The sequence below is a fragment of the Melospiza melodia genome, chromosome 16 (assembly GCF_035770615.1).
Source record: "Melospiza melodia melodia isolate bMelMel2 chromosome 16, bMelMel2.pri, whole genome shotgun sequence".
In the NCBI taxonomy this organism is placed as follows: Eukaryota; Metazoa; Chordata; class Aves; order Passeriformes; family Passerellidae; genus Melospiza; species Melospiza melodia.
The window spans coordinates 9,631,113-9,775,291 of record NC_086209.1 but is presented as its reverse complement, the minus strand read 5'-3'; the positions used below and the strand labels follow the sequence as shown (position 1 = coordinate 9,775,291).

Below are 144,179 nucleotides of genomic sequence, written 5' to 3'. Positions count from 1 at the left end.
CCAGAACCAACTGGAACATAATCATTCCTGACTATGTTCCTGTTATTATGATCATTCCTGACTCAACTTTGCCAGAACTTCATCCTCAGAAATCCTTCAGCACGTAGACTTCTTACCTAGGTAGCCTGTCCCAAGGATGTGCCAACAACTTCACCCCAGGCTGCCCAGTTCAAACACTTGGAAGTCTTGTGTCAGGCCCTAAGATTGCTTTCCTTGAGTTCTTATCCTTTCCCACTTAGTGTTTGAACCTTCAAAGTTTGTATTACCCAGCCTCTCTGAAATAAGATTTTTTTTTCAGAAATTGATGGCTTTTCATAATCAGTGGAGTCTGGACACTGAAACTTGGGAAGCAAAAATACAGACTTCTTCCCAGTGCGGACAGCATTCGTTTAATTTCTTGCAGCCAGGGTGGAGAGAATGACAGTCCATTGTCCTTTAACCTCCCAGAAATGCTGCCCTGTGCCCAGCACTGCTCTGGGCTCTGCCGCAGGCCAAGGGAAGCTCCCTCAGGGTCCCTGAGCCCCCTCCCCTGGCCCAGCCTTGGTACCCTCATCCCCTGGCTCCAAGGGGAGCAGCTGCTCTGCTCTCCTCCTGCCCTGCCTCCTCCTCTGAGCACACTGACCCAGAGTATTTGTCTGGTCCTGTGCTCCATCTGCTGCTCAAACATTAAATGTGGAAGAAGGCAGAGCCCCCAGACCACAGCAGAAATGCTGTTCAGGGTATGATGCTACTGCAGTTCAGCTGTGTTGTCAATTTGAAATGAAAGATGCTTTGCAGGGGATTGCAGGCACTGGAGATTTAACTTCACTTACATTTGGACAAAAAAAGAGGAAAAAAAAAAAAAAGAAAAAAAATTTAAATTTCCTTTTACCACCTCCCAATTTTCCAGAAATTCTTTAATTCTGTGCTAGACTACATGCCATAGATTTACATTCATGGGGATATTTTTCCTCTAGTTTGGACTTATTTATTTTCTTTGTTGATTCAAGAAATGAAATGGAAGCAAAACAGGACAGAAGAGATTTGCCTTTTCCTTTCCAGAATACAATCACAGCACCCACTGATTATTGGACTTTAGGTTCAAGGTTGCTTGTGTGAGCCAACTCTCTAAATACTCTTAGTGTTTAGAGAAAGAAGGAGCTCTGTGCATTTACCACTTTTTGTTTAATGTGATCCCAGAACGGAACACAGACGAATTTTAGCGCTTTTGGGCACATGAATTTTAGTGGGTTTGGACACATATGCTTCTTCTGCATGAAAGGCAGTAAAAATTCAGTCACAGCCTCATTCATCACTGGCCTGATCCAGCCTACACTGAAATCTGTGGGCACATCTCCACAAAACTGGACCATGCACCAAACAATTCTCCTCTGACCAGGTTAAAAATAACAGAAGTCTTGTATGGAGCTAGATATAAATGGATATCAGAAAATAAATCACTGCAATAAATAATATCAAGAGAAGAAAATGGGGATTCAAGTCAAGCTCTAGATTTATAAACTATAAGGGTAAGAGACCTGGCAGCTGCAAAGAAAGAAATGGGTGTGATTGACTGCTTTGTTCTGTTTGCAGATAAACTTTGCAATTGCAGCTCCAGTTAATAACCATGCAGGAATCCTTAGTTGTGAGCACAAAGAGAACAATTAAACAGCAAAACCCCAAGTTACAATGGAAGATGGAAGTTGATGCAGCAGGGCTTTGTCTTCTTCCTTCCTTTGGCAGTGCTGTCAAAGTGGCATAAAAACTCAGAAAATAAAGAATACATAACTAAAATTATGTCAGAATAAGCAATAAGGGGAAAACTATGGGTTTACCACCAGTCTCTCTCCCTACTAATTGCTGATTTTAATAGCTTTGAGCTCCTTAGCTGGCAACACACAGCAAGGGGAGGGGAGGAAATGTTTTATTCAGTGCTCAGTAAATGTTCTGCAGCTTGGTACTGACATGGCACTCAGGACAAAAGCTCCTCCCTGTGCCATCAGGCAGCTGAACTTCCAGTCCTGCCTTGTCTGAAAAAACAAGCTTGATGCCCCTTCTCCAGTCAAATGACACATGGGTTGCTGTCACTGCTGTCAGGGCTGAGCTACAATGACAGCATCACTGCTGGTACGGCTGCAGGGAAACCAAACAGCACCAGAGAGGGAGGCTGCAGGAAGGGGCAGCCCCCACCTCATCTGCTTGGTGAGAGGAGTCATGTTTTGTGCAGGAAATATTTCCCAAAGAGCAGTGATCCTTGCAAACTGCCCTGAGAATCACCCCTGCCTTTCTGACCAGCCTCCTTTTCATCCCACAGATACAACAAATCAACCTTCACAGCTGATAACAGGGTTTTCCTCATCAGGCTGAGGCTCTTTCTGTCACCCTCAGCCCCAGCAGACCATCCTCTGGTGCTGTGCTTGGACACAGGTTTTGGGTGAGGTTTCTGACTCCCCATGCTCAACCCAGCCCTGATCATGGCTGAAATGTGTGAGAGCTGCAATGTGGAAATCAGCACAGGGCACAGAGCAGAGCTCTTCACCCCAAACAAAGGCAGGGTTGTGTCCAGTAGGATCATTGTGCATCTATGCTGGTGAGCAGGTTCGGCTAAACAGAGACCATTTTACATTTTCACCTCCTTCCCAACACTCAGCATTTCTCCCAGCATTTCCAGTTCTGCCAGGCTGTCTGAGCTCCCTTTAAGGCTTCAATTCCTCTCCCCACTGCCAGGCAATGCACTCCCATTGTTTGTGAGTTCAATCCTCCTACTTTGCAATTTTTTTAGAAGCCAAGACTGGATTACAGTTTATATTTTATTGTTTGTTTGCTGACCAACTGGAACTTGCCCTGTCCAGGCTCTGTGCCCCCACCCAGAGCCCGATGTGGAGCAGGCAGGGACCAGCCTCACATCTCAGCATCTCCCTGAGCTGCTGCTGCAGCAAGAGCTCCCTGTCAGAGCACCTGTCCCACCAAAGCTCATTAGGGGGAAACAAGCAAGGAGTGCTGGGGAAGGATCTTGTCATCATTAATAATGTCAGACCCTTTCCTGCCTTGTCTTTTCATGTTAAAATTTTCAGAAGAACATGGAGGAGCTACACTTGACAGGTCCTAGAGTACCTTTGACACCCTGATCAAACTTGGCACCTACTACTTTGTGTCTGGAGTAAATGATCTTTGGAGCTCATGTACACATCATGTATTAGCATATGTAGCTTTTTTTCTATCTGTTTGATATGTATTATTCTGTTTGGCTGCATATGGATACACAGCTACCTATTCCTTGGCCTATTCTGATATCCAAAGGGATTCTCAGGCAAATTCCCACCAGGCTGGCCTCAAGGATCATATTTTCTGAACTGCACAGGGTCACAGCAGTTACTCTGAGCAGCTCATCAGTCTATCAAAACAATAGGTGACTCCTGCTAGCCAGCCACACAGACCAACTATTTTCTCTTCCCCTTCGGACAGATAAATTATTGAACATATAATATGGAAATTTTCCTTTAAATTCATTAACAGTTCCTCCACACACTACAGAAAGCTGTTATATTTCGATACCTTCCTCTCATAAGCCTCAGACTGACTTCCTCAGTCTTAAAAATGGTTTCCCAGTGGACAGCAACATGGTTATGGTGGTGTAGAATCTCCTCCTAAGCACAGTTCCTCCCTGTGTTTTATCCCCAGGGCAGCATGAGGAGTACCAGGCTCCTGAAGGACCCCAGAAGGTTCCTACCTTTGAGATTTTTACCCTAGACTCCCTGTGAGCCACAAGAACGCCCTTGCAGTTTGAAATTACCCCTGTCTGGCCCCTCAGTCTCACTGAATGCAGCAGGGTGGAGACTGCAGCATGCACTGCCCCAGCTGCAAACATCTGGCTGGGAACCTGCCAGCAGCAGGTTTCTGATGGGGCACAAAGGGAGTTCTTCACCAAAAACACTGACAGCAAACCCTGCCCCACGGCTGTGAGCAATTCCAGGCAGCCCCAGGTATAACAACCTCCCTTCCCTCTCCAGGATGCTGCACTCACCCTGGCAAGCTGCTGTGCATCCCACTAGACACAGACTTTCTATCTGTTGTGCAGAACATAAGAGAGATTTTGTGGGCAATCTATCTTCCATTATTCCTGCTGCAGATGTAAGGAAAGGTGGCCTGGTTCATTCAATGAGCACAGTGTCAAAGGCACCAGCCCTGCAGCAGCCCAGGCAAGGGGGGCACTGGACAAGTTCCTGCTCCCCTGGCACTGGAAGAGCTGTGAGTGCTGATTTCCTGGTGCATTCAGTGACTCACCTGGACAAGGTTTCACTGAGTTCCTCCAGGATCTGCATTTCCTCAGCTTTGTCACTGGAGCCATCAGAACCTGCAGCACAGAGTTTTCCCTGGATGCAATTATTTACCCACAGGGAACTCATCTGAAATTTTCTCCCAGACCCAAACCAGCACCTAGCACAGCAGCTGGATTTAATCCAAAACCCAAGAACTTCCATGGCATCACCTGGGGGCTGGCAGCCCTTGCTGCCTCCCACACCCTCCTCCTCCAGCTGTCTCACCCTTGTTTGCTCTTTTAACTACCAAGAATCCCTAATTCTTGCTGCTAGCTGTCCAAAGTCTCACATGTAGAGGAATCATCTCCCCATCTTGCTTGTATTACAAAACAAATTAGAGATATTGAAGTGAAGTGTGTTAATCCTGTAATTATCATGGTTATAATGAGGCAGTTTAATGATCTTGCTAATTGTCTGTTCAGCAAGACTGGATTGGAAAACATTCCTTACCCCATCCACCCTTTTAATTGTGCTTAGATCAGATGTTTCCTGTAAGTGTAGCTAGTGTGTATCACTACCCCATCACCAAATTAATCTGTAAAACTTGCTGCAGGTCTAACCAAAGGCCAAGTATTACACTGTAAGCAATGTCTATGGGGCCACAGTCAGTAGCTACTCAACTATATATTAATTCAGACAAGATTGCCAGAGGAAGCAAAAAGAGAAATGAAAAAAAAAGTCATCACAGAAAAATCTCTGTGACAACTAAAATTTTGCTTATGGATTGCCTGTTAAAGGTCTTAAAATTATCAGCTGAAATAAGCAGCCTGAAAGTTGTTTCTGCCTAATCAACTGCTTTGCTGTTTATTGTGCTGCAAGAACCCCCCTCAGCCTGTGGCCAAATTCAGGTGCTGTCCCAGAAACCACCTGCAATGCCCCAGAAAACTTCATTCTCCAACTCCTGCACACCTCTGAGCAGCTCAGGACCCCCTGCCTGGGTCGTCAGAGATCATTAAAAATGATCTTTACAAAAGAAAGCAATCAGGAACGGGTACACAATAAATGTTCACTGCTGCAAAAAAAACCACATGCTTCAAGCACATCAGCTTCTCTGCAGGAGTTGTCATGCATATGCTAATCCTGGAGTAAACTGCAAGTAATTCCAAGCAATGAAGCAGTCATTTAGCCCATGTTTACTGTAAGCAGCTGATACAGCCCTGCTTTCCCTGCCATGGCTTGTTCAAAACCCCACATCTCATCCTTCCAGCTCTCAAGGCTGTAAAAAAGGTGAGCTAAGTGTTCCTGCAATAGGCAGAGTTTACCAAGCACCTCAATACAGAATTCCTGAGTTTCCCCAGCAAATGATTGCAGGAGAATTGCAAAAGAATGAAGAGTCTGTACATTTGGCCAAAAACCTCTGAGCTACAGAGGTAACTGCAGAACTCCTCCCAGGTACTAACCATCTCTCTGAGATCCACCCCCTCACCTGCTGCTACAAAACAAAGGTAACTTGTCATCAAGCCTGGTAATAACAGTGCTGTGAGCAGCCACCCCAAACCCAGAGGTCAGATTTAAACTGATATTAAGCCAGCAAAACTCCACCAGTCAGAAAATACAGTGATTTACAAGCAGCTGGGGCCCCGACCTCTGCACCACAGGCACACAGCCCAGCACACACAGGCCAGGCTGCCCAGCCCAGCAGAGAACAGACAGAAATCAGGAGTTATCTCTTACTGCAGCCAGATCTTAATGCTCAGCACCTACCAGATTTTGTTTCTAGTGCATTTGACACGCTAGAGAAATAATGAATAGTGATTTGAATTAATCATTGCAAGTTCCATTGTAATTAACAGCAGTGGTTAGCATGCCATATTTATGAGTACAGAAGTGATGCATGGGATCAGCCCAAAGATTTAACTGAGCCACTGTCCCGTTTCCAGCAGCTGTCAGCAGCAAATGCCTGGAAATACATTTGCAAGGGCAAGGCAGGCATGGAGCAAAGCTTTCCCTGAACATCCTTCCAACCTCCAAGGCTCACAGCTGAGACATTTCCTGAGCCAAAGCCTGCCAGGGCTGTGCATCTGAGCAGCTGGCACCCAGCAGCACCCACCAACTCCTTGTGCTCTGCAGAACGTCTCTGCCTGTGCCCCAAAGGCCAAGCCCCAGAGGATACAGGCAGGTTCTGCATGTAGCACTGTTTCTTTACTTCTTTGAGACACAATTCTCACATCACTGCATGAGCTCAAGCTATCACAGGACTAGAGCACTCCTTTAGCCAAGTGCTGAATGTTACTCTGCTGAGGAAAGGGCTCATAAGTGAGACAACAGCAGGTAATGCATCTACTATAGTCTAATGATTCCCCACAGCTTTAAAATTTACTGTCACTGCAGCATCTGGCCATGACAACCAGAGGGTGCAATCAGGAGAAGGTCTGTAGATAAGCATTAGATTTCATTAAAACCAACCAGCAGAGATTAAAAATGAAGACAAGACAAGCTTATCAAGGCACAAGTCCTCCTCTCAGTCCTACCAGCTCTGCTATTACATGTCTCTCTGTCCCCAGGGATGTGCCCGACCGGGCAGTGCTGGGTGCAGGAGCAGCAGGGAGCAGCCAGCCCAGCGCACTGCCCTGCTCCCACCCTGCAGCACACACACAGGATGGGCCCCACATGCCAAGCAAGACCTGGGAAATAAAGCTCATTTATCAGCAATGGGAAAAATATTCCCTTGGCAGGAGAAGGAGAGGTCAGGTTACAGTGGCATCTATTAAATGAGTTTCTCAGTGCTCTTCAGAAGATAGAGTGGAAACAGCAGAGTGATGACATTGGGTGGAATCACCAGCGAGATGAGAATTGAGCACCAGGGAGACAGGAAAAAACCAAGGGGATATGGCTGAACTCATTTCCCTCAGACCTACACAGACTCTTATCCTGTGCTTCACACTCCTGATGGCACAGCCATCCACAGGGGGTGAACTGCAGGGTGCTCAACTCAAAGAAAAGATATTCAATAACTTCAGACAGGTTTTGGTGTGAGCTCCAAAAGCCCCTCCAACTCAGCTGTGTGCAAGTCAGCTGGTGCACCTGGAGAAGGCAGCCTTGTGAGAAATTCTAAATAAAATACACAATGGTCATCAGACACATGTTACAGCAAGGAAACCACCGGAGATGATGAAGAGTCTTGCTCTTTTTTTGGCTTTTGGTTGTGTTTTGAAACAAGTTTGCAATAACCCCACTTCAAAACAAGCTGCCATATAAGTGGCAGAGTCAATATTACATTTTAAATAAAACACTCATTTCTTTCTCATTGTGCCTTCAAAATCATAAGCTTCTTGATTGCAAACACCTTTCTCAGAAAACCTCAGATTAAGAGGTGTGGTGCTGGCAGCCAGGATTGTTATCAGCTTTGTATGATCCTCAGCAATACAGCCACAATACAAATGAATTTGCATACCAGAGATATTTGGGGCCAAATAAAGCAGAACTGCTCATTATTCCTGAGCTCCAAACCATCCCTCTGTCCATTCACATTCCTCTATTTATTGGTCCATCTCCAATATGAACAACTCGTGAAAAGTTTGGGGTAAAAACTCAGCAAAGGTGAATTTAAGTCAGAACCAATATTTATTCCAATATTCTTCCTCAGTCCATTTCATCTACTCCCCAGCTCTCCACAATAAATCACTTGGGCTCCCCATATACTGCAGCACATCAGATCTCAACAGCATAGATCAGAATACACAGCTGTGTTTATGAGAAAGAGAAACTAATAAATGAAAAATTATGAGTGGAAATTGAATCTGCTAGACAAATGCTCAGCAATAGATTAACATATGCTGCATTTGCAAAAAAAATAATACTGTAACTCCAGCTTATATTAAATATTGAGATCACTGAGTTTTCCTCCATGTTCTGCATGTCTTGATATATTGTAAACAACATATTTGGTTAGTTGCATATATTCATATCTCTCTAATAACTTTCAAACTCCTGGACTCCTGTCATTTGGACTTATATTTGAAGAGACACTTGAGACCTATAAAAGAAGGGGAGAGAACCCAAAACCAATACTAAAAGCAATGTGTTTTCACTGCTTTTGTCAGTGGAAATTTTCTTTTGAGCTGTATAATTGAAAAGCAATGCAGCAGCACAAAATATTACATGAGATGAGGAACATTTCAGTGACAGCCTTGCAGCCCACAAATCAAAACATAATGCATTGTTTATCACAGATAATTTCAGGCTTTCCAACCCATTTTAATCTTTTTGTTAGCTTTTAAACAAACTCTCTGTCCCAATTTTAGAGAGAGGAGTAAGAAAAAACATTTGCATTCTCTTCTGAAGAATATTCATTATTCAGGGTAACAGAGAGAATAAACTGCAGAATATACTACTCTGCTCATGGTAGCTACTCTCTGCATGATAAGATACAAGCCAGTGAACCATCACAACACATTTTCTTTATTTAACTTTTAGGAAGCTGTAAGCTTCTCTGTTTCTATTCCTTGGCTTTGAATTCATTCTCTGCCTTATTTTAATATTTTCTAAATTAAAAAAAAAAGCCTCACCAAAGTCAAACCTTTTTCATGCAGATGACGATGCCAGGAAATAATTCAGTAGCAGATTTATCCCTGAGAACAGAAAGACATTTTAAAAGTCATATCTCCATTTTTAATCATTTTTACTGTCTAAGAGAGAGCATTTTCTAGCGAGGTGTGTTTCCTCCTGCTTGGAGTCACAATCTGTGTAACATCTGAGGTGCTGAAAAATGCATAAGAAGGTCAAAAATGTGATTCTGACACCAGTTTTAATTCAGCCAAAGTCATTCAAGGGAGAAAAAACCAAAACAACTTAGTGGTCTGTAGGTAAAGAGTGATCAAATACTGGAATCATCTACCCAGAGAGGTGGTGGAGTCACCACCCCTCGATGTGTTTAAAAAAAGACTGGATGTGGCACTTGGTGCCACAATCTAGTTGAGGTGTTAGAACATGGGTTGGACTCGATGATCTTAAAGGTCTCTTCCAACCTAGAAATTCTGTGATTCTGATTAGCCCACCCCTGTGTTACCAGGATATCAATGTTGGTGACAATTCTCATTTTCCTTACACATCTATCCATAGCCTAAATATTTGCACATATGAGTGATAGCACTCAGCTCCTGAAGTCAGCAGAACTCCTCATGCTCACCCACTACAGCTGAATTAATCTCACTGCCTACTGATATCTCACTGATATCAGCCTCTCTCCTCAGGTGACCCACTTTGACCTCAATTTCCATGTTTAACAAAATCCCAGCTCCCCTCCAAAGGAACCCCCCTGTGCTGTGTCAGTCACGCCCTGCAAGGACAAGGGCCAACTAACGCAGAAAGGAAAACTCTGCAAAGCCAGCTCGGTTTGCTGACACCACTCAGGTGTTGCTCATTGCAGGCACCTCCTCTAACAAGATTTGCAGTGCATTTTTTACAAGAACATTTGGTTAAATTAGTATCTGCAAACTCCAGTGCCACACATGCATAATGCAGTGTGGCAGCTCTGAAGATTTAGTGAGGCTGCACAGAGAAGCACCCACAGTGATAAATGAAAAATTCAGGTTTTCAAAATACAAACTTTATGTCTCAAGACCCCTGTTACTTGCTCAGAGGATGAATGGAAAACTACCAGAAATCAGCATAGGTGTTCTCATTAGGCTGTTCATCGTTTCTTACTCTATTCTGCACTGTCAGCCAACCAGATCTCCCTGCCTGGGCCAAAACTGTTGCTGTCCCAAATTCAGTCAGTGGGAGAAAGCCAAGCAGACAGCAAAACCTGGAACCAATCTTAACTTGGTCAAGGTGTTTGAAGGACAGCCCAGAAGGTGATAAAGGACATTAAATGTCCCAGTCACTGATGTGACACTAAGGACAGTGCAAGGTCTAAAGGAGTAAATTGCAATCCAGTCTTGGCCTCTAAAAAAATTGCAAAGTAGGGGGATTGGATTCACACCCTTGTGCTTCAAAGGCATGAAACACTGCTGTTGAAATGGAGAAAGGACAGTCCTGCAGCTCTTTGTAATACCTGATGTAGCAAATTTTTCAAGATGACAGAAAAGCAAAGAAAAGAGCAATGCAGGAACACAACAGCGTTTGAAGACACAGATTAACAGATTTCAATATTAATCAAGTTAAGGTAGATGCTGTTATTAGAGACTTGCCTTCAAGTTGCTTCTGTTCATGTATTTAATAATTTAGGTATTATTTTTACACATTTTCTGTACAGGAAAAAACAAAAAAAGATAAATTTATTTTAGATTTCTGAACTCTGCTCTGTCCTACTTCACTATTTCCACAGAGCTCCAGAGTAAAGCTGTCTGATTAAAATGCCAAGCCAGCATTTTGGCAATGAAGAGCAATAGAAATGCACAAGCAGGAATGGTGCCTTGGTAACTCATGGCCATGATGTGATTCTAACTTGGATCCTGCTGCCAGGAGCCCCAGGGACAGCCCTGCCATGGGTGGCGCCACAACACAGGCCCTGTCCGCAGCCCTTTCCCTAAATCTCCCTCTCTGTTCACACAGGTGAACGTTGTTCCCTCCCACCAACTCTCTCATCCAGCTGACAACTCCCAAAAGAGGAGTATTTGAATAATCAACCAGGCATTTGCACAGCTGAAACAGCAATAAGTCAATACCAGGGTCATAAGCAACCATCCAAGTTACTTTTTGTGATAATTTTTGCAAACATTTCTACTGGGTCTAGCAGAATGAGGCTGGGAATCATGAGTGAGCAGAGCAATTCCCACTGCTGTTGGATAAACCCTCCCTTCCCAATCTGTTACAGCTATAACAAGATATACATGGAGAAATAGTGTTGACCAAGGTGGAATAATATTTAGAGCAGAATGTCAGGTTCAGCCACAAATAGATTTGCTTGTGGAAGCAGCTGCTACATCCATTAGAATCTTTTAATAAACTGTTATGAAGATTGACACCTTGGAAGTAATTAAGTATTCAGTATTTTTAGGTAATTACTGCAGCAATAACATCAGACATGCTCATTTTCAGAATGAGGAATTATCTGTAGCTCCCATTGCTGTGCTCCTTTTAATAATCCATAATAGTTTGACACCAATGATTATTACTCCAGGTTTCCAAGTTTCCAAACAAACTAATAGGAGCAAAAGAAACTGTTTACAGTCCAGGGGAATCCCATGAGCTGGTTGGATGGCGTTTCTAGGGGAAAGCACACAGAAGGCATGATGCCAAGGCACTGACAAACAGCAAAAATCCACATTAAAGCTGTTGCCATCTTACTGCAAAAGTTCCATAGTGTTGTTTCCTTATCACAAAAGTTCCATACCTTCTGGGTGTTTCTCATGGGCAGCTCCTCAGAGCACTGACTCTTTCTCCTTCACAAAGCAGCCAAGTGATTCCAGCTCCCTTCTCGCCCAGCCATCCCACTCTTTTATAGCATCTTCTTCTCATTGCTTACACCTGTGGCCTGTTAAAGTCAGGCCTGCTCCTAATCCTTGATAATTGGCCCAGCTGCAACTCCTTAGGGGTGAGATTATTTTCTATACTATTTTTATTTTCTTATATTCTATCCCCCTACATAAAGCAAATACCTCTAAGTCAAGATCCTGTGTAGAAGGACAGAAAAAACAGTACAGCAATGAAAGCAGCCATGAGAAAATGATGTCTCACTAACAGCCATGCTGCAGGTTTGTTAGGACACTCACAGTGACTGATGGGGAAGGGATGTCCTCATACCTCTGACTGAGTCAGAGCTCATGGGCCACCATCCAAAACAAGGTCCCCACCTTCTCTCTTCCACTCAAACCTGACCTCAGACTTGTTCCCCAAGCCCTTTGAAGGGCACAGGCTCATCCTGGATGTCCAATCACTGCATTTGCCAAGTGAGACACCAGGGCCTCTCCTGGATCCACACTCACACAGCACATCCCCACAACTGCACACAGAGTCAGACTCAGGCTCATGCTGCTTCCAGGCACCATTTCACCTGCTAACTGCAAAAATCACAAATCCAAACCTTCCCACAGGCACACTGGTTACTGTTGCTCTGAGCTGCCCAGTTAAACCCCCCAGGTTTCCTGTGAGGGGATATTAACAGGATCTCAAGATGCAGATGGGATTTCTGAGTGCAGCAAAGCTTCACTGTGCTCCCCTGCACAGTGCCTGCCTGAGCTCATTTTAAGAGCAGAGTGCCCAGGCCAGGTTTCAGTGCTGTCCCCCTCCTGCCCAGCGTCACCAGTCCAGAATTCAGCAGTGTCCCTGATCCCCCAGTGCCACTGGGCTGGAACGACATCCCTCAGGCCCTGACAGGTTGAGAGCAGCTGCACTCAATGAAACTGCCCTGCCATCCTAAAAGAAATTTAGATAATCAAAAAATTAAATACACATCAATTAGACAACAAGGCCAAAGTCTAGAAAATGTTACTGAGGTTAAAAAAAAAAAAAAAAAGACTGAAGTAATAAAGGTTAAAACAAAATGGTCTTGTCGATAAAAAAATGCTTCAGTAGCTTTAGAACTACCTAAGAGGGGCTTTGGCCTTATCATTTTCAGTAAATCTGGAGGTTTATTTTGTATTTTAACTTAAATGTCAAGTTATAAATGCACTTTGAACTGAAAATGCATTTTTAAAAAACCTTTTCAAAATGGGATAATCACTACAACTAACCATTTTCCCATCAACAGGCTTGGCTTTGACAGAAAAATGTCAGCATAAAACGTTCCCACAACTCCATTCTGAGCTGTGTGGCCCCTAATGAGAGGGTACTCCTGGTCTGGAGTATCAAAACATCTCTCAGTGCCCCACCATGCCCAGACAGCTTTTCCCACAGCCTAGTCAGAACTGATGCTGCCTCATCAGGATTTTCAGCTGCTGCCTCACTCTGCCCTCCTAGCAGAGATGCTCATCAGGAACCTGAGGGTCCCTCTGTTCAAACACAGGGATATTGTTCTTGGACAGATAAATGCAGTTATTAACCCCCACTTTGTCTTCATTTGCTCCCATCACAGCTAAGACAGAAATACCTGGCCCATGCACAGCCTCTGCCCAACCCCATTAATGTGTGGTTACAAGAGCCGCCAAAGGAGAGATTAACAGCTCCTCATTTATTTTAAAGCATTTCCTGGTTTGTTTTTGAAATGCACCATCTGTGCTTGCACCAGGATGTGCTAATGAAACCTGGCTCTTGGCTCTTTTAGGGCACAAAAGTGATTTTAAGTGCCCCGGTGGGCTGGAGCCTGGACCAGAAGCTGCAGCAGTGACTGTCAGTAGCTGTGGCAATGGCACATCCACCTTTCCACCCGGAAAACTCATCCCAAAGCTGCCAGGAGCTGTCTGAAGGAGGCTGTGAAAAAGGGACCAGCAACATCCAGCCTCCTTCACAACTCAGACAAAATGAGGCCAAGGAGAGTTTAGCAGCCATATATCTCAAGTAATGATGGGATTCAAACAGCTGGAATGGAGGCACTCTCTCACAGATGGTTCTTGCATTTGCTTTTGTTGTGGTTTAGCCAGTAGAATTTGGGATAACTGTGTCTTCAGGATCCCCAGGCTCTAATAAAGTTGCATTGCCATCAGCTCTGTTTTTATTTGCATTGCTACAGGAGGTACCTTGGCATCTGCAAGACAAGACAGGCTCACAAAGTGGATCAAAGTGTGGATTAGGGCACAAGTTGATTCTTTAGATAAACAGACAAAACCTGCGACTAAATTGTGCTTTGAAGAGGAACTTTAAATTTTATTAAATGTGTTTGGTGCTCCCTGACTGTGTACTCAAGACAGACACCCCAGACTTTTATCCTGCTTAAGCAAGCAGTAAAGGTAGTTAAATTCCACAGCAATTTTCTCAGACCAAAGCACATTTCCACAGCAGATAACTCAGATTATGCTAACAAAGCAACGGATTCACTTTCTTCCCTCAGATGGTAATGCTGTTAAAAACACAGAGCCAAGTGACAGCGTCCTGGCTAGAAAAAGCCCATCAGCTTTGTGTTATTAAATAACAATATCTCTGCTCAGGATTTCCATCATCTGGGGAGACAGAGAAGGAAGGAAAGGAGGAGGAAATGAGAGTGGGACAGAGGTGTTAACCCCTGCCTTCAAAGAATTTGTTCCATTTGGTAAAAGTGACCCAGCTCTGTTTCTAGAGATTAAAATCTGAGCCTCATATCTGTCTGCCTTTTCCTGAGGAATAACACAGATTTCAACATCTCCATCTGGTGAAGTGGTACCAGTTATTATGGGAGAAAAATCACAATGTTTCATGTCCAGACCAAAAATTAGGTAAACTCTGGAAAAGCAACAGTAAACTCTGGAGACACAAAGTTTTATTCCACATTAAATATGAAACAAACCTACTAAAAACAGAGAAGTTAAAAAAAGTTTGAATTATGCCTGAAGAGACCTTGGCCATATGTGGTGCCATATTCAGAAATTTCTTTCTAGGCTGCTGTGCCCCTGTTCCATTTGTTAAATTATTTTTATGTTAGTGAGAATGATTAGGTTTCTTGTGCAGTTATTGGGGCCCGAAAGGCACCTTTATTTACCTCATTTATCACATACAGCAGCATTCAGCTGAAGTCTAGAGGTAAACAATCTTAAACAGCAATATTCTTGCTAGAATGCAGTCATCTTGACCACAGGAGCTTTGGAAAAATGCAGATTTAAACTGTTCACATTACTGTTTTATCTGCATTTCAGTCTGAATCACTAACTTATCATCAAGCTCAGCAATAAAGAAACATGGAGAGAAGATATTAAATATTTATGCCTACAGTACCTTACAAGTTTTCATTGAAATATTAATTGTAAAACAAAAGCACAATTGTTCCAGCTACCAGGAGCAGCAAAGGCAATACTTAAAGCCAACTAACAGTGCCATAGACAATTAAGTTTGGTGTGCTGAAAGAATTGTTAGCTCAATTTAAATTTGTCAAGGGAAAAACTTTGAAAATATATATTCAGAATGTTTGTCAGTCACTCTGCAATTGGCACCTGCTAGAACTGTTACAGGATAAACAGAAACTGAGGAAATATTTCCCTGCCCTGGCTCCCCAGGTGATGCAGAGTTTCTGTCACAGGATTCCTGCAGCTTTGCTCACTCACACCAGGACTGACACCCCAGCAGAGCTGCCCTCAATGGTCACAGCAGAGCAGGAGCCACTTCTCACCAGCCCAGGCAGCCTTTTGTCAGGCCATTTTCTTAAAAGCTGGTCTGTTCCATCAGAGAATGTCTTTTACAGACATTCATTTTATTTTTTACAAGAAATAAAAGCTTACTGCAATCTGAGAGAAATAAAATCTGGTCCTTGCTGAAAGAGCTCATAATAAAAGGCAGCCTGTGTGGGTGAGGAGGGGAGAAAGCCAGCTAAAATGGGCTGAAGAGAAAATTCAAAGTCTAGTTGGGATAAATGAAGAGAAGCCTTTCCTTCACAGAGATTAAATTATTAATTATCCTGGAGAAAGGCCAGTGTTTACCTCAAACATGTTCAGTGCCTTGACAAGGGCCACCACCGGTGCTGCCTTAAAGCAGCACAGCACACATGGAGCCGCTCAGCTTATTGCATTACAGAGGATTTTAAACACTGCTGCTCCTCAAAGGCAGCGAGATGGGGTCAAGAACATAATACCCATTGCAGAGAAATCTAATTCCAAAGCTGGGAAAGTCTCTTCCCACCCCAAAATGGCTTTAGGTATTGAAATGAATCCTGTATTACAGCTAAGCTTTGGTCAAAGCAGAAATTCTGACAGATTTATTACTACCTTATCAAGTGACTTCATGGCTTCAAAAAATACATATATTCTTCTAAAATCCATTTATCTAGGCAGAATTTAATAGTTGCAAGAAGTATGCTGGTTTAATTGAAATTTGCTCCTAGCATGTTACTCCAGGGCTCTCTCCATCTGCAGCACCCCACCAAGGCGAGCGTCCTTTTATTCCTGCTGTCTATCTTCCACATTCAGAGCCCACTTAAAATCATGCTAGGGCACTTTCCTTTATGCCTTTGCATTCTCAGAAAATTGCTTTTTAACTTGGGTCAGCTTCAATTTTAACTTTATTTTTTAGGAAATGTTTTTTAATCTGCAGCAGCTCAGCATTTATATACCTCATTTTGCAGCGCTGCTGGGGAAGAAATGAAGGAAGTGGCCGGGGCCTCATCACCCCAAAGCAGTGCACTGTGTTCATCAAACGTGCTGGGAGGCTCTGGGGGAGGCAGCAAAAATGGGCTGCAGTTGTGGCTCAGCCCTCCCTGCCTCCAGCACGAGGTGAAATCCCTGCTGGGTGTGCTGGGTGCCAGGACCTGCTCTGTGCTCGTGGCCCCACTGGACCATCTCAAAGCATTGCACTTCTGCAAATTTGCTGATTAATGAAAAATTTTAAAAGCCCTTCCAAGAGCTAAGGACAGCCCTGGAGAAGGGTAAGCAGAAATTATCACTCAGCTAAAAGCTTTCAGTTGCATTAGCAGACATCTGGGATGAGTTGTTCAATTCAGGGTGCCTAAAAACGAGTTGGCAGGATGAGCCCCAGGTGAGCTGCAGCCCCTGGATCTGCAGGATCCCCCCTCCAGCCACAGGTGAGGTGACACCAGGGCTCTGGGAGCACTCACTGACAGCACAGAGAGAGAGAAACATCTGGCAGAAAGGAAACCAGAGAGAGGATCTAAATTAGAAACTAGGAAGATGTTCTGGACTGTGAGACCAAGGCTGTCCAGAGGAGCTGTGGTCACCCCACCCCTGGAAGTGTCCAAGGCCAGGCTGGATGGAGCTCTGAGCAGCCTGGGATGGTGGAAAGGGTCCCTGCCCATGGAAAGAGGAGGGACTTGGGGATCTTCTATCATTCTGTGACGTTCCATATAATTGAGACCGTAAACATTAAACAAATCTTTGACTAAATGCATATTAGTAAAGAAACTCCTAACCAATTAATGCATGTAGGCTACACACTGAGCTTCTAAAAGTTAATGAAGAAGCATTTCAAATACATATTCTACTGGGTTTAGTTCCCATAATAAATTCTTAGTGTAGAGGGGTTGATGCTTCATATTTCCTTTAGTCCATTTGCAATCACAATGCCAAGTGCACTTATCTGAAGGACATTATTTTAATGAAGTCATTTGTGCCCTTAAAAATTAATATGTCAGAGCAGTTAAAGTCTAGTGACTGTAACCAAACCAAATAACGTATAATAGAGAGATGCAGTGAGAAAAAATACAGCCTCAAATCAAGGTTAAAGTAGTTAACCTTAGGAAAAAGAGGGAAAAGAAAAGCCAACAGCAATTATATGTCCCCTTGACACACCATAAAGAATACCATTACATTGTCATCACCCTACAGCACAGAGCTGTGAATTGAGATTATTAACCATCACTGCACTGTGCACTGAAGGCACCATGAAATTTATCCTCATTCAAGGAGATAAAATAATATTCTTGTGGTCTAGAGACACTTGACTTAAGAGAAGCCCCTTTAGCAGCACAGTGCCAGAGCTTCTCAGACAGAACAGTCCTTTCGGTTGTAAAGAGTTTTGTGCAAGCCAAATACATTACAAAAATATGATGCCACATTCACTTTTTCAGTTCTTTAAGCCAAGTTATACAGAAACTGCTATTCAATTCCATCAGTTCAGGAAAACTCTTCCCTCATTTTTGCATAAAGTCATAACAGACTGTTTTGGCAGCAGACCCTTAAATTAGACCAGCTCCAACTCAGGCCTTCTTGTCTTTAAATAATTCATCTTTTCCCACATTTTGTGAAAGTGAACCATGTATCATCTGAAATGCCAACCATATAAAAGAATACAAAGTGCACTTGTTGATGTGCCACAGCTTCATCACTTTTCCTACTGGGAGATTTTCTCCAGTGAATCTGTGATTCCCATCAGCAGTGACAGAGCTGGTCCCTAAGAAATGACAGCAAATGTTCACAGACAGAACTGAGGCCCCTTCCTTCAGCATTCCAGCAGATTCCCTGCCCTTTGGGTGGTGGAAGGGGATCCCTAGCTAAGCATACAAGAAATTTAAACGCATGAAGAGTTAACCCAAATTTCCTGATACCCAACACCCCCATCTCCCTTTTAGCAAATGGACAAGATGTTTCTCTCCTGCAGAGAAAGACCATGACCACTGAGCACAGCAACCTAACACCACAGCAGCTCACTTAAACTGCTGCTCACACAGGGGCTTCCTTCATTATCAGCTTCAAACATTTCCAGACAAGAAAAGCACAATCACATTTGCAGAACCCATCACAGATATTTATGTGTTCTTCTTCTTGGCCCATGGAATTTACTGGTTTGATAAACTCCCTTCCCTTTTTAACACAACTTAGCAGTCTCCAAGGTGCACCTCCAAACTAGATTAATGTACCTCCAGAACATTCATAAGGTAAAGAAATGTAATTTAATTTGTGATTGCATAAACCAGTCACGGAAGCCTCCCAAGAAGCCTGAGTTTTCATTTCTTTCATAGTAGACATTTAATTATATGATAATTACTTACAGCTTGCAGCTCAGCTTCTACTTTTATGAAATATAAATTGCTCTTCACTCAAAAGTGCAGGATGAGCATTTAAAAGGCTTCATTAAGGAGGTTTTAAGATTTTTTTGACAACTTTCTTTAAGCTGTGGAAGGGAAAGCAGATGTACCTGTAAACTGAAACTTGCTTCACAGAAGAACAAAGTAGAATTGCTAATGTAATACCAGGATGGATGAGCCTTTACAAGAAAAAAATATTAACTTTTAACAAATACATTTTTTTTAAATAACAAACAAAATATTTCTGTCAAGCTGCATGATAAAAGGGACCAGAAGGGAATAAGCAGCATTGCCAGATCTCAGACATGAACAACAAGGCTCTTTATCCTAAATTTCCACAGCTTGGAAACCTGAGTTTGTGTCAGACTCATACCATTATTAAAGCAGCCCAACCAAAAACCCACCAACTCAATTGTGGCTTCCTAAAAGCTGGAAAACAGGAATAATGAAAGGAGAGAGTGGAAGACAAGAAAAATACCTTCACATGAACTTATGTATTGTAATTCTGTGATGGTTTTGACCTTGATTTTACACCATTAGGAGATGGCAGTGCCGGTAATTCTGCCCTCTCGTATCTAAACAGTGCTACAAGATCAGACCTAGGAACAAAGGGATGGGGACACAAAATAACCAAAGGCTGAGGTCCTGGCTGCTGCAAAACGTTGTGCTGGTGTTAGTGCAGCTCCCTGCTGGCCACTCAGACATCCCACAGTGGCAGCAGGAGGATGCTGCTGGCTGCAGACCCTGCAGGAACCGGACCCAGGCAGGCCTTGAGCTCTGCCCCAGGGCTGTGGCTCCATCCAGGCAGGGCAGGTGAGCTCAGAAAGTGCTGAGGTGGGAGCTCCACCTCCCGAGGCTCCTACAGGTGAGTTTTTCTGCTTTCAGATTAGCAGCTGGGCATGCCCATACTATTGATCCTATCTGCATTCATGAAACATGAATATACAAAATGGGACAATGAATCTGGCACACGCAACCTGCCTGTAAATTCTGCTTGGCAGCTTTGTCTGCCGCCCTCCAAGCCAGTACCCCAGAAGGGAAATTCTCTCTGGAGCAGAGGAACACAAAACTTGAGATTTGCCTAGAGCAGTGTACTGCTAAGGAAGCTGAGCAGATCTGAAAAACACAGATTGAAAGGCTCAGTTAAACTGCACTAAGTCTTTGTATGGACACTCTCACTCAGAATTAAAAAGTACCCCTGATTCAAGTGAGGCTTATTAATTCCCAAGAGAAAACAAAGCTTATTATGATTTTTTGTCACTTAAATTCTGAAGTAACAAGCCTACTGAGAATTTGATCATTTGGTTTAAAAAGTACTTTGGAATAATTTTCCTAAGGGCTCCCATCCACAGCAGCATTTGCAGTCTGCAGTGACTTTCCAGACACTGAGCACTCACACCACCCCAGAGCCACCTCTCTGCAGCTCATGAATTCAGGTTATGGTTTTTCCTTCTTCTGGAGATGGCACACCCCAAATGGTCACTCTTAATTGTGGCCATGGGCAAGCAGTGCCCCAGACCCTGTCCTTACACAGAGGCTGTGAACAGTGCCCCTAACCCCAGCTGGCTGGAGTCTGCCATGGTCCAGGGGAAAACAAAGAGCCAACACCCTACAGCAAGCTGTGCCTTGGCTGAAATGAGCAGAAAAGTTCATCTTTATTTTATATAGTTTACAAAAGGGCAGAAAATGCCACGCCATTTCATTCTGAATAGCTTCTTCCATTATCTACTGCAGCACGTAGCACTTAGCAGCTAAATAACAGCAAAGGAAGGAAATTAAGAAGTATAGAGGAGCAAAAGGAGTTGTATTTGCAGCTGAGACATGGGGAGAATTGAGAGAGGGGGAAAGGCTGCTTTGTGTAGGACTGAGCATAACTTCTGTACCCTTACACCAACAGTCTGCTGCGGTCAGGCTCTCAAACACCTTCATATTGATCAGTAATGTCTCAACCTGTAGAAATCAGCTTAATGCTGAAACAAAAGCTACGTGGCAGCACATAAAAAATTTAAAAGCATTTTTTGAGCACAGGTGCTGAAGGAAGGTGTGCCTAGGGGCTGTTCCAAAGGCAAAAGGCCACTTAGAGTTCCTGTGAGACCTTTTGGCCACACACTTTGCCTTGAAAGGGGACAATATTTTTACAGCTGCTTTTCTGAAACTTATCTCATGTCCAGAGAGGGAGAGGAGGGTCAGGAGACAGGGAGACATCACTGCCTTCTCTGCACTACACCTATTTCCACACTACACCAGTAAAATCATTCACTCAAATGGTTTGAAGGCAATGGGGAAGTAAGGAGAACACCTGATTACACAGTCCCATAAAAATAAAAGGTTTCTCTTTAAAGTTCCATTAAATCTGGGTGAAATTTTGCATCTGCAACAACTGCACAATTAAGACTGCAAGAGATAAAGTTATAATTTAAACCTATAATTAAAACAAAACTTTAAAAGAGCAATCTTTTATTCTTTCCAATCTGTTCTTTTAACATTTTATCAGTTTAAGGCACTTTTAAAGCCCACAGCAAGAAATAACACCACACTCTTCCCAGAAAGTGAAGTAGCAGGGCCTCAGAAAACATCTGCATCAGGCAGGTGCACTTTGTGCTCCAGTGAAGAATGCCCCATTTTTCATAGTTGGATACTGCTGGGGAACCTCATTAGAAACCAAATTACTACCTGCATCAGGTTTACACTAATGTATTGACATCTACAGCACTTGTTAAATGAACCGTAAATCCAATACACTAAAGTCATTTTCAACTGAATCAAATCAGGTTTCAGTCACAAGAATTACAATTGTCATATGCTTAAAGCTTGGCACTTTCCTGGTGTCTCCAGCTAGATCATTTCAGACACAGAGAGAAAATTGTGAACCTATGAAAGAGCACAAGCTAAATTGGACTCACTGCAAGCGTACTAAATGCAGGGTGAGGAGTTTGAGGATGATAATTGACTCTAATTGACTGCTTGGTAAAGCCACCCAGGCATCCACAGGCACTCCTCACTAATCTGTTTTCAACAGATGCTATTTTCTTCTCCTTAGTTAATTTATACTTTCTTATTATAAAGCACATTGTTTGCATTTCAGAGAATATTTTCATTTTAGATCTCCACCTCCTGGTACCCCAGTGAAGCAATGGCTTTGTGGGAGTGTGGGTCCTGCTGCAGTACACAGGGACTGTGCATAGCCCTGTCCAAAGTTCTTTCTCTACAGGAAGAAAAATGCCTTTCAGGCCTTGGGAAGCAAATTCACACTCAGGTGTTGCCTCTTCCCTTCACGTCCACCACTGGTCTTCTTTTAATACTGATATAAAAATGCTTGACCCAAATGTGAGTGAGGACAGCATTAACCCCAAATTCCCTTTTCTCCTGGGGTTGATGATTTCTCAGTAAATCCAGGTCTGTCATGCAGTGCCTGACCACATGCACAGTACAAAAGGACAAAACCAGCCAACTCCTGCTCCTTCCCCCTGCTCCTCCAGCCTGCCTTTTCAGCTTGCTTGAACCAAGATATTTGAAAGGCTAATTCAAATTCAGTACAGCTACGAATTTGAACCAGCAGATTTGTCCAGCTTGATTTTCCTCCAGACTCACACAGACACTTTCCCTAAGTGGCCTTAGTTCTGCTTAATTCATTTCCCAGAAACAGAAAACAGCAAAATGCAAATTAAAAAGGAAATATATATGAGCCAGCTCCTCCATCAGCATAAATCGAACCTGGTACCAGCAAATCACTCTGACACTCAGAGTGTGAGGGACCAGCTCCTAATCAAGAGTTTATATAGATTACATTCATTTACTAGGCCAGACTTTAAACAATCTCTTTTGGCCTCTCACTACCTAAATCCCAGGCAGGCTCTCTGTGCAAATCCTCCTCCCTTTCCTGGGAGCAGGGCTTCCTCCATGATCTGCTCCAGCAATAAAGAGATGCCCCTTGGAAGAAGTGGCCACACAACAGAACAAAAAGCCACATTAAATTTATGCAGCCTGGAAGAAATTCTGATCAGTCAGAAATAATTGGTGACCTTCTAATACTTCAGTGGAAGGGGGGGACACCACTTGCTTCCATTCATGCACAGAGCTGGGCCTGTCCAGTTGGATGGGGCTCTCACTCCTTTGGCCACTTTCCATCCCCATTTACCGTTCCCCACAGTGCTTTCAGCCTGTTCCTGGAGGGCTCCAGCAGAAATTCATCCTGCCAGTGCATTCAAGGACACACTTGTGTGGCACACTGTTACTCACCTGATGTATTCGTAGGTTGATAGTGAAAGTGAGGATCACCCACACAGTGCACCTCATTCCCATTTTGTGGCTGAAATGCTGGATCTGCCCCTGGCCCAGGGCTCGTGAGCCTCCCCAAGCTGGCAGGGAGTCAGCCTGGCCCTGCACCCAGCACACAGGCAGGCCTGGACCAGGACAAGCTGGCACAGCTCAGCACAAGGCACTGGGCCGTTTGCTATCAAGTGAAAGGTCAGCAACTCACTGCAGAAAAACAGAGAAAATGCTGGTAAACTGAGGTGAAAACGCAGCCTCAAGCAGAGTGAAGATGGTTAGAGTGAAGATCACACTTACCTTGGAACAGACTTGTTCTCAATTGCTTCTTCCTTCCAATTCTCAATTTCTTTTTTGTCCCACTCATTTTTGCAGTATATTGTTAGTTTCTTACTCCCCTGTGAGCAAGCATCTTGCACACGAGTTTCATACAGGTGCAACTCCTCTCCACTGCTTCCCTGGAGTGCTCAGTGTGGCCATCAGGAGGTGGATGAGGATGCCATGGTGCTGGCATTGATTCACCTCAGCCATTCCTGTAGTGAGCTGGGAAAGCTGCACCCTCCTCACCATCATTGGCAACTCCCCTACACTTTAACCACGGTCATTTTATCCCCCTCCAGCCTGCAAAATAAAAGAGTAGGTGTTAATTTAGCAGCTGTATGGTTGCTTTGCACTGTCCAGAGCCAGCTGCCATGGGAAACCTTCCCAGGATGCTCACCAGACAATAAAAACATTGGTGGGGAAACCAGGGGTAACCTGCACTGGCTGATCCAGGAGCTCTGGAGATCTCCAAAACTAAACATATGAGAAAAAATAAAGTCTGATTTCACTGTAGCTGAGTCTGTAACACACACCCTGTGTGAACCTCATGTTCTTCAGAGGATTAGGGAACCACACAACTGCACTGGGCTTCCCTTTATGGAAGACAGAAAACCTGCAGGGCAAGCAGAGAACAGAGTCAAAGAAAAGCCTGCTCCATTGGGTAAAGGGAAAAGGGGTTCAAAATACTCCCAATGAAAGGGCAACGCCAAGAAATTGAGGTTAGTTCAGAGCCAGTTACAAAAGCTCAGAACAAAGAGTGGCTACATGAGCCTTTAAAAACTAGTAGCAGATACAGAAATAAAAGTCAATCTTAAAATTAGTTGTAAAGGAGATACATGAAATCCCCAACATTGTAACAGGTCAGAAAGGTCCTTTCACTGTAGAGCTCTCAAAATACAACACAACAAACAAGTTTGCTAATGCTGAGAGAGTCAGGATCATTTTCTTGTAGCACAGTCTGTGCCCAATCATAGTGCAAACCAGACAGAGCAAGTGCACCAAGCCACATAATCAGCACAGAAAGATCAAAGCACCTTCCTCAAACATCTTTGATGAAGGCCTCTGACTCTTGAATTACCTCCTATGCTTCAATTTATTATTTTTGATGACAGTATTTTGTTTTCATCCAAACTAATTATGCCCAAATCAATGGTAATGCTAGATTTGGCATCAATTATCCCTGTAGATGCTCTCAACTTAAATCATCCCTTTGCACACAGATGATTCCCTTGGCTACCTCCTGCCAGAGCATCGACACCTGAGTATTTATTTCACTCATTATTTTTATGCCCACGACTGGAATTTGATAGAAGCCACAGGAATATAAACAGCTTCCCCCTCCTGTGCTGTCCAGGCATCAGAATTTGGGCTCCCTCAGCTGAGAGCCACTGTCCAACAGCCTGCTCAGAAACTGCCCTGAAACTGAGCTGTGCTCACAAAATCTCCCTGTCACAGACCCTGCACCAGACAAGGTGTCCCAGCAGGTCACTTGTGGAGCTTTACAAGACCAGCATCTCTTCATTTAAATTACTGGAGAGTCAAGAGTTCAAGAAAGCTGAAAACTGTTGGTTTTTGTTTGGTTTTTTTATGACATAAAGACTTAGACAGTTTTGCAGCTGCCTCTCCAGTCGTCCACTTCTCCAAGTCTTCCCTGGCCTGGAAGGGATTACTCAGTTCTGAAAGAGAAGCAAAGCCCACAGTGATTGGGGTGACAGATGGATCCACCTGCTGGCATAAAATCACATTTTCTGTCTATCCCACTTCCAAATCAGAAAACAAAAGGAAAATTGCCCATTGGAAGCAAAAGGCTTCTACATTATCATCATTATTATTTACCCTTTTTCCTCATATAAAATCACCTAGATAAAAGCAGTCACTTGACTTTCACAGAAAAAAAAACCATAACAAAATAGATGCAAACATTTTTTCTGACATTCTGACTCAGAATATAAAAAGCATCCTAAATAGCCCCTCTACATCTGAAAATTCTGTTTACTCTTGAGACAAGCAGGATTAGTCTCAGTGACAGATTAATTTGCTTTTTTGGTACAGAAAAAGTGCTCTGTGGAGCGAACACAAACACTGCAGGCTCCAGAGGAGTGCAGGAGAGCATTTCACCTCCAGGTCACTGCTCCAGGCTCCATCTGGAGGTGGGGACAGAAGAACTTTTAATGGCTGATGTTCAATGGTCTATGTGAAATGAGTTTTGTTGTTGTGCCTTCAAGCTAACACCACTGACAGTCTCAGTGCTGAGGCAAGAGCAGTGAGCAGCAAACCCTCCTGCACCCTGAGTTTCTGTTTTCATCTTATCACAGGGGTCCCATGCTGTTGTCTCCTATCACAAAAGTTCCATACCTTCTTGGTGTTTCTCATGGACAGTTCCTCAGAGCACTGACTCTTTCTCCTTCACAAAGCACCCAACTGACTGCAGCTCCCTTCTCACCCAGCCACCCCACTCTTTTACAGCATCTTCTTCTCATTGCTTACAGCTCTGGCCTGTTAAAGTCAGGCCTGTTCCTAATCTTTGATAATTGGCCCAGCTGCAACTCCTTAGGGGTGAGATTACTTTCCACACCATCTTTATTTTCTTATATTCTGTCCCCCTACAAGTTTCCTTGCCATGGAGGAAAGTCTGCTCCTGAGCTAGCTGTGATGCAGTTCTTCAGGAACAAAACAAAGGTTTCTTGACATTGAGGCTTATTAACTCATTGCATGTCACCAGAATTAAAATTGTTCCAAGTGAATGCTGAAGGCAGCATTTATAACCCAAAAGACCCAGTTAAAACTCAGATCTGATGCAGAGATGAATAGACTGCTCTCCTCTAGAAGTATCTCTTTTTCTTCCTATTTGCAGACATGTGGCTTTCTCTACAAGTAATGCATACAGTCCCAAAGCCTAGGAGCCTGCAGTTTTGGAGCATTTCCAGAAACACATTGCACCTGGAAAGGTCTGCTGTGGGCAGATGGAAATGAGCAATAAGCCATTTTTCCTTTAGGCAATCCCACAGCACCAATAACACTGCCCAGAGGCCTCATTCCCTGCCTGATCTGCATTTTGAGGTACTTTTTCTCCTGTGACATAACACACTTAATGTCTCTTAAAAGCAAAAGGCTACTTGAGATTTCCCAAGCTGAAACACCATTTTAGAGGCCAGAACTGGAGACATTTGGTTGCAGGGAGAGCACTGCTGCTCTGCAGAGCCCTGCAGCAGTGACAGCACTGCAGGCACTGGGGACAGCTGCTGACAGGGAAGGGGACACAAGGAGAGGGGATCAGGGACCCTGCCAGCCTCAGGGCTCCTAAAACCACATTGCAGACACCCCTGTGATTCTCTGATTCTGTGATCCAAGGCTGTTCTGGTCACCTCTCACAAAGAGCATCCTTCCAGGACAGCTCCAGCCACACCTCTCCCCCAGTCTGTGCATATAAGATAGGAGATGGGAAGGAAAAAAGCAGCCTTGCACTTTTCCTGCAATGAGTAGAGGAAGCAAGAAATCAACTAATGTGTTTTCCAGATCTTGCTGTGATGCTCTCTAAAAGAAAAACAGGTTCTTGCGCCAGCTACCCACCCACAACAATTTATAGCACCTGATTTGGGGGCATTAACCTGTGCACACAAAATGTGTCAGTTCTTATTATTCACTGTAAACATGTCATCAGCATGGAAATATGCTCCACAAGGCTACTGAGGCTGGTCCTGAAATTGTAAACAGCCCATTAAATGGGAGCAGTAAATACTCCAAAGTGCTGTAGATCTTGGTCAGTTAAAAAAAGCACTAGACAGACTTTAAACCACAAAAAAAATCCTTGGCTCCATCTAAATCCCCTTCTTGCAATCCAACCCCACGCTGCCCTGCAGGAAATTGAGGGGAACAAAGCCAGCAGGTAAAACCCACACAAGGACGGGAAATCCAGGAGCACTTTCACAGCTGCTGGCTGCTGGAGCAAACACCAAAGCAATGACAAACTCCTCTGAAGGAGTGCACGGGCAGGGGATGGATGCCTGTGAGCTCACAGCCTTGCTCAGATCAAAGGTTCAGCCAACAGGAGCCAGGACAGCCTGCACTGGTGGTGATGGTGAGTTTGCACACAAACACAGGCTGTGGAGGAGGCAGAAACAAGATGCGCCATCTAGCTGACAGGAATATTTTTGCTAAGACAAAAACATCTGATGGATCTGATCCTGTGTAACCTGGTCCCTAGCATGGGATCTTACCTCCCTGAGTCTTACCACCACAGAGGAAATACCTGAGCTGATTTTTGCAGGGCTGGAACTCAGCTGGTCCTCACAGCAATTTACACTCAAGGATAGAAACCACACTCTTCTTTCTTTACCAAAGACCACAAAACTTCATTTACTCCCCTGATTGTGTTAACCAATATGAAACAAAGTAATTTTTAATAAAGTGTGCCATGGCAGAGAAAAATTGATACAATCACAGAGCTGCTATAATAGGATTTAATTCTGCTTCAGATGTGCTAGTTTTAATAAAAAAGGATTGAGCAAATCTAAAATAAATTACAGTGAAAGGTCAGGCTTATTGCTTGTACAGTTATGTTAACTCTTCCACAGACATTTTTACAGACTGTATTTATGAGACCTTTTGATTTTTAGAAGAGGTATAAAATACGTCTGCAATTTTCTCATTATTTGCAGCAATGTTTCTTCTACAAGTGTCATTTCTTGGTACTTCAATATAGATTTATTTAATGGACATCTATAAAAAATTATGAGTTATTTATCAGGTGGTTTTGTTGAATTAGTGAAACTGTAATTCCCAACAGAAACTTAAAACCCAACTAGAAAAAAATTTGTTAAGGGAATGATGATTTCCATTTGTGTGCCACTGACACTCATGATTTCTTATTCATTAATCATTCCACTAGCATGTCATTTATTCAATAGAGAGCAAATAAATTACTTATTTTTATATATAGCTAAGGCCCTGATGCTGAACTACTCAGTGAACTACTCAGAACAGCCATGAATTGGAAAGAACTGTAGGCACTGAATCTTATTACAAGGCTCTTATTAATATTCCAGCAGCACCTTGAGACCCCAGCCAGCATCACAGCCCACATCCTTTAGTGCTGCATCACCCAGAGATAAATCTCCATCCTACCCCTAAAGGAAATACACATTAACAGACCCTAGCAGAGGAAACAACGGAGTCTGCAGAGAAAGGAGCTTGCTGCAGTCCCAGAGGAGACAGAACAGCATGGCAGTGTCCCAGCCCAGAGCCCAGGCTCGGCTCTCCTGCATGGCCTGACACAAATCCTGCAGCTCAGCCAGGGACCCCAGCCAGCTGCAGGGACACCATTGCATTCTTAGCCAGGTCCATCCTTACAGGAGTCCATCCTGTGTGAGCACTGAGGTTCTCTGCTGCTTCTCAGTGCTTTTACCCAGCTTGGGTGACCATGAGACCTCACACTTGGAAAAAGAACTGTCAGTCCTACATCAATATTGATATAACATCTAGACACCATGTCAATCCTACATCAATGTTGATGTAACATCTAGACACCAACAGCTCAATTCTCTACAGCCACAGCAGAGAGATCCTGCTGAACTGGACCAAAGAAAATATTGGAAAGAACAAGAAATCCAAGCCAGTCTTGGTATCTGTCTGTATGCACAGCTACAGGGAACCTGGGCACCAGCCCACCAGCAGTGAGCACAAAGTGGCCTGGACTGTGTCACCACATTTAAAAGTAAAATCCTGGGTCCACTGTGAAGTTCTGCTCAACACTCACACCAGTCAAGAGTCTCTCCAGCATCAGGAAACTGCACACAACACCTCTGACAGCAGCAGGATAATGAAGACCTGACACAGCAGCCAAGGACTTTCCCAGGGGATCTTGGGTTTTAAGAGTCACTTCGATTCCAAACCACTGATTTTTATGTCATTCTAATGAGATGGATGGCTACTAGGTGACTAGGGAACTGGAAGAGAGTGTTGTCTTCATTTTTCTATTTGGAAAATACAGCAAACCTTAGAGACACCTCCTCAAATCTGCCTCAGCAGCTTGAACATCTACCAAGCTGGAGCTTGGTAGATGTATCAGCTCATACACACTTTTCCTTCTGATTCCACTACTCTGACATGATATCTGTATCTATTTCCCGCTATATAAGCAGATAGGCCCTGCTCCATACAACCTGGAGTTCCTGCTGTTGTGATTGATACAAATCCTCTCATGTCCCACAGGAATGTGGCCTCCTTCTGACAAAACCATCTATTTTGTCTTTTATTTTAATCGGTTTCCTGCCAGCTGGGGTCTGTATCCATCTGATCAAGTGAACTATGTCCTCAATCAACCCTTTTTGATTTTTTCCTCTCTATTTTTAAAAGCAACGGCCCAAGATCATGAAAGCAGTAAAAAATATTGCATTTTCTCAACTTTTAGCTAATTCCTGATGAGAAAAACATTTCTATAGCAACTTTTAGACAAAGCCCTTTAAATTAAAAATAATTTATAAATGCAGAGAAACTGGCAACGCTGCTGATCTCAGGTTGTAGGCACCTTTGTTTAACCAAGGCACCTTTGTTTAAGCAAGAGCAGAAAACTGAGGCGCATAACCCAGGACCAGGGTCTGAGCAAGGCTGTGTTGAGCACACTCATCTGCTGAATTTGACCAATTTCATTCTCATCCTGCTGCATTAATTACTGAGGAGCCCCTCAGCTCTCCTGCACACACAGGCAGGCTGGGAGCCACACACATCACTTCACCTGGCCCACAGCAGAACAGCCAGCTCTGAGCAAGGAATGATAGATACAGCCACCCCAAACTCTGGGAACAAGGCAGGAATGGCACAGCCACTCCAAGCTCTCAGAACAAGTTAGAGGGCAATCAATGGTTTCATTCAGAAGATTGTACTGATTTGTATCAATAGGGTGTTATTAGCTCCATATTATTTTCAGTTCCCTCCACTGAGGAAGATTTTCCTTCTGCCCACCTCGGTTCTACAGTGAACTCTGCAAGGAGCCCTCTGTGCAGAGGCATCCATTCTGCCTGTGTACAACGTTCATGGATGGCACTGGGACCTGGCATCAGACAGCCAAACAATCCCTGCACCCCAGGCTTCTAAACAAACTTTCAAACTAGTGGCTGACAGCCAGCATTTTAAGAAAATCCTGCAGCACCCAAGAAATAAATAGACTTCCATTACTCTTGTACTTCTGATTCTGCCTCAGGTTCACTACAAAGTAACTTGCAGCTCAATAAATTTTGACATGTTTTCGTGTTATAAAAACAAAGACAAAAACTTATTTATTCACTTTTTACCTCATACATCCCAAATCAATAATTGCATCTATTGATCGATGACAAATTCAAAACTTTAATTTACATTGAGCACCATAACCTAATAAGATGGCAACAACTGAATTTGTTGAAATCGATTTTCGTTTCCAACAGAAAATCTTCAGACCCGTAGCATAATAAGATGCAGTACATGGAGCAGTTAATTACCAGTGAGTATCACAAAAAGCTAAAATTAAATTTCTTTTTGAATATTGAAAGAAAATGCTGAGTCTCCAAGGCTGACACTTAAGAAAAAGAAATTTCTTGTACCTCTTCCACATGTTCAGTCACGTAACATTAATCAACCCTTTGTAACATAAATAAGTAAAATTATTTCAGAGATATGTATGTATAGCAGCCATAAATTAATGCTGACACACTTAGGGGGTTTTAGTTTGGTTTTTTTTAATTACAGTGACAGAGTTTTAATAGTAAGTCCCCGAAGAAAAGTCCTGCTTTTTGTGGTGCAGACATGCCTGCCTTCAAGCAGCCATTGAATGGGCTCTAATAAAAAGCCAACACAGACCTTGCAGGCTGGCTCTGAGTGCCACAGTGCCACATTGGCTACAGCTCAGTTTAAACTTTGAGAGAGGCCTTTTAAGTTGAACGTGATGCAACTTCTGGATGGGAAAACCTCCCCAAATCACCTCTTACAGGCAACTAAGCAGCCAGCCAGGCAGTTTGTATGTTTGGAAGGGAATGGCAGCTCTGAGGAGACAGCTGGACTGCAGCCCTGTAACACAGAGAGGAAGGAATTGCACAGAGCCCCTCAGTACTGCCACAGCACAGGTCCTGCTCACAGCACGTGGAGCTTCTCCAGCTCCACACTCCCTCCTTTCAGATCCAACACCACCACCTGGGGTCTGAAGGGGTAACAGCAGGCGAGCAGTGCAGGAGGAAAGGCAGAGAGCAAAGCCAGCAGTGCCCTCCCCAGCTGTGGGGCACAGGGACAGGGGCAGTGCCTCCCGACCTGCACTCACTCAGCAGCAAGTTACGGTGGCTGTACTTTCCATTTACTAGCAATAAAAATAGATAGATTTAGCCATCAATCTCCAGTTAATTACAGATTTTCCCAGCCCAGCTCTTACCCCTGCCCAGCACAGCCAATTTTTCCAGGATTCAGCCTTTTTGCTCCCCATTTCAAATGTTGGATGGGGAACCTGCTGTGAGAGCAGGGCTTGCACAGGGATGGGACACTGTGCCAAGACACCCCATCTGTTAGTCTGGACAGCTTTCTAAGGAGCCATGAAAACATGAAAATACCCATGAGAACTGACCCAGCAGGATTTGAAATAAGCCCTAGAAGCAAAAGCTTAGTCCCAGCTAAGAGCACATCACATACCTGTGCAAATTCCTGCTCCTGACTTCACCCCTCTTCCATTCCAACACCAGTCAGGACTTAAAGCAGGTTATAACAACAACTGGCAACCTCTTGTCTTGCTATCTCCACATAGCAAAGCTATCTGGAAGAACTGTAGCTCTTGGAGTGAATCCAAACATTGTTCAGGCTGCTACTGAGGACCAGGTAAGGTGGAACCTCACATCTTTTCCCAGTTCCTCCATCCTGGTCTAGGTGCCTCACCTGAAAAAGAGTGAGGTCTATCAAAAGTTCACTGTGGAGCAGACAGAACTGCTACCAGCCAAAACCAGAGACACTGTTCCTCCAGTCTGTCCTTTTTTTTTTTAGGTTATCCTGAGGAAAAAGAACTGCGCAGTCATTTAGGGGATGCACCTCCCCAAGCACAGCATCTAGCAAGGCTACTAGTGATCAAGTGCAACAAAATTCATGGCTCCTACCACTGAGTCAGCTGGACTTAAGCTCCAATGCATTTCATTTTAGGAACACCAGAGGGATGAAAGAAAAGGGAAGCAGCAATACACTTTAATATCAAGTATCATACAGGATCAACATACATTGTGTAAAACTGTACTGAGACAACGCAGGCAAGGCTGTCACAAAAACATAGGCACTGCTAGTATAGTTTTAGATTACAAAAAAATATAATTTGAAAGCAGATGTGGAACAGCCACACACCTCCTTACATTCAGCCACCATGGCCTGAAGGGTATGGGAGGCACAAGAGCAACAAAACCAAATCAAACTATCCTGAAAGTATCCAAGTAACAGACCCCTGTGTACCAGAATGACCAGAAGACATCAGGTTCATATTAACTTTTATTTCCATGTATGTACAACTTAAGAAACAAATCCCAGATTGAAAAAGTTCAGAAGTCATCTTGAACAACACAACACTGACATACCTTTGAGGCAGCAAATATTACTCCTATTAAGGCTCTCATGAAAGGATGGATACCATGCAAATGCAATTAAAGAGTACATTACATTTCAAAATATGCAAACTAAGTTCAACTGTAAGTCTTTCAGAAAAAGAACATATCAAACATTAGAACTATGAGCCACAAACATATTTACATACATGCTTGGAGTATGTGTGAACCAGATAAAATAAAGTAAAATATAACAATTGTCAACCTCTCTTTAGTCAGATCAGAACTACAGTTGGTGATCAATCCCTTCCAGCAGCACAAGTGCCAATGTGTGCACCAACCTCAGCATTTTGCACTCACATAAACTGGTTCTGACTGCAAAACTCCACCTTTTTTCAACCTGTGCTTTGGCATTTATTTCTCCTCACTGAAAGTACTTAATCCCCCCACTGAGCAGGAGGCATGTACAGAGTGCCTGTAACACAGCAGCACCTGCAGGCACTGCACAACAAAGTTACTTCCATTGATGCCAAACTAACTTTTGCTTTTATATATCCTTCATATAGCTACAAAGCTACAAATATATATGAAGAATATATAAAAGCAAAAATCAGTTTGGCAACACCATCAGGCACTTAGATTCTGATTCATTTCTGTATACTCCTTGCTCATCATTTCAAAGAGTGATAGCTGCTTTTTTTGTTAACCCTAACCAGCATTAGCACTAAATCAAACAGCAATGCTAATCTACAAGAAAAACATTTCTTACTTAATATTTTAGTATAGTAACACCACTTGTGCAAACCAGCATCTAAAGATGGTCTAATATTACCAGCAAGAAGACAGTTCATTTCTTCTCTGTGCCATTGTAACAAATTGAAATTAAACACAATCAAGGTGGCTAGCAGCATTGGTTTTTTGGTGTCATCACTAACATAAATCAAAAATAAAAGGACTAATAAGTTGGAAGTGATGAATATGTGAAAAGGAAACCACCACAATTGCTGTGACCTCTCCCAGGATGTTATGTGCACTGCTGGGGAGGCAAAGGTGCTAGGTGACTTTCTTCAAGCCTGATGTTTACACAATCAAATTTTATTTGTCCACTGAAAAGGAACTAAATTAGCTTTCAAAATGTTTTATCTCACAGCATTTTTGGCAACTCTAAAATTGCCTAAAGGCTCAAACTTTTCAGAAGTTTTCTGTCACATTACATTCAGCACTTACTAATTTCTTGCAAACACTATTCCTTGCCTAAGAAAATAGCAGTTAGAAGTAGAAAGATTCTTTCATTTCTGTCACCTAATTTTGAGTCACAGCAGCATATAATTTAAGATACTGCTAGGCACACACTGTGTGGGTATTGGCAACTGGAAGAATGAAAAAGGGAAGAGAAAGATCCATTTTCCTTTAATCCCAACCAGCAGCTGTTAGCAATTTTCCTTAGTTATCACTGTAGGACATGATGGATGGGAAGGCTCAATCTGCTAGGAACTGGTGTACAGTGTCCAAATGCTCTCAAGGACTGTTGTTCAACAGCACATTCAGTTTAACTGGGGACTACAGACTGCAAGAGGTAACAGAGAGCTCCTGGGAGAATCTATCATTCTTCAGAGAAGCTGTCTGATCAAGGGGGAACACCTGAAAGAACCATTGCATGATCTTTTGCTATATGGTTTGTGCATCAAGTCATTGAGAAGAAAGAACATTAACTCAAGTGGTAACTCAAACCAAAAAATCTGCATAAAACAACATGTTGAGATATTACCATTTTAAGACTCCATACACTTTGCAACACAGAGAAACTGGATACACAAAAACATGCAAGTCAAACAAAGCTAATCTACAATAAACAAAACCAGAATACACTTATTTCAAGACTTAAAACATTAAAATATTCATCCAATGCTAAATAGGAGCAATAGAATAAGCTCTAGACCTAGCCATGTAATTCCATAAACATTCCAATTGGCTCTTTCAGCCTTTATTCCCCATCTCTTTTAACCTGTTTTTATCATTTCAGGCCAGAAACTTAGTAAATGGCACATGAGCCAAAATTCAGATGCAAATAAGGCATCTTCCTCTCTCTATTAATGGCAATGTCCCAGGATTTGTGGTTATATATGCATATAGCTGCACAGCCTTTTCCATAATTCCATGGGATGTCCTCCTCCCAAGGATAAAGCAGGATGTTAACTGCTCCAATAGCACATTCTGAGGAGGGATGCTTCTTCCTGAGCACACCTATCCCACCTGGGCTGCACACTCATTTAAGAGCATGCTCTGACTCCTGTGACCAATCTCCTGCCAGGAAGTTGTGCCCCATCATTATCAGATGTACCTCTCAACTCATCAGATGAAGTTCAACAGACAAATACCAAGTCTTAAAAATATAAACCCAGTGAAATAAAGAATGTGGTCCCTGGCCAAAAGCTACATTCCAAAATACAGAATCTAATCTTTTGAATTAACTTTTGAAATGCTCAACCAATCATCACAGCCATTTTGCCTCAAACCTTTAACAGACACTACAAAAAAAGCTGAAAAAACCTCATCAAACTTAGAGATACTAATCCCAGAAAACTTCAAAGACATACCAATATATTTTACATGACATAGAAGAATATGGGCAAAGCTCAAGAACTTTATGAAGTCCTATGTTTTACAAACACAGAAGAAGGTAGCCAATGCAAAGCACAAAATACAAAGAGTAAAGAGGTTTCTTTATCTAAAAACACCTCAAACCACTGAAGGAAGCAAACTGCACTAGAAGAAGTTTACAAGTTGTCTTCAAGGGAAGTACCATGTAAAGCACACTGCATTAATCTAGACCTGACATTATGAGGGCATGTCTCACTGTAGCAAGGTCTGTACTAAACACCAGATCAGAGACAGAACATTAAAGTAAAACATAGATGTCACAGCCACTGTTCTACTGATCTGGGAAAGGCAGACTCCAAAGTGAGCAGGAACTGTGAACCTGCTTAATAAAGGCCATTCTTGCAAAGTCAAAAAATCATACATCCAACACTTTCATCCCTTCATTAAAATAGAAATATTAAAAAGGAGCACTCCATAACATATCCCCATTGCTTCTGACTGACATGTTGAATAAAAGGTAAAAGAAGAACTTCAGCAGAGATAATTAGAGCCACGAAGATCTTTCAGCACAGGGCAGCAGAGCTGAGGAGCCTACCAACCAGAGAGTGAACTATTTTGTTTGCTACTTAAACAACCAGAAGATGTGAGCTCACTACTTCCTTTTATGAGGCATAGAAAAGTTTTCATCTAGAGGCCATTGTGAGAAACACCTCACCCTGTGTTTAAGCAAGTAGCCCAGCAGAAATCACTGATAAAGAAAAACAAAAAGTGTGTATTTGCTGGGTTTCCTTCTGAATATTTCAGAGAAAATGTCCTTTTAATGCAGAGAGCAAACAAGGATGTCAGTCTAATTAGATTTTGTTCTGTCATGCTCCTGATCCTGTCTAAGTACTCCTCTGAAAAAAATCTGATTGATGATGAAGGCACAATTATACAAACCTTAACATTCTGTCTAAATGCAGCTATGCAAAAAAGGGAGAGAGGATAGGGAAAACAAAGGTGAAGTATATTTCTCTTCAAATAATTAAGTCAGTTTATTTTCCAACAGCCATATAAATTTAAAATATGAAACAACAATAATACAGCTATAGAATTTAGGTTTTTTTCAAAGCAGCAGCATATAAAACATATAAAAGCTAAAACCTCAGCACAAGCTTCAAAAAACCAAGGACTGAGTGAATTTTGCGAAAGACATGAAACTCACAAAATACAGTACACAAAAATACTGGAATGCATAAGATATAAAGCTACACATTTTAGGTAAAGAAAGGCATTGTAAAGGATACAAAATCTGCAAAATTAAAGCATGGGACTTGGGGAAGAGTACCATGAATACAAAGAAGCTGGCAATTAATACACATAGATGGAGTGAAGAAAGTGGCAGTTTCATATTTAGCATATTCAGTTTTCAGGTTCACGACTTCACTTTCTTAGCATCTTTTTTTCCAGAGTTCTCAGCAGCCAAATCTGCTTTTCTCTTCTGTGACTAAAGAGAAAAAAATAAATACAAATTTTACAAGATAGTGGCATTACAAAAAAAAAACTTAAATACATAACTAATTATTCAGGGGAAAATGTACGACCCCAATGCATTCTAGATTTCAGTTCACTTTTGTAGGATACAATGGAAAGGCAAACATTAATCCCTGACATAGACACTTAATTCTCCTACCCTTTTTATATCCTTAAAATCATTACATGGTCTCAGTGGTGCAGGCACCACACATAGCCTGAATTGGATAAAAAGATCAGGACCGTGTCTCACACACAATTCTGTTCTAACGATGACAATCCTTCAAAATAAAAGAAGCACTTTCATTTCTTCTTCCAGCAACTACTATGTAGGGGAGGGAAAAATCTCAGAGAAGAAATGGAAGCAACATGTGATATACATAAGTAGGCAGAAAGTAGGCAGGGCAGCTTTCTAAAAAAAGTCTTCCTCTGCTGCTTAAACAAAAGACTTCTCAAAAAAAAAAAAAAAAGCCCTCAAATCCTATGCATTGGGAATAACTACCTAAGCAAATCCAGGAGAGATGTGAACAGACAAATATTTCAGTTTAATCTCTCACCTCATGGTTTCTACTAATGCAATCAGTGCCTACATTTATCTTTTACATTTTTTAAAAAAATATATAATTGAATTCTACCCCACTGGAAGTAAAGTAAGTGCTGCTAAACATACTGCTGTAACTTTGGCTCCTCTTTTCTTCTTTTCAGCTCTTTCTTTTTCCTCAATTTCCATATTTTCTTTTTCTATTAATGATATGAGAGTATTGCAGCGTCTCTGAAACTCCTAAGGAAAGAGAACACATCAAATTTTCAAGCAAATTATACAACTTCTCTTGCTTACATAACTATGTTCAAAATCCTTTAACTTCAAAGCACTTACATTTTCCTAAAGTATTCAATAATACTGATCATTAGCTTGGTTACTATTATCTGTCTTTCCCTCAGTGCAACCTTTAGAAACAGAAAAGGATTTACTGTCCTCCTGACAAGGAGTTTTCAGGATTCTGTCTTCCAAACTGACATTCCAAAGACTGATGTGATCTTTCATCTTGGTTAATGAAGCAAATTACAGCCTACCATCACAGTATGCCAGATTTTAGGAAAGAGGTCTTCAAATATATCTTTAAAGCAGAGAAAAAAAGGAAGCAAAGCTATCTTAAGCAACACTTTTCTGTGGCACACAGACTAGGGAGGTTTTTTTTTGTGAAGAGACACAGTAGAGCTGCAAATTGGCCAAAAATCTATTCAGTCTTAAACTGTAAACTCACTGTTGTATTTTTATTCAAACAGGATCCTAAATGCTCTAAATGCTTTTAGCATCAAGACTTGCAAGCCATCAGGACTAAATGCCATCAGCTTGTTTACACGTTAAGAAGTATTTCCAATACAACTCAAAATATCTGCATTGCAGTTACTAACGGCTGGCTAGCTTAATACAACTCACTTGACTTGGACAGTTTCTTGTACCCCATTTAAAAGATCCCTTACAAAACACCTAATAGTGCCTACTTTTATTATAATTATTCAGTATGTTCTATGTATTATTGAGAACATGATTCCATGGGTTTTTCTTTCCAACTCAAAGCAGGAAGCTCTCTTCTGAGGGAAAAAAAAATCCCAAAAAATATGTCTCATCTCTGCCAAACTCAGTGAAGACATTTTGAGAACATAGGCTATCCTAGAATTGACTAGAAGCACATATCTTAACCTACAATGGGTCCATTTGCAATGAAGGGAACAGGTGACCTTTTTGCCCACAAAGTAGTCTCTATTTTCTCAGCATCTGTAAGCTGGATATTGCTTCAGCCATCATAGTCCACCATGGATAAGGCAGCCTTGGTGCTTTCCTGATCTGAACCTTCCCAAACAGGCAGGCATGGGACTCATCTTTGAGACATTCAAACCCTCCAGCTTAACCAGTTTTTAAGTTCTACAGTTTCCACAGATTCCTCTCCAAAGGATGCTCCACCACCTTGGGCAAAAGCCATGCAGTTCAGAATGGACACAAAGAATCCTACCACCACTTGAATTCTTTTTATCAGACACACACACATAAAAATCCTCAGGACATTTTTCTTTACAAGTCCCCTCCAGAAATGTTCCAGTGTCATGCTTGTAGCTTCACCAACAGAGTAGTGGAATAAGTCACTTTTATCACATCCCTGTAGCAATAACCCCACACCCTCAAGTAAAGGTTAAATAATGAATTAGGGCGCCATGCTTGTGCCCTGTTATGTGACAGTCCTTCTGGAGCTAAAATAATCTCACTTCAATCATTAAACTCCCTCAAATTCTACCCAAACAACAAGGTTTAGATAAAAAAGCAACAACTCAGAGCAAACTTGAGTTCAAGCCATCCCAATATACACTGCAACCCCAAACAGAACAACAGAGTGCCTCTGTCCCAAAAATCAAATAAATAGAGATGAAAAAAGACCAAAACAGAACAATGACTGTCAACATGCCACAAGTATTTTACATCATTTAAATTTGTGAATATTGCACTCAGACTTAGGAGCTGAGGTAAAGAGTGATGACAAGCTGCTTCACCATCATAATCTGGATTTTTTCTAGCATATGAGAAATGGGATTGTGTTAAAGTCAAGACAAGCAACTAATCTGAGACAACTAAGAAATAACCTTGATCCACTTGCCTAAAGCACTCAAAGATCCTCCTCTTTCCTGGGGACAAATGCTTGCATAAATATATATATTTATAAAGTGTTCAGGTTCATGGTTAGACTTTCCAGATGGACTACTGCTCCAAAGCATCTGCTGTGGACAGAGGATGGACTCAAAAACAATTTTCTCTGGAGAATCACAGAATCAGTTGACAGCAAGATGTGACATGCACACAGGTTTCTTGTACACCTACCATGAAAAATAATCTGAATGATAAATCCTGCACTAAGCTATTGAAATTTCAATAGGGACTGCTGCATTCCCATTTTAGTACTACAAAAATGCACTTACTTAAAATGCCTTGCACTTTCAGAGATGACTTTGTATTCTGTGTGGCTTGATACTTTTCTCTTTTGGATGGAAAGAGAGAAGATACACTTTGTTCACCCCCTCACAGCTCTAAAGACCTGGATTGCAATAAATAAGATGGGAGCACTGAACCATTGCCTTCTGCATGACTGGAGGCAGAGATGCTGCCTTGGGAGCAAAGGCAGCCCTCAGCTCTGTCCACAGGCCTGGGTATTTACCAAGAAGCCATTTCTCTTATGCTGGGCAGTGTTTGCAGAAAGCTAAAAGAGAATATCCATAATTTATGACTTCAGAGAACAGATACATGCTTCACTACTGCCATGATATTTTGCATTCTTCCTGCATGGACAGATTTTTTTAAAAAACAAACAAACAAATCTATGCTCAATACTGAAAGCAAAAAAAAAAAAAATTGCAATCTTAGGCGTTCATGGTATCTTTAAGAATTTACATTTTGGGTAAACCATTTGATTTTGAAATAATTTAATGAAGTACGATTTGCTTTTCGAAATCTTCAGGAGAACAAACAGAAATAGTAAGATGGAAGATAAATTAGCTATTTTTGTGGAATTCAAGAGACATCTAGTGGTTAGAACACAGAGCTTTCACAAAGAGCCTGCTAAGCCCTTTTCTGAATTATGCTGCCCTTTTTATCTTGTTTCATATGAGTTTAAATGATCACATGTGAATTTCAGCATTTCAGGAAGCCTTCTCCACTTTCACTTATTTACTCCTCTATAAATATTTGTATTTATACTTCATTCATTGTTATTATCATGTGATTTTCCAGCACATTTCTTCACCAAAAAAATAAATAAAAATCACCAAACTAGTGCAAAATGGACCCATAGAAATTACAGCCTCCACAAATCTCAGGACATGAGAATATATCAGCTATATTACTCAAATGTACAGAGCATGGTAATTCAGAATATTTCAGAAAATTAAATGCATATTGAAAGTGAAAAATGGTTTTAAATTTGTATTTCCATAATCTTTTTCAACCATATAGTAGCAGAAAAACTAAAATTATTAAGGGACAGAGTTTTAAAAGGAAACCTAAGCCAAAAGATTCACTATATTCCCAGTGTCTCAGTTTCAGCATTAAGACACCACAGAACATATTTCTACACTTGAGCAAATGATTTCTATCCCCTTTAAAAAAAGGGTATACTGAACATAAGGATTTACAAGACTTAAACTGAATATTTAACTCTACCCCTGACAACCATATATCAACTAATATTAAACACTGAGCTACATTTTTAATTTCTAGTACCCATTTCTGTGATTTATTTAAATGGATTCCTGCACAGACAACTTAAAGAAACTTCTTAATGTGCTAAATACTGCAGGCTTCTCTCTTTATAGACATAATGTTAAAATGCAGTATTTCTTCAAAAAGACATTTTAGTAAGAAATACTTGAAATTCTTTTCAATGAAGGGCTAACTGCTGCACTAACCAGAAACACTTCAATTGCTGAAATATCAAGTAAAGAGTGTATTGCATAATTATAAGTAGTGCTGGGAAAAGCAAATATACCCGCCTGTTCAAATACATATTTTAAATATTTTATTTTATGTTTTATTTATTCTTAGTACAGCACGCAGCACTCTGAAAGAACATTCTTTCAGACAAACAAATTCTGAGGTCAGGAAATGAAGACAAACAACAAGTAGAAGGAATTGAGCAAAAATTTTGGGGCAAATCCAACAGTTTTTTTCTCACTGAAAGAGTCCCATACTCTGATGTTGGTACCTACATACCTTAATATTTGCAACCACCAAAGCTTCTGTTACCGTTATTAATTCCTGCTTAATACCTAAATTAAAAATGAATGGCTCTGCTCTAAAATTATGAGTGCTAGTCTACTTGCTATTAACCTTGTATTATATTCTCTAAACACAAACAAAATTTTCAGTAAAGTATACCTAAAGAAATTTAAGCACTTCCATGGGATAATCCACATTCACAAACTACAAAGTGCATTTCAAACCTATTGCTGCAATTATTAATATCTATGTGAATCACTAACTTTCCTCATGCTGTTAGACATTAAATACTGCATTAGAAAAGCTGCTCCCTTCTCCAAGTGTATTATTCAGATGTCTTCAGACTTTAATGTTATGCAACAACTCTAAAAGAGTCATATTTTAAGAGACATTGTTCGGTAAAACACTCAGTTTGCAATAAAAGTAACAAGGATATTTGTAAGTCTAGTCTACCTCTGCCTTAATGCCTTGGGGTAACATGGGACTCAGTCTGGCAGGTTTTCTAATCTGTGTTTCAGTTGTATTGCATTTTTTCTGTACTAAGACAAAAGGTTACTATAAAAAAAAAACAGAAATGAAAATCACACCTAAAGTTGTTCTTTCAGCACTTGTTTCCTAAACAAATTTTATGTGGTGGTGCTTTGAAAAGCACAAGGTGCCTCATGCCATGCCCAGTCCCTGTAAGTGGCACCCACCATGGCAGTTCTGGATTTGATGAACCAGTCGAACCGGAACTGAGGCGCGTTGCGCACGCACTGCCGCAGCTCCTCGTACACGTTCTCCTTGTCAAAGCCCATCTTGTGTAACATGCAGATCAAAAACCTGTCTTCCTCCTCTGTGTAATTCTTCCCTTTGTTTGTTCCATACTGAATACGCAGCTGATGAAAAGGTGCTTTGTACCTTGCAATCTGAATGCAAAACAAAAGTAAGGATTAATAAACGTACAATGCTACATCAAGGAATCATTACGTGATACTGCAGATCACTGAGAGGTGGTATACTACCTATGCTGCATAACAAGACAGAACACTCATCCCCAATTATTCCTTTTCTGAAAGAATTTTTGGAAGAAGTCAGCTGCAGAAAACAAAAAACCTGGAATAATTACTTTGGCATCAAGGGCTTTCTTGATACTGATCCTCCGTTGAATTCTGGCCTCTCCTCGTTCAATCTGAGCCATAATCCTCTCAATGTCCTGTAGCTCATTACAACGCTCCCAGAAAACAGCTAAAAACACAAAACAAAATTGTTGAATGTAATCTTTTCCTCTGCTATTATGACTTCACTGTTAAGATACTCGGGCAAAAAAAAAGATAAATTCAGCCTGTGGTTCCATTAATCTTAAACAATGAGCTAATGCTCTCCAGCTTACTGTGCTAGCCAAAAAATAAGCTTGCACTGACTCTTTATTCAGAATCCTTAAAAGTTAACTGTAAGTAAAGGGTTAGTAAAAATTCTAACAAAATTTACATGCAACATAATCAATTGTAAAATAAATTCAACACTGAAGGGAACTCTTGCGGAGCTCTTCCTCTTTAACTACAGGAAACAACACTGCAAAGTTGATTTTATGAAGGTGTTTAGTAAAATTACATCCAAGGCTGAAAGAGGACGGAATCTCAAAAGCACTGTGTAAACACAAAAGACAAAGATACAGTGTAAGAGGTAAAATAGCAGAGATACAGCATAAAGAATCACACTGGCACTATAAGGCAAATTCACAATTTCACAAATCCATGTTGTCAGTAAAAATTAACTATGTCAAATTCTAAATCTTCACTAAGGAGGGCTAAAGGCAGCTGCAGGTGTTAGTTATGTGCTACAAAACCAACCTTTTATAGAATTTAGTCTTCTGAAAAAAACCCCAAGTTGCATACTTTAAAAATAAAAATAAAAATAAAAAAATAAAAAAAAAATCTTAAATGCATCTAAATTCTTACCTTGTAAATTTAAAAGAACATGTGGCAAAAATCATGATAATAGTCTGGTATTAGGAAATAAATACATTTCAAAATATCACCAACCTGAGTATTCAATGACCTCCTCAGGTGACTTTCCTTCCACCTCACGGGCAATATTGTCTATGTCATCACGGCCATATTTCTCATTAGCTTTAATAAACTGGTTAAAATCTCTTTTATTCCAGTTTGTAAAACCCTGTAAGCAACAAGAGATTAAGAAGGCATTATCAGGTCAGAGGAAAGCATTTTCCAAAATTGTGATTTATTTATGTACCATTTGCTCCTCTGCAATATCACATAATTACAGTGGCTAATGGTCCTTCAGGACTTCCATAGACTTGTGTTATCCAGGCTTATTACTGAACCTATAACTAAACAGTTATTTTTGGGCATGACTCCACATGCATTAATCACAGCTTTTTATCCTTTCTTTTTAAAGTTTTTGTGATACTTCTCCAAAGAAACAAGCTCAGTGACAGCTGCACTCCTGCAGATACAAGCACCACACTTCAGAGCAGTACAAGGTACAGCAATGCCTGTGTCATCACAAGTTCTTAGAGCAGTGCAAGTATCTAAAGCAAGAGCTCCTACTTCAGACATTTACAAACCTGGAACCAGGCAAACAGCTGGATGAAAGCATAAGTATGTCAAGAAAAGATCTCTAGTCCAAAAAGATGCAATCAAATGGAAACTCTAAAGCACTGTCAAAGAGAGAATTTGTTATGTACCAAAGAAATCAATCCAAAACTGAACAAGCGAGATGCAATGCACAAAAATATTATCCAAGAAAGAGACATTACAATTTAAAGACATGGAAAGCAGAAAATGACAAGAACAAACAAGACAATCACATGCCTGGGCAATAATCTGTAGTGCACAGAGTTTCTTTCATCACAGAAATGTATCTACAAGGAACTTTGTCAGTTCAGCTAAATAAGCTCAGTCCACAATTAGCATGTCCAGAGTGAGTCTAACATACACAATACAACTATTTATTTTTAATCATTAACAGCAGTACTGATATGCATATCAGCACCAGCTGAAGTATTTCCTCTGCTATACACAAGTGAAATTAATAGTGAAATTGTGACTTTGGAATTTTCTTCCAAAGTACACCAATTTCCAATTCTTCTATAGAAAATTTTCTGAATCAAAAAGTCCTGTTACTTTGAACACATCTTTGTCTTTAACAATCAGCTTTTAATAAGCCCAGTCAGCAGGATAATCTGCCAAAAGGTCAAGACACTAGTCAGTGACAGAAATTCAGTTCCAGTGACAGAAATTCAGTCCCAGTATAAAAAGAACATGCCTAACAACTTGACTGGGACAAAAATTAATGGATGTGATATGCCTTAGACACCTGCATAAATACCATGTATGTTGACATAGGGTCGTCCTGATTCAAACCCTTTTTGATTTAAAATCAACATTTAAAATCAACACAGAAGCTTTATGCCTGTACAAGGAACCCACTGATTGGATTTCTGCACATGTTGCTGGATAGTGCACCTACTATCCAAGCTGTTGCCTCAGAAATGTTCAAGGACTTTCAAGGAAACAGCAGATTACTAAAATGTAAACTTGTTCAAGGACAGGAAAGGTCCCTTAAAGCAAAACCAATCAAAATCATTACATGTTCTATGCTTTCTTCTTTCAATAACATCAGCAGAGCTTTCCTGTGTGTATTTACCATTACTTATATTCCATACTAGCAAAAAACATAGGATTAAATACTTCAGCTGATTTTATTTTACCTGTGTTAGAAGCTTTTCTTTCTCTTCACTTTCCTCAGTATTCAGAGGCATAGACTCATCTATCTTCTTTTGTTCCTCCTTTTGTACCTGAGCTGCATTTGGAAGGTCAGGATTCCTGGGGACCTAAAATCAGGGGTTTCAAAAAGCAGTAGTGCAGCAAAGTTATTTCAAAGACTGCATTTTAAAAGCACTCATCTGTACAAAATGTGTTCTACCTAGATTCAGATCTTACTGCTTAAACCCCACCTCCCAAAAACAGGACCTGCTTTAAGTTCTAAGTTCGTTATGCCCTGAACCCACCACTCCTGCACACAATGACCTCAGGATACTGTGAGAGGCTGAGCTGTCACAGCTCACTGATTCCAGTGGTACTTGTCACCAGCAAAGCACCTGCTTTCCTACACTCATTGGTTTACAATGTTTTATAACTACAGTGAAACACTAAGTTCTGCCAGGTTTACTGTAAAGCCATGCACACTGCCCAAGTAAGGACCAGACACAACCTGATGTAAACAAGAACCAGCAACATTTTATCTGTCCCTCTCCACACTGATCAATTCAGTATTTGTGACCTTGGAACTGTACTCCAATTTCACTGCACAAAACAGCAAACAAGCCAGAAACAGTATCCAGTAAGGGTTTAGCAGACCTTACTTATTCCTGCAGCAAAAGGCAGTGGAAGATAAGAACTGTTAAGCTGGTTTTAATACATAAGAAATCTTCTTGACTTTACTGGTTTAAATTAAGACTGACACATAAAGCTTGGTCTCTGCCTATTGGTCATCTTCTCATACTGTTCATGGCTGTTTTCAGTATTTATTATAAACTCTCTTCAGATTGGAAGTTATACTTCCATTTCACAGCTAAACAAATTTAATTATATTTATCACTTTCCCCACCAGTAAACAGTCATAGTAACCTTTTAAGATAACAACTATTCATGTTCAAACTTTCCAGGCTGACAGGTTTCCATAACTGGTCTGAAACACCTCTTTTTACATGCATATTGTCAACACTAGCAATTCTCTCATCATTCTTTGTTGGAGCATTAATTGAATAAATTCTTTACCTAAACTAACTGCATACTCATCTTAATTCTATCCTGACATCCCCATGAAATTCTTTTGGCTGCAAACAGGATTCTAAAAAAACTTTCTGCCTTTTCTTAAAAAAAAAAACATTTTACTAATATTAATTCTACTCTCATCAATTTTCTATCTGTTGCTTTGTATGACAATTTTATGTCCTCCAACACATTTTTTAGATTATATTTTTTTCTTGCTGCGACCTGTCAGAAAACTTGAGGCTTTTTAAAGACATGTCTGTCTGGAAGTAGAGAATCCATTTGGTTTACTCAATCAATACTGGTCCAAGTGAGGATAACAGAATGTGTTCACTGCTTGTCCAGTAATGTCAGCAGGGAAACGAGAGAAATTAAGCTAAGGCACAGTACAAAAAAAAAATCAGGGGAAAAATCTAGAAATCTGTTGTCTGGTTTCCTTTTTGTAGAAGTAATATATTCAGACTTCTCCACACCTTTAAACTTTTTATATCCCACCCAAATCCAAGGAAAACTGATGTAATTTGAATTACCTTCATATCAACACAAAGATATACAAAAAAAACCATCATACTTGGGAAGGTGATTTTATATTAGCCAAATTGTCCTTACCTTAGACCACACCTTTGGTTTTGAGAATATGAAGCATGAGAACTATCTTTCCTTTTTCTACTCTATGTCATCATTAGGAATCCACCACAAAACACAAAGCTACACAGATATGGAATTTTTTGTGAAGGAAAGAACAATAGATTATCTTTTCTGCTCCTCAGTAGAACAGAAACAGAAGAAGAGAAGCTTTAGGCCATTTCTTTCACAATAACTTGACAAGTCAAGACTGCAACAAATTTACAAAATGGAATGCAAATACATTTCACTGATCTGAAAAGAAAAAATGCATTACCTTATATCCTATAGTTTTACGGTAATACAGAATTTCTTTTTCCAGAAGTTCAAATAACCGTGGTGGGAAAAACTGAAAATCCTGAATATTTGGTTGTTTTGGAGGTCGTGGAGCCTTCAAAAATACACAGATACATCAACATTACAGAAGCTTAACTTTTCTACAAGTAAACTACCAAAAATCAGCAGCAGTGGCAACCAGGGGTAGAGCCAGGGATGCAGCATGGGAGAGGAGGAGCAAAAGAACCACATAAAACCCTTCCACACTTGCCACCTCCTTACCTTTGGGACTTTTGGTTCACTGACACGTAGGGCCTCTCTGAAATAAGCATCCACTGCATAATTGGCTTTGCGTTCCCTTTTTGGAGGCTCAATCCATTCCATCATGCTCAGCTACAGAACAGAACAAAAAGCTACTCAAGTAACTGTTTGCTTCCCTAAAGTCACAAGAATAATGACTAATATGGCACTACAAACAGGAATGTATTTCTGCACAGCAAATCTAATGATTGTGCTCAGGAATTTGGATACTACAATAGAGCTCAAAAATCAGCTAGAAATTATAGCTGATTATAACAAATATTTAAGCACTTAGAAGATAATACACAAGTAAGGCAGTGCAGTGGCAAGAAGAGATTCTTTTACAGTATTCTAAGTATTCCAGACCCTGAGTAGGGTTATGATTCCATCTACCAAAACACAACAGAAGGGCTGAGGACTTGGGCTCTGAATTGTCTAATTTCTTGTGATATGAATAAATTGCTTCTTCTCTAAATATCACAATGAATAACCTCTATAAATGCTACAACACAGACAAAAAATCCACTAGCAATCAATTAATTTAAAATCCTAATGTTATTTCATACTATGCAGTATTTAACTTACTTCTTGTAATGAAATTATCAACACAAAGAATTTTCTGCCTATATCCACACACTGCACTATATTCTCATCAAAAGTTATTTTTCTAAATTTTTTTTTCAAAATCAATAAAAACCTGAGTTAGAAGGGCATTTTGTAGTTAACAAGTAAGATGTCACACATCTGATTGCAGATTAAGGATATATTCACTATACATCTTGTACAAAACAGAGATGCATAGGGAACACTGTGGGACTGAGCAATACCTCTTTGTATGGATGATCCTTGTATTATTTGGTAAAATCAGTGTACAAACTAAAACCTTGTTGAGGCCTAGGTTTCTTTTCCATTCCAAGGGAGGCTCGTGCCTTCTTTAACAGACACTTGTCTTTCAAACTAAGACAAATCTTCACTGCAAAAGCAGACTCAAGTCCAAGATCCACATAAAAAATTATTACCAGGCCTGTTTTTTCACCTTAGTTATGTGACAGCAAAATAATACTGACTGCAGCAGTATAGCAGCATGCAGCTCACTGGTTTTGTTGCAGAAGGGATAACATCTGAGCAATGTTATCGGATTTTGCCATGAAAAAAACAGTGGGGCTCAAAGCAGTTTAACAAAAACTCAGAATATTAATGCTTGGGCAGAGCCAAGTGAATTTTTTAATAGTTCCTTACTTCTCTAGAATCTAGAAACCTCCATAGTCATAACATTTATAGTATGGCTTTTATGTTTGCACCTTTAAACTGAAGTCTTAAATGCTACAAAAAATTACCTTCTGTTTTTCTCTGTAATCTTCACCTTCAAAGTTGTATAAGCTCATCTCTGTGTCCATAGTGAAATTTCGTAGGGAGCTCTCTCCCATTTTCTGCAATCGTTCATTCATTTCAGCTGTCTAAAGTGAGAGGTAGACATTTTTAGGCTCACTCAAGCTATTTAATCTTTTCTGAAAAAAAACAGCTTTCATCATTACTACAACATACTCAATATCTTTTTCTGATTTTAACTTTTACTTACGCTTTCTTCTAAAGAGAGATACCATTTGTCCTTTTCAATTTAGAGCAATTTGACTTCAAGACTCTTCATTAAACTAAATTTATTAGGTTGGGATGTAGTCCTACAACTGTACAATTTAACTTTAAAATTTAAATTAAATTTATGCCCATCTCCTTGGAGCTGAAATGGCAGTTCATTTTTTCATACAGCTATCTATTACCTAATGAAGTTCCATAAAGACTTTGTGTCTGTCAGAATTATTGGCATTAAATTTACATTTTTTTTAAAAGACCACAAAATAGGCAGTGCTTAAGACAGGATGCACACAGCATAAACTTTGAAAATAATTACAATCACTAATTCTACTTCTTCAAAAATTTCATAATATTTAAAATCCACAAATAGTAAAGTAATAAAAGATTTATGTCATCAGATCTCATTCCATTTTGTGCATAGGTATTTTGAATTCCATATGAAAAGGTTCTCTAACCTTCTTTTCACCTCTTTCTAAAATGGTGGTTATATCTTCTTCTGTCAGCTCACTGTCTTTGGAAGCAAACACGTGCGTGGCCCCGTGCCGGATCATCTGCAGCATTTCATCTTTTGCCAGTTTGTTGGACTGCTGGTCTATGAGCCTTCCTACAATCACAAGGAATATGCTGGAAGTTAGAATGTGGGAGTTCTAGTAGGACCAGGCAAGCAGTGCATTTTTTTACTTCACTGACAGAACAAGAAAGGAAAAACAGAACAACCATACAGAAAAAAATATATTTCACTCAAGATGAGAATAAACAGAAGTCAGGAACTTTGGGGAAAACAAAAAAAAAAAAAAAACAACTTTGACTCAAGCCATAACAAAAAACATTTCACATTCAAATAATCTGAATTTTACATGTAAGATCTTAGTCTTAGAATGGTAGCTGAACTTTTAAGGTCACAATCTTATCTCAAGATGAAAAATTAAGAAGTATTCTATAACCACTAAGAAGTGCTTGGCATTTTCAACATTCACATCACCGATTTCAACCCAATTTTCTAATTATTCTTCCCAAAATTTAATTGCTGTCCCAAAATTTCTCTTACGCTATCCATGTCTCTTGTCATGCTATCAAAATTTTGACCATCATCCTTTCACTAGTCCACCCTGTAGTAAATACAAACAAGCCTAAAAACTTAGCTTGAGTACCTTAGTTTTGACAAACTATTCCTCTAAGTGCTTCCAAACAAAAATACACAAAGGTGTTTTATTTTTCAGTTAACTCTTATATGATAAGAAACATATGTATATCATTATTTCAACTGCCATGGAATATACCTGATTTTCTTTTTTTTTCTTTCTAACATATCCCAAAACTAAATAACATCTACTCAGCTGTAGTTTACTGTCCTCATTTAGACTCTTTGTCTACATTAATCAGGAAAAAAAATTTAAAATAATTCAGCTGAACAAGTGAATACCTTGCACATGAGGATGATTTAGTACACTGCTATTATACACAAGGCCTGCTTTCACTAACACTGTACATTTGTACAGTTATTTAACCATACTTAAAGGGACTGAACAATTCTGTTGCAGACAAACATATATAGCAGTTGATACCTTGTTGTATAACTATAGAGTCCAGTCTCAGTTTTATTTCAGCTCTTTCTACAATCCTCTCTTCAACAGTATTATCAGTGATAAGTCGGAACACCCGTACTGGTTTCTTTTGACCAATACGATGCGCACGGTCCTAACAAACATAAATCAATGAGTGTTCAGCAACAAGAACTCACAAGCAATAGACAGTTAGCTTGCAGAAACAGCAGCCTCAAACTGGTATTGTACTTCTTGGTCCCTTGCCTATTCAAAAGCACAGATCACTGTAAAACCAGTATTCTAATATTTATTTATACCTGGCTATTACATTTCTGAGTCATTCCACAGTAATAAATGCATCTCCCTCAATGTAAATGAAGATAACTGAATGTCTGTCAGACTGCAGCTGGGAAGTGGACATACAACAGTACACACATGCATACACTTGTACTGCTTTCAAATGAATTCTGTCACTTGACACAGGTATTGACATTCTGCATCCCTGGCCTGAGCACATTAATTCCATGTGCAGAGTTCCTGCAGCCACAGCTCCAACACTGCGCTTGTAAGCCAAGCAAACAAGGTTTATGACTAACACACTACACTCATTTGTAACAAAGCTTGTGTTTATCCCCTCTGAAAAACATGTCCTTTTAAATTAAAAAAAAAAGTTAAAACAGCTGTCCTTCAAGCTGTGGGTACCACAGGATTTTCTCTTTAAACAGGAGTTGTTAAATCTTTTACTCTCCTGTATATTATTAATTTCTTCCTGAAAACCCCACTGAAGTTCACAAACCACACTTACAGTCTCCAGGAATTTGGTCAACTATTGGCAGTCAACATGCATATCTAAAGCATGAGCTATTGATATTAAATATTTGATGTGTTGATGTGCATTAAAAGAAAATTAAAAATTACAAACCACTGAACAAATACCCACCCTACTAATCGTTCAAGAAGGATCACATGAGTTTTATTCCACATGAAACAAACTACAAACTATTTTTTTTACATTCAGTACTGAGAAAGAGAAGATTGGAGTAGGTTTAACCCCAAGGTAACTTCCCCCTCCCAGCATCACCACCGAATGCCTTTAGGCTTATGCAGAAACAAACAGTAAAACCATAAACTTCCAAAATGACAGAAATACAAGGCTGCATGCTTTTAGTTATCTGTTATAATTTTGAAAACAGTACTCTATTATTCAACTGTTCTCTCCTGAAAAGATAGAATTAAGAATAATGCTATAGTTCTATTAACAATATTGATACAGTATTTTGATAGAAGTAATCTCTCATTATGAAAAAAATTAAGACAAATATTTACAGGCAAAAATCTACAATTTCCTCCACAAATTCTGTTCATGCCCTCATGCCCTTTTATCCAACTCCTTTGTATCTTGGTATTGCCTTGCGTAAACAAAAAATAAAGAAAAGTAATAAAAGTGCAAGTTCTGAAAACAGTTATACAAAATAGAATATTGACAACTTAAACAAACAAATGTGTATTAGAGAGTTAACTCACCATGGCTTGCAGATCTACTTGAGGGTTCCAATCTGAATCATAGAGAATAACCACATCAGCAGTTGCCAAATTAATTCCAAGACCTCCAGCTCTGGTACTCAGCATGAAAATGAATTTACTGCTGTTAGGAGCATTAAATGTGTCAATTGCTTCCTGAAAGAAAAAAAAAAAAAAGGTGTCACTAAAGTATCAGATCTTTCAAACAAGTTTCCAGTATGCTGGTGGCTTTCCAATTAAATTCCGTCTAAATTTACACCGTTTTCATAGAAAAAAGAATTTTATCAAAGTAAGAAATGTATGTCTGGACAGGTGAGAAAATCTGTACTGACTCCATAATATACTGTATTTTTCATTTATGGATCAAATGAAACATACTGTTAGTCTAGCAGAAACATTCCCTTAGCAGCCTTTTAAAAACTGTACCATTTCTGCTTTACTTTGAACAATGATGTGGCTACATACATGTATGTAAATAATAACTTATCAATCTAACCAAAGGCTTTTCTTGTTTGCATACAACTTTCCCACCTCTCTCTCCTCATGTGGTGTCTGCCCATCAAGCCTGCAGTACTCATAACCACGCCACATGCAATAGTCTTCCAAAATATCCAGCAAACGAGTCATCTGACTGAACAGCAGAACTCTGGAACCTGACAGAACACAGAAGGTTTTGATATTAATTTTATGTTTTCACATTGATCTGATCACAGTGCTACTCCAGAGCATGACTGAGAATTTATGTGACATATTCTGTACTATGCCTAAATTAAGTCTTTATTCTCCAGTTATTTTTCTGGTAGTGATTTAACCACTCAAGAATATTACTTGATAAATTATACAGGAGAAATGCACAACCAAAAAAGCAGAACACTTAAATCCATTGTAAGGGAATCTGGTGCTGGCTGATGCACATAGATGAAATAATCCTATCATCAGAAATTTTCTTACAGAAAGCAGAAGGGAGGCTCTACTTTTCCTTTCCTTCTGCTTCTCCATATTTTCAGTCTTATTTATCATTCCAGTAAGATTTCTTTCCCTTCATGTCTTACGATCTACAGAAAATTAATTTTCAACAAAAACCTCAGAGAAAGTGATGAATACATTCACTGCAGGAGAGGCTAAACCTGTGCTGTTTTTGAAAGATACTTTAACTGAGAAGGAGAATTCAGATCACTGCTGTCCACAAACAGCACTCACCCTGCTCTCTGAGTTTTGCCAGCAGCTTATCCAGAACTAACATTTTGCCACTGTTGGTGATGAGATGAGTGTCAGTGGTGTAAGGAGGGCCAGGCTCAGCACCATCAAACAGGTAAGGGTGGTTACAGCACTTCCGCAGCTGCATCAGAATGTTCAGCAGGCGCATCTTATCCATCTTGCCAGCTGAGTTCAGGATATCAATGTCTTTCATCAGGATCCTGGTGTACCTGAGGTTTTAAGGGCAGTTTTGAACAATTTTCTGGTTTTTAATTCAATGAATGAATGAAACCCTGCAATTATGACCATTCTTATTTATGTGGGAGGTGGCTTTGTTTCTATAACAATGAGCTATATTACTATGAAACATCTCACTGATAATACAGATTTCCAAATTCATTGCTAAATACAAAAGGGAATCTCTCTGTGAGTGACAATGATCTGCCCTGGATTATTTTACACTTCCATTTTAGTAGTATAAAGTGGATTAAAAATATTACTTATTTGACAGAAACTGCTACACTGACCTGGCGTCTCATGTCTTTTCTGGGTAGTTCCTCAGGGTTCTCTTCTAATTTCAGGTTAAGACTTTTTGGTGCATACATACTTGGATCAAAGGAGGAAGCTCAGGAGGCATTTGTTCTTTCACATAAACTTAAGGAAGGAAAACCTTTTCTCCTTTCTTCCTCCCAGCTCTTTTCATTACCCTTCCTGAGCTCTCTGAAACTTGTGCATTTTTTACAAAAGCCCTAAGACAGCTGTAAATTAGTTTCTCTGACTGTCTCAACATGCAAATGTAAGGAAAAAAGTATCAGTGTGAAGAGCTATAGTGTTTATCAGAAAAGAAGCTTACTTTGATGTAAATCACTCACCATTCTCTCTGCATTTTGCTGAGCCCAAGATAAATTTTTACTTCCTTCTTTGGAGGCAAACTCTTTTCTACTTCACCTTTTATACGACGTAAGAGAAATGGCTTCAAAACCTACACAAATTAAGATGCTTTACATAGATAAATGTGTAAAATTGATTGTCACAAATACAAAACTAACAGATTCAATTATCTGATATTTATCCAGAACTAACCAGTATCTATTGCTGTCATGGTGACTCTATGAGAAAAATTCTGCAAAACAAAGTTGTCCTGCAATGACTAAACTCACACATGTGTATCCCTATATAAGGATTGCTGGAATCATCCCAGTTGTTACCTTAAGAAGGGGCAAAACTCTTAAGTTTATAAAATATAATCCTTTTTAACATAAGCTCTGTTTCATTTCCACTAGCAGGGACAAAACACACCAATATTTCAAGTATAAGCAATGCATGTTGTAGGTTCTCTGACCTCTTCTGCCACTGTAAAAAATGTCTTATCTCATGCACAGTAAAACAAAGGTAAAGGCATTACTCAGATTAGCATGACATGTACCAGTGTACTATTCACAATAATAAATGGTTTAAAAATATCTCAAAATTCTTCATTTTCACTTCTTATGTTCAGATTTTGTCTGCTTCAAACAGTAACACACAAAAAGTACTACCTATGACAGGAAGTTTAATTAATGAAAATTCTGATAGACATTCCTGTAACTAAAGACCTTCATGTTCATTTTTTTCAACTTTGAGATGAAGGGGAAACTAATCTGGTTTTCTTCTTTACAGTGTGCATGCTAATGATGACATGTGATTACAGCTTTAATTACTTACAGCATGAAGTCTTTCTACAAGTTTCTGATCACCGAGACAATTTTTAGTGTCAAACCATGAGTCAAAATCCTGTGATGAGAAACAGCACAATTGGTAAGAACAGTTTATCATCTGCACTTTTAACAGACACCCATTGACTCTCTTTCATTCCAGATGAGAGTGGCATAAATCTGGAGACAGATTACTTCTGTGAAAGAAAAACCAGTCTGCAATTCTGTGCCATCTCCCTGGTATGTTGTAACATTTGAGTCAAGTGCATCACTCTGCAGACAAAATATCACTACACTCTGCTTAATATACAACAACTTTCCATGCTCATCACTGCAGTGCCCAAGGGCTTCCCTTTAGTGCTTATGTGATGATGGGGCAAAAAGTTTAAAAATCACAACTTAAATCCTTAAGAAAATTAGATGGACAGCAGAGCAAAAATAACATAAGTAAGTAATACAAGAACAAAGAAACATTAACAGTAAAAGAGAAGAAAGATTACTCAAGTTCTAAATTAAAAAAAAAAGGATTATGTCTATTTGGATGCTTCATATTCTTGCTACCTCATTGCTTTTTCAAATTCTGCATAATTCTTGATCTATTTAAGATATTGCATTTGCTGTTAATGGTCTGAGGCCTCATCCACACCAGCAGAATGCACTGTTTTAACTAGGCAGAGTAAGAAAAGCAGTCTACAGTAAGCCACAGAGCTTTCCCTGAACCTGGGTCATGCACAATGTCCATCTCCTCCCTAGGCTGGTCATTCTTCTCTTCTACTGACAGCAGCCTGGGAAGCAAAATAACAACACTGTACCTCCAAACATCAACTTACATCTGCAGAATTGAAGACATCAGGTAAAAGAAAATTGAGTAATGCCCACAGCTCGTGGAGGTTATTCTGTAAAGGAGTTCCTGTAAGCAGCAATCGATTTGTTGTCTTGAACTCACGCACAATCTCTGACAGCTGGAAACACAACATAGTTATCAACATCATCTACACTAAAGCACAGTCAATCAGTTTTTGAAACCTAAAACAATGTCAATTAAACTTAGAGACAGTGAGCTACCTATGAAATTCACATTTACCACCCAATAACTCATTGTTTCTATTTTAAAAAAACACCACAGCTAACACTTGAAATCTGCTCAAATCAGATGCATCTTTTTGTATTGAACTAACTTCCAAGTATCAAACAATTTCAAATTTACCTTAGACTTCTCATTCTTTATTCTGTGGGCTTCATCGATTACCAGGTACCTCCAGTTAAATTTCTTGAAGACTGATTTCTCTTTAATTACCATTTCATATGATGTAACACAAACATCCCATTCACCAGGCATCATAACATCACGGATAAATGCAGCCTGGAGCAGAAGAACTGGATTAGTAAGCATTGATAACTATGAACAATTTTTATGGCATTCAGGGAATGTTGTCTCCACCACCATCACTGACGCACTAAACTAGCACACAAAGTTCATCTGAAACATCTTCTCAGTAACTGAAAGTTACTGTAACAAAAGCCTTCAATCCTTTGTACTTCAAGCACAGAGAAAGCTGGAGTTCAGTAAAACACAAATTAGTTTCTACTCAAAATTAGCTACTTGCTCTTCAGCATCATTTTTCTGTAATTCAAATAGAGTACATACAACCAAAAGGGGGAAAAAACCATCTGAATTAATTTGTCCGAAGACACAATCCACAGAAGTGTATCAAACCAACTTACATAGTCCACTCCCAACTATCTTCTCTCTTTCCCAGACAGCTCCCTCCTCTGTCCCATCTGTTTTCCAAGGCCCATATCAAAGCACATAAATCATTTCACATGAAAGAAAATCATCCCATAGGAAAACCATGCAGACAGGTCTCCCCCGGTACACCTGAAGCCATTTCCTCTTGTCCTATCACCTACAAAAACAATTTCCCTCAGCTGCTCCTCCTAATATCTGTTCCCTCTTCTGAACACACTCCAGCACCTCAATGTCACAGCACCCAGTACAGGGGACAGTCACTGCCCTGGTCCTGCTGGCCACACCAGGGCTGGTACACACCAGGATGCCACTTGCCTTCCTGGCCCCACTGCCAGCTCCTATTCCCTTCCTAGAACCTTTCTACCCTCAAGCAGTAACAGGCAGCCATGCAACCCAAATGAGCAGCTACAGAATTCAGAGAACATCCAGCTCATTCATCCCCTTCGGTTAGAAAAACATTCCATATCTATTTTAAGGCCTTCACAATGAAAGATGAAAAGCTCTACAGCAGAATCCTAGTTACAAGGCCAGGCAGGCTTATAAAATACAAGAGTGGGAAAAGTCACCTGAAAAAAAGTGAAGGGAGAAGTAACAAAGTGAGTGCAATAAAGAAAAATGAGTACACACTGTCACATTACAAATATGGAAGAGAGATAAAAAATAGGTGCAAAAGTCAAAGAGAAAGACAACAGAAAACCAGACAACTCAAAGGGCTGTACCCAGATCCCAGTCTATTATTTCATCTACTGATTTTCAGTTTTTCCTCCTAGTCACAAGCATAACATTTTGTACTTTCAACATTAATGCAGTAAAGATTACTAAAATATACTGTAATTAAGGAAATAGCTTAGGGAGAATTCCACATACCCAACTGATATTTTTTGCTAAATAATGCATAAATTTCTGAAATGTGAAGCACTTACTCTGGCATCTTTATCTCCAATAAGGCAAACAGCACGTAAGGATGGAACCCAGCGCTTGAATTCATTCATCCAGTTATGCAAAGTTGATTTTGGAACCAGGACCATGTGTGGCCCAGGAATGTTCCTGTAATGCTTCAGATAGCCCAATAAAGCTATTGTCTGCAGAGTCTTACCAAGCCCCTGCATTGACAAAGAGGGAGGAAAGAAACTTGCTGAAGTGAAATAACAGAGAAATACTTTCAAACCATTTTCTTACCATATAATTCTGCCATTTGTTTAAAGCAAACTACACAAAAAATGTTGCAGTAGAATTTCTTACATTACAATTTCAGATTTGAAAAACCAGACTGCTGTAGAATGAAGCATACTACTGCATGTACACAAAATACTATAAGCACTTCAATGCTGTATTTTGTTCAATAATTACTACAAAAAAATCCAAAAGAGTACTGCTTACCATTTCATCCGCCAGAATGCCATTAACTCCATTTTCATACAATGAGATCATCCAGTTCAAACCTCTAACCTGATAATCTCTCAGTGTTCCTCCTTTCACATCTGTAAATGTAAGATTCCTCTAAGTAGAAAAATACTAATTCAAAGTGGAAAATTCCAATTGCAATCTGCTCAGATTTTCATTACATGAACTCAATCAGAGCACTGAGCTGTTATCACCATGCTTACATGAAGGGGACTCCTCAAACCGAATGCACACGTTGGAGCTTTTCCGGCTCTCGGACAAGAGCTCCTCATCCTCCTCCTGCTCCGTGCGCCTGTGGCGGTACCTGAGGAAAGAGCCCAACACTGATGTGTGAACAAACCACTTCAAAACACTGCTACAAACTCCAAATCACAACAGAACCTCACACTGACACACAGTGTGAACGTTCTGGCATCCTGACCCAACTCTCATCCTGTTAGAATGTAATTCCTCAGGAGTCATTCCAGCTTGAATTAGAACTGCTGATATGAATCCCTCTCTTTCAGAGCCACAGCTATAATCTGACAATATCATGAGTTCTCTGAGGCACTTTTTAATGAACAACACAGATATACAAGACACATCAGTGGTGGCCTTAGACTCAATTACTTGATATTTACAAAGTTCAGAAAAATCATATATTCGCATTTTTAAATAATTAAAATTTCTAAAATAGAATGTAATTTTGCAAGCATTACAAAAAACCAGTTGTTTGTTATTTAAGACCTCTCAGAGGCACTACAGGCAGGCTCTGCTGCAATACCAACACAGACAGACCAGTGGGGAGAGCCAGTTGGTGCTGAGGATCCAACATCCCCACTACATGGGTACTGCCTTGTCACAGCCTGGTCTAGCCCCACCCTGGTCCCACTGACTGGTGCACGACCAGCTGGGTCACATCAGGTGGATTTCTGATGCCCCTTCTGCATCATGCAAAAGAAATTCAATTTGTGTGCTCCAAACTCACCCCACAATACAGACCAAAGCATTTTACATGGCAAGAATCAGGCAACTTGCTTTAAAAGTGCATTTCTGATCCAAGGTGACACTTATGTTAATGGAGCTGATGCTTTCAAACTAATCAGCATTTAAAGAAATTGATACCCCACTAATAGGAAACTGTCTGCATTTACTGAAAGTACAATTTCTATCTACAATCTCAAAACAAATTATGTTAAAAGTCAAAGTTGTTTGAACATGTAAGAAGTCTGAAATAAAAATAAAACATACTCCCCAGCTGAAATCAAACTCTGTTTTTCATCTTTCTTCAACCGTGGCCGTCCCAGCTTGACTTTCAGTGGAGATGTTGGTGATTTTTGTGCTGCAGGTTGAATAAAATGTGCAAAAAGTTCTGTCTGCTTCAGGAGGAACTCAAACCTCTTCGCTCGATCTGCTTTCTAGTTTCCAAAGTGGAGAAGAGAATAAAAAAAGAAGAAAAAATAACTTTTCTTTACAAAAACGTATTTTTGTTAAGAAACAGAATTCAGACACTCATGAGAACAACTTATATGAGAAAAGACTGATCTGTTAGACAACTCAGAGGGCTACAAGCATTGTGAAACAGAGCTGGAGCTGCTTCATGGCACACCAGCAGTGGTGAAGGGATGCTTTCATCTTTGTCTACAAAAGATGAAGACAAAACTAAAGTTATGACTTGCAGGAAGGGATGAAATCCTAACCTTGCTCGTCAGAGGCAGAACTTTCATCAGCTTTGAGGCTATCAGGATTTGATCAAAGACAACAATGTAGTAGCTCTGCTTTTAGAATTATTCCTGAAGTAATGGTTGGACTGCTTTCACTCAGGATTGTGAATTTTGCTGTCAGATTTCAAATTTTGAGCATTTCAGTTTTGCCATCTCAATGGGGCACACACACATCACTATGTCACACAGCAAAACAGGGCCTTCCTTCCTTATACTTAGAAGATAAGATGTTACATCATTTTAAATAAAAATATGAAAAAAATGCAAATTCTATCTGAGAGAATGCAACTGTTATCAGCTTCTCTATGAGAAATCTAAGCACCATGTAACACTGTACCATGTAAGGCAATGTCCATGTGACTCATTCACATATCATGATATCAAGGATAGAAGTGAATCCGTAGTTCGGTATCGTTTCCGAGGAATATCCGGCCCCAGAACGCCTTTCTGCAGGTCCCTTACAACAACAAAGTCTCCCCCAAGAGCAGGACCGGCACCCAAAGGGCAGCAGAGCGCTCCTGGCGTGCAATGCACGATGGCGCCACACGAGGGCACCGCGTTCCTTTAACAGCTTCACCGAGATCTCCTTGGAAAAAATCACTGCTTTCCCCTCGCATTATTATCGGACCGTTTCTGCAAATAACTTGACAACCGAATATAATGTAAATAAAAAGTAAAACCTTTATGAAAAAGAAATTATAGAAGGGGGAAGTAGCGGCATTGATGTTTATGATCATCGGAATAAAAACAAATCCATGCAGAGGATTCAGTTTACAAATAAAGCACGATTGTTTTGGCAAAATCATCGCTGTTGGTAACGACCTATATTGAATAAACAATATCATTTCCTGCCTGCAATATCATAGGCTTAGCATAAACAGTATGTCCTGATAAAACAGTAAAAGTCTAGCTCACAACTGCACAATTGATAAAAGGTAGATTTTTTGGTATCTAATCCCCTTTGCCTCTTAGGACAACTGAACTAACACTGTAACTTAGAGAAGTTGTAAAGTCAAGTATTATTGTGAAACAAGTTTAGCTGTTTACTCAATTCATTCTCAAAGAACAGATTCACTGTGGCTCTTCAGCTATAAATTAGGTGTTCATACATGTAGGCATCAATTCTTCTATGTCTAACAGTTATATTCTTCCCTGACTTCTGTGATATTGAGTCCTTTCAGATTCTACTGTATTTACTTTGCATCCATTTAACATTAAAGCCTTTAAAAACAATGCAAGACAAAGGTACCAGCTTAAACCAAGAAGTTACTACAAATGTCATCCAAGGAGTCATTATAATGTCCTGCAGGTTTTTGCCTCTTTGTACCACAGAAGTTACCCTGTTACATCTCCTCTCCAGCATTACAAGTTCCCAGCACTGGTGTCATGGACAAATCCTCTTTTGCATATGGCACACATATTATGGGACATTTAAATATTTAAAGCCTTGTTTTTATATGAGAGAAACTGGCAGCTTCCATTATTTCAATTAAGTAAGAAGTAGCTTAAGGATGCCTCTGACATGACCCAAGGAGTCACCAAATAAAACTGACAGAGACAATTCAAAACAAAATGGGGAGAGCTGTAAATATAAAATGTCATTGAACAGTAACTCCTTACCACAGATGGGTGTGGATAACTAAAAAACAAACCACAAAACCAAAAATCCACTGACAACTATGAGTATAAAAACCACACGGTACAACTCCAAAAACCATGCAGACAAAAACACTTGGAAGAATGGGACAGCATTTAACAGAACCACCACTGCCTGACCTGTCAGTCACTGTGAGAGACACAACATGGACACCTAAATTAATCTTGATTTGGTTTTTTTTCTGACACATCCAGGCTGCAGCAACTCCTTGTAACTGTGCTGATCCTGCTCCAACAACCAAGTGCCATAGAAAGCTGCAGTACATTTTCTCATGAAAGCACTTACCATCTTCTCTTCATATTCTGGGTCAACTTCTTTTTCAGGTCTCGCTGCCTTTGGAGGAAGTTTGAGTTGGAATGGGGGATCATTTTTCTGGAATTCGGAAGTTAGACATTTAATAAATACCGTTTATTTACTTTTTTAGCAAAATGCATCAAACTGAACAAACCTAAAATCTGTAAGACAAGCATGCTACTTTTTAAAAATAATTATTTCAAAATTAAATGAGTGCATTAATCATATCACTTCACCTAAAGCAAAACTTCATGTCCACAATGAACCTGAAGAACCTCATATTCATCTCTACACACAGGATCCAAATTGAAAGAAATTACTGAAAGAACATTAATCTTTCACAGAGATTTCACTGTAAATGCATAATTAAGTTTAATACCTTGAAAAGATATTTTTAAAAAAATAACAGTTTTGATTTCTAAATGCCAGATTCCTAATTCTAAGTTGCTGACACTTGCATTTTGGTTGGGTTTTGTTTGTTTCCACTTCTATTGCAAAGTTCAATTGGAAACAGCTTAACTACAAACCTAGGAAGATACACAGCCAACCAATTCAATCCATGCAGCAACAATCCCCTGGTACACTCTCAGAGAGCAGAACCACCTTATTTACTATATATGAAAGAAATCTAAGGAATTGTAACTAATTGTAACTTTTGTAGTTTATGAGATTCATACCTGTCCTCAATTGAGAAGCTCAAAGCAGGTTTTCCACAACTATATTGGTAAAATGATGAAGTGGTAGATTTTTATCCCCCCTAACTAAGGAAAACTTTCCTAATTGGTCTTTGAAATATGCCAATAAAAGTAAACCTATTTTGAGATGCTTTAAATTCTAAAAATGTTTTTGAAAAGCTCTGAATAAACTGGAAGGAGCTACAAGAGTGCATGTCTGCATAAAACATAACAGTGCAGAGCATAAATCTGCTTTAAGTATCAGACTACTATTAAATACATTAAAATAATAATTCCTCTAAACTATTCAGGTTCCAATAGCAAAACCAGGCCAAAATGGTACTAAATATTTGAAAATCTGTCAAGCAACATTGCATTTAAATTTCAGAACTTTCACTGATAAATACACATGCAAATGGGAGGAATATTTTCTGAAGTCACAGATTTCTGTTTCAGGTTTGGCCCAAAGCCATAATTCTCTGCAGAGGTGAACAGTACTTAGTGTATAATGAAGCTGCTTGAGAGCTTAATGATTTTATGAATGCTTCAGCTCACCTGTGCAAGGCCAAATGTTGCCAATAGGTAATTTAGAAATATTAGAAATATTCTATTCACTTAAATGTTCTTCAGTCACACAGATAATCAGCTCATCTCAGAAAGCAAAGTTACTCCAACACGCCAAAGAGGTGATGCAGATGTGGATATTCACACCTCCACTGCATTACTAAACAACACACACTCCAAAAAGAGAGGCTGACACTGCTAGTATCAGGTCCAGTCCTCCAACTGAAGTGTCAAATTATTCCTGAAATGAAAACAAATTGACAGTAGGCCATTTCAGGCATCTCCCTCACCTGCCCTAGAAATAAATTAGATAGATGTGTCACTGGAAAAAAGCTGTCTGTCTGTCTACCTCATGTAAGTATTAAGTTTATTCAAGCAGAACAACTCAATATTATGAGAATCCCTTAAAGCTGCAAGTTTCCCAAGTAAATTGCAGTGCAATATTACCTTTCTAAGCCCCAAGGCAGACAGCTGCAATGCCAGTTCTGTTCTTACTCAGATTATCCCAGAGGAATAAAACTTATGGTGGCATACAAACCAAATTTATTCCAAAATAAGTATTTCTGAATAACACACTGAGTTAAAACAGTAAATGAGCTGACCTATTACTGCAGCCACAGCACAATAAAACCACAGTGTACACCTTACCCTCACAGAGAAAACACTGTCCCTACCCCCCAAGTTCTTATTGCAGTGTTTCTGTTGAATATTGATGGACAGGCATCATACCCAGGCTTGCTTCTGCATAAGGCTCTGAATTGCAAAACTCTACACCTTGACAATTACTAGATTTTGGTATGAGTAAGAATACTTCCCCCTAACAACTGGCCCGTGTAGCTTTATACAACACAGAAACATAAAATATTCCACAAAGTCTGAGAGTTTTTCCCTAGAAACTTTACACAACAGATCTTCATCAGGTAGAGGGCTGGCTTGTCAGGAACCAGGACAGCAGAAGCCTCAGTGCAATTCACCACCACAAAAGTAGTTTCATTTTTAGCTCAGGAAACTCACCAGTAACAATGTGTCTCTACTCTAGAACCTATTTCCATTATAAACAGTCCCCTGAACACTGCTGTCATTTAAACACCTTACAACATCCACACAGCACTTTCAAAAAATCCTGAGTATTCCAAAGATACAAAACACTCCCCTTAAAATCTCTAATACTAAGGTACCCTAAACAGAGTTCCTAAATTCAGGCTGAGAGATTTCTATCCAGAAAGTTTAACAGTCCCAACATGAGGAGGCCCCAGGAGCACCTAAATAAACAACTGGGAACAAGAACTGCTGCTGCTTTAGCTGACTTTACCCTTGCAATTTGTGCTACTGAAAACTCTGAGCAGATGCACTACGAATAATTAGGATTCCTTCTGTGTTCAATTCACATACACAAGGTGGAAATACATTTCCAAACAGCCAATAAGGCAGTTTTGGTAGTACAACAAAGACTATTTATGAAGTAAAATACTTGACAGGGGAGCAGAGCACAACAGGTTGCAGGCCTGCCACTGTTATGCAGAAGCTGTGACTGTACAGTTGACACGCATAAAATTTTGCAGAGTAAGTTAGATACAATAGAGAAATTGCCCGATACAATGGAGAAATTGCCCTTAAACATTTTCTCTTGAGTAACCAAAGTGTCCCATAACTGTTTGTATACATAATAAAATAAAGCTTCAAACATTCCTTACAGCAAAATGGACTGTCAGTAACTGGGATAAAACACCTGAATGTACTCTTATCAGTAGTTCCACCATTTTCTCCAGTATCATAAACACATGATGTAAGGTCCTCATTCCACTAAGTTTTTCCTAAGATTCATTCTTCGGGTTAAACCTTGTTCTGTTTCCAAGGATACCTGAATACGTCACTTTCTACAAGCCTTGTGTCTTTCTTCCAAAAACCTAAGGAGAGGCGGCCGGCAGCCATACGCGCTGTCTCGAGAGGTGCATTCTGCACCAGGGCACCATTCCAGCTGGGCAGGGGCAGCCGGAGGCCCTGACCCCTCGGGGTGCCCTCCCGCCACTCCCTCCCCGGGCCCTCGGAGCTCCGGGACAGCTCTCCCCGGGGGCGGGAACGGCAACAACAGGGCGGGGGGCTCCGGCAGCCGGACCCCGCAGGCCGCGGGGCTGCAGGGGCTCCGCACGGGCCCCACGGCCCCAGCCTCGGGCTGCAGAGCCGGGCCGGGGGCACGGCAGGGCGGCGGGAACGGCCGGGGCGATGCCGCAGGGCGGGCTCGGGGCCGGGGGTGTGCCCGGCACGCAGGGCGCCCGCGGGCCGCGGCGGAGGGGCCCGGGCGGCCTCAGGGCCGGGGAGGCGCGGGCCGAGCAGGGGCTGCAGGAGGGGGCGACCGGGGCAGGCTGCACCACCCGCAGGGCCCCCCGGGGCGGAGCGGTACCTCCTCGGGGCCGGGCTCCGGCGCGGCGGCCGTGGCGGAGGACGTGGAGGCGCGGGGCTCCTCGCCCGGGCCCGGCTCCATGTTGAGCTCGGCGGGCGCCGGGGGGGCGGGGGCGGCCCCACCGCCCCTCGCGCCGCGCGGCCCCGCCCCTCCGACCGGCCCGCGCCGCGCCGCTCTCGCGATAACTGCGCGGGGCCGGCGCTGCTGGGCCGGCGCTGCTGGGCCGGCCCGGCCGAGGGACAGCGCGGGTCCCTCAGGGCTGACGGCTCCTCAGCCCGCCCTGCGGCCCGATGGACCTTAAAGATCCACTCGTTCCACCCACCGGCCATGGACAGGGACACTGCACTGTCCCAGAGTGGACACTTCCCGGTGTGAAAAACTCCAGTCACTTGTTTTTAAAATTTTAAAAGTTTAATAGTAATAAAATGGTTATAAAAATAGTAATACAATTAGAGTAATAATAATTTGGACAAATTGAATTAGAACAATATGAGACAATAAAGACAAAGAGTTACTGACAGTCTGGGTACCTTTTTCTGAGCAGCACGAACCCGAAAAAGGACACCCGTTAACAAAGGATTAACCCTTAAAAGCAATAGCCTGTTGCATATTTATACACCTCGTACATGATGCATAAATTCCATTCAAATACAGGATTCTGTCTGGTCATCGGTCAACTTCTTCCTCTGAATCCTAACAGCGGCTTCGAGGAGGGAAGAAGTTCCTTTCTTCTGATAAGAGGGCAATAAATTCTTTTTCTCTGAAAGATTTAGGTGTCCTGTGGCTGCTATCTCGCTGCAAGTCCTTTCTTTTAAAAAAGTATTCTACATAGCATAGTTTCTATTTTAATATTTTTTTATAACCTAAAACTATATTTAACACACTACTTAAGAGAATTAATACAGCATTACTTTCTTACACAACACGTATAATATTCATTTTAATATTTGCGAAAAGCCAATCATAAAATACATGCATTTTTCACACAGGGATCCAGGGGCAGCCAGAGCTTCTCTGGGAAACCTGTGCCAGTGCCTCATCACCCTCACATTAAAGAATTTCTTACTAATAATTAATCCAAATCTTTTCTTGTAGTTTAAAACAGTTCCCCTTTGTCCTATCTGCCCATGTAAAAGTTGCTCTCCCCACGTTATGAGCCCCTTGCAGAACTGGAAGTCTTCAGTGAGATGTCCCCAGAGCCTCCCATTCAGGAGCAGCGCCATCCCAGTCTGTCCCCACAGCGAGCAGACGTGCTCCAGCCTCCTGCCCTTCTCCTGTGGAATCGCTCCCATATGTCCCATGTCCCTCTGGGGACCCCAGAGCTGGGTGGGGGTGTCACCAGAGCCGAGATCCCGTCCCTCTCCCTGCTGCCCTCGGTGCTTTGGGCTCATCCCAGCAGCTCCAAACCCTGCTGCAAATGGCAAGTGTGCTTTCCTAAACCGCCCCAGAGAGAAAATCATCTGTTCATGTCTGCAGGTCTAAGAGGTACCAGTGGAGCTCACAAAGCAAAAATAGCTTACAGGAATTTTTTTTCCTGAGCAATTTCAAATTCAGCAGTGTTTGTGTATTTCTTTTGAAAATTGCAATAATGAAGTCACTCAATGCACATATCGCACTGTCCAGGCAAGACATGCAGATTTTCAGCCACTAGGCTTTAATTCTGCTCATACTGCTAAAGAATCCCAAAACAGTCCTTGAGCTGGTAGACTTAAAAAACATAGTTCCAAATCAGCCATGTTGCCTGGTGATTACTTACAAAGGCAGTAGCATGAACCTCTTGTCCAGTGGCAGCAATGAAACCTTAGCCCCGTGGTCAGAATGAGCAAAAAATGCTACTTCAGTCCAGTGAAAAGCTCAGTAACCATCATCAGTCTTTTTGCATAACTCAACAACTAAGCTGAGCAAATGGGTTATTGCAGATCTCATATGCTGCATTTACAAAAACTTCTGAGACCTCTATTCCATCTATGCATTGGTTCCAATGAAGTGCCAGTAACATATGTCTGAACTGTTTCCATGACTGCCTGATTACTCTGAAATTCAGCATCTACTTTATGGCCCATCATAGATGATCTAAGCTCCAAACTCCCCTTTTTCATGTTGTGAAACAGCTGCAAAGCAGTAACAGTCCTGTTCCAAATTATTTAGCACCTTCTGTGTATGCTACATCGTCCACAAAAAAGCAAGGCCCGTAGCATCTGCAGTAGCCCTTGCACATGATTTATTTTTAAAAGCTTTGGGAAGCATATTTTTCATAAAGCAATCAAGAACAGTGATGTGACTGGTTTTGAAAGAGTACTCCAAATAGCTTTTCCAAGCAGCGCTCTGTAGAAAATGAAGTTTACCGTTAGCTATGAGAAAGTCTCTAAGGTGGGAAAATTCCAGTCCATGACGTGGTTGTTCTTAACCTTCAGAGCAAATAGCGCACTAACCACTTTTAATATCTGCCTTGCCTTCTCCACTTTCAAATGCCTGAAGCTTCTGTTTATGCAGAACACTCTCAAGTGTTTGTCACAGCTTGTTTTTTCGTTGGAATTCACAGGAACATTGCATGCTGTACAAAACAATCGAGCTGCTGCTTTTATGAAAGATCTCTTTTGGCTATTTTTTGCTTGTGTGCTTCACATTTACATTTGACACTTTGCAAAGATGTTCTTAGCTGCTTCTCAGACTATGCTGTGTACTCCTTGTGGATCTGCAGGAGTGGCTGAAAAAATCACTTTGTCACACAACAGTGTTATCATGTGATAATCTAATAAATTGTTTTTAAAAAGTAGGAAGTGCTTTTTTTGTACTTACTTTGTATACTAGATTTTTGTAATCATATTTGAAAAATTCTACCAAATATATCTTTTTTTTTCATGTGTTGGGAAGAAAGGGGCTAGTTGTCCTGTTAACAATGTAGATTTAGCTCTTAGCTCCTTGTTTTCCCAGATTTTTACTCTGTATTTTACAGAGTGTTAGATATAATCACCAGAGCTGAACGTGTGGTCTCCCACACCCCAATTTAGCAGGCCTCCTCTGCCCATCTCAGAAAGATGCACTTAACATACTGTATGATGAGAATTATGTTTCCTTGTCAGATTTAAACAGAGAAATTGCAGGCTCACTGTTACCCACTTGTACATTTTAAACACTGCTGAAATATGTAAAGATATGGTAAGATACAGATCCAGTGACATTTTTTTCTACTATCCAGGTAATGCCATAAGATTTTAAAATTTTGGAAAATGATTACTCAACCTTTTCCAAACTGTAGCAGTTTTCATTTCTCTAGCACAGATATAACTGGGTTTGGGTAACTTCTTAAATAAATCTTAATATTCTGTGGAATTGCTTTCTAGGCCAAGTTGCTGTACAAGCCCCTTTGTGTGAGCTGACAAATGCTGGACCTGTAACCCAGCAGGCTGGCGAATTCATGAGAACAAATAAACTCAACACAGCAAGAATCTGCCAAATCCATGCAAGGCCACTGCTAGCAACAGGTTTGTAACTCAGACCACAGCTGAAGAGCAGTGGCTATGGCTGATAACTAGAAAGGGCGTGAGAGGATTATGGAGGCACCTGATGAAAAAAGAGGAGCCTTCAAAGACCTTCTGAGCCCCTTGGTAAGCAGCTGGCACTGTCACACCGACCAAGGAACTCAGTGTTGGTGAAATGGAACCATATGAACGCACCGTGGGGATGGTGATCTGCTGCTAGCAGTAAAGCATTGATTCTGTAGAAAGCAACAGCTCAAATAATAAAATGTGTCGTAGATATCAGTTGCGATGCGTGTCTTTGCTGGCCTGGCAGTCCCATTTCCAAGTGGCAGTGCCGCTGTCCCGTGCCACCAGGTGGCAACACCGACCTGTGCTCAGCTGCGGCAGTCCTGGCAAGGGCACCCGGCAGCCTGGGGACTGCTTGGTGTGAATGCTGCTCTGTCTTCAAACTATTCTGATCAAGAACAGGAAAAAAATAACAAAAATTACTTCGTAATAATTAAAATTACTTTTACTTGCTGTTGTTTAATTACCTCTGTAACTGTATCACGTACATATAGCACTTTCCCATAGAATGGCAAAAGGGTTTTGTCAAGAAGGGCCTTGGGAAGGTTCTGTCCTGTTACTCTGGGATCTGTTCACTCCCACATGCACATTCAGGAGGTTCTCCATTGAATGCCACAGTCCAAAATCCACTTCTAGGACCCTGGTTGTTTCTGACTTAATCCTACCAGCAATTAACTTTAACCACAACTGTGCAATGCATGTTACTGTAGGCAATAAACAGCTTTATAATTCAGCTTTATATATAAACAGCAGGACCTGGAAGTACCACAGCTATCTCTGGGGCATTTGCAAGTTGACTTGAATAGTTGCCACCCTTATCTCCGTGCCTACATCAGCCTCCAAGTGTGATCAACCACAGTAACCACGTTACCCTGACTGCAGCAGTGCTACTGACTTGCTTAAAATGCTTATATCAAGTGTTGCTATTTTAATATTGCTGCTAGTAACAGGCTATTTCTCTACAAGTAACCTTGACTATGTCCAGTAGCACAGTTCCATGCATTCTTGCACTCACCTGTTTTATTCAGTTCCTTATTTCACAGGTTCCCTCCCAAGTTTACCAACTTCAGGGTTCCAGATTATTTTCTTGTTCACAGGATTAGAAAGAAGACTAGGACTCCTCCTCTAGAGCTTATAAAGAAGGTTCTTCTCAAAAGTGCTCTTGGTTTATGTGCCACTCCTTTGTAAGCCAGCTTTTGCTGAAGATGCCATTTCCAGGGTGTCCATGCTGCAGGGCTTTGCAGCAGCTGAGAGCAGTGCAGTTCATGGCCACAAACAAATGCTCCCTGATTCTGCATCAGTAACAGGCAACAATGTGCCCTCATAGACTTGGCATTGAGTATTCTTGTAGAAAAGGGTTTGCATGTTTTTGTTGTAGTTGCTTGGAGGTTTTGTGAGAGGGTTTTTTTTTTCCTTGTTTTTTTCCTTCTCTTGTTTGTTTGTTGGGTTTTGTTGTGGTGCAGGCTTCATATCAACACATCAATTTTCTGTATCAAGCTTTCATTTCACCCAACAGAGGGTCTCTGGTGTTGCCAACAGGGTTTGCAAATGCAAGACCACATTCAGCATTGGGAGCTATAACAAAATAGCTAATGTGTCCTTTGTATCTGGTTCAAAGTGTTGATAGCTGTACAAATACTCTTTGTTTTTACAACTTGATCCCAATATTGCATTTTTAATCCCAGCTTTAGTAGCCAGAGCTTTATTGTGGTACTGGAAAGTCTTCCAATATCCCTGCATTTCCCAACTACGAAGTTTTTTACTTATTTTTTTTTTTTTTTGGCTGTGTGTTCATTGTCACACGGGGAGAGCCAGGAGCTCTCACAGTTTGTGTTCCTGACCCCTTGCACTGTTGCTGTGTTTCTGCAGGTGAGCAGTGGGTTAGTTCAAGATTGTAAAAAACAAAATTGATCCTAACAAAGAGAGTTACTATTTTTTCCTCAGATCAGCCCAGCAAAACAACTCCACTGCCCACGCACACAGGGGCCAGTGCCAATACAGCAGCAAAACAGATCTACAGCGAGATGAAGGGTGGGATTGCAGCCACACTAATTTGTATCAGTTTAAGCTATCATAACCAGGATTTAATAAACAGCTTTAAAACTGTGTATTCTGTCCTGAATGCCAGATTTTGCCCACCTACAAACAATTATGTCATCCAGATATAACAATGATTGGTGATTCCTTTGGAGGTCACAAAATATTTCCTGCTGTAATAAGCTACTACTTTGCCAAAATCTGAGCACTGTCTCAAGAAGACAGTCCCTGACCAGAAGAGCACTTTAAAAGAGATTTTAGGTCAAAGCAAAAGCTGTCAAAAGTTTCCTCCAACTGCAATGAAGCTAAAGCATAATTTGCTACTCCCTGCAATGGCATCTTTTTCTCCCTAACTTGTGCAGTCATTTTGCAATATTGAAAACCTGTAAAACAAACTGCTCTTAACAAAGACAGAGCATTATACAATTTGGAATATTTGTGAGAATCCAGTGAGCAGGCTGGTGCAGTACAGCCTTTAACTCTCTTAAATGTTGGTTAAGATTCTTTCTTCACAAAGAATTCTCTTACTTCTTTGCCCAAAACAAATTATCTCTCTCTTAACCAAAAGCCTGTGGGTTTGATTTCACACAGATTATTTGTAAACTTAACAGTTCTTGTTTAGAGGTTTTAGCATGCACCAGGATTTCCTTTGAATACAGGAAATGCACAAAAGGATGCTGCAAAATACTGCCTGCCAAACCTTGCAAACATGGCAGATCCATTCCATAAGCCAAAAGCCATCACTTCAGTTACCACAGGCTTTACCCTGCTGTGAAAATTCTTGTAGTCTTGTCCTTTATATCTATTTTTACTTGTAAACATCTACACACTGTGAAAAACTAGACTGAAGCTATTCTATTTTCCAGAGTAATATCCATTTCTGCTAAGGGGTCTGTTAGACAAACATATTTTATCATAGTCCACATAGGATATGTGTCTGCTTTTCCCCTTGCTGTCATTTTTCTTTTGTTTTTTTCTGCTGCTATTTTGCTTCCCTGACTGCCTGGGCCTTCTTTCTTCCTCATCCTGTACTGATTCTTCCTTTTTTGTAACACTCTCAAACACACAGCTGCCATCAAAACAATCCCTCCTTTCCTGCATTTGCGTTCTTCACACTGAGCAACTTTTAGACATAGAGTTCAGAAATCTGGTCTGGTTGCTGTATGTTGGTGCTTTGCTTTATGCTCTATTTGCTGTATTTTGCTCTATTCAATCATAATTAAACATTGTTAATTGCCTAGAGAGGGAAGGTGTCTCACCCACAGTTCTGCCATCAGCATGAAAATTTCTCCCGAGGGTAACAGGTAGGGTTCCTATTTATTCTCAGGCATTTTTGGGCACTCTAGAGAGCAGAGGCAGGCAGTGTCCTCTGTTAATTCTCCTGAGTTCATTTTCTCATCACTCCAGATTGTTCTCTGGTCTCAGCAGGACTATTTGGGCAAAGCTGAGACCCATCCTCCAGCTCATGATGAGTCTTCCACATTTATGAGTCTGAAAATAGCTAGACAGATATTTTTTAATCCAAACATAAAACTACAGACTTTTTTTTCCATCTGTTTCTTCAGGCCTACCTGGCATCCTTCTTTAAGCTTCCCATCCAAACTTCAGGCTGCTCCAGGTAGTCTGGAGTAAACTGGTCTCTGCAAATCCTCACTTTCAGGGTATTAAAATTCAAATAATGACTTGCTATTTCTGATCTGGAAGAGGTATATCATAATCTTGATGTCAAATCGATTATTTCGGATTCCTTTAATAAAGTAAAAAAGGTAAACTCCTTCAAATTGCTATATAAAGTAGACCTCGTGTGAGCTGAGTACTGATCATTGTTGCAGATGTAAAATGAAGTAGATTTTTCTTAACTCATAAAAGTTATTAGAACAATTGTAATCGAAATTTTGGATATTTAAAAAAGCTTTTGTACCTCCTCCCTCAATTGCAAGGATTATTTGCTGACCTAGAGGGGCCAGTAATATCATTACCCCATGAGGAAATCCTCAGAAAATTTTTGCTAGTGATTCACATGTGGAAAGGAACTGCCATTACTTACTTCATCACCTGTGTAGATATCATAAAATTGATTACTAGTCTGCAAAGAGAAGCTGAAAATTAGCAAATACACAATTTTTAGTGCCTGCTTTTGTGGATGACAGAAAGAGAGAAACCTCTCATCTGGCAGAAGAGCTGGGGCAGAGGTTTGAACCAAAGTGAACCTGTTTGTTGCCATTCCCACTTCAGAAAAAGTTTAACATTTGTAAATAAATTCACTATTCAGCAGAACTCCATTCTTCCACCAGCTACTTTCCTAAACAGGGGACTTTGCTGTGAGTTGCTGGATATCTGCTGCTGTTTCACAGAGGAGGTTAGTGCCAGAGGGCGTTGGTCTGTTTTCTGAAAGGGACTGACAGAGTTCTCCCTATGTGTCATGAGAGCTTTTGGTAAAATTAGATTCTGCCCTGTCCACAACAATAAAGGCTGTCCCCACACACAGCTTACACAGTTCAGAGCTTCCTGGAGCAAAACCACAGCAACGTTCATCTGCTGTCTTTTTTCTTTTCACAATGGCCCCTGCTCCCAAATCAGGTGTCTGCCCATGGGGTGCCACTGCCACCAAGGTCCTGGGGATGACAGAGCACAAACCAGGCAGAATGCATTCATCAATCAAACTGCACAGTGCAGAGGGGTCAGCACCACCCTGGGCCTGTGGGCAGGCTCCAGTTCTGGTAGTTAATTGTTTAAACAACAGCAATAAATGGTGACTCTGAGCGTCTGAGTGCATTCCTCCTTTAGACCTGATTTGTATGGTGAGGACAGGCTGTTGAAAGGAAGAGCAGGGGCTGAATTATCCCGTGACTTTGCTAAATTTGTCCTTGTGAATGGCGAGAGAGAGAGAGTGAAATGCTTGTCTGCAGGGGGGAGCGGAGTGGTAACTGTCAGGAGCAGCTGGAACATATACACTGTGTCATGGCTTTTTGTGGCACTGGGCTCCTCTGCTTGCTGAGAGAACGCTGCAGAGGCATGTTAGCATTCTGCTGAGTAAGTGTGCTGCGAGTTCCGTGTGTAAACAGGGATCAGTTGCTAGCTGAGAGGAAAAGGCTGTTCTCCCAGGGCTGTGGCTGTCTCTTGCATGCACCTCAACCTTCTCAAAGCCTGCGTGGTGTTGTAAATTAAATGTGAGGCTAGATTCTCAGAAAACTATCTGCTTGTGGAAATGTCAGTTGAGATAACTCTGGCATCTCTTTCTCCTTTTATATCCATAAATTTGTGAATTAAATAAATCCTTCTGATTTTTTCCGTCCTCTCCATCCTGATTATCCATTTGTGCACAAGGAAATAAGAGCTATCACTACTCTCAAAATTAATGATAACAGCACCAGTTGCTGTGCAACATAAAAATGGATAAGCTTAAATAGCAGACTTAACTTCTATCAGTGGTCTGTCAAGTCATGAAGGAGATTCCCATCAATGCAAGTAGCCATTTTGTTCTCTTCTGCTTTATTAGTGTCGTTTTCCTCTGAAACATCAGTAGCCTAAGTTAGGAAATGAAAGGAGCACACCAGTACTGCCATGGCAAGCAGAGGATTCTCTCAGGGATCTGGCTGATGTGAATTGCACACACATCCAGGGTCAAACTGATCTTTGCCAGTGGCAATACGAGGTTAGTCTGGGGAGGGCGGTGTTGGTTTGTGTGGCAAGGTTCTGACAGCAGAGGGGCTGCAGGGGTGGCACCTGTGAGACGCTGGCAGGTGCTCCCTCCGTGTCCAACAGGGCCATGACCAGCTGGCTCCAAGACAGACATGCCACTGGCCAAGGCCAAGCTGATCCATGACAGTGTAGCACCTCTGGATAATGTCCTTAGGAAAGGGAAAACAACCTGTTCAGCAGTAGAAGAGAGGATTGAGAACTTTCCATTCTATTTCCAACATCAGTTCACCCTCTACATATGTTTTCAAATGTCAGATTTTTAAAACAAAGACCCTGTTATTCACCATCATGATGATGGATTTAATAAAATAATTTTGTTATTTAAATGTGGCTGAAAAAATTGTGCATGGATCACGAGTGAAAGTGAAATTCTTCTTCTTCCATCAGGATGAGAAACCATTAATTTTTAAGCCTGTTATTGTCAAACACATGCATGAGTGATACATTATCAGCACAATGAATGTTGTCAGTGTAAGAAAATAACTTTATTTGCTCTTTTAATGTTTGGAGCTCAAATACCAAGAAGGCAACAGCAGCTTTCATAACAAACATGTTAACCCCCACATGCTCTGCTTAATTATGGCTTCCTGTATTTCTCCTCAGGCTACTGGCATCATAAGTAAGCTGGCACAAATTTTATTTATTCTGAGTGTGCTGAGTGCAAGTGGCCAGGCAGGTGCTTCACAGGCAGCTGAGCCATTCCAGCAGTTGAGAGGACAGGAGGCTGTGACAGAGGAGTGACACATGGAGCAGGGAACAGAATCACTGCACCCCTCCCTGTCACCATGGCTACCACTCAGCAGGCGCGTTTTGGGCACAAGTGCCAATTTAAGCAACTGCTGATTTCTTCTTCTTGCCCCTGCATCACCCCCTCCCTTGATAAGGTACGTGCTATTGCAGGCCACAGCATTTATCAGATCAGGAAACTAGTCCTGATACAGCTGGAAAATAATCTCTCTCCTTTTTTTGACTCATTCTTTTCCAAACAGTCGGGTTTGTGATTCAGTTCCTCATGCAGACACAGAAATACAGCATGTCTGTGCAGTGCAGCTGATGGCAGAAGTGCAGGGACAAGGACTGCTGGTCATTTCAGCAGCATTGTCACTGACCACAGCAAAGACAGAGCCACGCTCTCCTTAGGGCTCTGGTCTGCTATTCAATGTTTGAATTCATTTGGTAGCCCAGGCTCCTTTTCCCCCTGTCCTGTCCCCTCCCCATTCCCTCTGCTGCCTTTCTGCAAGTGGTTATGCAGCTGCACAAGAGAAGCCATCTGTCTGAAGCATGATCCAGTAAAAAATGGATATTGCTAGGATAGTGCAGGAATAACACACGAAGTGTATCCCAACTCATTTTATTTTGACATTTGGACGTTTTAAAGCCTTTAGTTCTAGGCTACTGTATCTGTCAGGGTGACACAGGCAAGTCACATACGGAAGGAAAGTGTGACTTTCTTTCCCTAAATAAGTTCCATGGCTGGATATATCTCTCCAAGAAGTGTTGCAAAGCCTTGTTCACAAACCTGCTATTAAACATGTGAAGTTGTTAAAACATCACTGTGGATAATGGATAAATGGAGCGGAGTGAAGGTGGTAGTAGAATAGAAGGTTTGGAATCAAATAATACTGCAAGACTGCATGAAAGCCATTCTCAACCAAAAACATATCCAAAAAAGTCAGAGCACATTTGAAATATGTTTGTAGTTTATTCATAGCAGTTTTCATTTACTGTAGGATTCAAGACCAGTGATAATGTAAAGCACTAGCAACATGAATCTATGAGTTTGTGCAGAATTATTTATATTTTTATGTGAATTTACATAGAGCCTATATTTATACAGTTATGTCATTCATAGTACATATTATATTAAATATAATAAATACATATTGCAATCACCTTTTTGCTTAAAAGCTTGAAAAACACATTTCTAGTTCGTGAGATTCAAGAAGTGACACTGCAAGCTGTTGTCAGCCTGCCCTGCCAAAGAGCCCCAGCAGAGACATGAAAAATTCTGTGAAAAGATTAAACTCTGCCATGGGCGTGCTGGTGCTGATCACACCTTGCAGAGCCAGGCTGCTCTGTGAGCGCTGTGCCTGGCCAGGGCCACGAGACACTCCTCTAAGTAACAGACTCGTGAGGAACCACTGCGTCCTCTTTAAATCAGTCAGAGTTTAAAAAGTCTTCCAAAAAATGAGCACGGATTGCCCTGTCCTTGAAAAGGCAAGAGTTTCCCACCCTGGAAAGAGGCACAGACTACAAGGATATCAGCAATATTATGCACTCTGTGGGCGTATTTTTTAGTTGTGACAGTGGAGTGGCAGTCTCCTTGAAGTCACTTTCTGAAAAAGTATGTTTCTAAAAAATCTGTGATGATGAGAGCAGAAAAATCAAGTTTATTCCAATTAAACTCGTACAGGGGGCTAAATGCTACTGGAAACAGCACTAAATCCACCAACTAACGAAGCTTGTTAGACGTCGGAAGCTGCAGTGGAGCTTTCAGTGGGGACTGGCCCTGGTTTTGCCTCCTGCTGCGGCCACAGCCCTTCTCGTGCCGGGTCCCTACGGGGACCTCCGCGGTCACCGCTGCCTCCGGCGCTGCCACGGCTCCACCCGGGGCTCCGAGCACGGACAGGGGGCACCCATGGGGCTCCGGGCAGGGACAGGGGACATCCCGGGGCTCCGGGCACGGACAGGGGGCATCCACGGGGCTCCGGGCACGGACAGGGGGCATCCCGGGCTCCGGGCAGGGACAGGGGGCACCCATGGGGCTCCGGGCAGGGACAGGGGGCACCCACGGGGCTCCGGGCAGGGACAGGGGCACCCATGGAGCTCCGGGCAGGGACAGGGGGCATCCCGGGGCTCCGGGCAGGGACAGGGGGCACCCATGGGGCTCCGGGCAGGGACAGGGGGCATCCCGGGGCTCCGGGCAGGGACAGGGGGCACCCATGGGGCTCCGGGCAGGGACAGGGGGCACCCATGGGGCTCCGGGCAGGGACAGGGGGCATCCCGGGGCTCCGAGCAGGGACAGGGGCACCCACGGGGCTCCGGGCAGGGACAGGGGGCATCCCGGGGCTCCGGGCAGGGACAGGGGGCATCCCGGGCTCCGAGCAGGGACAGGGGGCATCCCGGGCTCCGGGCAGGGACAGGGGGCATCCCGGGCTCCGGGCAGGGACAGGGGGCATCCCGGGGCTCCGGGCAGGGACAGGGGGCATCCCGGGGCTCCGGGCCGGGCTGGCCGGGGCGATGCGGGCCGGGTGCGGGAGCCGCCCGCTGCCGCTGCCGCTGCCGCTGCCGGGGGTGTCGCAGGCGGCGGCGGCGAGCCCCGGGCGCCCATCACGTGCTCGGTGTGTTGCATTGTGCTGGCGGCGGAGGGAGGGAGGGCTGGCCGTGTCAGTGATCAATGTCATGACTTCTTCCGCGGGCTGGAGCAGCGGAGGAGCGCAGCTGAAGGAAGCTGATTGCTGCGGTGCGAACTGGCTGGGAACAATACACACACACACACACACACACACAGAGCCGCACGGACGGACGGACGGACACACGGCCGCACACAGCGGCGCACACTCGGGCGGACACGGCACGCACACGGGCACCGCCGGGCACACCCGTCCGCACACACACACACTCACACACACACAACACACATCCCAGCAAACACACACACACACACAACACACATCCCAGCAAACACACACACACTCACATCCCAGCAAACACATACACACACTCGTATCCCAGCAAACACACACACTCGTATCCCAGCAAACACACACTCATATCCCAGCACACACACACGCACTCGCATCCCAGCACACAGACGCACGGACGGACGGGCGGACGGACGGACGGACACACAGCCGCCCATAACAAGCACACACGCACTGGCAGCCCGCACCCTGGCTCCCGCTCCGCCGCTCCGCGCCCGGGGGGAAGATGAGCTCGGGGGACGTGGTTTGCACTGGCTGGCTCATCAAATCACCCCCCGAGAAGAAACTCAAGAGATACGTAAGTGCAGAGGCTTTGCTGATTTTTTTTTTTTTCTCGCTAAAGGGATTTCGGCATGTGCTCGCTGTCTGACTCTTCCTTTGAAATCTCTCGCCCGTTTCGGCTTCGCCTTGGACCAAAACAAAAAGAATTCCAAGTCCATGCGCTGATGGAGTATTTTAGTTTCCACCGACATTCTTGTGCCCTCTGGAATTAACCTTTCCCGGCTCGTAAGATTACAGCACTTCAGCTGTTATGCAACATATTTTAGGTTAAAAACCACATTTCGGTTTCAGTTAACGTTGCCGTAACTAACAGAATTGTTGTAATAGAATTGCAGATATCACTTTTCCAGGGACGGACAAGAACATCCTAAAAGGAAAGGGAAAAAAAAAACCCAAACCCCAACAGCCAAAATTCTAGTAATTGACATTCTGAGGCTTGGTTTTGTTAAGATGTCATAATCTCTATGACACTTGCTAAAGGCAATGCATGCAATAGTTTTATTTACCAATGTCAGATGCAGCTGTTAGCAGAAAGCTTCAGAAAGCTTTTTGGTCTGTGATAAAGAGGTGCTGGAAGATGCTGTGCTGTAAAGTTCCTGATAGCTGAAAGGTGAAGGGGGCTGGGGAGAAGAAGCGAGCCCTGCATGGAGATCTGCAACTGCACTATGGGCCCCTTGTTTCATTCTCTATCTGCTTGCCTGTTTGTCTGGGGAAAAAAAAAAAAAAAAAAAGGATGTGTGTTGCAAACATAGGAAACTGTCTCATTGCAGGGGTGCGAGGAAAGCATTCCGGGTAGGAATAAATGACCCTTTAAAATTTTCTTGGGACAGCATTAACAATATAAGCCCCTCATGGGCCATTTTGCATGCTCATCTGTGATGGTTCTTCATCAGGCATGTTGTTATGGTCTGCTGTGACACTTCTGGAGCCGGTAATACCCGTTTGAGTCATGCCCTTGTAACCTGACTTCCCCCGGAGCTCTGCTCCGTACTCGAAGGATGCCCCTGGCCGTGGCTCTGGCGCTCCAGCCCTGGGCACAGCTTACATCATTTGTCCGTATTCACTTCTGTTTATCAGCATTTTCTCTGGAGTGCTGATCTTAGCTTTTCCCGGTAATGTGAGGCAGAACTGTCTTCACAGTGGAAGAATATGGTGGATATCATTTGGTAGTGTGTTTTTTCTTTGGCTAAAAACTAGCAGAAAGGATAATTACTGATGTTGGGATTATTTTTAACTTATTCTTAGCCAGAGTTTCTTCCTGTGGGCCACAGTATTGCATTGAAGTGGCTGAATATTTGCTTTGTTCAGTTAGCATTTTCCAATTCTAAAATAACCACGGTGATGTGTCTCATGGGAGCTGCAAATAAATTATGGGCATCTCATTTTTGCTATATTTTGTAACGAGTGTACTAATAGCACTGTATGGCAGGCACAGTGTAAGAGCCACTGATTCACCCAGCTGGTATCATTAGTAACTCTGTCAGTGAAGCTATTTTTGATGACTCAATATTCATAAAAGGGCAAAGTAGAGAAAACAGAATGTGATAAAGCTGGGATTTGAAAGCCCCCATTATACAGTGAAGATAATAGTCACAACAGGGGCTCTGATCAGCTCACAGGGCTACTTGCAGTCTGCTCTGCGCAGATTTTGCACTACAAAACCAGGGGAAATGTGGTCTATATTATTCTCCAAACACCATTAGATTAGCCAGATCTCTGCAGATTAAGCTTTGTTTTCTGGTTAGGAGGATAAGGTAGTCCTTTGTCCACAATAAAGCAGAAAGAAATCTGGTGCAAGTACAGCAAAGCTTAATATCCTTTCTCACATGACTGGTTACACAGTGGATGCTACAAACCAAATGGAAATTATCTCTCAGCTGCTGTAAACCAGTTCTCCCCTATTTTTGTAGAGTTTCACCATCATGGCAGCTCGTGCATCTTGCACTGGGGCAGCAGATAGCTCGGGCTGAGCCACGGTGGCTGCTTAAAAACAACGGAGCTTTAAAACAATGCCTGTTTAAACCGACTTCACGGGGTGTCAAGTGTCAGCCGCTCACAGGAGAGCGGCGTTGGCTCTGGCCCTGGACTGGCAGCGCGCACAAACCCCCGCGCCCAGCGCCGCCCTTGGTGCAGCGGCCGCGCTCCGAGCGAGGCGCGCAGGGAGCTCCGGGCCCAGCCCGGCCGCGGCTCCCGCACCTCCGCACGCTGCCCAGCTCGTCTGCTCTCACCGGGCTGCCTCCCAGCTCACACCTTCCTGAGTTCAGCATCCGGCCTTTGTAAGGGCTGACCTGAGGGTGCAGTGCTTTACACACACATAAATTCTTAATCCTTCATCCTTTACATCTATCACTGAGAAAATCCATTTAATTTCAGTGGAATATGTGGTTAAAAGATCGGAAAAAGCAATGAATTCAGGTTGGGGGAACTGGGAACTGCAATAGTTCCCGCTGAAGCCACTGGGAATATCTGCAGTGTTTATAAAATTAAACAAATTATTCTTTCCAAGACTGGAGCCTAAAGACCAAAGTATACCTTCATTTATATTTGTTGTTGTCTGGTGAAAGCAATTAGGTTTTCTACGCATAAACAAGTCAGAATTTGCCTCTGGGTAAGCAGAACATTATTTTCAAAACTTTGAAAGTGAAAAGCAGGTGTTAAGAGTCTATATTTTTCCTGCAATGTCTTACAAAGCCGATGCTCTTAGTAACACTATTCTTAGAAGTGTCTTATCATTCCCTAACAAAGGCTGCTCTCTTGCATGTGCAGGAAACGAACATGAGATTAATTACCCTAGTGTGAGTTTCTGTAAAAACAGAGAGCTTAATGCTAAACACAAAGAATTCGTTAGGAAGCACAGGGAGCCTTGCTACATCAGGCAGATACTCTAATAGTGAGCTACATCAGGCAAATTCTCTAATAGTGATTTAATGGCATGGGCAATGCTTTTCTCTCAATCTGATACTTGAACCATGAAACCACCGCGTCAGCCTGTCTATCGAGGCTGTTGTGCAAGGAGTCTCCCAGGAAAGTATTTGGTGTGTGTTGCAGTCCTTTGTCCTCTGAGTGTGACCCAAAGGCTGTGCTGCTTTCATTTCCCCACCTGGTTCCAGCTTTTCTCACCCACCAGGTCTGCGTGGGCCTGAGGGGTGCCAGGGAGCAGCCAGAGCTGGGGGAAGCTGGCTATGGGGCAGGAGACAGAGGAAGGAGCTGCTGACAAAAACTAAGAAGTGGTGGTGATGGAGGTGAAGTCCATCCTGCTCTAGACCAAAAATGTTAAGTATCAGTCACAGTTTGACGTTCAGCCCCACAGGAGGAAAAGCCACTGAAGATTTTTGCTGTTGATGTTAGTGGATCAGTGAATACCAACCTCTGCAGGAAATTAGGTGTAATGGGGGAATCTGCTTCAAATTTGATGGGTTTCACAGCTCCTTACACTGGTGCTGAGTACATCCATCCCAGTTCTGTATTGTCAGCATTGAATGGCTGGCTCCTTGACAGTTTTCATGTGGAAATTTATCTGATCACTGACTGTTATTATTTGTTGTTTATTTATTGGAGGAGGTGGAAGGAAGGAATGGTTTAATGGCCTTGGAAACAAAGGACTTGTCACAGCCAGTGCAAAAAGTCACAATGAAAGGGAAAACAACATAGAAGAAGGCCCAGAGAATGTCTAATGAAATAAGAGACCAGTGCTATTGAGAAGACACATTGCTCAGGTGCTGACAAGAAGAAGGAGATGGGAATTTTAATACACAACTAATTGCAGCCTCTCCTCAAATCGCTGTCCCATTGTTTGTCACACTGACAGTGTGGAACAGCAGCAGTAGCTCCTCTGAATGCCCTGCCAGTGTTTACTTGCTGTTGGTGTTGTGTGGTTTGCAGTAGTAAAGGGCCATATCCAGATGTTTGCTTGTTGTGAGTCACTGCAGCTCCATTTGAGTTAACGCTGTGCAGCTGTACCCCAGCTGAAGAGCTATTTTTAATCTTCAGCACTATACAAGTTGATGAGGGAAGACCACTTGCTCAAAAAAGGGCAAGTTTCCCACTTTACTTGAGTGACTGATTTCTTCAAACATTGTTGAAAATCAAAATTCCTTGTCAGCATCTCTAGAACAAGAGTCCCAAATGGAGCCCATGCTGGAAAATGTAGCCTTGCACTTCCTACCACGCTTCTTCCTGGAGTGTCTGGTCTGAGAAGACAAATAGAGGTGTAAATGATTGTACCCTGTGGCAGAAGCTGGTGGGACAGAGCTGTTTGCTGCTCTGTGTGTGTGTGGGGGGCAGCAGAAGGACAGAGCAGAGCCCAGCCCAGCGCCTCTGACCGTTGGGGGATCTGCCAGGGCCCAACCGCAGCACACCAGGGCTGGGGCTCCAGGAGATAAGAGAATCTAGGCAACTTCTCCATTTTTAGCTGAAGTTCTGGTATTTATCAGGAGAACAAACAGGAAGTTACTAAGAAGAAAAAGTAAAGTAGAATTATGGAAGAGTTTGCTCATGTAATGGGAACAGAAGTTGCAGAGCACAGCGAAGGGCGGGTGGGATGGAGAGCATCTGCCCTCTGATCCAGCACTGGGCTGCTGTCACCACAGGACACTGCCACCCTCCCCTGAAAGAAATCCCCAAGTGCTTTGTGAGGTCAAGTACTTCTGCTGCTTTGGGGTTTGGGGGAAGTTTCTGAAAAATATTCTCAAGAAGAAACCCAAATTTAATTTTTATCCTTAAGTCTTTTAATTCCCAGATGCTCCTTACAAAGCCTCACCTCTTGAGTCCTGTCCCTTTTGAAGAGAGAATTCTGACCACCTTTCATACTTTCCTGAATAAATATCCTGAGCTCCCTGAGTTGCTCTGACCAATTTGCGCGGGTTTTGTAACCGTGGTTCACAGGCTGGGTGGAAGTTGGAGTCACGTGGGTGCAGAAAGTTGTCAGAGCCTTTCAGCTCGTTCCAGTTGTAAGCTTTGTGCCTATATTTTTTCCTGTTATTACTTCATTTTAAAATCCAGTGTATATTCTAACTGGTTTGCATATTAAAAAATAACTGAATTTTGAGAAGTTCCTGTGTGGCAGTCTACACGTTCCCTTCTCTGTGAAATCCTGCACAAATTGATCTCACTGGTAAAACAACAGCAGAATATTTATGTTAGGGAGGAGTTTCCATCACTGGAATTAAACATTTGTAATTAGCTATGTGCAAATCAGACCTTGTTTTGGTAGGTTAAATGTGGTGTTTATTTTACACTGTTTTCTTCCCTTTTAACGATGTTTTGATAGTTTAAGTGCAATGCTTAATGAGATAGGTTGACTTCTAAGAAAGAAATAATTTCTAAAAAACACTGCTGTTCTTGGCAACCTGTGTATCAGAATAATTTCCCTTGAACTATTTATTTGGGTGGAGCCATAATAGTCCTGAAGCCCCAGTTTAATCTTTGACTACATGTTTTCAGTGCACAGGAATGTCCAGCTATTGGTTTCTATTCAAAACAGAAACCCTCAAGTTATCAGGTCTTTGCATTCAAAAATAGTGCCTTAAAAAAACATGCTAGTTTGAAATAGAGAAGGAAATGTTAACTCCAGTGGTGATTAAATGAGTGATGCAGTCAAACATGGCTCAGAGGAAAATGCATTACAAGTCATACTTTGGTGAAGACTTTGTTGTAGCATGTCACCTATGGAAATATGGATAAACACATTACTTCTACCAAAGATGCATTAAAATGCCACGAATATTTGTTATGAAAATTTGATAGGTTTTTAGGGAAAGGGACAAGTTTATTCCTAAAATGTTACTTGTTGGAAAAACAGTAATTTTATTTGCTTTTCTGTCCTTTTCATTTGATTTGGAAATGAATTAGCAATGTGATAAGACAAGGAAAAAATGCTGGTCTTGAAATAAAATTTGCATGTCAAAACATTACATGCAGCCAGATAAAATAATACATTTTCTTCTCTCTCATTTAGTTGTTAAATAAAATGCAATACTTTAACTTTTTTTTCTGCTTTACAATAATATCCTTGACTTGCTTCAGTTTGTGTTGCATCAGGAAAATAAACAAACAAACACATAGCCATGCAAAACTCAATTCTAGAATCTGCTGCAGCTTGGTATTTGTTCAAAACAGACCAAAACTGATGCCTAGTCTTTGTGCCAGAAAAACACTCCCTTTCTGAGGCTAATTCATTCATAGCTTTGTAATTGTTAGAATGAGACAACTGTTCTTGGAGATTTTGTTATTCCCTTCCCTCCTGATGCCAAAAACCCCACCTGACCCCTGCAGTCAAAACTGCATTGTAGCTTTCCACAAAAGCCCTGAACAGCACATTTCAGCTATCCAGGATCCCTTTTCATAGAGCATTTCACAGAAGGGCAGTAAAGTGTTGTTATTAGTATGAATTTGAAATTACTTAAATGAGAGTGTTAATTTAAACTGAACTTAGATTGTCGTGTGAAAGTTTTTGGCTCATTTTTGACAACGCTTTTTTTAAAGGACAATGCTTTCTGTGAGGCCTGTTAGTGATAAATATTCATCCTGTGACTCCCAAGTCTTGAGACCGTGGGTTATGTATTCATATTTCTGTTGGACAGAATAATGGCCATGAGGGGACCCTTTCTAACTCTGCTACTGCTGTAATGTCAGCAGAGCACACAGTTTGTGAGCAGTCTGTTTTCACATACCAGATTGCAAACTGTTTGCAGAAGTTCAAGGATTTTACAGTTGTGGAGCCATTTTTTTCAAGCTGACACGAACTGGTCGTGCCAAGGAGAAGCCAATAGTTCAGAGCAAGCATGAGCTGTGTTTTGCTTGCAGAATTTACAAACAGAGCAGTAAAGCCATGAGCTTTACCAAAGTTCTTCCTGGATTTGGGAGCACTGGGAAAGCAGCTTTGGGTACCTTCCCAAATGCACCAAAAGTAAAGTAAAGTAAAAAGTAGCCGAGTAGCAAAGGAAAGCTGCACTTCCAGGGGCTGTTGCTGTCCCACAGAAAAGCCCCCAGCACTCGGAGGTGACTGAGCTGATCAGATCACTGAGGGAGGAGAGGAAACATCCCAAGAGATGGCAGCTGAGTTTACAGTAGCAGTGAGGAAACAGTTTCAGGAGAAGTGATAATGCTCCCTCGCCAAGTGTTCGCTGCTGTTCCAGCTACATCATCTGAATTGTTTACTAATATTTATAGTGGAAGCTTTGCAAGCTTAAGAAGTTTTATTTCTAATAAGTTCAACATTTTGAACCCATCCTAAGAAAATAATTGCATTCTCACTGAGGCTTTAGGTTTAAAAATAAGAAGCACTCAAGTAGCTCAGGGAATTGGGTTTTTTGGCATTTTCAAGTGCTTTGCTCCCACTGTAAAAAGGTTTGAAGCTGAAAATGGGACTGGTACTCCCATCATTCCTGTTACTGTTACACTTTATACTTTTTCAAATATTCCTTTATGACAGATAAATGAGTGTCACACCAGCCTTGAGCTATGGATTATAAAATAATGGTGAACTGTTTTTGAAAAGTGATGGAAAACCACCAGCTAAACCCCATCATTATTTCAGAATCCTCCCCAAACTCCTGCTTTCGTCTGCTCTGAGCCCAATAAATAGTCAAGCTGGAACATCATTAAGACAAAGAGAAAGGTTAGAGGACAATTAGATTGGCATAGGAAGAACAGGCTTTGTGGTGGTGACACTGCTTTGGTTCCCCTGTGCATCCTTTTCCTTTGGGTTTGTAGATTGGAAGCTTAATAACTCTGGTATTTAAAGTAAAAAAAATGCATTTATTGAAGTGTTACTAGACTGCAATGCTTTAACAGTTTTAATATGTTCATATGTTCTTTTTTTTGCTTTGCTTTTTCTTCAAATTCACAACTGAAAGTACTGTTGCTATGTTACTGTAATGGTGTGTAGGCTGCTAAATAAATAGAGGGAGTTTAGTCCACGCCAGAAATAGAAAGCCAGGTCAAAGGTGACATTTGGGACATGTTGAAAAAAAAGGAGAGAATATATAATTATTTATTTCCTTCCTATGATTCTCTTCAGTCTCATTAACCCTAGACTACTCAGAAGGAAATTACAGCAGAATTTCTGAGCATGTCAGAGTATAAAAAATGACACCTTGGGAGTTGGAAATCTTTTAGCTTTGTTCTTTGCAAGATCAAATTTGTGCAGTATAACAGTGGCACCTCACACTGCTGTGAATTGGGCAGGAACTTGGAGGTATCAAAGGACCCAGGGACTGCTGAAAATTCACTCTGCAAAGGTGCACACAGAAGGGAAAACCTGTCAGAGGGAGCAAGCTTTGAGGGGAAAAAACCCCAGGAAATGGGAGTCTATTGTCCTTTCTGGGGTAGTCTGGCAGGTTCCCAAAGCCAGATACACAAAATGTGCTTGGGCTCTCTGTGAGCAGCCCCGGGTGCCTGCACCTCTCTCTGAGCCTGGCTTGTGAACCTGCACAAGAACCAGGGGCATTCCATCCTGCTCTGCTGCCCCTGTGTGTCTCTGCTCTCCCTGGGCACCAGGAGCTCAGTTCCAGCCCCAGGGGCTGATTTAGTGAATGGGGCACTGCATTTCATCCTGCTCTGCTTTCTCTGTGTGCCCCTGCTGTCCCTGAGCTCTGTAGACCTTGGGGTGTGTCTGACTTTCCCTGTCAGAAAACGAGAGTTTAGGATCCATCAGGGTTGTTTGTTTACTTTCATCACAAGCTTGCTGCTGCTGTTTTCTACCACAACCAGTATTCAGCCTCACTCTGAGAGGGTGTTAGAAGCTTTCTTGTCCCCTGTGGAGTTCAGACCTTCATTTGGACTCTGTCAAATCCTCCACCCTTGCCAGAGACTGCATTTATCTCAAACCCTAAAGTGCAATTACTATGATTTATCTTTCTTTGGAGTGAATAAGATTTTACCAGGCATTTTCTCCACAGAAGCCTGCAGCTGGGAGAAGAGCAACCTACAGCCTGTCCTTTCCAGGGCTGTGTTGCAGATGCTCAGTATACTGCCCAGTTTTAACCAGCAACAGCAGCATTGCTAAGTGGAGTGAAGGATGAATTATGCCCTCTGCAGTTCTGTTACGCCGTCCTCCTAAGGAAACTATTTGCCTTTCATGATATTTCCAGATCCTTGAAATTGTTTTCTAAAACTTGTAAGAAAAGTTGTTTTTCTGGTTGGTAGATTAAAGCAGTTACCCATTGGAGCAGTCCAGGTGGGCTGCAGGGGTGTTTGCCTGTGCTCTTGGTTAAACTGGATGAAATTGTGCCAAGGCAGGAGCTGGCAGACATGGGCAGCTCTCAGACAAGCTGTAGTTAGCTGGATGAAGATTCAGCATATTTATCTGCATTGCTGCTCTCAGTCAGTACAAATCCCCTCCCTGTGGCACTTACCTTGTCGTGGCTCAGAGATGCTCCAGTGCAAGCTGCCATTAGAGAACAGCAGCACAAGTTTGGGAGGTGAAGAGTGAAGGGAGCTTGAGTGAAGCTGCAGCTGTGCAGTCCTCTCCAGAGCACAGGATGGAGAGGGCACTCCTGGAGATGCTCCCCACTGACAGGTCCGAGGAATGATGAGGCTGTAGCTCAGCAGCCTCAGCTCTGTGAGCACATCAGCAGTGCTGGCTCCAGTTCTGATGTGCTCAGAACTCACTGTGCACCCACAGACAGGTTTCTGTTTGACTTGGTTCTGGGGTTCACTGGATCTGGAAGTGGAGCTGGGATCTCTGTATGAGCATATTGTTAGAGGTTTTAGTTCAGAGACTGGAGTGTTTTAAAGAAAGCAGGTATTTTATGTGTCATCTATGCATGTGAATAAAAGATAAGGAGCAGAGGAAAGCATTCAGATGTAAAACCTTATACCATTAATGGACATAAAGCCTAAGGTCAGTTTGTTGTAGGGCAGCTGGTCACTTCTGACTTCCAGCTCGGGTTGTTGCAGTCAGAGTCAGTTTGGAGTGGAAACATGGTTGTGCAGAATCACTCCAGGTTTAGTTCATGGTGCACAATCTTCGTGGCTCCTTGCTGGGATAACAAGAGGCACATGAGCCTGCACAGAACAGCAGCAAGGAAATGTGGTGCTGTAGCCCAACTGAGTCTGTACCATCTAGCAGGAAACTTCTCCCTTCCAGAGTCAAGTGCACCCATAAAAAACAGAAAGGCCAAGTAAATACTGGCTTTAATAACTGCTGAAATCAGGCAGGTGCAGAGTCAGACTGGAGGGCTGGATTTCATTTGCCTTTATGAGTTTGCATGAATCTGCTTGGAACACCTCTTTGTCCTCTCTGAAAAGGTTTCATGTGCAAAGTACTTAGACTCATCAGAAAAAAACCCTTGAAATAGAAATGGTACCTCATGTTCTTTAGCAAAACAAGAGCTTAGAGAGAAAACAGAAGCTAGAAAATGTAGTCTCAAATTCTGACCCATTATGACTGTATTTATGGGGAACGTTTAAATGATTGGAACTGTTTTCCTACATATTCCTTACTAGCAACAACAGTACCTTGTGGCTGGTGATGTCTCATCACCTTTAAACACTGAGCTGGAATGTCAGGTTGAGCTCAAGGTTTTTCTCTTTAGCTTTTCTGTGAATTGGCTGAATGCAGATCAAGCACAGAGCCATGGTCCTCAGCAGCAAGGGAGTGGGAAAAGAAAAGCAGGCAGGAGGATTTTGCATCCCAGTGGATACCCCAATATCTGCCATTATTATCAGAGCTCCTGGTAGCTGCAGTGACACTGGGAGAGATGGTGTGTGCTATGGGAACTGCAGCATTTACCAGCTGGTGATGGGAAACAGGAGGCAGTGAATGGATATGAATATGCTCAAATGCACAGTTTCAGTTCATTTTGTGTAACATTCTCACTCACACCATTTTCCACAAAAAGATATTTCAGCCAGATAGAGATGTGGTGAGAAATAAAAGCAGAGTTGCAGAGAAATCGGTAACTTCTTAAAAAGAGTGAACTCACTGAAAAAAAAAAATCTCACTTTCTATTTGAGAGATTAAATCTATGCATGGTGCAGCCATTTTTGCTTTGCCTGGCATAAGATTTGCATGATTCATGGCCAGCAGCAGACCATGCCACCATCCCCAGCTGAGGACCCAGAAATACAGAATGCAAAAGCAGATGCTGACTGCTGGCTGGGGATTCCTGCCCATCTCTGAACTGATGACCCTGTTTGATGGGGCAGCACACAGAGTGCTGGCAGGTGCCTGTAATGCTTCTCCCCAGCTCAGGGGGTTGATCTGAGGGTGAGAGACAATGCAAAAGCTGCCAGACACCTCCTGTCCTTGCAGCCAGTCCAGCTGATGAGCATGGATGATGTAATGGATCGGGAGAAGAAGGTTTGCAGTGAGGAGGGTGTAAGATTGGAAAGGCTGCACATAGGAAGGAGGAGTTGCAGTCCTAATTTGAGTGCAGGCAGCTCAGCAGATGGCCCAGCAGACGAGTTGCTATGCACCACAGTGTGTGTGAGAACACAGAATCACAGAGTGCCTTGGGTTGGAAGGGACCTACCTTAAAGATCATCCCAGCCCCCTGCCAGGATGCCACCCACTAGATCAGCTTGCTCAGGGCCCCATCCAACCTGGCCTTGAACACTTCCAGAGGAGAGGCAGCCACAGCTCTCTGAGCTCTCTGTTCCAGTGCCTCACCACCCTCTGAGTGAAGAACTTCTTCCTGACATCTGATGATAACAGGAGAGTGGTGGTGAGGCACAGAGCCCTGCCCTGTGTCTGTACAGGTACCATCAGTGCCACATTCCTTACCCCAGCTGTGCCCTGCATCCCCATCAGGGTGCTTTCCTGCCTTGCACACTGTATTTCATTTTGCTGTTCTGCATTACAGCCATTTCGTCCACCAGGCTTTGTCTTCCCTCTCCAAAGGGAGCAGAGCCCACCTCCAGCAGTGCAGGTCCTTGCAGTCACAGTGACACCAAAGTGACATCAAAGTGACATTACTGACTCCTCCTGCCTCAGGCAGCAGCTCTGGCTGAGCTGGGGGAGGAAAACCTCGTGCTTTGGGCCACAGAACAGCCTTGCTGGAATGTTTTGGGGTTATTTCCTACAATTCCTATTCTTCCAGCAGTGAAATCTAGTGGCCAGAGATATTGAAATATTTCATGTGCATCCTATGTGGCTTGCACCTTCCCCAACAATTTCAACTCTTTGGGAGTTTTAGGAAAAAACTTCAGAAAATCTTGAAAAATCTCTAAATCTCTTTGTTTAAGACCTGGACAATTTGCAACTGACTTTCTCCAGCGGATCTGTTTTGCTGCTTGCTGTTTGAGTCCTTAGGGCTCGGTTTGCAAATCACCCAACACTTATGGCTGGATCCAGGAAAAAGCATCTTTACCCTTAATAGCTTAGAATGGCCATTGACACCTCACAGTGACGTTGTGGTGCCACTCAGCACCCCAGTGTGAGAGGCTTCTTTTTTTCCAGGCTGTTAATTCAGAGCAGTATATTCCTGTGGGAAATGCCAGTAATCCATGTTTAGCGATACAGCAAAAATCTGCTTCAGTAACCAGTTTATGTGGAACACTGATGAAATGATGGCCACTGACTTGTTCCAAGAAGCTCCATTTCCAATGAAATCTGCAGGAAACCCACAGAGATGTATGGTGATGCATGGATTCAGTCACTATAATTAGGCTGATAAACATCTCCGATATTCTTGGGGTGAGCTGCATCTCTTTCCCTTCACTGTTTCTGGAGCAATATAAACTAAATTTGGAACAATGTTCTTTTTATCAATATCAGAGTGTTCCCATGGCTTACTCATGGCAGCAGATGCATGGCAGCTCAGCTATGCCAGTAAAAATGCAGACAGCCCTTTGATTCCAGCAGCAGCAGCACAAGCAGGGGTAATCCTTGCTCTCCCACACTCTGCCCTGTCAGATTCCTTTTGCTATCTCCAAGTCTTAAGAGCATAGTTCAGGTTTTGTGTCTCCTTTGCCCTTGCTGTATTTACTCAAATGGCAAACAAAATTAATCCCTCCTATTTTTACTATGGTCCCCTGGAGTCTGCACTAAGACTTCTCCATTTTCTCAGCTCATCCAAGGGTACTGTTGGCCCATCATTGGGACAGTAATTTTGGGAGTTCCAGTGAAAATTCTTTGAACCAGGTTGTGGACTAGGTTGCATGGTTGAGGATATTTCTTTACTAGACCTGTAGAGAGTGTTTAGCAAGGAGAATGTTCTGATTTTCCATAATTAAATTCAGTTTATATAGAAGCCAATCAACAACAAAAAATCCAGGTCTCTATTCACTGCTTGTACATTCAAACTCCCTGAAGTATCTCTCAGGATAAGGACTCTGAGATAAAGTGGAAAGTTTTAAACTAGCAAAGGGGAAAATTAAACGTTATTATCATCTGTCCTATTGCAAAGAAGCAGAAGGATGTTTAAAACTTTGCTATGCTGGGTCTTGGTTTGTTTGGTTTTTTTTTTTTAACAAAAATTACTTTTGGTGACATTGTACATGCTTATAATAGAACAGTTGAATAAGAAAAAGTGAAATCCACTATGAGTTTTGCATAACTTTTTTGTTCATAACATGCTTGTGCAGTAGAGTAATCAGAATACAATAATCAAACTCTGTTTTTTCCATGCTTGAACATCAGTGGCTGTCTGGAAACCTGTGTGTTTGTTATATTCTCTCAGATCCAGTCCAGAGCTGGCTCTCTTGTCCAGGGGCTGTTCAAATAGGAATGGTGGAAGCAGGCCTGGCATGTTTCTGCTGAAGACCTTGGAGCAGCCTCCAGAGCAGCAAAGGGAGATGCCCAAGTGCTGGAAAACATCTCAGCCTTTTGTGGAAGGATCTTGTAGGAAGCACAAACTGTTGGCGGCAAGGGCTGTGCCAGTGCAGATGCCCTTTCTGCCTGCAGCAACTGACCTGAAAAACTCTGTCTCAAACCTCCACTTATCACTGTGCTGGTGCAGAGTGTTGCCTCTTCTGTTCCCAGTAAAGGTCTGAGGCTCTGGAACAGGCTACGGGCACTCTGTCAGTCAGCAAATAGCAGAGTCCCAGGGCAGGGACTCCACATCAGGGGACAGGGAAACAGGGACACTTCCAATGGCTGTGGGTAATCCAGCTGTTAAAAATAAACACTGACTTGACAAACTCCTAACCAAACACCTGTTATGTCAGAAGGGAACTCTGACTTAACAATAACACTCAGCTTCCAAGGTCAGGGTATAATGCTGGGGAGATCTCAGCTGAGTGGAAAGAAGAGCCCAGGTAGTTACCTAAATCCAGGAGCCTTTGGCAACTTTGGTCCCTGTTCTTTTGAAACCCATGTCTCACAATGTTATACATGTGACTTACTATTATTATTGTGTTTGCTTGGGTTTTTGGTGAAAACACCAATAATTAGTAATTTAGTTCCATGGAATGAGTGCAACATTGTGTGTGTAGTGCATTGAGTGATTTCAGTCCTGAGCCTGTAATTGCTCTTTTCTGTATATAATGCTGTTGGGGAAAATTCTCAGTTTCACCGTGTCAAGCCCTTAATGAATCAAGGACCAAGCCAGAAGCAGAGAACTCTGGAGAAGATTGTCAGGCATGGGAAGTCTCTGGTAGTAAATCTCTGTGGGAACAGTGCCCAGCTGCAGTTGGGGGACTTCCCTTCCAGTTACAGCTCCCATGGCAGTAAAAGCAGAACTGGTGCTTTTTGCCTGTGCAGAGGCAAGGCAGAGGCACCAGTCCATGCTCAGGCACCATCCATGCTCAGCTGTGTCTGGCACAGGACTCTGGAGCTGTCGGGATGGAGGCAGCACCTTTGTGGTGTGCAAAACTAAACCCCAAAAGAGAGTGGCACTCAGTGCAGCCCAGGACCTCAGTGTCTCCTCAGAGGCCCTTGGCTCTCCTGCCTTTGACTCTCTGCAGCCACCTCCACCTCTCCCACATCCCTCCTTTGGTTAATCCTCAGCATCCCTGCAGATGCTGCCCTGGCCCCCCTTGGGTGGCTGTGCCCTCATAAAAGTGAAGTAGCCACAGGCTTAGGAAATGGCAAACCAACAATAAGATCTCTCCTTGCTGCTTCTGTCCCCTGAATGGCAGCTGCTTTAATCAGGGGCTGTTCAGGGGGTATTGGAACATGTTTGTATTCCTGTGAGTGGAGCTGTGGTCCTGGAGCTCTGGAGGGGCTGAGCTGTCTCTCTCAGAGGGTTTTTCTGACACACAGAGCACGTGGCATCAGTCACATAATGCTGTGAGAGAAGGGTTTCTACCTCAGAGCTGAAGCAATGTGTGAAATTAATCATAGGTGTATGTCATGGGTTCTGATTTAAATGTGGATTAGAAAGCATGCTAGCGACAGTCTGTCTCTAGAGACATTGGTTCTTTGCAGCAAAAGAATGAAAGTGAAAATATCCTGAAAAACACTAAAGAATGCTATGGCCTGCAAAAATACCAATTTTTCAAAGTGGTGCACAGAATGGGCATGGAATGATTTCAGTGCTTCATTCATCTTCTGCTTTAGTTGTACATTCTGGGCCTGAGTTTGCATGTGATTTTGTACCCAAGAAAAGCTTTCATTTTCCTTTTTAATTGTCAAATAGGAACAAACACAAAATCTGACATGGAGAAGGAGCCTTGGATTAAACAAACACAAGGTCCTAATCCATCTGGATTCACGGCAATTGGATTATTCTGCCTAATTTTTGTAAAAATTGACATAAATCATTATGGAGAGGAGACTGAGGTTACAGGACCAATATTAGTATTCAGAGAGATAGACAGGAATGTCCTATGGCATGTTTAAAATATTTATTTTGGATTTATTGAAAGATGACTACTCAAATACCCCAAATTCCTAGATAGGCTTAAAATTCCATTTTCTTTTTTTTTTTCCAATAAACCATTGTTTAAATTATGTATATTATAATCTCATGAGAATAGCAATGCAATAATATTAGTAAGCATCATAATTCCCATTTTAAGTAATAAGGAACTCACAGAATAAAATATGGACATCTGTGATGGGTTTAAAAATTAATTCAAACAGTCAGTAAGACTAGAAGCTCTTTAAGTGCCAATTATCGTTGCAGAAGTATTCTTTTTATCTGTGGGTCATCATTTCCAAGAAACAAGTGAAAAATGTAAACACTTCCAAGCATTTGTCCCTTTAGGCACAGGGTGTATTAAAAAACAACAACAAAAAATACTTCAGGGACTGAAAAAAAATGCTGGCCGGGGCATTTTGAAACCAATAACAAATAACCTGGTGAACAAGCAAGAAGAAAAAAACTTGCAAATGGTTTTATTTCCTGATTCATGGAAGTTCTCCATTCAGTGAGTTTTAAAATTAAGTTCCCTTTAAGGTTAAGGAAAGTAATTGGAAATCCTCTTCTGTAGCAGAATTCAAAGCAGGAGATGGCTGTGGTAATTACTGGCAAGCAAATAGTAAATAGTCTCAGAGGTGAGAAACCACAGAGCTGGAAATTGTGCCTCTGCTAAGCCTGATCAGATTCTGTGCTTAATTACACCACATGAATAAATCATTGGAAGACAGCTCAAACTTTTTTTCAGAAGAGAAGAGGATAATGCAAATTCTTACTTGTGCAAAGCAGGGTGCAAAAAGAGCATGGCATCATGAGTCTGCTGCATTATTGGTTTAGAGGGGCCCTTTTGAGTAATACAGGCACAAACATCCCATTGCTCCCAGGCTAGCTTGTATAAGTCATTTAGGCATCTAAATCCATTTTGTTTCCTATGTGGGTTCTTTGATGGTGGTTTGATTCACAGTAAAAAGGTAGTAGGAGTATCAAAGACAGTCTGAGTGTCCATGCTGAGAGGGTGAAAGAGAATCAGCTTCACACGGTCTTTCATTGATATGAACATTAAATAATGGCACTGGCACTGTTTCATCTGAAACAAGGAGCACATTGGAATTCCATAAAAGTCAGCAGGGTTGATTTTTCTTGAAAATCTCCTGGAACCCAGCTGAGCAAATACTGTAAGCTTGGAGCTGCCTGGCAAAAGCAATGCTTTGTGTTTCTCCTCAAGTCTTCATGTGTCCAACCTCTCCTCTGATTGCACACAGAAATAGCTATGGCAGCACCACAGGGAGGGCCAAAGTCAGAGCAAAATTCTTTGGGTTGTACTTAGCACACACCATGCCCATCAGAAACCACCAATTTCAGACAGTGTTGAGTGTGAAATCAGAAAGTGGCCACTGTCTGAAATTTTTCTGTCTGTTGCAATCCTTGAAATTTCCCCAAGAAAACACGGTTTGCTGGGCAAGGAGTAGTGTCATCAAAATCTTCCTTGCCTTCTTTGGAAGCTTTTTCAGTATTCCTCTACATCTTACAGTCAGCCCATCAGCTCTCTGGGGTTAGATTGCTTTTCAACAAATTTCCCTGGTTTGAGACAAATTTCCCTGGTTGAGACATCACATTGTATTGCTTATCTTTACCATGCACAGGACACATGACTTTGTGTGTGTCTGATTATTCTTGAAACCTGCTGAAGTCAGAAAATAACTTTTTCTCCTCGTTTCTCTAAGGCCAAGATGCCATTCCTAATTTTCCTGTGTGATACTGTTTTCTCTCTTTATGGTCTCCCCTCTGAATCAGAGTCTTTACAAATTGGAGAGGCATTTCCCTGGGCCTGTCCCTGGAAAACAGCTCCCTGGGATTCTGCAATGGCTTTTAACACAAACATCAAAGCAGCATCACTATATGATTCTTCCTGGGCATTGTAAAGTAATAAAAAAATGTATTTTCTGCTGAGAAAAGGCATTTCTATCTGCAGAAGGACCAGATCAATCACAAAACCACCATTTCTGGGCCAGTGCCCTCAGAATGGGCACTTTTCTGCTACAGCCACTCTTAACTCTGTGGCTGAAAAACCTCTGCAATGCTGGGGTTTGGAATCCATTCACTTCTGGCTGGTTTGGCATCTCTGCTAGTGTAACACAGATCTTTGTCCTCACTAGGTGGTATTCTACCTCCCAGCAGGCTGAATTTAAATCTAGCAATTAGCCTTAGCTGTGAGTCCCCACATCAGCAGCAGGCAGCCTGGTGCAGCACACACCATGCATGGTTCTTGCTGCACTGGACCCTCACAAGGAACATTCACAGTCTGGAAAACGTGGTGAGAAAGAGTCATAAGTGAAGGAGAAGAGTAGGAGTAATTCCGCATTCAGTTCTAAATTTGTGTCAAGTGTGGGATGAGGTTTAAAATAAGAAAAGATAATAGTTGGGGTTCTGTTGTTTCTTTCCACCTCTTAGTAAAGTCATTTTTGATCCAACTCTTTGCTGCTTTAAGGACATAAAATCAAGCGATTGATCTTAGCTGAAGTGTTTCATGAGTTAAAATTAAACTTGAAAGTTGGCAGGAGGTGTTACTTGCTCTTGCATTTATTTCTAAGGTTTTTTTCTCATGTCTGACCAGAAAAAGGTAACATGCAAATGTCTCTTAGTGGTTTAAACAAATAAGCATGAGGTCTAAAAAAAGGAAAGCAGTTAGTGCTTTCTGTGTACAACCACTGCTTTCAGAAGTCTCTTTTATATCTGCTGCCTGTGAGTATGACTCCAGTTTTACTCAATATTGTGCATTGTTGGGGTAGGAGGGATCAGGGGAAGGGATTTACTAGCTTGGTTTTCTCCTTGAAGGGAACTCCTGCAGTATTCCTGCCTGGAAACCAGGAATGACATGGGGAATGGCACAAGAGTAAGCCTTCTCTTTCCCTATAGAATTCAGAAGATTTGTTATTCAAAAAGTCAGTTAATCCACAGTAGAAAGCTGCAAAGGCTGCACAGTGCCCATCCCTGAATGCTCCCTGTTTTACAGGGTCCTTTCTGTGCTCTTCCCTGCACTGTTGCTGTGGACAGCGCCCAGGCAACAAGGGCAACACCTTAAAAAAAAAAACAAAAACAACTCTTTAACTCTTTTCTCATTCAGAACCACCCTTTTGGGGTATCATGTGCAAGAATTATCTCAGCCTACACAGAATTTCTCTCCTCTGTGCAACTCTGGCTTCATGTTTGTAGACAGTATTTTGCACTTGTGTATTTTAATGAAATCCAGAAGAAGAAACAAAAATTCATTATATTTTCCTTTTTAGTGTATTAGGGTTTGGGTTGGGGTTTTTTTTCAAACCTTGAGATTTTGGATTTAATTTAATTTAGATCTTGTTCAGTTGAGGCCCACAGCTTTAGAGAACTGGGAGCTGTCTGCAACTTAGCTTGGCTGTTCCTGTTACACATTTTATTGCATCTTGCTCTGCTGGAAGGTGTGATGCTTCCAGACTGGTGGTTTCTTTCTCGTGGTTTACTGGTGAATCATAAAGGTCTTACTCCATTGTATTCTGATCTTTTTTATTTACTGATAATACACACCTCATGGCCCTCTAGTTTAGCAAAATTGATTTTATAGAAAATAAATAGAAGAACAACTGAAGGATCATTGTTTATCTTTAAAATTTATTATCTGATATATTTGCTTGTTATTTGTGATTGATTTGGTTTCTTACATTGCACTTTAGCTTTTGGATTATGTACTTGAAAAGTGTTTGGCTACTGAGCCATCTGTCTTTGCAATATCCTAAATAATCAAATTATCCTAAATAATCAAAATAGTAAATTTTGACTTGTTTTAGAGAGGGAGAGGACTTGAAGGAACCCATTGTGGTGAAGCAGTAACGTAGCCTTGCATCAGCAAATGTATTTTGGTTAAAAATAAAATGTGACATTTTTGAGATGCAAGGTAATTAATTTAACTACATTATGGCTTCTTCTAGAAGGCCCTACCCCTTCCAACACGAAGCTGCAAATGACTGACACAGCTGAGAGTGAGCTGACCACTGTTGCAGGAGTAGCAAGAACTGAAAATGTAAAGGAGGCCTAGAGCTTGAACCAACTTTCTTCTGACTTCAGAGCTCTGACCCTCAGAGCTCTCTGAAACGTACAGATTATGAATACCCAGGAGAGGAAAGATCATTCATTCAGTCCATCAGCCTCCAGTGGATTTACAAAGCGTGTCTGATGAAGTTCTGTGCAGCACCCACCTCTGTGCATCTCCCCTGGAGGGGGTGAGCAGCCACAGCATCTCTGCTGAGCTTGTCTGGCTGAGCACCCCGGGCTGGCTGGGAAATGAACTGCCCTGCTGTCCAGCTTCAATTCCTTTTCATAACTATAGGTAAAAAATAAGTGTGTGATTCAGACTTTGGCTTCAGCTGACCCACGGGTCGAGCTGCTGTTGTTTGTTTTTGTAATTACTATAGTTACCCTGGAGCACTCTGGGCATTCAGGTATTTTAACTGCCAAAAGCCAGAAATAACTAGTTGGAATAAAAGTGTTAATAGTCTGATGGCTGTGTGTGAGTCACAGCCACAGTGGCCTTTAGACAAAAGAGAGATTGCTCTGAGTGCAGCACCAGAGAAAGCCCTTCCTCTCTGCAGCCTTACACACTCACTGCAGGTCAAACTTAAACTTCCTTACTCACAGCACAAACAGCTCTTCGATTTACACAGTTTGACCTCCCACAGGCCAAGCTCCCTTAACACAGAATCATTTAGGTTGGATAAAAACCTTCAAAATCATGGAGTCCAAGCAGTTAACCAGCACTGCCAAGCCCACCACTAAACCATGGCTCCAAGTACCACATCTGCATGTCCTTTAAATACCTCCAGGGATGGTGACTCCACCACTTCCAAATAATTAAGGAATCATTGCAGGACTTGAAGAAGCAAACTCTGCCTCACTCTCTCTGCTGAACCAGGGGAAGACTTCTACCCATGCAGAAAGAGGCTAATTGTGCTGCTGGTTTCATATGGCACATTTGCAAATCAGAATTATTAGATGTCAAACATTCAACATCCCAGAAGATTTCCATGTCCCTCTCATGCACATGTTCATGTTCATGGTGCTTGCTGGCCTCTTGGTGCATGGCTTTTGCTTTAGAAGAGGAAGTGTCCCTTCAGTTTCCTACCATACCAATGTGTATGTGTAAAAATACATACTGTGCATAGCATTCTTCTGAAAAAAATGTTCACTTTCTCTGAAGCAAGAAGATGGTTAAATAGGAGTATTTCCCTTAGTCAGAGTCAAAATTCTCCTTTAATCTTGCCAGATGCTGCTCACACTTTGGGTAGTGAAAATGGCAGGGAAAACTTGGACAATAGTAAAAAAATAATCAGGCTCAATTCCTTAAATTTCAGTTTAAATGAGGTCAAAACTATTCCTGAGCTTGCTGTGAAGCATGTGCTTAAGAGCTTTCTGGAACTGGGACCTAAGCTTGAAGACCAAATTATTTGGTCATGAATGATTGGACATTTTTTGGTACCCTCAGGAAACAGCCTTTGACAGAAGAGTTTCTGTCAGGCTGAATTTCAGAAGTTTTCTTTTGGACATGAGAGGTAGAGACTCTTCTAACTGTGCTGAGCTCTCTGGAGTTTCAGGATCTGTGCGGAGTGTTTGTTTGCTCTGTGCTCACACAGCCTTTATCTCACATCACTTTTTATGGGATTCACTTAGCAAAACCAGCCACTGTGAAGTTCACAGTTCTGCTTCCAGCTCCTGCCACCATCCCTGCTCTGCAGGCAGGGCAGATCTGTGGAGTTTGGGTGTCAGAAGTGACAATACAGCAGCACAGCTTCCTGCTCCTGGAACTGGGTCAGACAATGACAGCAAGGGGTTGGTGAAGAATGAACCTTCACCAGTCTTCAAGACTGGGACAGGAAGTTCTTGTCTCTGTAGCCAACCTGCCTTTTGCAGAGAATTTCAGAAACTTTATGAGAACGCACGCAGACTTTCAGGATGATGTAACATCTTTGCTGATGTGAAGTTTTGATGTTGCTGTGAGGGAGCCTCTCGATGTAGCCATTGTGGGATGCCTCCCTGGGTTTGTGTGGTAGGGCACAGTGTGTATCAGGATTGATGTCACTGGCCCAAGAGCAGTGGATGGAAAAACACTGGCATGCTTTGTGATGGGTTATGAAACTGTAAGGGAAAAGATCTGCAGCCTGAAGGAGTCTGAGTAACAGGTATTCTCTTCTGGGTTTTCTTTTCCTGGTGTAGTAGAGAAAAGCCTGAGCTTACAGGGAGCTGATCTGCAGTGTTTTACATCTTGTTGTGGTGGTGTTTATTTGGGCTTTTTTTGTTGTTGTTTTGGTCATGGTAAGCTCTCACACCTACACTCCATTCGTTGTGCCTGGTAGACTCCCTGAGTGCTGACCTACCCAAGTGTGAGCTCCTGCATGAGTACATACCTGGTCCTTTTAGGTGGTATCAGCCATATCTGCATGTTTGCTCTTAGATCAAACTCTGTCTGTGTTTGAGTTGTGGCTGTAGCCACAGCTCAGAGTCTGTGAACACTGAGAGCCCAGGGAAATCCCACGTGCATGAGAAGCTCCAAAGACTCTGTTAATGTGCATTATTCTCAGAGTCCTTGGGAAAACATCTGGTAGCTGCCTGCTGTACCACAAGTAAAATACCTGAGTTCAGTTGTTGGAAATAAGGTGTGGTGAGAAAGATTAATGATTTAGCCCTCGGATACCTTTTAATGTGTGGGTTAACAGATGCCCTGTGTTGTGACAGTCCATCACTGTCTTTTTGATCTACATGACTGTGGTAGGAAAAGAGGATTGCATGCAGCACCATTGATCACAGGCTGCAAGTTCTGTTCAGTCTGAGAGCACTAGTAGTTTTATTTTTAATTTCAACAGCTCCCCCTCATGATACTTCCCCAGTCTAGTCCAGTCATCCTGAGGAAATTTCCCTATAAAGAGCATTAATTCACATAGTGTTAACACAGATTTTTATGATATTAAATGAGAAGGTATAAATCTTTGAATTTAATTGGGATTTCTTGGTCTCTTTTTTGCCACAGGTACTTTTCCTTTTACTTCCTTGAAATACAGTTTCATTAGCTGATGTGCAGTGATTTACCATTAAGTGAAGTTTTTAGGATAAATGTAGTGCTTAATTTCTGCTAACAGGCATAGTTTATATCCATCCATAAATATCAAGGCATTGCTGTAGCTTAATATACAATTACTCATGTTCTTTATGTTACAATTTTTTTGTTAAAGAAGTATCACTGTGAAAAGTTTGCTCTCCCCCAGCAAGGATTATTTTATGTGACTTGAAGCAAGTTGCATTTGAATAGAATTGGAAAAATATACAAAAGCATTTAATCACTTTTAAAAGGCTTTTAAATTAATGAATTATATTAAATTACCTAGGTGGGTTTTCTTTGTTAATTTTTCACTATTTGGGTTGCAAATTTCTTTTTATAAAAACTTATTCAAAATTCCAGTTTGTTTGACACTTCCTATGTAGAAAGCAGTAAGTGAAATATATGTTGGAGCCAGAATTTGATGCAAGCAGATAAACAGTGCAGTCCAGCACTGCTTCCTTCTGCTGCTGGCTGTGCACTGAGGCTCACAGGCTCAAGGGTTGCTCTCTTACTGTATTTTACAATTACATTATAAATCACATTTGCTGATACGTATCACTAACACCCTGAATTCCCCTGAGGCTGAAAACCTGTGAATGGTGTCTTTGCACAGAAGTGTTAAGTGTGTTGAACTTTTGTGTTAGGACTTGTTTGCAACAGAAACGTGACTTGGCTTTGGGACAACTCTGCTTTTGCTGGGCAGGAAGATCCAAATTTTTATTTCTTACTCATTATGAAACTCACTGGTGCTGGGAACAGCACAGCTCCAGCTCCAGCTGCAGCCCTGGGAGAGCTGTTTGCCCTGTCCTGTCCAAGCCGTGCCAAGGAGGGAGGCTCACACCTCCAGCAAGGTGACCCAGCCCGGAGGGGAAGGGGCTGATGGCTGGGCTGGGCTGGACATAGCCTGAGTGTTCCTTGGAGTGTGCCAGGGGATCTCCAGATGGCACTGCCAGTGGCCAGAAGAGTACAGAATTACCATTTTCAGTCAAGGATCCTGCCCACCAGGTGCTTTATCTTCAGTTGTTCAAAGGAATATCAGTATCCTACTCCAGACTTCAAGAAAGGAGAGTCAGAGGCAGCCAAGCTGTGAGTGAGTCACACAGGAATACACTAGCACACATCTTGTACATAGTGATTTTGAGTATTGATGAGTAAAATACAAGAAACAACTAAAGGCTTGCTTAGAAAAGGCTTTGTTTGAAGTACATTTCCTTAATTCTTTGGGAGATCCCAACAGATCTGTTGAATGTTGTGCTGAAAGCGTCTAATCTGTCAATGTCACCTGTAAAGGCTGCTATAAGTCAATTTAAGATGGAACAAAAGAGATGCAGAAAGGCATCAAAAGATGCAGGGAACAAACGATGCAGCTCAGCCTCAGTGGCTGCCCAGTGTCACTGGCTGTGCTGGAGCAGGGGCAGAGGAATGGCTGAGGAGGAGGGGGAGGCTTGCACAGCCATTGCCTGCTCTCATCATCCCAAGGGATCAATTTTCAGACCATTACCTACTTTCCCACACACGCAGACACACACACATCACTGATCCAGAGAGGATTCATAAGTTACCATCTGAGGAATCACTATGAAAACACAGACACCATTTGCTTCAGGGTTGTTTGTGGTTCTCCAGTAATGGCTAATGCCAGAAACAGCCCCAGCCCAGTTGTCCTACTGGGGACAATGTATAATGCTCTCAGCTTATTTTTCTCTAAGGCCCAGCTGTGTCTTTGGGCTCCTTTAAATCTGTCTCCAGCTCAGTGAGAGCAGAGGCTCTCTCCATTCTGAGCCAGCCCGACAGACACAGCTATCTAGCGAGCCAGACTAGCCCTCTCCAGCACAATCGCAGGAAGTTATTCCAAGCCTCAGACAAATCCCATTTCTATCTCTGGAAGAGTAAAAGGTCAAAAAACACGAGGCTGTAGCTGTGCCAGCAGCAGCAGCCCCAGCCCACGGCGGGGCTGAGCAGAGGGGACCCGGGCCCAGCGGCTGCTCCCACTGAGCTCTGCCCTCTGCCAGGACCAGGGGCTGCTGCCCGTGTGCCTCCAGGAGCCCCTCCAGGGCTCTGAAAAGGCTTCAGGGGCTGGATCGTTCCACCAGCAACCCCAGGAGAGGGAAGAAAATGCGTAAGGACCGGGTTACCAAAGCAGACTTTCCCTGGGAGTCAGCGGAGCTCTCTGGTCCCGCCTACCATATTACTGTTGGCCTCCAGCCACATCCCCATCCTCTCCCAGCAGTAGGCAGCTTAATTAGCACAGCTCCTGATTAGCTTTTGCCCTCTGCTTGCAGTGCACTAGCAAAACAGGAGGTTTCTAGGGCTCTCTGCAGTTCTTTAGCAGCAGCCAGAGGTGCCAGCTGTGAGCTGCCCAGGCCAGCTGTGCCTGCAGCTGTGCCTGCTTTGGGCACTGTGCTGTTGCACTGGCAGCTCCTGCAATGGCAGCAGGGATGTGGGGCATTGTCTGTCATCATTCCTCACTGTCCTCATAGGATTTCAGTAATGGCCTCTTCCCTCCTGTTGCTTTGCTGGCTTTTCTGCTTGGCTTCAGCTGAGGAGACACCTCCCACCAATGCACACAATGGCCAGCCCAGGGCCGATGATTCAGAGTGTGATGGGGCTACTCCACCCCTAGCAAAAACTAGGTCTCATTTTGAGAAGCCCTTGCTGGAGGAGCTGTGCCTTCCTCATGCTGGGAGCAGGGGTTTACGCTCAGCTTTCTGCAGGTTGTGCTGTGTGGGAGCTGCTGGGGGTGAAGCTGCTCCTCTGTGACATCCTCCCCTCCATTCTCTGTATGGTCCCTACAGTTCTTTTTTAATTTGTCCTTCTTCCTTCAGCTTTCCTGCTCCTCCCATTCCTGCCTTTCCAATCTTCTTGCCCATTGGGAATCCCATACTCTCTCTTTCTAGCTCTCACTTTACCTCTGCCTTTGAAAACACTTATTATTCTGTAGTCTTGCTTTGCTCCTAGAACATAAACACCCTTGAAGTGACCTCTCTAAAGAAAGCCTGCATCCCTTCTCCCATCACTACCTACAAGCACCAACAGGCCTGTTGATACCCACATGCTGTCACTCCTAAAATAACATCAGGCAGGAGCCTAAATGGCAGAGCTAGGGAGCAGAACATTGCCTGCTAAAACAGAAGTGGATTTGAGACCTGTTATAAAAAGAATAATCTGCATGGCTCCCAAGCACCACATTTCAGCTGAAGACTGAGTTTCCACAGGGAAATTCTGCTTTGCTTTTTTTCTAACAGGCTGAGCACTGTAGCTCCAGTGCAGAGTCAAGGATGTTGCACATGGTTTCTTTGTTGTGATGTGTCTGTCTCCACACCCTCCCTAAGATAAATGCTCTGAGCAGGGCTTTCCTGGCCAGTGAGGGCACTGACTGTGCAGGATGTGCACTCTTTGAAACGAGCTGAAAGCACATTGCTGGGCACAAACCTTCAGGTATTTAACCATTCTGTGGCTGGGGCATCATTGGTGAGAGGAAGAGGAGAACTCAGCAGTGACTGGGAGTGCAGTGTCCTCAACGCAGGAGGAGAGCCCTGTGGATCAACTCTGCTTGCACATTCAGCTGATCTATGGAGAGCTTTGAATTTTTATGAGCCTGCATTTTGGTTGGAGCAGATCTTAGTGAGTAATGCTGTCTTGGCATTTCTGCTGCTGGTTTCTCTGTCTTCATTAATCTTTCCTATAGGATTAGAAGCAATAAAACCCACTTCAAAACTGAAAATTATTTCAAAATTCAGCAGAGGAACTCCAAGGCAGCTGGAATTTCACTTCAGCTCCTATTTTGCAATTCAAGTTGACAGCATTCAAGCAGTTCAAGTATTAGCATCAGCCACACTTGCATTTGCTTCCTTCAGAAGCATGTGCAAGCACTGCAGACTAGGCAGATGGCTGTACACTTTTGGCTTTGAAGATCTATAGAATTTGGGCTGGCTGAGGTATGGTTTTAAAGCCAATTGACCAGCTCTTCCCATCAGAGGAAAGCAGAACACACCTTGGTCATGGCCAAGGGGACATGGACTTTTCATCCCAGCACAGCAGCCTGGCCTCACCAGCTGGTTGGGGTGGCACCATCCTGTGCAGCCTCACTGCAGCCTCCTGGGGCTGAGTCACATGGGGTTCAGATGCCCTGGGTGTGCTTCAGGGTCTCCCCAGACATCAGGACACAGGGGGGACAAGTGTACAGGTGTTTCCCTCAGGGCAGAAGGTGTGTAGGTGACCGTGCACAAAGGTGGTGGCACTGTCCTGCCATGACTGGCTGGGAGGGCACAGCTCACACTAAAGGGAGGCAGGGGAACCAGCAGGAAAGGGCATGGCCAAGGAGTTTGTGCAGTTCTTCATATTCCCCATTTGCCTGCACCCCTGGCATAGGAGAGGGTGTCTGGGTGAGGCATGACAGACCTTACAGCCCTTACCCTTCATGGGATGCAGCAGCCTGGGTATGAAGGATCCCTCATTCTTTAGCTGCAGACACCAGGAGGGCACAAGAAAGCTCTCCCTGAAGCACATCCCATCTGTCTGTGTTTTTCCCCAGTGCCTGTTCAAACAGCACCAGCAGCAGAGGCAGTGGCACAGGAGCAATCCAGTCTCGTTGCCTTCTCCTCCTTCCTGGTCCCTTCTCTGGCTGCTGCCAGGGAGCCCTGGGGAGAGAAAGCAGCCAGCAGCATGCACAGAGCAAATGATGCATCACAGTCTGCATCCACATCCTTACTGCTCCCTGGTGAACTCATTTTCTGGGTGTAGCTCAGAGTGTATAAACCACACACACACACACAAACAAAAAAAAAAAAAAAAAAAAAAAAAAAAAAAGAAAAAAGAGGATAGGGAAGGGAGGAGAAGAGATAGAGAAGAAGTTGCAGAAAAGCAGAAATAAACGCTGTATTTTTGAAAATGCCTGTGGAAAAACCCAGCTGGCTCATTGTCCTCACTTTTGTAACAGTAACATTGATCCCATTTCACCATCCCACAAGCACATACTCTTGATAACTTTACTGTTTAAACAAGACCTAGATCCAGATAGGCTGCACAATATCACTGCCTTCAACCACATTTACCAGTTTACATTACTAAGAATCTGGATTTTGGTGTTTCATAGATTAGTGTGCTGACAAGTTGAAAAATGATAGAAAGGGAGCTATTACCCTTCTCCCACATTGCTCATATTTAAGACATTGCTGAGCACATTAATTGCACGTTGTTCCCAATACATCAAGCTGAACTTTCATTTCTGAAATCTGTCTTTACTCCCAAACTGTTCCACTATTTGTGGAGTTTGGCAGTGAGTTTTACTCTTGCTGTACTCACAAAAAAATCTGCATTACAAATCCCTGTCAACTGACTGAACATAACCCTAAAGAGAAGGCACCTGCTCAGGAAAGCTGGCTTGTCCTCTTGCAAGCTGCATCTTCATCAGCTTGCAGCAATGAACCCTTCTGGGTGTGAAATCCATGGAGTTCTGCAGAAATTAGCACTTTTATTTTTTACTCTTTCTCTCTCTTCTGTCAGGGGGGTGTTGCTCTCCCTGGCATCAGCAGCCCTGCCAGGATTCCACATGTGGGACCTGGCCTTTCCCAGCCCAGGGAGGAGCTGAGGAGCAGCCCCACTCTGCCCTTCCCTTGCCCATGGTGCTCACCCAGGGCAGAGCAGGCAGTGGGGGGGCACAGGTGGGTGCCCAGCCAGGCAGGGCAGTCTTTGCAGTACCCCTCATCCTTTCAGTGCCACAATGAATCTGAGCCTTCTGCACCACAGGGACAGCAGGGCAGTGCCCAGTGCTGGCTTAGGCACATTGCTGAGTGGCACCAGTCTGCTGCCCACGGGCCAGCAGGAGGAAACTGGTTTGGGGCATCCTGAAGTTTCTGCCTGCATGTGTACTGTGTGGTCTGAGATCCTCAGTGTCCAGGCAAAGCTGGGTTCAGCAAGTCTGGGGCATTTCCTATGAAATAAATCATGGTCCATAGTTGTTTTAATGGTGCTGTGATCAGAGTGCAAGCCTGTAAATACGCTGGGATGCCAGAATTCAGAGTGTTAAAGTGTGCAGCATGCCAGAAGTAATTGTTTTCCTTCTGCAGCCTGTTGTATTCAGATGTTGAGGAAATGATTTAATATTTCTGAACATGTTGTGATTTCATCATTTGGTTCAGCAAGGGAAGTTTGAGAAGTCATGGAAATGAAGATAAACTTTACATATGCTCTTAGGACCCTATTTGCCATGCAGAGTTTTTTCAATATACAGAGCTATAGCATATGCCCACCCTGGCCACACTCACCTCTCCACATCCAGGCAAAAGCTGCAGCAGTAACAGGGGCTAAAAAAGCTTAACCTACATGTGATTTGCAGTGGGGAGAACTAGTCTCAGGACGTGAGAAGAGAAAGGGCTGATGAAGAGGATGCTTCCTTATGAGGGTAAAAAGAGATGCAGACACTGATCTCCTGTCTGGTGACCAGTAAGAGAACCAAAGAACAACGTGAAGCTGTGTCAGGGTAGGTTTAGGTTGGATATCAGGAACACCTTCTTCACCCAGAGGGTGGCTGGGCACTGGCCCAGGCTCCCTGGGGAAGTGCTCCCAGCACCAAGGCTGCCAGAGCTCAGGAACTGTTGGGACAATGCTCTCAGGCACACAGTGGCTCTTGAGGATGGTGCTGTGCAGGGCCAGGAGCTGGACTCACTGACCCCGTGGGTGTTGTGTGGATCTGGGAGCAGCACAGCTCAGGAGCCAGGTGCAATCCACAGTCCAGGTTTGTGCCCTGCTGCTCATTCCCAGCTCCGCTGGAGCATTCTGCTCCACGGGCTGCTGTGAAGAAGGCAGAGCCCTGAGGCAAGCAGCACAGGCCTACAGAATTTCACAGGCAGCAGCAGTGCCTTCCCAGAGCTGAGCAGTTATCTCCTGAGCATGGGAAGTTTACACAAGCCGTGTTTGCATGCTCGAGCTGACTTTAACCAGCTGACTTTGTGAAACACACCTAAAACATAAAGGAAAGCCGAGCTCACAGGGTGCTGTTTCTTCAAACCCTTCGTCCTGAAACCCCTTTCCTTGGATGACACGCAGGGCCCAGCATAACAGAAAAAGTACTGACAACTCAGAGAGAATTCTTAAACAAAAAAAAAAAGAAAACCTGGCAAAAGGAGCATTGTTTATATGTTTCCTAACATTTATGTATTTTAAAATAAAAAATGACAACCAGTGAATGCTGTACATTATGAGCCATGTGACTGATGACCACTTTTGCACAAACTAAGGAGAACAAAAAAATAAGTCTAAAAATATTTAAAAACTAGCTCTGCCTCCTGTCAAGTATAAAGCAGAAACTATTTTAAGACAGCTTTTAAAGAAGTAAACCCAGGTCTGGAGATGTAACACTGCCTAGAGAATAATTAAAGGTAAAGCATCACAATTTAGTTGATGAGAAGACAGGTGAAAACTGCAGAAGTGCAATCAAAATAGAATGATAAATTCCCTAATGTAGCTGGCTTTCTAATAATGTACTTTGAAATGAACAAATTGGTGCAAAAAACAGCTATTGAGCACTTTCAGCTACCTTCAGTGTTTTGGGGTTCAACTCAATTTACTTTAAAGGAAGCATGGGCCACCTAAACATAGCCCCTTTCAGAAACATCAGTACTTGCATATATGCAATGTAGAGACTTCACCCAGCACATTCCACCGTCTGTTTTGGTTTGTGCCTTGCCCACACACTTGGTGTGCTCTTAAATACAATTATAATATTTACTAAATAGGTCTGACAAATAACTCTTCGTTTATAATCTGGTTTGTTTTCTGTAAATATTCACCGAGGGAATCTGGCCAGTGATGACTGGCTTTGGCTGAGCATCTGAATCACACAGCACTGCTTCCAGTTGGAGGCTGCAGAGACCTGATTGCTCAAACCACATTTCTGGGACAAATACAGACCCTTCCAAACTTCACTTTATTTCACCATAATTCGTTTGTTTTCTGGTTGCATTCCAGCAGCTCTCCCAGTGCACCAGACACCCTCTGCTCCTGCAGGAGCCCTGGCAGCTCATCGTGGTGCCTGGCTTGCCACTCTGCCTGTGTGGCTGTAAGAGCTGGGTGTTTGTGTTGCACAAAGCCTGCCCTGACCAGGTATGGCCAGGGTAAAACCTGTGGGGGCAGCCTGCCTTCCCCCTCACAGGGGCTTTTACCATGCCTGAAGTCACCAGCAGATATTTGCTCTTTGGCTGGAGAAAAATCAGTTTTGGGCAGCCTGTGCGCAACCCACAAAACCCAGGCTAGAGCCACAAAGGGAGAGTTCATCCTCTGATGTGGTTGGTAGAAATGCTCCTCGTAAGTCCAGAGGCAGATTTCCTTTATTCAGATAATTTTTTCATATCATGTTTCCATTTATGGGAATCTCTGAATTTCTCAAAGCTTCCTGTCAAGAGGAGGACCTGGCCCCCTCGGAGCAAACGGGAGCTTTGCTATTTGCATCAGTGCAGTTTAAATGTCACTGCAAAGGCCGGGTGGTTCCCACGGGACTGATTGCAGGCCAATACACAGATCCCAGAGGAGATCTCTGAGTCAGTGTACCTTGGAGCCTGCAATTAAATCAGTGCCCTGCTCCTCATGCCTAAAACCAGAGCTCATCTGGATACTATATAGCTGCTCTTGTGAGATTGGACCTATTCCTATTTTTCTTTCTATCTCTGTCCATATGCGCAGAAAGGTTGATTCTTATTTTCAACAAAAGTGACCTGCTCTCCACAGCAAGTCCTCCCACACATGTGTGCCTCCTCCCTGTTTTGCTGCCTGCCTCCCTCACACTTCCTTTCTCCAGGCAATTTTAGGAGTGAAATGAAGTGCAAAGGTCAAAGTCTTTGCAGCCGTGAAGTCAATAAGGATATAAAAAAGAGCAGCCCAGATTTGTCCTGAAGGGGATGTGGAGGATACAGCTCTTTACTCCATGTGCACCCGGATCAGCTGAGCAGGACACTGAACGTGGGGGCGTTTCCTGAACCTCATTGTTATGATCAGGCAGAAGTGCTACAGCCTAAACATTTGCAGCTTTTATTCTGCTCCTGCTGGCTACTCTGCTTTCCTTCATTAGGTCTGACAGATTTGCTGAACACTTTAAAAAAAAAAACAAAAAAAAAAGTGGTGTTGTTGTCCCTTACTAAAAGAGTCACTTTGCCCAATTTCCTGTTTATGCTGGAGCTGTAGCATCATGTGAGCACAGACAGTTGTAGATAGGCTGGCGACTGTTGCTGACCTCACACCACATGTTCAGTTAACAAGGTGAAACAGCAAAATTTGCTCTGTTTGTGTAAAGAATACTGAGAAAACCGCCAATTCCAAGTAAAACAGAGGGAGAGGGACTCCCGATAGCCTGAGGCAGGGCACAGTCTCCAGGCAGTTTTTTCTGCTCTTTAACTGCTTTGCACATCTGTATTCACACTGTGCTGCGAGTGACAAGAAAGGGGATTAGCCCCTACTCCTTTCCTTAGCGAAGCAGGTTTGGAGTCCTTCCATAAAAGCTATTAGTTTAGCAAATTTGCTCAAAATTAGTCCAAACTTCAGTCCCTTTGGTATATGCATTTTCCTATACTCGTTTCCAAAAATGACTGAAGACTCCTGTGACTTAGTTATTATTCAGTTCTTCAGCAGATGCTTATATCCGGCATTTGTATTTCAGAGCTGTTGTTTCTTAAACAACCTGGAGCAACCTATTTTTCATTAAGATCTCAAAGATCCGTGCAGTCTTCCAAAAATCCTTTAAGACTGCGCAAGACTTTTGGATTAAAGCCATTCTAAGAAATCAGAATTTACTTCTATTCAAGATTTCATCTTATTCCTTAAGTTAGTATTAAAGAATTTATTGTGAACAAGTCAGGGGGATCTTAAGAGTTTCCAGACCATTTTACACAAGTACTTTTAATGTAAAAGTAGGAATTCCTATCAGGCAGCTTAAAGCTTCAGCAGCATTTTTTCCACCTAGAGAAAACAAAGTTAATGGTTAAATCCAGGAAGACCTGTCAGTGTATTTTTTCCTTTCTCTCTGTTTTCAGCTTGTATCTGTAAAAGATCCAATCCTGCATCCTGAGAAATCCAAATTTTGTTTTTTAACTGACCAGAGGAGTGGCACCAAGCCAGACCAACAGTTCTGTGTCCACCAACCTCTGCCACCTTATCAGCTAATGAAGGGTTTCAGATGCAAAAGTGTCCCTGCAGATTGGCTGAGGCTGAACACACAGATGGGAGTGCATCCCTGTGGGTGTGTGGAGAAGCAGTCCGAGTGTCAGGAGCACAGCACAGCACAACTTCAGAGGCAGGTGTATCCTGTGACAGGTGAACACATCTCAACATATGGAGGCTGTAACCATGATGTACTGGTTGTCAAGTGCTTTAGGATTCAAAGGTGAAAAAAAGCACTCCAGAAACTTAAACTGCATTCAGGATGATAACAATGTTATTTTAAATGCTACGTACAAACATGCTGTGAGGGAATATGGAACTAAAACTCTTGGCTAGCAGGCGAGGCTGTAAACATCCTCATGTAAAGAGTCCTGCCTGTAAGTCTTCACTGTCAGGGAGCTTAAATGCTTGCAGAAATGTGGCAGCAGTCAGAAGGTGTCGTTTGAGGGGCAGCTTAAAGGAATTAGTGTGTCACAGTGCCAGGACTTGGGAAGGAAAATTGCCCTGGAGGAGCAGAGGGCTCTGGGTGGGAGGAGGTCCTTGAATAGCAATAATCACTGCAGTGCTGTCTTCTGCTGCTGGGAACTCTGCTCTGAGCTCTGACCTATTTTACATCCCCACTAAAAGTGAAAAGGGAAGACAAAATGAAACAGAAGATATGAGGCTGCTCATGAGGGTGCTCATGATGTGAGTCAAATCCAGCCCTGGTGCCCAGTACTTTGGTACCTCCTGCCTGGCATCACAGCATGCAGGGATACAGGTGGGACAGGCTCCATGTGCCTGCTCAGGCAAGGTCAGCTGGCCAAAATCAGCTTCCCTCCACCCAGGACTTTTGTTCACCCATTGCATCCTCTTGATGAGAGCTGGTGGTCCACTAGAAGTGCTGGCAGCCCAGATGGAAGGTGGCCATCCTGGGGCCAAGGCTGTTCCCAACCTGTGCAGATATCACACCACAGCTGCTTTCCTTTTCCTTAGCCTGATTTTACATCAGTTCTGCAGATCACTTTGGGCACAGCTTTACAGTGATGCTGAGTCACAAAAATTCCAGTTGTTTCCTGAAAGCGAGTGAGATTGTTTTTACCATCTTGTTAGTCCCAGGGAGCCACAGCCAAGTGCAGCTGGGGAGTTACTTCATTTTTTATTAATACCAACTGTTTCTTCCTGGTGCCCCGCAGATGCTGTCAGGTTTGTTGGCTGGCCCTGGTCCCTCGGTGCTCCTGACAAGCCCCCTTGGCCACAAGCCTGTCCCTGGGAGGTGCAGCCCTTGGGGCACAGCCCCTGGGGTGGCAGGCAGCACTAATTTCATATTGATTGATCCTTATACTTTCTGCACATGAGCACAAAGAGGCCTGCATGTGTTTGCAGGGCAACTGTTCACAAGGAAAGCTCCAAGCTTTCAACACCACTGCTGTCAAAATAGAGGTGTGATGCCCTGGGCTGGCAGTGGGGAGGGCACTCATTGGCTCCCTGCCTGTTACAGGATGTCACTGCTAAAGAAATACATTGGAAATTGATTGCCCTCCTGCCACCACTCCTCAGGTGTTGTGCTGCTGTGTGTTTCACAGGCAAGGCTTTATCTGCCTAGAGTCATCTCCGTAGCCTGGGACAGTGGTGGGCAGTGAGCTCTGTCAAGTGATGGGGTGACAGTGAGGTCCTGCCTGCCCTGCAGGCTCAGGACAGGACCCTGTGAGGCCATTTGACGTGTATCAGGGTGAGGTGGAGCTGTGTGGTTTTCCGCTGTGGCAGTGTTTGTTGTAGCCAGGATCAGTCAGTGAGCTCTTCCCCACAGCAAGATCTTGTGGGATAAGATAGTCCATCATCATCCTCCCCGGTGAACTCCAGGGACCCATGTGGGCAGCACAACCACAACACCCACGTTTTCTCTCTGTGGGAGAGCCCCTTGACACCACCCACCAGGAGCCATGGGGAAAGCAAGGAGGGCACAGCACTGCTGATCCTCTGCAGCCCACACAGTCCTGCGAGCAATTCCTATCTGCATGAGGAGCAGAGGGATGCTGTGCCACCCTGCCAGTGTCCTCAGGGAAAACCTCTCATCAACATGACTGTCAGGAGCACAGTTCTTTATTGCCCTTACTAAATGATAGGGCACATTAGTGAAAAAGATTATATTTCTTTGTCCAAATGTCTGGCTCCTTTCTCCCTCCCCAAAATGAAGTGGTTTCATTATTGATTTTACCTTCAGAACTTTTCTTATCTTCTGCAAATATTTTAAGAATATAAAATTCCCAAGTTTTTGGGTCCCTATGACTTTGACCCTCCATGCCCAAACAAACCCATTAGAGTAACAAAGAATCTTCATGTTTATTAAATAGCAGCGACTCACTCAGATGCAGATGTTTGTTTATGTAAGCACCATAAATATTATGGATTAGGATGTAGAGCAGGCAATGGCAATGTATCTAGGTTAGCAGGCAACATATGACTGCGGGATTTTGTTCTACTTTTTTTAAAATGTGTGTCATCTTTTCTTCACAAACCACAGATTCCTTCATGTAAAGAAACAGAAACAAAGGACACGTCTCTGCTTCTACAGGATGTCCTCTGAGGTGCTTTATTACAAAGCTCTCGTTGCACTTAAAGTGCAGGAAATTTTCTGACTGGTGTTTTTAGTCAATTAACATAGCTGTATCACCTTGAAAGGAAGAAGGTGTTTCCCCCTGTACTACGTACCCATCACATCTCCTCTGAGGGCTCACGGTGACTTTCTTGAAACAGGGTTCATTTAGAGTCATTCTGAAACTAAACAGTCAGAACGTGGCAGATGGAAATCCATTGTGAGGCTGCAGCCTGTCCTGAGCTCGCTGTGGGACAGCCCTTTGCACAGGGTGAGCCAGAGCATTTGTGCCAGTCTCTGTGGAAAGTTGTTTTATATGGAAACACTGCTTAGCTCTGAGCTTTTTCCCACCAGAGCTGAGCCCCAGCCTTGAGAAAGCAGAGGTGCAGTGGGGATGAACAGGCAGGGAGAGGGTGAGGGAGAGCCAATGCCTTTCCAGCACAATTGAGAATGCCCTCAACTTCCAGGCACCCAAGCCAAGGGAGAAAAATTACTTCAAAAAATATCATATTTTATTCTCTAGGTTAAATAGAATTACGTGCCCGTGGAGGCAGAGGAAGGGCCTAAGGGAGGAGTATCCCTCTCTGAAATTGAGTATTTATTGATTTTTCTTTCCCAGTCATAAACCATGAGTTTCAGCCTCTCACTACTGAAGACATTTGTGAAAGCTGAGTGGAAAATACAAGAGACAAAATCCAAGAGAAGCATTAAACCAGTAAGTGATGGGCAGTGAGCTCATCTGCTTCCAGAGTGCTCCACAGGGACAGACTGGAAGGGACAAGCAGGCAGCCTCATCAGCGAGAGATTAATTATGCAGAGCTGATAGGTGCTGCAGACCAACAGCCACAGCTGAAATAGCAAAACCAGAACTCCAGGTGGGGGACAGGCTGGGTGGTTTAAGTGTGGGGGTCTTTTTCATCTGCTTTCTGAGAGTGAATAAATCAAGGGTTAAAGCCAAGCACTGCAGGCTGCCAAGGTGTGAGCCCTTCTGCAAGGGTCCCACATTCTGAGGAGCATGTGCTGCATGGAACTGGCCCTTTGCTCTGCAAAGAGTGGCACAAAGAGCTCCCAAAATGTCTTCTTTGAACACAAGGATGTTTGCTGGGAGCTGGTCCCAACTCCTTGCCAGTGCACAGATTCCTCTTGCAGGACCCTGCTCTGCAGGCAGGGAACCTCTGTTAACATACATGGTCTCAGTGGGCTTAGAATCAGCTCCTTACAAACCTGACTACATATGAATTTTAACTTCCTCTTTTGGGCTTTTTATAGGAAATGCTATAAAGTTCCGTTTAACTTCCTTTTTTCCACAGGAATATGTTTAAAAACTGTTCTTTAAAAAAGACAAGCTGTGAAAACTTGTCTCAAGTGCTGGCACTCCCATGGGACTATCATCCTGCAGCTCTGCTCGTTCTCTTGCCCCAAGGGTGGTGGCTTAGTCTGTGGGCCCACAGGAGGAGCACTGTGCACTGAAGCTCCCAGCCCTCACCCAGCTGTGGGAGAGAAGCCATGCCAAACCCTTCTCTGGTGGGATTTGCTGCTTTCCCCTCTCCAAGGGATTTTGCAGGATGAGAGCAGTTCCCAATACTCAAACCTTTTGCAGTCGTTCCTATCAGAGAGTCTCAAACTCTTCTTTGAGTACCAGAGGCCCTGCAGCAGGCATGGGGATCAGCACATGTCCTGTGCCACGTCCTTGCAGCCTGTCCTGGCTGCAAGGGCACCAGGCAGGCAAGGAACCAGCACACAGCCACCTTCTTTCTGCTTCACCCTGACATCCCCTTTGCTGCATTCTGTAAAATGAAGATTATCCTCATGGGGGAGTTGTAAGCATTAATATAGCTGGTCAAGAATTTCACATTCGGTTTGTTGGTTGTTCTGTGTTTTGTTGTTAAAACCAGAAAAAAAATCAAAACTCACAGGGCAAATTAGATTTCAGGCCAATTTACCTCACTGAGCTTGTATGTCCTCTAATAAATTATTTAGATCTCAAATACTGGATATGTTGTACAAACAAATGAGAACATGGTCTTCAGGCAGAAGGTAAGTGATGAAGGTCCTTGGATAAACCTTTTCAGCTTTCATTCTGCCCTGTTCAGTAGCCAGCTGTTTTTCAGCTCAGAACAGGTTTGCTCATGGCTTTTGGCAGACAGTGCTGAGGTAGAGCAAATGCTCACATGGAAGAGCAGCCCTCTAAACCTCACACCACTCATGCAGCAGAAGCAGATGTCAGATTGTGGAAGGAGCAATCTCTTTCTTGGAAACCCTACTGAAGTGGAAACAGAGCTGTTCCTCTTTCTTTTAGATGTGACTCTGGAATTCCCAAAGTCAAAAATTCAGGAGCAAGATGAAAACACTGATAGCTTGTGTTACACAAAGGAATGTGCTGGCAGCCAACCAATGCTGCTGCAAATTCTTTCTTTCTTTTGGCATTGAACTGTTACACTTACGAAGGGCAGATGAAAATTGTTCTAGATTGATGTTGGCTCTTGTCTGATGGTAGTTGTGTTTCTCTGATACAGCCTTCTCTCTAGTGCCCACAGGGCTTTTGAGGAGGTGTAAACTTCTAATCCTCCTATCACTCCTTCATCAAGAAAATAATGATTTCAGGAGGCCCAAAAATAAATGTAATAGTTTGGATGGAATAGCCTGGATGCCTAGAACCTTTTCATGGTGTAACTGAGGAGCCTAAGCTGAGTGCCAGGAATCAGTACCTATTGAAGTAAGTGCTTCATCTCAGCCATGGGAGTGCAGTCTTTCACCTTAAATTGATCCACATTCTCTTGTAAATTTGGCAGCGTGTGCAGCTCTAGACTAAATATTGGCAGATATTATTGGCTCTGACCAGCTGAAATAAATCCCTCCTCACCACGGCCCAGCCACCCTGGCCCTGCTGCCTCCTTGGGTGTCCCCACTGGCCTCAAGCCACTGCAGGTGCTCCCAGGGTCTCTCTTAGCCTGGTACCAACACCCTCAGCAGACACAGGGAAAGGAGGAGGCAGCCTTGTGGCTGGAAAATGGTAAAAAGGAAACTAATGAGGATGTACAGCTGTGTAAAACCCACCCTGCTCTGCCCTGGGGCTGGGGACTGGAGACAGGGACAAGGACTGTGAGGGGCCAGGCAGCCTCTGCACCAGGGTGTGTGAGCTGCTGAGGCCCTGAGAGATGAAACTGCTGCTGACTTGTCTGGCCAGGGCTTGTCTCTGCTGGGCTCCCAGTGACCCCAGTGTGCTGCATCCCCTACCCTGGGGAAAGGAGGTATACAGCAGATTGCAGGCAAATGCAGGAAAATGAGGAGAGGATATTTGACTCAGGGATAAGAGCCTCCTGCTGAAAGTGTGCCAGAACCAAAACCCCTGCTTTGCCTATGCCACAGAACAGGGCAAGTCCTGTGTATTGGCAATGGCAAACCTGCTCCTGTCCAAAACCCCTGTGCACTGTCACTCAGCATTGTAGGATAAGCAAAAGGGTTTTGGAGTCAACATTTTATGAGTAAAGGCACATACTGGGGAAAGTTTCAGAATGGAAATTAATCTGAGGAGGCAGTGATGGGACTGGGTAGGTCAAATATGAGAGGATGTATAAAAGATGGTCCTTCAATCCCACCCACGCAGGTAACTGTGTCATGTCAGAAGCTGATGCCACTTTTTCCTTAGAAAGTGGAGGACAGAAAAAGAGAGCTGGGGGGTGTGCAAATGCAGTTTGATGGTACAATGAAGCTGACGTCAAGAGCAAGCACACAGGGAAGAGGTGTTCTCATCTCCTCCCACCCGTCTGCGCCCTCCCTGGTGCTGGGTGCCTGTGTCCAGGGAAGGCTGTGGGCTAGCAGCACTCCCCATTTCCCAGTGTTGGGTGAGGCAGTGTCTGCTGCTTTTGCGCCCTCAGACAACTCTTTGGCGTCAGGCATAGAACATCCCTGGCACATGGCAGCAGGTGAGCTCACCAGGTGGTTCCAGCAGACTCCCCATTGTCCACGCCACTGCCACTCTGCCATAGCACCTGATTTGAAGAGGGCTTGAGTGCTTGAAAGTGTGCAAATGTTGATTCACCTGCGCTGCCGGCTCAGGCTGCCATCCCTCTGTGCCTCTCCCTGCCCTGTGTTCCAGGCACAGCAGTGGTTGGCAGCACAGCCAATATTTGCTTTGCTCCCTGTAGTGGGATAGAATATAAGAAAATAAAGACAGTGTAGAAAGTAATCTTACGCCTAAGGAGTTGCAGCTGGGTCAATTATCAAAGATTAGGAACAGGCCTGACTTTAACAGGCCACAGCTGTAACCAGTGAGAAGAAGAGTGCTATAAAAGAGTTGGGTGGCCCCTTGAGAAGGGAACTGGTGTCAGTTGGCTGCTTTGTGAAGAGGAATGAGTCAGTGCTCTGAGGAGATGACCATGAGAAAGCACCAAGAAGGTATAGAACTTTTGCAAGGAGACAACAGCATGGAGGCCCTGTGATAAGATGACAACGGGTCCCTGTAGCTCCATGAGGCTAAGAGCGCATCAATGTTTGGGACACTCCATGGTGCCACCCAAGGGCTGTTGACTTGCCTGAGCTTGTGGTCCCACCAAAGGGCAGTTCCTCTGTCTCACTGTGCCCCTCCTTTCCTGCAAGTGTCTGTGTCACCCCACAAGAACAATCTGTTTGTTTTTCAGCTGCCCAGGGCGGCCTGGCTGCCTGGGCCCCACCGCCGGCCTGGGGAAGGTGCTGAGGCCGCCCTGTGGGAGAGGAGCGGGGCCCACCCTGCCTGAGGGCAGCAGATCTGGGCAGCCATCTGCCATTGTTTCCCCTCAGCCCTGCTCTCACGGCTGCTCAGCTGTGATAGCTGCTGTTCTCTCCCAGAGACCCAGCCCTGCTCTCCTTTCCCATCATGAGCTCCCTGATAGGGCACCTCTCCATGTCCAGCCTGGCAGGGCCAGCCCCATGACAGAACTGCTCAGGCTGTGTCCCCAGGTTAGCAGGCAGCTCCTCGGGGACAGAGCCAAGCATGGCCCCTCACACAGACCCCAGCCAGCCTTGCCTCCTCATGGAGGCACCATGGGCTTTCCCTCCAAGCACAGCAGCAGTTTTCTCTGTTCTCTCACCAGCTGCCTGGGTTGTGCTAAAGGCAGCCTACACACTCCTTTAGAATCATGAAAACCAAAGTGCTTGGAAGTGAAATCAGGTACTGGGCTGTCCTGCCTTGGGGTGTTGTAGCAGCCAGCAGCAGGGAGCCCTGAGCTCCCACCTTTCCCCAGCTGCCGGTTGGGTGCCCGGCAGCAGCTGCTCTCCCATCCCCTCCTCAGCTTGCTCAGATGCAGGGGATTTCTATCCCATTTCCATCAGCAGGAGGCAGGTGTATTTAAGCTGCAAGGCTGGCAGCTTTGGGAGGGAAAAAAAAAAAGTATAGGAGGTGGTTTTGTGGTAAAGCTGGTGGGGGTTTTCACCTTACTGCCTTAGCAGTCTGCTTCTCTGGGAAGCAGTTCTTGTTTGTCTCACATCTTCTGAAACTTTTCTCTGTGGTTGTTTAGGGTGAGGGTGTGTAAGGAGATGTGACCTTTCTGTCCTGAGCCATCTGTGGGGAGTGCATTGAGCCTGTGCAGGACTTGGATTTCAGGTGACAGAGATTTGGGCTCCTTTTGGTACCATACGTGAGGTACCTGCTGGCCTGTGTTCCAATGTGGTATCTGGCTAGTCTAGAAAGTTCCTTCTCCATTAAACATTTTTCTTTTTCTATTTCATTTTTCTCTTTTTTCCCTGTTTTCCACAAAATTATGCTTGTCTAAGATGTGTCAGTTACCTGTTGTCTCTAACTACTTCCAGCAGAGAAGAAATAACTTTCAAACTTTAATGGGTCAGTGGGGGCAAGACTTAATTTTCTTTGTGCCATACACTTTGCACCTCATCTTTTTCCTCTTTATTCCTGATGTGATGCCCCAGTCTGTATGCTCCTCCCATACACAAGCTTGCAAGAGCTTTTCCCATCATATTTCATTCTCTGTTCTCTCTATTTGAAGAATCATTTGCTTTCAAAAGAGATTTGAGGTAATGCCAGGCTGAACAGAATTACTAAGATAAATTTTTGGGTGAATATTGACAGCTGTGAAAAGCTGGCTGCACTGCAAAAAACCAAAATAAATGATTTGGAGTACAAAAAGAAATGTTTTTTCCTGACATAACAATTGTTAATATTCCTTTGTTGCTATTTTTTACTATCACCATGCCCATGGGAACCTGGCATGAGCAAAAACTGTAGTGCCTAGATTATCTTAAACTGTGCAAGTGAAGACTCTTACATCTTACTGAAAGCAGCCTGAACTCAGGGATTTTGTCTTAAAATTGAATGGTTGCCTGTCTTTAAACTGACAGATCCACTCTTTGCAAAATGAGTGTGATTTTTAAGCTACCAAGCTACCACCCAGATTTACATCATTGTGACAAAGTCATTTCACAGCGTTCTCGGGTAAGTTTCGGGTAAGGAGGTTGTGGGAGGGGCTGTCCAAATGTTCCTTTCAATGAACTTTAACTGCAGTGAAGGCAGGTGGAGCAGCCAGGGTCTGTGCAGTTATTGGAGGTCCCTGGGCAGTGTCTGAGCCCCTGCACATTCCCCAGGTTTCCATCAGAGCTGGGGCAGCTGCAGCCTGAGCTTTGGCTGCTCCCTGGCCTGGGCATGACATATCCAACAGTTTTTATGGAGTTTGGCAGGGGCAAATGTCCTGATGTCTTATTTTGGCTTTTCCCTGTGGGACAGAGATCAGGATTGATTTCTTCTGGCCCAGAGTAGGTGTTGGTGACAGCTGTAATCAACACAGAGGTGCTTACACTGTTGATGAACAAAAGCAGCTGCTGGATAAAAAAAGGGGAAAGTATATTAATTTGTGCCTAGAAACAGGCATGTAGCTTTATAGAGTGATGCTGCAGGACTTCATTTAAGCCTGTATGGGGCCCATATATTCAGTCACAAGTGTCAGAAAACATCAGTGCTTGCCAGGTTTGCTTCAGCTTGACAGTGCATGGGTAAATAATTGTCCTTTTGTAAGATGCTGAAGCTTTCTGTTTTTAGCACTACAACTCACTCAGGGGTTTGTTCTGGGCTTTCAGAAGTAATTGGCAGCTCATAAACAGCTTTGTAACAGCACTGATAACCATAGGAGGGAAGCTGCACAGGGTATCTGGAGCTCTGGGCTTTGCTGGGCTAAAGGCACTTGTTTCCAGGAATATGCAGTTCTTGGTATTTTTGTTTTACAAAAAAAAATGTCCTCTCTTCTGTGGATGAGATGATATATTGGATCATTTTGACTGCATCATACTGGTGGGGTGAGGGGAAAGGAAAATGTTGTTCTTGACCTCCCAGGGACAGCCTTCTGCCTGTTCTCCAATCTCCAATGCAAGCTGATAGCAAGTGCATCAAATAAAAATTGTAATTTGGCAAGCTTATCAGAACAAATATAAAACCTGAAAGAAAATAAGCATGGAGCAGAAGTCCTGTAAGGAGCAGCTAAAGGAACTCAGGTTGTTCATCCTGGAGAAGAGAGGTCTGAGAGAGGATCTTACTGCTCTATAACTGCCTGAAAGAAGGTGGGGGTCAGACTCTTCTCCCAGGTAATGAGCAGCAGGACAAGACAAAACATCCTCAGGTTGTTTCAGGGAGGTTTAGTTTGGACATTAGGAAAAATTTCTTCACTGAAAAGGTGGTTAAGCATTGGAACAGGCTGCCCAGGGGATTGGTGGAGTCACCATCCCTGGAATTCTGGAACACGCATGCAGGTGTGGTGTTCAGGAGCACGGTTTAGTGACGGGCTTGGCAGTGCTGGGTTGATGCCTGGGTTCCATGAGCTGAGGGGCCCTGTGAAGCCCTGCAGGTGCTGTGTGGGGTGGCTGCTGCGGTGGAGTTTGGCTCTGAAGCTGTTTTGCCCCCGCAGGCCTGGCGGAAGCGCTGGTTCGTGCTGCGCAGGGGCCGCATGAGCGGGAACCCCGACGTGCTGGAGTACTACAGGAACAGCCACTCCAGGAAGCCCATCCGCACCATCGACCTCAACGAGTGCCAGGTGCTCAAGCACTCGGGGCCCAACTTCATCAGGAAGGAGTTCCAGAACAACTTTGTCTTCATCGTGAGGACCACCTACCGCACCTTCTACCTGGTAGCCAAGACCGAGGAGGAGATGCAGATCTGGGTGCGCAACATCAGCCAGATCTGTAACTTTGGACATCTGGAAGATGGCACAGGTAGGGTCATGCTCATCTTGGAGGCTGGGAGAATGCCCAGGGGTGACAGGATCGACCTTGCTGTCAGGCTGGGCTGGTTCCTGTAGCTCCACGCAGACTGAGATGCTGCTAAACCCTGATCTGATTCTCAGGGACTGCGCTGCTGCTGAGTGGAAATACTCACTGGCTGCCTGGGCTCACTTTGATGAAGCAATTCTTCCTTAATAAGAAAAGGTGCTGTTTATGTGAAAAGCTGACTTAGTGTTATCTTCTGGGGCCATTTATTTCATTACATGTCCTGTATTTATTTAGTTAGGCATAATGTAAGACACCTGTTCCAGGAAAGCATCCTGCACAACTCCCATTTTCTCAGGCTTTTCTGGGTGTGGAATGTGCACAGACTTGGGTGTATATGCCTGCACATAAATCAGTGACAGAAATACTAAGCTGCCTTAGTCTGTTAACAAGAGAAAACAAAGAAAAGGCAGAGGATAGGAGTGTTAGAAGTGTGTGTATAGACTTAAGAGATGGTCCTGCCAGTGAAGTATCAAGGCAGCTCTTTTGCCAGGCCCTACACCTGTATATACTCAGCAGAGTGAATTTCTTGAAAAGCTGCCAAGAATTAACCACTCCAAGATGGATGTAGCCAGTAATTAAAGTGGGGACCTGTACCATCATTAACTTACCTTTTAAATGAGACAATCAGGCTCAGATAACAGCAATCTGTCTTTCCCTTGACAATTCCAAGGGGCAGATAGAGCAGCAATTTGAGAGTTGCAGAGGAAGTGAGTCAGAATGAAGCCTTCAATGTGATAAAAGGCAGTGCAGGAGTAGAAGAGGGGGCCGTGGAGGGACACAAGCCCTGGGGCAGTGATGTGTTTGGGGGTATCATGTGTGGCCAGGCAGTTCATCCTTCCATGGTCTTTGTGCTGCTGGTGTCTGCAAGTGCTGCATGGCCACACCATTACCAAGAAACTTGATAAGAAACAAAAGGCTATGGGAAAGGTTTTATTTTAATCTATCATGGTTCCTGGCATTGCTTAGCTGCCTTTTGAGCAGTGTCTTCTGAGGGAAATGGGAGTGGCAAGAACACTGCAGTGGTCCTGTTACAAATGTGATGTCTGTTCGCTTCCCATTCACTTCAGAAACCACCATGAAAACTTGCTGACAGATTATGTGTCAGTACAAGCTGCCCATGAATACAAATTTCAAAGTAGCTCTGGTAGGGATTGGAGTCTGCTGCCCTTTGGAGGCTGGATGGAATTAGGGATATTCAGTAACCACCTTCCTACTGTTCTGCCTTTGTTGATGCTGAGTTGTTGCTCTTGGGTTGTTATTGCTGGTGCAGGTTTATTTGAGATACAAGTTTACCAGTTACTCTGAAATAAAGGTAAACCCTTCTATGCAAAAGAGAAAAATAATTTTTGTTTCTAAATGTGTAGGCAGCCTTCTCTTGGGCACTTTGTGAGGATGTCCATGGGGAATGTGATCTGTGGCAGAGGAGCTGAGACAGTGGCTGTCCCAGACAGATGCATTTACACTGGGAAATGCCTTCTCTGTTTTGCTGGTGCCATGCACTATTGCTTGTAAGACTTGCACATGGACAACACTCAGAGTATTACACATTGGTGTTTCTCCCTGAGCAAAGATTGCCATTGTGGGCACTGATGGATGAGAAATGACAGCTCTTGCAGCAGCAGCTGGGAAAGCTGACACTCCAAGGCAGATATCACCCCCCAAGAAGTTCAGCACTGCCGAGCATTTGCCTTGGTTCAGTACAAAGTCTGGCACTTGAACTTGCAGCCCTCATCAGGGGTGGTGTGAGCTAAGCCTCCAGACATGCACTTACTGTGCCTCTAATGCCAAATAGCTCCTAAGAGCTTCTATTTATCCTGCCAGTGAGCTCAGGTCTGGGGTGTATCCAGGTCAGGCTGCCAAGCACATCCAGATCCTCTGATTTAAATCTGCACAGCTCCAAAAATTGCACATCACATTTCAAAGAATTGCTAATTGCTTCAGCTTTTCAGGATCTCCTAAATTCTCCAAAAGCCTGTAGGTTTAAACAAATTACCCTTTAAAATTAACATTAGAAAAGAAAAGCCCTATTAAATGCCACATGCTTTTTAAACTTAAATGCTTCTGCTTTAAAAAATACTAGTCCCTGCTATGAGTCATATCACTCTTAATCTGTGCATGGCTGAAAATTTGCTGTGACTGAGGCCAAAACACAATCTGCTGCTTTCTCTGCCTAAGGCCCAAAGTGTAGCCACAGGTTTATGCAGTGACTCAGCTTTAAAGGCTGTCCTGTTGTTCCCAGTTAGTCCCTTCCAGCAGCAGAGGATGGACAGCCAGGTCCCCACGCCAGAGGTGTTGGCAGCCAGATGCAGAGTGAAGTTACAAAAGCTCCTGTGAGCACAGCTCTGTAGTCAACAAGAGAGGGGACATCTGGGAGGCAGAGATGACATGGCAGCTCCAGGCAGATGTCAGGAAGCACCTGGGAGGGCGGCTGTCAGGAAGGACTTGCCAGCAGCACTCACACACTGCTGCCACCAGAAAGTGCTGCTGGCTGTGCTGGGAATCACAGGGAGCTGGCAGCTTTGGGGAGTCAGCTGCAGCAGAGAGGAAGAGGCCTTGCTCCTGGTTTTCCCGCCCTATCTCAGCAAAATCCTGCTTCCATCTTTGGTGGAACCTCCCAATAGAGCCATCATCCCCCAGGGATCGAATGAAGTGGCTGTAGGACAGCAGGGGCACAGTTTATACCATGTGCAAGCTGAAGTGTGAGTAATTGACACAATCCAATGTGCCACCTTTTAATTGGAGAAACTAGTGGGAAGGTGTTTAAGCAGTTTCATTAGGAAACCTTACTGTTATTATTTCTACCTTGGCATGTCAGTGCAGCCTTGGGGGTGGTTGATGTCAGAAGAACACCCCTGTTCCACCATGTCCTTGCATGGCTGTTGCACCACAGCAATTCTTGGGGAGGGGGCTGGGGTCTGTAGCAGAAGGGAAAAGCCCTCTGTTTCTCCAAGCCATGGCCCTTCATTGATGGGAGAGGTCACTGTGGAAGATGCTGTGCAGCCTCTGTGGGGGCTTTCTCCATAACTGCAGGGCAGAAATGTTTGGTGTTAGTAGCCACCAAAGCAGTTATTTTGGCAGCTGGAGCCTCTTGCTGTCTCTCTGGCAAAGGGGATGGCAGGCACCAAACCTATTTTCTGCCTTCTCATTGTTGAAAGTAGCCATGCATAATTTATTCTGCCCAGCTGCTGTGGTAGTTTTAATGCACACGATTTGGTTTCCAGCAGAGCTGGCAGGGACAGGAACAGTCTGTGAGGAGCTGGCTGCAGGTCCCTGAGCCCCTGAAGGTCAGGGAAGGGCAGGTCTGTGCTGTCCCCACCCCTCCCTCCTGCTCACAACCGTTGCCATGTGGTCTGCAGCTCACAGCCTTTCCTGATGGGATAATCCATGGCTAAACCCTGTGAGTACCAGATGGAGTTCAGGCCTGTTCCTTCTCTGTGTTAATAACTCAGAATGTCATTAATTTCTTTCTTATGCATTGTGGCAGTTTTAGTTGTTGGTTTGTTGGGGTTTTTTTAAATGTAGTCAGATGGTGAAGTGAACATGCTTTTCTGAGATCCCATGGGAGTTAGCCCAGTGTGTGTTTGATCATTGTCAGCTTGCAAGACAGCTCTGAGTCCTAGATTGAAAAGCAGAGTTACTGTCTGAGCCAGCATGATGAACAAAAGTTATTTTTCAGATGGGGATAAAAGCATCATATAGTCAACCCAGGACAACCCAGCACTGCCCAGGCTGAGAAGTGACTACAGCAGCCTAGTGCAGTGCCAAGGCTAGTGCCTCTGTTGAGGTTGGGACTAGATTGGACCTGCTGGAGGGTCTTAGGACCTCATCACACAGTGCAGGATCTGGGGCACAGGACCACATGCAGCTGATCGGGGGCTGGTTCCCAGCATTTCCATCAAGTTCTGGATATCAGCATTACAGAAATCTGCCATCTTGCTGCGCGTTGAAGGCATGTTAATTCTCAGTGTGGTTTTATCAGCAGTTCCTGGTTTCTTGTGTTTGTTTCTGCTGTGGGGTTTTTCATTTTGGAGAAGGGTTTGGCAGCTTTGCCTCAGGCAGTGTCTGAGCCAGAGAGATGGGCATCCACTGCCAAGCCCTGCAGGTGCCAGGGACCCAGTGAGCACTGCCCCATCCCCACACAGCTCTGGTGAAGGAACTGCCATGCAGCAACCTGAAACTCCATTAGAGAAATCATATTCCCTGAGGACTTGTGCTCTTGGTGCCACTGTTTGAGCTTGCTGCCAGGAGCAGCTACTTTTGGGGAGCTGCTCTGTAAAGACACCCTTCCCACCCCACAGCTGCCCCTTGCGGGAGGTCTGGATTGCACTTGATTTTTTGAGTTGGAATGCCCCAAAAGCTTTGTTTAGCTTGACTCTGTGTGGCTCAGCCATTGCAGGGACAGAGGCCAGGAGAGGAACACAACCAGACTTCTCTGCTGCCAGGCAGTGCTCAGGCCAGATGGGTATCACAGCCACAGGCTGCCACTGATGGTGTTCTTGGTGGTGTGAGCAGGCAGCCCGCTCTGGGCCAGCCCCACTGCCCACAGCCCAGACCCCCTCCTGTCCCACTGCCATCCTACTCTGTGCTGGGGACACTGGAGTGTTATGCCCAGAGCACTGAGCTTGAACTCCCTGTACCTTGTGGCCTCCAGAAAAGTAGTGTCACTTTTCTCAGGAGAGAAACTCTTGTGGTCTGGTGGCCAGCTGAAAGAGGCATAATAAGCTTGCAGACAAGTTCGGAGCTTGTCTGGCTACTCCATGAGCTGGAAAGCTCAGCTTTGTCTACTGAGATCTAGCAAGTGGCAAGAAACCAATCCCTTTCCTTGTCACCATTAATTTGAAGTGTTGGAGATGAATAATTAATTATTTGCATTAGATACTAAAAAACCACTTGATGAAACAGGCCACTGTGCCTCAGCTCTTTCTTCAGCAGAGTCTGTTCCTCATTGCTGGCTGCAGGAGGGAGAGGGGGACCCCAGAGCAAGCAGCCTGCAGGACTTTGACAGCCTGGGCAGGGGGAGCAAAATCAGGATCCCCTGTACCCAGAACCAGTGTTTGCCTTGACTCTCTGCTGCTCTGGTGTAAAACATCCCTGGTGCAAAGCAGGGTGGTGACAGCCAGGGCACTCAGAGCCATCTCTCAGCCGGGCCATCCGTGTCCATTGCAGGTTCTGTGGAGAGCCTGTCTCACACGACCTCGTCCCCACAGCCCTCTCCAGCTGCCTCCACGCACGCGTCCCGCATCGCCGACCCCTCCTTCTCAGTGGAGCCCGCTGCTGCTGCCGACGCTGCCGCCGAGGAGACCCCCAGCGAGTCGGGCTCAGTCTTCCTCCCTGACTACCTCTTCCTGTCCAACTGCGAGTCGGGCAAGCTCAGCCACAACAGGTGAGTCTGGGCTCTGCCACGTGTGTTGGGCTGGAGCCCCCCTCTGTCTGTCCAGGCATGAAGCACAGCCCCAGGGAGCCCTGCCACTCAGGGCTGGCTTCCAAATACAACAGGGGACCACCAGCCTAATCCAATTTACAGAGTGCTTTTCATAGCACAGATTAGTGATTGAGCATCATGTGTTGGTGCTGTCCCTTTCCAAGGTGGGTGGCTGAGGATCTGACACACAGCCTCCCCCTAGACACCTGCTGTTGCCCAAGGTGCTCCACCAAGCGCCCCAGCCTCCAGTGCAGCTCAGAGGGAAGGGACAGATATTGTCCCAAACTGTGTAGGTTGAGTGTTGTGTTTGCTGTGTTCTTACAGCCAGGAGAAAAGGAAAGCTCAGATTCTGACCTCTGTCTCCTTGCAGGTGTGACAGCTGGTCAAATTCAGACAGATCTCTCGAGCAAACATCATCAGACGATGTTTTTGTTGACTCCTTGCAATCCCAGCCCTCCCTGTACCTTGTACAGCCAACCAGCGCCGGCGCCGTGCAGCAGGTCGGAGCCGCAGTGGCAAATCCCAGCGTGGTGTCCAGGAGCACAGACATCAGTGGGCCATGCAGTGACTTTTCCTCCTCTTCCCCGCTGCTGGGGACGCCGCTGAGCCCTGAGTTTCAGGCTGACAAGAGCCAGAAGGCACTGCCCTTTGGGGTGACGCAGCTGGACGTGCTGTCCAACACGCCGCCGCCGCGGCCGCCCAAGCCCACGCACTTCTCCGACAGGAGGGGAGAGGAGCTGGGGGCCCTGCAGAACGGCCACGCGGGCATCTGCCGGGCCCAGGTGGCTCTGGTGCCCAGAAGGATCTCCTTGTCCAGCTTGGACAACATGAGGAACTGGAAAGGTGAGTGCACTTCCAAGAGGCAGCAAAGCAGCACCAGTGTGATGGAGCTGCCCACATGCACAGAGTGGTTTTGACTTCCTGTTGTGCCTCTCTGTCCTCCCCTCTGTGAAATCTTACACCACCCAATGTAACACCAAGTGCTGCTTTCAAATGAACTGGCAAGCAGGATTCAGTCCCTTAGGTTTGCTCCTGCTGTGTAGAAGCCTCTCAGTATGTGTGCAGATGGGCAGCAGTTTGGCTCTGATCCCTTCAGGGTGCCTCCTGCCTTGCTAATTTTCCCCCTTCCTCCTCAGAAGAGAAAGCAGTAGAAAAACCAAAATGAGAAGTCAGCCACTGAGTTGGGCAGTGCCAATCTCTGTTTATACAGGTCAAAATGTGGGAAATGCCTCTGGAGCTGTGCTGCTTTGCTGCACACAGTCTGTTCTGTGAGAGCTGCGTGTCTTCTCACAGCTTAGAGTAAAGACCAGGAAGTCAGGGAGACACTGGGGATGGGATGTAATCCTGGCTGAACCAGGGACTCTGCCTGTCCTTGAACAAATCCCACTCTGTCCTTGCACTTCAGGCTGGGCAGTCTGAAAACCTGCTGCTACAGAGCAAGGCAAGGCTGCAAAGCAAACTCCACTCTGAGCTGAGCTGGCTTTTCCACTTGCTCCTGAAACACCTTCATCACAAACAGGAGCAACAACCAAAACCCAGAACATCATGGTGTCAAAAACCAGCATATGCAGTATGAGAAAACTATTACATGGAGCCACAGGACAGAGGGAGGCAGCTGGAATACCTGGTTGGAAATCATCAAGTATATTGTAGTGATGTGAAAACCTTCATTTTTGATGAGGAAAAAAGTGTAGGTTTTTAAGGGCAAGCATCCTTTAGACTCCTGCAGTTTGAATGACCAGACAATGTGTGGGGCTGTTAGATCTTGCTCTTGAAGCTCAGAAGCTAAAGCAAGGAGATTTCTGCTCAGTCTGTCAGTGTACAGACAATTCTTGGAAGGTTTCTGGAGAAACACCCATCAGTGGAATTGCTGTTCTTAATTATCAGCTACATTTGGTTTCTCCCTGAGAGGTGCTGCTCTTGCTTCTGCATGTGTGCTGCTCCAACACAGCTGGTTCATGATCCTCCAACCTAATTTACACCAAAATGTCTCTAAGAGGATTAAGTGGCCAAATGTCATGTTGTGCTGCTGTGCTGCAGGGTTGTCTCTGCCTGATGGGGGCAGCAATGAATTAGTAAGTGCTGCCACTTTTTTTTACCCTAAGTGTAGCTGAAGCCGTTTGAAGGGTTAAACTCTGAATTAAAATGTGTTTAACAAGAAAGATCAGAAAAATAAAGAGGGAGAAAGCAGCAGTTCCTCACCAGCTTCCTCAGTGAGTGCACTCAAGTTATTAACTTATTTTTTTGCCCTGCTAACCTGCAAAAGGTGCACAGATGCAATTAGCCCAGGGAGAAAGCAGCATGAGCTAGTGGAAGTGCCATGAAGGAGGATAAGCTGTGAGGCACCTGTATCCTGGTACCTGCCACAGCCTCAATGTCTTTTTGCCAAAATAAATAACTGTAGCTGTCCCAGGACAGTGACTGTGTCTCTCTGAAGATGTATTTGCACTAACAGAATTGCTTTGTTCTTGTTTAGCCCTTTTGGCTGGTACCACAGAAATGCCCCCAGTTGCAGTACTGACATCTCTGCCATAAGAGCAGGGAATGGATTAACATGGTTGCAGGGATTTGAGGCATTCTCACAGAAAAGCCATTTTCTGCACAGAAAGCCCCTTTTCAGGAAAGGATGGTGGTTATAAGCATCTCCCACAGCTGAACTTCTATGTGCTAAATGCTGGATTTTAACATTTTTGGCTTTTGCTTGGAAAATAAAATTGGCCTATACCAAGGCCCACCTGCACAAGAGACTGGTGACTGTCTCCATGATCTGGCTGCTCGTTCCCCATCACCTTGAGCCCCTTGCACCACATCAGCACTTCTGGATGAAAAAACAAAGAATTTTTCTCCTACCATTAAGTTCCCCCACACACCACTTTCTGTACAATAACAATTGCTTCCCTGGCACCTTAAAAGGCTCCAAAATAAATATCCAAGAAATAATATCTATAATAGCCCCTTTTCATATAATTTCCCCAGTTTGACAGATGGGAAAACAGAGAACAAATAGAGCAGGAGCTGCATTTAAATCTTTGCTTGCTTGCTTGCTCCCACACCAGCCTTTTCCCCCAACTGTTTGTGTTACAGGAGGCATAAGTTTCAGCTGGATTATACATGAACAGGTTCCTTGGTTTCATACTTAAAATAATGTAATCACTCTTGAAATGCTGCTGAGTTGGATCTCATCTTAAGTGTCATTGTATTTCCTCATTTAGGAGTTATGGAATCTTTATAAAACTCCAATTATTTTAGAGCCATATGTTTTACTCCAGAATTATCTCTGTAAGGTTGCACTGCCTTATCCCATTTTTAATCACTTTTTTTTCCTCACAGCAGACATGGAAGGCAGTTCCCTAAGAAGTCGAGATAAGAGGCTTAGCTTGAATTTGGTAAGTACTCTGTTTGCACAAATTTAAAACACTGGCAGAAACTTCCCAGTGAATCATATCACATCCTGATACTCAATCATTCCTCTCCTCTGTTCAGCAGAAGAATTTAAGAAATGGAAGAAGTGCCTAGCTATGGGCAACTTCAGTGCTGGCTGCTTTGTGGCTTCAGTCAGCCTTTGAGAGAAGAGGGAGGGAGAGGCCTCAATCCTGAGCACCCCATTTTTAAAGCAGATGAAGCTGGGTCTGTTATGACAAGAGTTCCCAGTAGCTTCATGAATTAAACTGTTGACCAAGAGCACCAGGGCAAATGGCTTATTCCTTGAAAAAGGAGTCTAAAGAAGACTATCACCCCATGGTCCTGAGGGATATCTCTTCTTTAGGACATTGGAAAATGTCTGCTGTCACAGTGCCTGTGGTTGAAGGCTCTGTCAGTCCACAGCTTCCTGCCTCAGCCTGTGACAGACACAGTTCTAAACAGCACCATCTCACATCACATAGCCAGTCTTCAGCCTGGGGCTGGATCTTGTCTTCTGTGGCAGATCCTTTGCTGGTGGTGGGCAACTTATATTTTTCTCCTTTTTGAAAGCTTGCAAGGATTGTAATCACTCCCTCTCACCACTCAGCCAGCGCTAACGTGCACAAAGTGATTTCCTAATGCTAATTCTCGGTGATCAGAAGCGAGTTGTAGGTCTGTGTGTGCTCTCTCAGGTTCCACATTTGCCAGAGTCTAGTTCATCAGGTGTTGTCCTTTCAGACTTTTTTTGTCAGGATCAGGATCTTGCCTCTCACAGTAGTAACTCTGACCTCATTTTATAGGTCAGAATTACTGCTGTGAGAGGCAAGTGCGGCCTCACTGAAGCTGGCTGATTTCACCAATAAAGTCCCCAGTCAGTTTGGTCCTAGCTTCCAGCAGTGACTCGTGAAGCTCAGCGTGGACTGCTCCAGAGCTGGAGGGTTCACCTGAACTCACACGTGTTTGTCTTGTCCATCAGAGCAGTGCTGGGCTCAGCTCAGGTGCGTCCTCCAGAGCTGGAGGGTTCACCTGAACTCACGCGTTTGTCTCTTATCCCATCAGAGCAGAGCTGGGCTCAGCTCAGGTGTGTTCCCAGCAGCTCCCGGCTGGGAGGTGCCTGGGCTGTGCGTTAATGGAGCCCTCTCTCTGTGTCCCCGCTGTGCCCTGTGTTCCCAGCTCCTATCTGGGAGGTGCCTGGGCTGTGCATTAATGGAGCCCTCTCTCCGTTCCCTGCCCTGCAGCCGTGCCGCTTCTCCCCGCTGTGCTCGGCCGACAGCTCCGAGGACAGCTACGTGCCCATGCGCCCCAGCACGTCGCCCTCCGCGCCCGCCTCCGAGTGCTCCCCCGACGGCTACATCCCCATGAGCCCCGGCTCCGCCACCTGCACCTTCCCCGTGGTCAGCACTGAAAAACTCACCAGCCCCTTGCCCGAGCTCCCCTCCGACGTGGAGCCCCCTCCGGTGAACCGGGACCTCAAGCCTCGGAGGAAGTGTAAGCCCTGACCTCAAGTGCAAAGCCTGGGGGTCCTGCTGGTGGGGACATGGGTGACCTCCTTTGACAGTGTCTGAAAGCAATTCTCCCTCTAGAGGATGGGTTGAAATGCTGCACGGTCACTTCCAGCACTGTAGCCGGGGATGTGCCTGCAGGGAGGTTTGTGAGTGAGGAAGAGCTTCCACGGCTGCTTCTGCAGTCCCAGCCCAGGAGGCTGTGTGAGAACAGTGCCTGGCTCTGACTGTCACTGCAAACAGCCAAGGGGACCTAGCCTGGCAGAGACAGCAGGCTAAATCCTGCCACTCTGAGGCACATGTACTCCTGTCTCACCAGCTCTCCAACCTGCCAGGAATGGGACATCCAAACACTCAAGTACTCAAACTTGATGTGTTGGCTGTGGTTAAACCTCTCTTGGGTAGGCACAGCTGTCTTAGTTTAATCAGGAATTTTCTGCAGATGCTTTTGCTGATGGTAATTTTCCACTCATGTTTTCATGGCATGTCCAAAATCTGGGTTGCACTTCTAGAGAATATACTGGGGACAAAATTCAGATTTCAAGTGGGGAAATTGCCTAAACATAGCCTACAATAAAGCTCTTGGGGTTTCAGAACCACATAGTTACTCAGAAATTGGTTCAGGCAGTGCTGTTGTAAAGTGGGGGCAGACATTTAGATCATTGCCATGAGGAAAAGGAAACTCATACTTTCCTTAAAGGATCTTGAAAATGGTGGGCATGTGTACATTGAGTGGTGACAGGGATGGTCCTGATCTCCATGTGTTGGACCTTTTTGTTTAGAACACAATCCAAAACCTGTTATAACCTGTAGGCTGAACCAGCCTCTCCCAGGCAGCATATACAGAGCATATTTGGGGCAAGTGTATGTATCTCGTGTGGCATTTGGTCTCTTTATGCCCACCATATTTATTCTGTTATTTTAGGGTGATTGGAGGACTTTGCTTTCCAGCACTGACCAAAGAGGTCATTTGTTACTGATTTCCTTCTTGGTTATGTTCTGTGAAATACTCTGTTAGTTTCTTTCTGTTAATACAAAACTGCATTTTTCTGAACAGTCTGTACTTTTCAGTGAAAACATAGTTCCTTTTGTTCTTTCTTACAGCACGACCACCTCCTCTGGACTTGAGGAATCTCTCCACGATCCGGGAGCACGCTGCTGTGACCAGGATGTGGACTGTGCCTTAGTAAGTCAACAAGAAACCTGCCATTCCAATCTTCTGAGCATTAGCATGGAGTAGAGTTAAAAATAACTTATCCCATCCCACAATAAAGATTCCTGGCAAAGTCCACAAACAGAAGTTCCCCAAGGTTCCTTTCAGTATCCCCCAGGCATTTGCTGTCTCTGAAAAGCAGGGCTCCCTTTCACAGTGGGCAGCTCCAGAGAATTCAGTGTCATGATTTGAAGGTTCCTTTTAACCTGGAGCTGGTCTGCACTCTGGTGTGGCTGCTACAGTGGCTAAAAGCTTGGCATGCCTAAACTATGATCGAGCCATTTTTGCTTCTTAAAATTAATACAGCAAAGTAGAACCAGATCAGATAAAGAGCTCCCTGAATTGTAGACTGGGTGTAGAATTCTGCACTGCCACACAGCAGTCCAGACTTGAACTTTTGGCATGACTTTTTGTCACTAGAAATTAGTTGTTGGTAAAACAAATGCCTTTGATCCCAAAGCCCAGGTAGTATGACCAGATGATACTGTTGGGCTCCAAGGGCAGCAGAACACCCATCTTCAGGGAACTTGTGAGCAGGAGAGGCCTTCAGCCTGCTGGCTGGGAGGTCTTGGCACAAAAAAAAAAGGCAGCTGTACTGAAGTGTGCATGCAAAAGCCATGAATTCCCACCAACCTCCTCTGCACACCCTGGGCACTCCAGAAAATGTGGGGGTTTGCTGGCATGAGTGCCAGACATGGTATTTCCACTCCCCCATTTCAGGTTGTCACATGAAGGGCAAAAGAGACACAAGATGAGCACTTTGTCAGTTGCAGAGCCCTCTCTCACATCCAGCCCAAGGCTGGTTAAGCCCCTTGGCACTGCCTGTTAGGGAAAGCCAATACCCTGCCTCCCCAGCACCCCTGCCAGAGCACTGAGGTTAATCAGTGCTGACACAGAGCAGAGTCCTGAAGGATAATGAGCTTAGAGTGAGTTTGCATGTTTTACACTAACAAAAATAAAAAAGTTATGCCAGAAACTAATACAGCAAAAGGAATTATGCTGCTCATGCACAGAGAGGCCATCTAATTTCCTATTAACCAAGCCCATTGTGCTTGCCTGTGGTAATTTATTCACCATGCACCTCTGAGAGAATTGTGTTCATGGGAGAGATTTCCTTGTGCAAGAGCTGAGTCACAGCCCTCTCCACAGCACGGGTGGCAGGCATTGACACCGTGTGCAAAGCCAGACCCAGTTCCTTTGCAGACTGATGAATTCACATCAGTCCCCAAAATGTGGATACCTGCACAGCCCCCATCATCACCCAAATGAATGATAGCTCTGTGCCCCTTGGTAGAGAATTGCTTCAATGTTTTATGGTTTCTGTTGTACCAGATAGCAAACTTTCATAAATCCCAGAGGAAAAAAATCAACAAAATCCGTCAGCAATATAGCACACTATTTCTAGAACTAAGAAGTGGCTTTGGACATCCTCTCCACAAAGGCTGCAGCCTTAGTGTGAGTTTATTCACCATATGGACTGTGTCAGGCTTTGGCTTCATTTCAGTGCATCTGTAAGATGCTTCCTTAACCTCTCCTGTGTTTTTCTTCATAGCAATCGAATGAGCTTTATCTCACCAGAAAGAGACAGTATTAATTCAGCAAGAATATTTGCCAATTCAGTTTCCGGAGAAGAGGAAGAAAGTTACATTCATATGGTAATGTCATTTTCACACAGCCATCCTTTGCTTTATGCTGCTCTCTCACATTGATGGAGAATGCAGAAGTTTGTTTTCTAAGAAAAAAATGTTGAGGAGGTTTGTCCTTTGCCTTCTGGTTTGTTTCTTTTTTTTTTCAAATGATGAAATGGTTTTAAACCAAAGACACTGGGACCAATTTACAGAGAGATAAGGGAAGCCCTTTTCCTGCTCTGCAGAACTCAGCTGTTCGCCCACGAATGTTGCTGAACAGTTCCAAGAGATCACAGGGATCAGCCATATTTACATGAGAACTCATTAAGACAAAAGAAAATTAAATCTTTTCACCTCTTAAAAGTGTGCCTTGCAAAATCTCCTAGGAAATAACAGAAAGCCGTTAGTGCACTTCCTAAAGAAACACACAAATATTGTGCAGAAACAGAACTCCCATTAAAGTCTCATTGCTTCTGCTTTGGCTGGTGGCACTAACCCCACTTCCCATCCCATGAAAGAAGAACATCTGGCTTTGTGGCTTCCTTTTTTTTTCATTTAGTCTTTAGCCATATCTTGCAAAAGATCAGAATCTTGTTTTACTTTGAATTTTAGGTGGAAATAGATCTCAAATCCATTCATCTGAGCCAATGTTTACAGATCTGCTCCACAGCCAAAGCCCAATACCTATAAAAATATATTGCAAAACTGACCACAGTCTCTATAAATCATAGTTTCAAATTTTAACCCACATCTCTACCAGACTGAAATCTGCTCAAGAGGGCAGTTCCAGTTGTAACCATTCCCTATTTGGTTTTTCTAGTCTAGGAAAACCTGACATATGTTTGTGATTTTATGAGAATAATTTTCAGTTTCTAGATTTGAACTGAATTTTCACCATTTCTTCAAATTCATTGAATGATGATGTTTAAGTGGGCACCCCTGCAAATCTGAGCATTCTGAGGGCTTGGATTGAGAAGCTGAACACAAGTCCTTGATAAAATTGAGTGTAAATCAGTCTGTTTTGGTTTTTTTGCCAGAATTATCAGGAGAAAAATGTTCTCACAATTTCTTTATCCCACAATTATCAGTGTTATGCTGTGGTTAGTAACCAAATGCACCTTTGGCTTAGACAGAGGGCCCCGACTGTTCTCATTCACATTCTGCCAGGTGTATCTCCCAGCTCCCAGCTGTGATCCTGTTTCCTTCTAGAATCATGTTTTTTAGAGCATTAAAAGTTTTTCTTTTTTCCTGACAGGAACACAGACAGGCCACCTCTCCATACAGTGGTGCTTTTCCATGGACAAGGAAATCTAACCTTGATTACTTAGCACTGGATTTTAACTCTGCTTCCCCATCCCCTGTGCAGAAGGTAGGAGTCATCTGAAAAACCCCACAGCCTCCTGCCTTTTTGTCTGCTGGGAGGAAATCCAGACCCAGGGTTGCATTCTGCTAGGTGCCCTGAGTGCCATGATGAAGCCAGCCCTGTTCCCAGCTGACTGTATTTGTGTCAGGCCCAAGGTTAATATGATAAAAGCATGGTGAGGGTGCTGAGGTGTCCTTAGTGACTCAGAGGGATGCTGCTAACACAAGCTCAGCACAGGATATGAGGATGATATGAGACTGCTCTGGGAAGTGCAGCCATGAGGGCTTGTGGGCCAGCAGGTTGATGCTTGCAGGATCTCTGCGTGCTCCGTCATTTTCATCAAGTCTCCACAAAGCCTTTCCTGCTATTTTTCCCAAAAATCTCTTTGCAGTAACAAGTTTGCAGCCCACAATAAATTCATGGGGTAAAACTGTACCATCTCTTATTATCTGGCAAAATGTGCATCTTTATTCTTGCATCACCAAGACCATTTCAATTTCTTTTGCAATACTGAGAAAATGTGTTCCTTGTTCCAAAGAACTTCTAAGCTGCCCAAGTGGTGGGTAGGTATGACTGCAAAGCAATGAATTGTTGTCAGTTGGGATCATTTTATGTCCTATTTATCATTTTGCCCATCAGCCCATACTCCCAGATGCAAAAGACTCATGACTCTTAAGCTTTCTTATTTAAACCCTCCCTGTATCTGAAATCAGTTAGGTTATCCCTGCAGCAGCATCACTCAGATGAGGAGAGAATGATTATCTGCAGGGAAATAGCCAGTACAGCATGTTTCCCTCACTTGCTGGGCTGAGTGACAGGGTGACAGATGGATGATTGTAGCTAAAGCAGGCTGTAAAGCAATGCTTTTGTCAGCTGATGTCACTGTGAGCTTCACGGTGAAGGGAAGCAGTCAAGGAACGAGGGAAAGGGAAAACAGAAAATCAAGCTAAGTTTTACTAGCACCCCTTTTCAACGTGAAAATTAAAACATTGGTTTTTTCTTCTCTGTCCCATAGAAACCTTTTCTGTCTGAGGAGCAGAGAGTGGACTATGTCCAGGTAGATGAACAGAAGACTCAAGCTTTACAGAACACTAAGCAGGAATGGACAGATGAACGGCAATCAAAAGTATAAAGGAAGAAGATTTCTTGAAGGGATCTGGAGGGGTTTTTTTTGCACTGGAACCACAATGTTAATGAAGCAGCTATCACAGGAGAGCTCAAAGGCAGAGAGTTGTAGGATGCTTACAGTCTGTAGAGGCATTTTTCCTGGAAACCTTTGATTTCAGCTGGAAGAAGGATGTTGAGTGAGTGAGTGGTTCACTGATGACTGAAGCAATGCATTAGCCTTTTACTGCCCTTACCAGTGTGCTCCATGGTACCATTTTCTGGCATGATTCTGCAACGAGTCAGACACTTAATGTTAACAAATCCACTACAAGTTGTATTAATCTAGTTCCTCCTGCCTTCTCCTTCTGTGCATAATTCCTAGTTGCTAAAGCTATTTTTTGATATTCCTACAAATGCTGCAGGTGCTCAGAGTGCTTTTGTGGCAACAGGCATCTGACAGGTTTTGGTGACTAATCAACTAAGGGCTAAAATACTGAAACAATAATAAGAACTTTTTGACTATATAGTGCTTAAGCAAAGAGAATTTTGAAAAATATTTTCCCCTGGGTTTAAAAGGTCTGGCTGTGAGCTGAAGCTGTCAGAACTCAAAACAGAACTACGTGTCCATGCCACTGGAATGCATGGTCTTTGACCCTCTGGATGGTGGTCACTGTACTCAGCTTCTTCCCTCCATTGTGGCTCATACCTGTCACTTTTCTGTCTGATTCCTACTGATGTTTCCTCCCCTGTCTTGGGAAGTGTCTTCAGCACAGCACAGCTGCTCTTCTTGTAGGAGGCTGCAGCCACACAGCTCTTGGCTGGCCAAAAAATAGAAAGGGAAGCTGTGAGCCTGTTTCTGCAAGCCTTGAGAGAACTGGCAAAGGATCAAGACTGCTTTCATCTGAACAGCAGAAGGAATGCCATTGGAATGCTGGTAGCAGTCGTCAATCTGATTGTTTCACTAGACCCACCCCAAAATAAAAAAGAGCATTAGGAAGTGCAGCGTGCTCTGGGAGGCCAGGAGCCTGCCAAAACAGGACAACAATGTGCTCACACAGCACGAGGACCTCTGGGCTCAGGAAGCTTATCTACCTTGGGACTTGTTACAGGCACTATCTCAGGATGACATATGTGTATAGTTTATAAGATATTTAACTTTAAATGCTTGGCTGTGGTCTTTATTTTACAGTGGCACACAGCCACCTGACTCATGGAAGTGGGCAGTGGTGCTGAGTGACCCACACTGGGTTTGGTCTCACAGGCTTTGCTCCTGTAGGTGAGTCCCAGTAGCCATAAGAGGTCTGATCCTGTCATCAGGGACAGACAGACAGGACCCTTACAAAGGATTTCTTCTCTGACAGTGCCAATTCCCTGGCCTCCCTTCATGTGCCTGTTGTTACCACCTTGCATTGCTGTAACCTGACATTCTAAAAATTCTAATCTACAAACAGAGGTCATAGAAATGCCATTGCAGAAACCACTGGCATGTCAAGGCTCCTCCTCAGCTTGTTCCTTACCCCCTGTGTGCTCCCATCACTCAGGCACTCTGGGAGGCCATCGCTCATCCCATGGCAGAGGCAACATGGCTAACAGAAATACAGTTTTCCTCCTACCTCAAGAGAGCTGAAGGGCTTTGCAGGTCTCACTGCTTGTTTAGCCCAGCCCCTGGGGATCTGTGCTGACCAGGATCTCACTGGGTTACCCTGCAAGAACAAGGGTCACCAGCACCTTCACTGGCTGGGGCAAATGGGGCACCCAGGCCTGCAGGGTGAAGTGTCCTGGACTAGAGCTGCTGCTTGGAAATTGGGGTTATCCTGCAGGTAGCTGACCTGCTGGTCCCTCCTGCCCTGCTCCTCTCCCCCCTCACCAAAGCTCTCAAATTGAAGTTGATGTTCATAAAAATTTTGAAAATAATTCCGACTTTTCCACATGCACCTTGTCTGTCTGGTGTGAAATTTAGTTTGTTAACACCCAGCTGTTTTGTCCTCTAACTGACTTAGCAGAGCTGTGAGCACCCATGCCCTGGGATATTGTGACAGGGGAGAAGTGTGATCTGCACCTGCACAGAGGTGTCAGAGAGAGGGAAGCAGGGAAGGGCTATGGATACTGAGACCTTTGCCTTTCTGCTCAAAAGAATTGCCTTTCTTTCAAAGTGTGCAAATAACATGTGTCACTGAAAGCTCTTGGTATGTGCTGATGCACTGGAAGGGTTAAAAGACCAGCTAAAAGGCATTTTAAATTACAGACAGACAACCTCCACAAAGGGTGAGTGAAGTTATGTTCTGCTGCTGCAGATCCCAGGTTGTGGAGCGATGGCAGAGCAGCCTCTGATGTAGATCAGAATCACAGATCAGCTCGTGTTTGACTGGAGTGTTTCCTTTCATGCTGTCAGAAAATCTTCTCAAGTGGAAAAACACCAAGTTATTTGAGACAACTGACTCTCTTGTTATTCTAGTTTATTGTAAAAATATTTAAACTTCAACAAACCTGGCTAACAGATCATTCAGAAGTTTAGAGAAGAAAGAGCTGTATCTGGATTTCTACTCCCCTAAAAGGACATAAGCATATAGCTTGGCAGGGACTGTCCTTAGAGGAGAATGGCCCCTTTCTACTTCCTGTGTCCCCTGCTTGCCCTCACAACACTCTTATCTTGATCAAATGCTGCTCACTGGTTTCTAACTTTTACTTAGAGCTAAGTTTGAGGGTCTATTCTGATTTTTCATGTAACATCCTTTTTACTAGCTGCTGCAGGCCCATGGCATACATTCTTGTGCGGGTACAACACATGAAACAGGAGCAATTAAAAAATACTGGGGGATAAAATTTAAAAGCAGAGCAGTCCTTCTCAAAGGCTTTTTTTTCCTTTTGTTTTGGTCAAATTCCACAATACTTCAAAGAGGGTTAAGAGGAGCAGGATGATGGGAGGATGGCAAAGCCAAATCCACTGTGGCCACCTCACCACTAAGGATTTGAGTGTGAAGGAAGCTGCAGCAGCCATGACTGACCAACCTGTGGGCCAGTACCTATAAGAGCAAACTGCTGGCAGTAGAGGAGTGTTACAGAGCAAAAAGGAGTTGCTGTTCAGTTAAGGCTGTTCTTAAATCCTAATCCCTTGACCAAGAAGGAAAGAAAATGTGAAAACTGAGTCAGCTTTTGACACTGTCATGACTGAAAATATAGCCCAGATTGGAGCCCTTGGTTAGTACTGGCTCTGGGGCCAGCCAGGCACACTCCTGATGATGTTCTCTTTTTGCCATGGGTCTGTTACTTGCGTGTATTTTTTCCAAAAGTGTGGTGAGAGCTGATGCAGAGAGATGCTCTGCACCTGAATGAGCACAGAGTGGCCAGTGGTCCTTAGCAAACTCTGCTGAGGGAATTGGCACTGCCCAGCCCAGGTATTGTAGTGCCTTTTCCAGCACTGCTGGGGCCTCTCATTAAAATAGGGAGAGCACTAAATGAGCAGAGCTGTTTTGGTTTAATTGGAAATGTCACCTTGTGGAGTTGCTGGGTGAAACTTGGTTGCAGGATGACATGGAAAACAACCAAGCTCAATGGTTTGAGTCCTGTGGTTATTGTTGGGTTCTCCCCACTGATGTGTTTAATATGGCCTTACTCTCTCCTTCAGTGACTGCACATTTGACCAAGGCATAGCAGGTCCACAACTCATTTGCTTTTTGGACATTTCTAATTCCTTTATAACAGGAGGCAGCATTAATTTCCTTACTGGCAGAAATGAACACTTAACCTGAGAAATGCCAGCAGCCATGTAACTGGAGCAAGGTGTTTTCAGCCTGCTCACTTTGCCACTGGTAGCACCTGCTTTCTTCATTGTCACTAACTACATCCTAGATGTAGGTTTTGGAGTTGCATTCACTTGCAGTAAGTAGTTCAGTAATTCAAAGACCACCAGATGCTGTGATGAGAACGAAGTACAGGGCAATGCCTTCCCTTTGTCCCCCTGTTCTGCAAAACTTGCTCAGGTTTAAAAAAAAATGAAAGCCACCAAAATAGCAGACATTTGCCATGTCAAAGCCAGGATATTTTTTGTTTTCAAATAAAAAGAAACTTTTTCTTGTGAAAATGAAGCATTATACTTTTTTTTGTATTTGTAAATCTGTGGGGAAGCATTAAACAGTCATCTCTGTTACGAAGGGACAAGTCATTGCTAGAGGGAAGGGCCTCACCTTCCTCATGTTTCATTGTAATGTTTGGTGTACATATTTGCACATTAAACTGTATCTTTTTTCTAATAAATTAATATAAAAGGTAGCTGTGATCTTTAATTATTTTGGTATGTGAAAGTGCTCATGGGATAAGCTCCTACACCTTTCATTTCATGCTGTTTCCGTTTTTAAATTCTCCTATTAGGCAGTGACTTGTTCATATAAAATATTTGGATGCAAGTTGAAACAAATTGGCAAACAAATGTCATGTGCCTGTGTATCAGGGAGATTATATGCAGAGTAACAAAGAACTGTGAAGCTGTGGCTTGGGCTGATGTCTGTGTCCTCCTGGGACAGGGAGAGCTGCAGTCCCCCAGTCACAGCCAAGGGGCAGGAAGGGGCCACAGCTCCTGAACAACCATGTAGAGCACAAGCACAAATTTATTCAGCACATGCTCCAGGCTTGGATTCAAAGGCTGGTTGTTATTTAACCTGGTCTTTTAATTGCTCTGTGCTGAGCAGTGTAGTTGCTGGTAATACAATTTCCACATGCAGCAAGCTGGGAATGTGGGTGTGCACATCCTGGGAATTGGAAGGTGAAACAAGGCAGTCCATGGGAGCAGAGCTGAGCAAGCCTTGCTGCTAACAAGCCAGGTAGTTTGGAAATAGTTTATTTATTGCTTCAGGCAAGTGCCACTTTTGGATCTGCACGCTTTGTAATCTGGCTGGAGGCACAGCATGGGGATGGAGGGAGGTGGAGGGCTTGGAGAGCCCTGATGGAAACTTGGCTGCTCAGCTCAAGACACACAGACACGTGTGGCTCAGATAAGCCCTCGCCTGCAGCCTTGATAGAAGGGAACTCCGTGACATTTTGTGTTTGGTCTTCCAGGGAGGGCAGGTCAGACAAATAAAAGGTCAGATAAAGTCTGACTGATGTTTCACAGCTCCTCCATGTGCTCTGCCCAGCAGAAATGGCAACAGCCCTTTCACCAGGGAGCGCTTCCCAGAAAAGAGCTCCCTCAATGCCTCTCCTCCCAGAGCCTCGGAGACAAACAACTGTGGCAAAAAACAACTGCATCAGTCCTGCCACCATGGGGGGAGCCAGGAAGCTCTCACACTTCCACACCTCCATGCAAAGTACCTTACCGATTGGATAATAATAACAATAATGTGAAAAAACTGACAGCAAAATGTCTGGATATGTAAGCACTTGGCTCTATAGAGGCTGGCCTCTCTAGTTACATCTGCAATTTCAAACCACATCCAATATTTCCCTGAAGCAAAAAGCCACAGAGCAGTCAGCCAGGTAGCAAATCCAGGTTATTTTCATGGGGTGTGAAAAACAGGCCCCTTCAAAAAGGCACTAATTCCCCATCATAGAATCAGAGAATATACCTTGAGTTGGAAAAGACCCACAACAAACACTGGGGTCTAGCTCCAGGTCCTGCACAGCACAGCCCCAAGGATCACATTGTGGGCCTGAGAGCATTGTCCAAACTCCTTGTGAGCTCTGGCAG

The 144,179-nt window shown here is 43.4% G+C and overlaps 2 protein-coding genes and 1 long non-coding RNA gene across 4 annotated transcripts; 1 reads left to right on the top strand and 2 right to left on the bottom strand.

The window, feature by feature from the left end:
- Positions 1-32,832: 32,832 nt before the first annotated feature.
- SMARCA1 (SWI/SNF related, matrix associated, actin dependent regulator of chromatin, subfamily a, member 1) lies at positions 32,833-65,859 on the bottom strand. Its single transcript, XM_063170576.1, has 24 exons — positions 65,753-65,859; positions 62,105-62,191; positions 59,690-59,856; positions 58,663-58,763; positions 58,436-58,536; positions 57,979-58,158; positions 56,513-56,668; positions 56,136-56,267; positions 55,316-55,384; positions 54,484-54,593; positions 53,615-53,841; positions 52,946-53,067; positions 52,418-52,570; positions 50,915-51,047; positions 49,805-49,953; positions 49,094-49,213; positions 47,739-47,849; positions 47,458-47,571; positions 45,494-45,616; positions 43,803-43,935; positions 42,887-43,005; positions 42,474-42,686; positions 37,687-37,797; positions 32,833-36,990 (listed from the first exon to the last, which is right to left on the bottom strand). Exons 1-24 carry the CDS (start codon positions 65,831-65,833, stop codon positions 36,919-36,921), a joined length of 3,084 nt encoding a protein of 1,027 aa, XP_063026646.1. The 5' UTR covers positions 65,834-65,859; the 3' UTR covers positions 32,833-36,918.
- Positions 65,860-66,141: 282 nt separating this feature from the next.
- LOC134425706 (uncharacterized) lies at positions 66,142-70,622 on the bottom strand. The gene is made up of 2 exons (XR_010029750.1): positions 70,316-70,622; positions 66,142-69,688 (listed from the first exon to the last, which is right to left on the bottom strand). It is a non-coding gene; the product is annotated as an uncharacterized LOC134425706 (long non-coding RNA).
- Positions 70,623-78,855: 8,233 nt separating this feature from the next.
- On the top strand, positions 78,856-142,768 carry GAB3 (GRB2 associated binding protein 3). Of its 2 annotated transcripts, none has more exons than XM_063170574.1 (10): positions 78,856-79,041; positions 122,502-122,805; positions 128,029-128,245; positions 128,655-129,127; positions 131,618-131,670; positions 132,925-133,174; positions 134,293-134,374; positions 135,954-136,056; positions 137,285-137,398; positions 138,408-142,768. In XM_063170574.1, exons 1-10 carry the CDS (start codon positions 78,970-78,972, stop codon positions 138,522-138,524), a joined length of 1,785 nt encoding a protein of 594 aa, XP_063026644.1. In that variant the 5' UTR covers positions 78,856-78,969; the 3' UTR covers positions 138,525-142,768. The 2 variants fall into 2 exon arrangements, with proteins under 2 accessions (XP_063026644.1, XP_063026643.1); XM_063170573.1 differs by having other exon boundaries at positions 131,615-131,670.
- The last annotated feature ends 1,411 nt before the right edge of the window (positions 142,769-144,179 follow it).

Excerpts from the sequence above, each read along its gene's own strand:
- SMARCA1 (XM_063170576.1), bottom strand. The coding sequence starts at position 65,833 with ATGGAGCCGGGCCCGGGCGAGGAGCCCCGCGCCTCCACGTCCTCCGCC. Across the intron at positions 55,385-56,135 it reads ATGTCTTCAATTCTGCAGAT|GATTTTGACTCATGGTTTGA; the intron begins GTAAGTTGATGT and ends TTCTCATCACAG. Across the intron at positions 42,687-42,886 it reads AGAAAGCCCTTGATGCCAAA|ATTGCAAGGTACAAAGCACC; the intron begins GTAATTATTCCA and ends TTTTGCATTCAG.
- GAB3 (XM_063170573.1), top strand. The coding sequence starts at position 78,970 with ATGAGCTCGGGGGACGTGGTTTGCACTGGCTGGCTCATCAAATCACCC. Across the intron at positions 79,042-122,501 it reads AGAAGAAACTCAAGAGATAC|GCCTGGCGGAAGCGCTGGTT; the intron begins GTAAGTGCAGAG and ends TTGCCCCCGCAG. Across the intron at positions 133,175-134,292 it reads CCTCAAGCCTCGGAGGAAGT|CACGACCACCTCCTCTGGAC; the intron begins GTAAGCCCTGAC and ends TCTTTCTTACAG.